The sequence below is a fragment of the Mobula hypostoma genome, chromosome Y (assembly GCF_963921235.1).
Source record: "Mobula hypostoma chromosome Y, sMobHyp1.1, whole genome shotgun sequence".
In the NCBI taxonomy this organism is placed as follows: Eukaryota; Metazoa; Chordata; class Chondrichthyes; order Myliobatiformes; family Myliobatidae; genus Mobula; species Mobula hypostoma.
The window spans coordinates 1,116,693-1,260,871 of NC_086130.1; the positions used below are offsets into that span (position 1 = coordinate 1,116,693).

At 40.6% G+C, this 144,179-nt stretch overlaps 1 protein-coding gene across 1 annotated transcript; it reads right to left on the minus strand.

Annotated features, from left to right (window-relative positions):
• Positions 1-10,556: 10,556 nt before the first annotated feature.
• On the minus strand, positions 10,557-105,065 carry LOC134341067 (ataxin-7-like protein 3). Its single transcript, XM_063038817.1, has 13 exons — positions 104,918-105,065; positions 103,123-103,248; positions 87,417-87,588; positions 67,149-67,246; positions 66,908-66,930; positions 66,748-66,793; positions 59,934-59,965; positions 58,866-58,868; positions 40,623-40,688; positions 40,346-40,389; positions 28,578-28,649; positions 21,086-21,219; positions 10,557-10,702 (listed from the first exon to the last, which is right to left on the minus strand). The coding sequence occupies exons 1-13, from the start codon at positions 105,063-105,065 to the stop codon at positions 10,557-10,559; spliced, it is 1,110 nt and encodes a 369-aa protein (XP_062894887.1).
• Between the last annotated feature and the right edge of the window lie 39,114 nt (positions 105,066-144,179).

A 144,179-nucleotide genomic window follows, 5' to 3' on the forward strand; every position in this document is an offset into this window, starting at 1 on the left:
ACGGACCAGACCCGGGACTACGTGTGTTTTTACGTACACGTCTCTGGACACAGTGGTAGTGTTGGAGCTATTATCTAAGACTAGAGCTTGGAGACAATAGGGGGAGCACAGTGCTATAAAGTTAGTGGTGGTACTATCCATTAGCTTTTAAGACTATTCAAGACCAGATACTTACAGAGTCAAGAGAATTGCGAGCAGACTCCGGTAATCCTACCAATTTAATTACAGTAGTGAGGATTCTCTTCCAACTGGCAGGGGTTTAAGATATGCAAGACTCTGCGCGGAAGGGGGAACTGCCATACAGACATACCAGTTTGTTAAATTTGCGCAGTAGGCCGTATAATTAGCAAACTGCCACTATGTATTGTATAAGTGTGGGTGACCCTGTGCTTCCCTCTTCTCCACTCTTCTGTGTCATTGTATCTGCCCTCTGGCACTGTTAGGCACCTAATCAATCCTACCCCCAATATGATTATTACCACTACCTCCTTCACGTTAGTCCTCTATCGAGTATATATTTTGTTAATAATCATAGTCACTATATATATATATATATATATATATATATATATATATATATATATATATATATAAATAAAACATGAGCTACAGGTTAGAATAGATTTCTTTTCCAGTCTCTCAGAAACACTTGGTTCTTAGTTGTCAGCGCCGTTCCTCTCTCTCTCAGGGAAGATGTCACTTGTTCAGTGTTTTATTTCGTCCTCATCGTGGTGCAACTTGCACCTGGTGGCATGTATCCAATCAGGTTTCTCATTCACCTTCACGGCTGTATGGGTCATCAGCAGCACTGGGTAGGAGCCTTTCCACCTGGGAGAGGAAGGATCTTTATTTATTGATCTCACATGTATTCTATTTCCCGGCTTAAACGGATGAATGTTACCTTCGGTTAAAAGTGCCTGGGCTTGCTGGATCCTCTCATACAATTTCCCTGCCTCCTGACACAATGCTTGTGCATATTTCGGTGTCTTCTCATCTGTCCATATTAGCACTACCTTTTCTGGGGTCATGGCAGGCTTAGTTCCTGTTGTCATAAGCTGCCCCATCTGAATTTCATGAGGGGTACGTCCTGTATTTCTCTTCTTCTGATTTTGCAGAGTGTACACTACTAAGGGTATTGCTTCTGGCCATCCGAGGCTGCTTTGCTGACAATCTTTTGTCAAGCCGGTTTTATTTCACCTGGAGTATTGTGTGCGGTTTTGGTCCCCTAATCTGAGGAAAGACATCTTTGCCATAGAGGGAGTACAAAGAAGGTTCACCAGATTGATTCCTGGGATGGCAGGTCTTTCATATGAAGAAAGACTGGATGAACTGGGCTTGTACTCGTTGGAATTTAGAAGATTGAGGGGGGATCTGATTGAAACGTATAAGATCCTAAAGGGATTGGACAGGCTAGATGCAGAAAGATTGTTCCCGATGTTGAGGAAGTCCAGAACGAGGGGTCACAGTTTGAGGATAAGGAGGAAGCCTTTTAGGACTGAGAATAGGAAAAGCTTCTTCACACAGAGAGTGGTGAATCTGTGGAATTCTCTGCCACAGGAAACAGTTGAGGCCAGTTCATTGGCTATATTTAAGTGGGAGTTAGATATGGCCCTTGTGGCTACGGGGATCAGGGGGTATGGAGGGAAGGCTGGTGCAGGGTTCTGAGTTGGATGATCAGCCATGATCATAATAAGTGGCAGTGCAGGCTCGAAGGGCCGAATGGCCTACTCCTGCACCTATTTTCTATGTTTCTATGTTTGCTCTTTCCACCATAACTGAGGACGGAGACTGGTAGGGGATATGTAATTTCTATTGGAACCCCAAGGCTTCCTTCAGTCCCTCCACTAATCTATTTGTAAAATGGGTTCCCTTGTCACTATTTATCCCTCGGGGAATTCCAAACCTAGGTATAATTTCTTTCATCAATATGTTCAGCACAGTTCTTGTGTCATCCCTCCTAGTTGGATAGGCTCCGCCCATCTGAGAAATATGTCTACTGTTACTAATATATACCTAACCCCTTTTTCAACAAGTATATGTACAAAGTCAATTTGCAGGTTTTCAAAAGGCATTACCCGTTGGGGCAGGTGATGAAATCTAGCAGGTGTTTTTGCTCTGTTGTTTTGCTGGCAAACTAAACAATTTTGTGCTACCTTCTCGATAGTTACTGTTAACCCTGGGGTACACCATTGTTGAGTGATGACATGTTGCATCCTTCCTTTGCCCATGTGAGCTTGGCTATTGTGCCAGGCGAGCCAGGGACAAAAATAAACCAGGTGGGCACACTACTCGGCTGTATGGTAACATGCAGATTTGCTCCAGGTACATTCCTCTTTCTGTGAGGCAAGATTTTGGGCTTCCTGTAACTGCAGGACGTCAATACATGCAGAGAGCTCCTTCCCTCCTGATTTAACCTGAGAGGTCTGTGGCACAGGCTGTTGCTGAAGGGCCACCTATTTTGCTATATGTCTGCAAAGCGATTTCCCTTAGAGACCTCATCCTCAGCTGAGGTGTGTGCGTCTTAATTATTGCTAAAGTCTGTGGCAATTGTATCGCTTCTAAAAGGTTCAGTACGAAGGAAGCATGTTTAATCGCTTTCCCCGACGAGGTGATAAATCCTCTTATTTTTCCACAATTGCCCAAAGTCATGTGCTATCCCAAATGCATAACGTGAGTCGGAATAAACATTGGCAACTTTTCCTTAGGCCAGAATGCAAGCAAACTCGGGTAACAAAATAATGTTCTGCCACCTGTGCTGTGTTCCTATTGTCAAGGAATAAGCTTCTACTACCTCGTGGGGAGTTACTATAGCATACCCTGCCAGCAACATACCATCTCTTGGGCAGTGCAAAGAGCCATCTGTGAAAAGAATTAAATCAGGGTTATCAATAGGTTCGCTTCTCAGATCTGGTGGGGAGTAGTAATGGCTTCCACTGCGAGCAGACAGTCATGGTCATCCCCATCCTTCTGTGCGGATGGTAATGGAACAAAAGTAGCTGGATTAACAGCCAGAGATCTTTAGTACGTACAGTTGGATCGAGAGAGAAGAATCACCTCATATCCTGTCCTTCTGGCTGTGGTAAAATGCTGAATAGCAGCTGAATTCAACAGTAGCATTACGGCATGGGGTAATATCACAGAACACAGGTGATCTGCCAAATGTTCAAGGAGTGTTAAAGAATGGGTCAGACATTGTGGCCCTGTAGCAGAAGCTATCACGATGTTGTCTGCATATTGAATTAGTGTAGAATATGCTGACAGCTGGCATTCAGCCAAATCATTTTTTACTGTGGGGCTTTTGGTATACCCCTGGGGCAGATGTGTCCACGTATATTGCTGATTCGTATAAGTTAACGCAAATAAATACTGGCTATCCTTGTGCAAAGGTATGGAGAAAAATGCTGAGCACATATTGATTACTGTAAAGGTACTAGCTTCTGCAGGTATAGTGTTGGAGTCCGGCATCAGCGGCGCGATAGGGTGACTTACCTTATTAACGTCCTGCACAAAACGCCACTCATTCCTTCAGCCCGCTTTTGTAATAGGTAAAATAGGGGTGTTACACGGGCTTTGTGTCTTCACCAGCACCCCTTGCTGCAATGAGTCTATTACTGGAGCGACACCTTCTTCAGCTTCAGTGGCTATACAGTACTGTTTAATACAGGGCAGTGGCACATTAACCATTCGCTGAACAGCAGTGGACAATGGTCAGTCTGGGCCTTTTCTAATGACACTTAAGACTAGTGAGGCTCAAAACTGCACCAGTAATGTGTCAGGAGACTCTGGGTGCCATTGCTTTGATGTTTGGTACATTTGTCCCCCCCATGGAAAAAGCTATCTGATGGGGAGGTCAGACATCATGGCCCTCCACCATTGTCAGATCTGACCAGGCAGTGAATACTATCTGCTACAATAATTTCAAAGGTAAGGGGACTTACTTTCTGGGCAAAATAGCACTTATGCCATTTATACAACCACTGTGCCCCCTGAACCGAATTCAATGGGTTAAAATTGGCTCAAAGTGCTACCAATAGGTTTGCAGGGAAAGAGCCTACTTGTGTCTCACAGGAGAGACAGCTAACCAATGGGACTTCCAAGAAGGGAGCAGAAATTGGATGGGGTCCTGCTTCCTGGCCTACTTTGTACCGGAAAGGCTAATGCTGCAAACCCTGGACCAGCACACTTCCCTCCTATGGCAAAAGCGAGGAATCTCCTGAGTGCTTCTGGAAGACAGCTTTCCCCTTCTACAAGGCAGCCCGCAATTTAAGGAAAATCATCAGCATAGCTGTAGTTTTGGAGGAGATGGCCAGTAGTCCCACTAAGCCCATGGATGGTGTCCGGGATCAGGTGAGGGCCGTCACCGCTGAAATGATGGCACTACGACGGACTGATTTACGGAACCAAATGGCCCTCGATTTTTTTTCTGGCTGGAAAAGGAGGTGGGTGTGCTATTATAGGACAGGAGTGTTGCACCTACATCCCAGATGAATCAGAGAACATTACCTCTCTCTCTGTTCACATTCAAAAGGAGGTAAATAAAATCCTGAAAATTGGGGCCAATCTACATAGTTTTAGGTCAAAAGGAGGATTGTGGCCCTTCAGTGACAGCTTCACAGGATGGAGCTGTTTACTGCTACATTATGCTATCATCATCACAGGAGTACTCATAATTATTGCACTTTTTCAGTGCTTATGGCCCCTTGTCAGCCAGTGCTTTTGCCCCACACCCACAGGGGCATTTATACAAACAGTCCCCCTCAAAGGCAAGTGACCTCAGAGTGATCGAGGTGCAAATGATGAGGATGGAGACTACGATGACACAGAAAGCCCTTCAGCCTATCCCAAGGATTACTATCCAGACTTCCAATATGATTTTGAAAATTAAGATATACAACAACCCCCACATTGATAATCCTAGTTGTCACTGAATGACAAAAGGAGGGAATGAGGAATTATATACAGAGTTAAAAGGGCTAAAACCTAACTGACTTATTGGCAGCTTGACAAGTCGTGCTGTGAGAATAAGTATGAACAAAGAAGTGTTTATTTCATAAGAAAGTCTGTCTGTCTGCCCTTATCAAAGTATGTATGTGATAACGAATTGTTTTAACAGCAGCTCCACACAGTATTCCTGACTTCACAGTATTCACTTGACTTGTAGACTTCCCCAAGTTCTGTGGTTCAACTGAGTATGCAAGTTTACTAATAAACAGTATGTATTTTTAAATACAATTATTCCCTTGGTCTGAACCTAAAGCCCTCTGGTAGAGAGGCTCATTGACAATAGATTCTTGATTGTTCAAGCACGAAGGGATAGGGGAAGGAGATTGGGGCTGAGAGGAATATAGAAATGGTAGAGCACACTCAATGGGCCAAATTGCCTAATTCTGCTTCCATATCTGGAGATGCAGCTCAATGACCTTCGTCTGCTCAGGAAAAGTGAGGAGGTGATAGAGAGGAGTTATACGTAAGTGGTCACACCAGGGCCTTGGTGGCCAGATAAGTGGGTAACAGTCAGGAGAGAGAAGGGCAAGAGTCAGATACTACAGCATACCTCTTTGGCTGTCCTGTCCTGCTTTACAATAAGTACTCCTGTTTGAGAACTGTTGGGGGTGGGGGGTGCTGTTGGGAAGGCCTACCTGGGCGAGCAACAGTGGCCACCCTCTTGCAGAGTCTGGCCCTGTGGCTCAGAAGGGTAGGGAAAGGAAGAGAATGACAGCAGTGATAGCGGACTATATAGTTAGGAGGTCAGACAGGCAATTCTGTGGATGCAGGAAAGAAGCACGGATGGTAGTTTGCTTCCCAGGTGCCAGTCCAGGATGTTTCTATTATGTCCACCATATCCTGAAATGGGGAAGATAACAGCCAGAGGTCATAGTACATATTAGTACCAACAACAAAGGTAGGGAAAGGGAGGACATCTTGAAAACAGACAGGGAGTTAGGTAGGAAGTTGAGAAGCAGGACCACAAAGGTAGTAATCTCAGGATTACTGCCTATGCCACGCAACAGTGAATATAGGAATAGAATGAGGTGGAGGATAAATTCGTGGCTGAGGGATTGAAGCAGGGGGCAGGGATTCAGACTCCTGGATCATTGGGACCTCTTTTGGTGCAGGTGTGACCTGTACAAAAAGGATGGGTTGCACTTGAATCCTGGGGCACCAATACCCTGGCAGGAAGTTTTGCTAAGGTTATTGAGGAGAGTTTAAACTAGAATTGCTGAGGGATGGGAACCAAACTGAAGAGATGGAGGAAGGAGCAGTTAGCTCATAAACAGAAGTTGGAGATAGTGCAAGAGGGAGGATAGGCAGGTGATAGAGAAGGAATGAGCTCAGACCGATGGTTTGAGATGTGTCTATTTTAATGAAAGAAGCATCATGAACAAAGCGGATGAGCTTAGAGTGTGGATCAGTACTTGGAGCTGTGATGTTGTGGCCATTATAGAAACCTGGATAGCTCAGGGGCAGGAAAGTTACTTAAGAGTGCCAGGCTTTAGATGTTTCAGAAAGGACAGGGTGTGAGGCAAAAGAGATGGGGGCGTAGCACTGCTGATCAAAGGTAGTATCATAGCAGCAGAAAAGGAGGAAGTCATGGAGGGTTTGTCTAATGAGAATCTGTGGGTGGAAGTTAGGAACAGGAAAGGGTCAATAACTCTACTGCATGTTTTTTTTTAATAGACCACCCAACAGTAACAGGTACATTGAGTAGTATATAGGGAAATAGATTCTGGAAAGGTATAATAATAACAGGGTTGTTGTGGTGGGAGAATTTAATTTCCCAAACATTGATTGGTATCTGTCTAGAGCAAGGGATTTAGATGGGGTGGAGTTTGTTAGGTGTATTCAGGAAGGTTTCCTGACACAATATATAGATAAGCCTTCAAGAGGAGAGGCTGTACTTGATCTGGTATTGGGAAATGAGCCTGGTCAGGTGTCATCTCTCAGTGGGACAGCATGTTGGAGATAATGATCACATTTCTATCTCCTTTACCATAGCTTTGGAGAGGGATAGGAACAAACAAGTAAGGAAATTGTTTAATTGGACTAAGGGGGAATATGAAGCTATCAGGCAGGAACTTGGAAGCATAAATTGGTAACAGATGGTCTCAGGGAAATGTACAGAAGAAATGTGGCAAATGTTCAGGGGATATTTGCATGGTGCTCTGCATAGATAAGTTCCGTTGAGATAGGGAAAGGATGGTAGGGTACAGGAACCGTGGTGTACAAAGGCTATTGTAAATCTAGTCAAGAAGAAAAGAAGAGCTTACGAAAGGTTCAAAAAACTAGGTAATGATAGAGATCTTTAAGATTATAAGGCTAGCAGGAAGGAACTTAAGAATGAAATAAGGAGACTCAGAAAGAGTGATGAGAAGACCTTGGCGAGCAAGATTAAGGAAAACCCTAATGCATTCTACAAGTCTGTGAAGAGCAAGAGGATAAGACATGAGAGAATAGGACCAATCAAGTGTGACAGTGAAAAGCTGTGTATTGAACCGGAGGAGATAACAGAGGTACTTAATGAATATTTTGCTTCAATATTCACTACGGAAAAGGATGACACAGTGCATTGAAAAGCTTGAGCATATAGACATTAAGAAAGAGGATGTACTGGAGCTTTGGAAAGCATCAAGTTGGATAAGTCTCTGGGATCGGACGAAATACATCTCAGGCTACTGTGGGAGGCAAGGGAGGAGATTGCTGAGCTTCTAGCAATGATCTTTGCATCATCAATGGGGACAAGAGAGGTTTCAGAGGATTGGAGGGTTGCAGGTACTGTTCCCTTATTCAAGAAAAGGAGTAGAGGTGGCCCAGGAAGTAATAGACCAGTGAGTTTTACTTCAGTGGTTGGTAAGTTGATGGAGAAGATCCTGAGAGGCAGGATTTATGAACATTTGGAGAGGTATAATATGATTAGGAATAGTCAGCATGGCTTTGTCAAAGGCAGCTCGTGTCTTCAGAACCTGACTGAATTTTTTGAGGATGTGACTAAGCACATTGATGAAGGTAGAACAGTAGATGTATATATGGATTTCAGCAAGGCATTTGATAAGGTACCCCATGCAAGGCTTATTGAGAAAGTAAGTAGGCATGGGATCCAAGGGAACCTTGCTTTGTGGATCTAGAATTGGCTTGCCCAAAGTAGGCAAAGAGTGGTTGTAGACGGGTCATATTCTGCATGGAGGTCAGTGACCACTGGTGTGCCTCAGGGATCTGTTCTGGGACCCCTTCTCTTAGAGATTTTTATAAATGACCTGGATGAGGAAGTGGAGAGATGGGTTACTAAATTTCCTGATGACACGAAGTTTGGGGGTGTTGTGGATAGTGTGGAGGGCTGTCAGAAGTTACAGTGGGACATTGGTAGGATGCAAAACTGGGCTGAGAAGTGGCAGATGGAGTTCAAACCCAGGTAAGTGTGAAGTGGTTCATTTTAGTAGGTTAAATATGATAGCAGAATATAGTATCAATGGTAAGACTCTTGGCAGTGTGGAGGATCAGAGGGATCTTGGGGTCTGAGTCCATAGGACACTCAAAGCTGTGGTTAAAAAGGCATATGGTGCATTGGACTTATCAACTGTGGGATTGAGTTTAAGACCCGAGAGGTAATGTTACACCTATATAAGACCCTGGTCAGACTCCACTGGGGAGTACTGCGCTCAGTTCTGGTCACCTCAGTACAGGGAGGATGTGCAGACTACAGAAAGGGTGCAGAGGAGATTTACAAAGATGTTGCCTAGATTGGGGAGTATGCTTTATGAGAATAGGTTAAGTAAACTCAGCCTTTTCTCCTTGGAGTGGCGGAGGATGAGAGGTGTCCTAGTAAGAGGATAGTCAGAGGATTTTTCCCAGGGCTGAAATGGCTAGCATGAGAGGGCACAGTTTTAAGGTGCTTGGAAGCAGGTATAGAAGAGATGTTGGGGTAAGTTTTTTATGCAGAGAGTGGTAAGTGCATGGAATGGGTTGCCGGTGACAGTGGTGGAGGCGGATACGAAAGTGTGTTTTAAGAGACTCCTGGATAGATACATGTAAGTTACATGGAGCTTAGAAAAATAAAGGGTTATGGTTAACACTAGGCAATTTCTAAAGTAACTATGTGTTCGGCACAATACCGAAGGGACTGTATTGTGCTGTAGTTTTTCTATGTTTCTCTTATAAGATAAAAAGAATGCAAAATGTTACACAGGTCAGATGCCTACAACATAAAATACAAACACAAAGCATTCAGCCAAATTCATTCATGATTTTTTTTCTTATTTTCCTTTTTTTGAAATCTTTATCATATCATTAAATTTCATCCTCAAAACATTTCTCTAATTGTTTATTTTCTCAGGGCCTTGATTAAAGGCCATATCAAATGAAGAAGAACCTGGAACCCAGCATATACACAAACAGATGTAAAGTGCAATGTTTATTTTATTGTAGGAGCAACACACAAATCTCCCAACCACTACAATGTCAAATAGCAATTGAGACCCACTTATCTTACATTTACTAGCATATATACTTTGGGGCAAAAAGTAGAACTTTTAGTTTCTCAGATATAAATGACAGCTGACGTCCAATTTGGTCCAACAGGGGAAATAACAATAATAATTATTCCTTCTGCAACTCCCACTTAATTTAACTTGGATATCCAATTTCAGTCAATCAATGCCACATTACAGAGACTGGAATAACTAGTATTTAGATATCTGACTATGTTGTTATGACAAACAGGTAGAATGAGTTGCTGTAATTTCTGTTTTTAAGTATGTGGTGATGACCTCAAGGTTTGTTACTGTCCATTTGCTATGCTGCTTTCACTGACTGACAGTGGTAGCCTTGTGCCTCAATTACCAATTCAGCCAGTCTGCATTTCAAGTTCATGAAGTCTTCGTTAAAAATCAGTTACTGGCTGGGCTGTATTTTAGTGCAGACTTTCCCTTACAAACCATAGACAGTGGACACTTGGATATTATTATGTTAGCAGTATGTAACAAATATCTAGCAGTATTTAAACTGATGTTTCAATTAACTGAATAAACAGTGAAGCTTTGAAAGGTGTGTTAGACAAACAGAAATATTTCTAAATTACAATTTGACCATGTTTGCAGTCCAGTTGCTGCACTTAACCTAGTGTGTATCACACTCTACACAGCTTCCATGAAGAACATTGTAAACAGAAGTTCTAACCTTTATAATACCATAAAGTTATGTAGTGACTAAACCTTGCCGTCAAGCAAATGGCATGACAAATGCTATGAACATCTCTCTGAAGTAAATCAGAAATGAGTGGCAGCTTCAGGCATAAGTTGCCATCATTGAGACCTGTATACAATTAATGCAATCAAACAGCAATATCTCATCGGCTTTGGATAATAAATAAGAAACAACAACATTAAACATCATGGAATGAAGTCTTCAGTTTACAGGACCACAAACATTAAAGGGTCAAATGCATTCTTGAAGACAGTCTACTCTTCTTGGGTAGTAGGTGGTTCAATGGTTGTCTCATCACAGTAACCACAAATGTGAAACTCAATGAGATAGAAGAGGAGAAGAAAGTAGCTCAATTTCCTTCAGTTCATTTCATCAAATACACTAGAATTAGGTGGAGCTGGTGCTTTGAGTTTCTTCTTTTTACTGGAGCTCATGCCAGGAGCACTAGGAAGTCCAAGGTGAGGCTTCTTTTTTTTGCTCTTCTTGGAATCAGAATTGTTGGTACCTTTACATGGAGTAATAAAATTGTAGCAATAGGTTTCATCATATATTTGGTGATATTACATTTCCACACATTAAACCTGCAAACTATCTATAGTTGTTAAGGTTCAATTAGGATTCAAATGTGATAATAAGTGGATAAAACCTAAAGGATTACATTATCACAAAAATCAGTTTTTAATATGGTGATACTACGTTCATGAATAAACGTTAGTATTCCTCTATGTAAATATGAGAAGGCTGAGACAGTGAGAGATTCTGTTAGGTTGGGAGTTGTCAGAGGTAGCTAACTTCTACTAATGTAACAGATACTGGTTGTTGTTTTTTAATACATTAGTGAGTTTTGGATATGTCTTGGTGTTTTAAAATCACTATTGAAATGAAACCAAGTTGTAAAGAATGTTAATGCAAAAACAACTATTAGTTCTGGTGAGTAATACCAGATTTAATAAGCAAGCAAAACCATTGGGATTTCCTGCTCTGTTTAAGATTACGAGGCCAATTCTTGTAGAGAATAGCACCAGATACAAAAAGCAGTTCCTAATGATCACATCTGCAGCAACTGTTGGCTGGTCAGGAACACAGGCTGATGACCTGGAATCTGAGCTTCAAACACTGTGGTGTACCAGAAAAGCAGAGGGTTATCTGAAGGCAGTTTATACCATTAGATCAACTGCTTCAATTTTTTTCTGTGGCTAGTGTTGACTGTGAGTGAGGCAGGTAAGGGAAGGCAAGAGGTAGTGTTGCCAACCCTTGGCCCTTGAATTTGCACAACAGGTCAGAGATCGTTGCTCCCTGTGAGGCTAACAGTGTGGTTTGCATTAAAATGAATAACTGAACTGTACCATATAGCCTACTGTATATTGTGGGACTACTTTATGTTGTAGTAACACTTCATTGCATGCGCTATTAGGCAAATATTGATCTGTACGTGTGTGTTCAGTTCGATTTCAGTCAGTAAAGAACCCTGTTAACTTAGCTCCTGTCTCCAGCATTTTTATTTATAGCTTTGTTGTATAACCTGGCCGCATACACAACATGAACCATGGCATTGTGGCTTAGGGAGCCATTTAAGAGTGAAGAGAGAACACAAATGCAGTTGTGTTTTAGAATACTATAGTCAGAGGAATAAGTACAATTCCCTATACATAAATTTATCACAAAAGCTATGTAGCCTGCCCAAAGTCCAAGTTTGGGCCATCTCATCTGACCAGCAAAAAAATTGCAGTTTTGCCCAGGAAGATCTAATTCAACACACACAACATGCTGGAGGAACTCAGTGGGTCAGGTGGCATCTAAGGAAATGAATAAACAGTTAATGCTTTGTTCCAAGACCCTTCATCAGGACTGATGTCTTGGTCCTTGTGGCTATCATTGACATAGAAAGAATAAGTAAATAATTCTGCTGAAAAAAAATTGAGTGGTTAGGGATTAAGTTAAAACACAGAACCAAAAAGGTAATTAGGCCTTGATTTTTTACTTAAGGTACATATAAATCAACCTATGATTAATAAGATCAGAGAACTAAATGTGTGGCTCAGTGATTGATTTGACAGAAGTGGGTTTGATTATGAGACATTGGCAGCTGTTTGGGGAAGGAAGGAGGTGTTCCAATGGAATGGACTCTACCAGAATCACGCCGATACCAGGACTTTTCATCATACCTGCCAACTGAATCACACACCTAGGGCTGTAGATAGGGCTTTAAACTAAATAGTGGGGTGTGGGGGTTCAACAACATCAAAAATATGTATAAAGTAAAAGGGAAGAAGAATGCAGGAGAGATTGGGTAAACCTTCAGAATTAAGAGTAAAACAAAGAGTTTAGAAAGGGATAACAATGTCGAACAATATGCAGAAAAAATTGAAAAGAATGATATAAATAAGACTGAAGATAATATTTTGCTGAAGGGTTTCGGCCCAAAATGTCAACAGTACTTTTTTCCATAGATGCTGCCTTGCTTGCTGAGTTCCTCCAGCATTTTGCTCATATTGCTGAAGATATATGAGAATAAACACAGTATAGGACATAGAACAATTTAGAAAATCTATAGAACAATACCGGCCCTAGAGATTGGCAGGTATGGTGTTATAAACATCACTAGAGTCATGGCTGAAAGAAGATTATAGCTGGGAGCTTAATGTCCAAGGATACACACTGTAGCAAAAGGACAGACAGGAAGGCAGAAAGGGTGGAGTGGCCCTGTTGGTAAAAAAATGGTATCAAATCCTTAGCGAGAAGTGTCATATTGGAAGATGTAGAATCCTTGTGGGAAGAGTAAGAAACTGCATGGATAAAAGGACCCTGATGGATGTTTACCTGCAAATGTAGCAAAGACGTGGGCTACGAATTACAATGATAGAAAACACCAGTGAAAAGGGCAATTTTATGATATGTTATAGGGGATTTCAATATGCAGATAGACTGGGAAAGTCAGGTTGGTGCTGAATCCCGAGAGAGGGATTTTACGGAACACCTATGCTTTTTTTCTGAACAAATTATGGTTGAGCCCACTAGGGGATCAGCAATTCAGGTTTGGGTTTTGGGTTTTGCAATGAACCAGAATTGATTTAGAGAGCATAAGGTAAAGTGATCACAGTCTGATAAAACTCACTCTGCAGTTTCAGGGGGAACTGAGTGAAGAGGCAATTGGTATACTAATAGATGCTGTGTGTAGTGAAACTGTGAGGAAGGACAGGCAGATGATGGAGCAAAGTTGCCGTCAGTGGGATGAGTTGAGTGTATCAAGGGGGCAAAATCAAAAACAGTGAAAAATACAGAACTGAAGATATTATATTTGAATGCATGCAGTATATTTGAATGATACAGCTCCTAATGGACCATGATCGGGAGCTGGTGCTGTAGCTCGATGACCTTCGTCTGGTCAGGGAGAGTGAGGAGTTGATAGAGAGGAGTTACAGGCAGGTGGTCACACTGGGGCCATGGCAGGCAGACAAATAGGTCACGGTTAGGAGGGGAAGGGGAAAGGTCAGGTACTAGAGAGTACCCCAGTGGCTGTGCCCCTTGACAGTAAGTACTCCTGTTTGAGTACTGTTGGGGGAGACAGCTTACCTGGGGGAAGCAACAGTTACCGTGCCTCCGGCACAGAGTCTGGCCCTGTAGCTCAGAAGGGTAGGGAAAGGAAGAGGGGGGCAGTAGTGATAGGGGACTTGATAGTCAGGGGGTCAGATAGGTGATTCTGTGGACGCAGTCCAGAGACCCGGATGGTAGTTTACCTCCCTGGTGCCAGGGTCCGGGATATTTCTGATCGCTTCCAAGATATCCTGAAGTGGGAGGGAGAGTACCCAGAAGTCATGGTACAAATAGGTACCAATGACATACGTAGGAAAAGGGGAGAGGTCCTGAAAGGAGAATATAGGGAGTTAGGAAGCGAGTTGAGAAAAAGGACAGCAAGGGTAGTAATCTCGTAATCTTAAGAAAGAAATTAGAAAAGCTAAAATTAGATATGAGGCTGCTTTGGCAAGTAAGGTGAAAATAAATCCAAAGGGTTTCTACAGTTATATTAATAGCAAAAGGATAGTGAGGGATAAAATTGGTCCCTTAGAGAATCAGAGTGGACTGCTATGTGTGGAGCCAAAAGAGATGGGGGAGATTTTGAACAATTTCTTTTCTTCGGTATTCACTACGGCAAAGGATATTGAATTGTGTAAGGTAAAGGAACCAAGAAGGGTAGTTATGGAAAGTATGACAATTAAAAAAGAGGAAGTACTGGTGCTGTTAAGGAATATAAAAGTGGATAAGTCTCCAGGTCCTGACAGGATATTCCCTAGGACCTTGAGGGAAGTTAGTGTGGAAATAGCAGGGGCTCTGACAGAAATATTTCAAACGTCATTAGAAACGGGGATGGTGCCGGAGGATTGGCGTATTGCTCATGTGGTTCCATTGTTTAAAAAAGGTTCTAAGAGTAAACCTAGCAATTATCGGCCTGTGAGTTTGACGTCAGTGGTAGGTAAATTGATGGAAAGTATTCCTAGAGATGGTACATATAATCATCTGGATAGACAGGGTCTGATTAAGAACAGTCAACATGGCTTTGTGCGTGGAAGGTCATGTTTGACAAATCTTATTGAATTTTTTGATGAGGTTACTAGGAAAGTTGATGAGGGTAAAGCAGTGGATGTTGTCTATATGGATTTCAGTAAGGCCTTTGACAAGGTTCCACATGGAAGGTTAGTTAGGAAGGTTCAATCGTTAGGCATTAATATCGAAGTAGTAAAATGGATTCAGCAGTGGCTGGATGGGAGACGCCAGAGAGTAGTGGTGGATAACTGTGTGTCAGATTGGAGGATGGTGTCTAGCGGTGTACCTCAGGGATCTGTACTGGGTCCAGTGTTGTTTGTCATATATAGTAATGATATGGATGATGGGGAGGTAAATTGGATTAGTAAGTATGCAGTTGATACTAAGATAGGTGGTGTTGTGGATAATGAAGTAGAGAGATTCAGGCCAGTTAGAAGAGTGGGCTAAAAGATGGCAGATGGAGTTTAATGCTGAAAAATGTGAGGTGCTACATTTTGGTAGGACTAATCAAAATAGGACATACATGGTAAATGGTAGGGCATTGAAGAATGCAGAAGAACAGAGGGATCTAGGAATAATGGTGCATAGTTCCCTGAAGGTGGAATCTCATGTAGATAGGGTGGTGAAGAAAGCTTTTGGTATGCTGGCCTTTATTAATCAGATCATTGAGTATAGGAGTTGGGATGTAATGTTGAAATTGTATAAGGCATTGGTGAGGCCAAATTTGGAGTATTGTGTACAGTTCTGGTCACCAAATTATAGGAAAGATGTCAATAAAATTGAGAGAGTACAGAGGAGATTTACTAAAATGTTGCCTGGGTTTCATCTCCTAAGTTACAGAGAAAGGTTGAACGAATTAGGTCTTTATTTTTTGGAACGTAGAAGGTTGAAGGGGGACTTTATAGAGGTAGTTAAAATTATGAGGGGGGGTAGATAGAGTTGACATGGATAGGATTTTTCTATTGAGAGTGGAGGAGATTCAAACAAGAGGACATGAGTTGAGAGTTAAAGGGCAAAAGTTTAGGGGAAACATGAGGGGGAACTTCTTTACTCAGAGAGTGGTAGCTGTGTGGAATGAGCTTCCAGCAGAAGTGGTTGAGGCAGGTTCGATATTGTCATTTAAAGTTAAATTGGACAGATAGATGGACAGGAAAGGAATGGAGGGTTATGGGCTGAGTGCAGGTCAGTGGGACTAGGTGAGAGTAAGAGTTCGGCACAGACTAGAAGGGCCAAGATGGCCTGTTTCCGTGCTGTAATTGTTATATGGTTATATAGAATAACCTAGGTTATTTTATAGCAAAATTAGGGACTGGCAGGTATGACATTGTGGGCATCACTGATATATAGCTGACAGCAGATCATAGTTAACTTAACATCCAAGGATGCACATTTCAAAAGGACAGGCCGGAAGGCAGATACGGTGGGATCCCTTTTGGTAAAAAGACAACATCAAATCCTTAGAAAAAAGTGACATAGGATCAGATGAAGAAGAATCTTTGTGACCAGAGTTAAGAAGGTGCAGTAGTATCTACTGTAAATGTTTAATATTTCTGCTTGTCGAATGACTCACCACCAGCACTACCTTGAGTATACATGAACTGGCATTAGGAGTTTTGATTACTATTTTCGAAATACACCATGAGAATGCAATAGTGTGAGAACAACCATGGGAAAATGGTGAACACTGTAGTTAACTCCTGAAGAGTGGTGATAAGTGAAGATTGTTTCTGGTTCGAAGTTAAAAGTAAATTTTATTAGTGAAGTGCATATATGTTCCACCCTGAGATTCATTTTCTTGCAGGCATACTGATCTACAGAATATAGTAACAACAACAGGATCCATGAAAGATCAACCAGAATGCAGACAATAACTAACTTATGCAAATGCTAATATAAATAAACAGCAAAAAATAACAAAAACGTGAGATGAAGAGTCTTTGAAAGTGAGTTCATAGGTTATGGAAACATATTAATGAAGGGGTAAGTGAAGTTGAGAGTAGTTATCCCATTTTGTTCAAGAATCTAATGGCTGAGGGATAGAAACTATTTTTGAATCTGGTGGTATGAGTCCTGAGGCTCTTGTATCTGCAAGGTGATGGCAGCAGTGAGAAGACAGCATGACCTGGGTGGTGAGAATCCCTGATGATAGATGTTGCTTTCCTACAACAGCATTTCATGTAGATGGACAACTGTTTAGAATGCTTTACCCATGATGGACTGGGCCATTTCTACTACTTTTTGTGGGATTTTCTGTTCAAGGGCTCTGGTGTTTTCCTACCAGGCTGTGATGCAGCCAGTCAATATACTCTCCATTACACATCTATAGAAGTTTGACAAAGTTTTAGATGCCATGCCAAATCTCTGAAAACTGCTAAGTAGAGCTACTGCCGTGCTTCCTTTGTAATTACATTTAAGTGCTTGGATAAGTTCCCTGAAAGAGTAATACCTAAGAATTTAAAATTTCTAACCTTCTCCACTTCTAATGAGGACTGGCTCATGGACCTCTGGTTTCCCTCTCCTGATGTGTTTAATCCCTTTGGTTTTACTGACATTGAATGAAAGGTTGTTGTTATGATACCACTCAGCCAGATTTTAAGTCTCCCTACTGTATGCTCATTCATCACCATCTTTCTGGTGTCAATTATCAGTAGTGTTACCAGCAAACTTGAATATGGCATTGGAGCTGTGCTTAGCCACACAGTCATTAGTGTAAAGCCAGTAGAGCAGGGGACTAAGCACACAGTTTTGGGGTACACTTGTGCTGATGGAGATTATGATGATATTGGCAACCTAAACTGACTGGGATCAGCCAGTGAGGAAATCTAGGATCCAATTGTACAAGGAAATATTGAGGCCAAGGTCTTGAAGCTTATTGATTAGATGTAAAGGGATGATGGCATTGAATGCTTAGCTGTAGTCAATAAAGAGCATCCTGATGTCTGCATCTTTGCTGTTCAGATGTTCCAAGGTTGAGGGAAGAGCTAATAAATGAAATCTGCAGACTTGCTGCTCTGGTAGGCAAACTGGAACAGATCCAAGTTGTCTCTCAGGCAGGAGTTAATATGTTTATTCACCAATCTTTCAAAATATTTTAACATTGTGGATGTAAGTGCTACTGGGTGACAGTCATTGAAGCAGGTATGTATCACTCACTGCCAAAGCTAGAGGTTAGAGAGCTCATGAACACACCAGCCAGATGGTCAGGACAGGCCTTTAGTAAGTGGCAAGGAATCCAGTCTGTTTCGGATGCTTTCCATGAAGGCAGCCCACATGTCAGCTGCAGAAACTGAGATCACAGGATCATTGGAGGATGTGGGAATTTGTGATGGTTCCTCCATACTTTGACAGTAAAAGCAAGAAGAGAAGTCACTGATCTTGTCTGGAATAAAAATCCAGCTGTCTCCCACATCACTTGATTTAACCTTATAAGTGATAGCATTCAAGTCTCGCCACAGCTTCAAGCATCTCTCATTGATTTAAATTTGATCCAGCATTTGCATTTTGCCCATGAAATATGAAGCAGTGGTTCAAGCTGGTTCTAATGTATTAGTCCAGGGGTCCCCAACCTTTTTTGCACCGCAGACTAGTTTAATTTTAACAATATTCTTGTTCAAGTAGGGTTAAACTCACCTCAACGTGTCTTTTACAGTTAGGGTTGCCAACTTTCTCGCTCCCAAATAAGGGACAAAAGTAGCAGTCAAATCCCGGGACACTTTACCCCAAGAAAGTCTACCATGACCATGAAGCCTTGTGTGGGCGCCTGTGTGCAAGTGTGTGACGCGCGCATGCGCGTATGTGCCGATTTTTTTCTCCCACAAATCGGTTTTGCCTTCACCTTCCCGACTACATTGTACATGCATTATTTCTACTTTATATAGGCTGTGTATTTATCATATCATTCCTGCTTTTACTATATATTTGTGTTATTTATTTTTGCTTTTATGTGTTATTTGGTATGATTTGTTAGGTTATTTTTTGGGTCTGGGAACGCTCAAAATTTTTTCCAATATAAATTAATGGTAATTGCTTCTTCGCTTTACACCATTTCAGCACGAAAGGTTTCATAGAAATGCTCTACCTTAGCGGGGGAAATATGGGAGCAGGGCGGTCCTGTATGGGACAAGCTAATTTAGCCCAATATACAGGATGTCCAGGCAAATACGGGACAGTTGGCAACCCTATGTTCAAGTTCAACGGTGCGTGACAGGGAATGAGGAAAGGTGCAGCTGACTCATATCACTTCCTCACAGCCCGGTACTGACAGCCCAGTGGTTGGGGACCACCGTATTAGTCTACTTACTGCAGTATTTCTTATCAGTGGAAAAGGTATAAAATAGAATGCTCGGGAGGGTATTTGGGGGTAGTTCTCCAAAGCCTCACCAACGGGCAGGTTGTGAACAGCGCTGTGGATTGGCAGAACAGGAGGTACACGGAAGTGAGAGGGGTCTGTGCATCCCTTGATAAGTATTTTAATGCTTGCTGTTCTGACCTGGTAAACAAACGTTTGCAGTTCTAATCAGATAAGTGGAGTTTGTGTCTTTCTGAATGATCTGTATGGATTTGCAGACCGATTGTGTAACAAAATATTTTGGCATAATCAGCAAAGGATTTGGTAGGTATGGAAGGAAGTTAAAACGTTTGCAAAAATATGTAGAAATAAGAGTAAGAAGAAAATCCTATTGCAAAGAATACTAAGTAACAGGATGGTCTGATAACGCTGCGGAGTTTGGGAGCCTGACCTTAGTGCACATATAGACTGGACCTAAAAGCTAGACACCATGTCATTTCTATTTAGGGGGTTAGGGTTCACAGACAAGGTAGCAAGAGAGGGGTTTTAACTGCTGGAAAGGAAGAAATAGGGAAAATCTTAAACATAAGGAGATATTGAATTAATGTTGCATGACCATGGTTGAAGCCGCCTGGTCAGCACAGACCTGGGCTAATAAAGAGATGGAGCAAAGGTCTGTGAACATTGCCTGTCGCCTGGATAAGATCTGGTAGCAAGAAGCAGTCTAAGAGGATAATTGGTAATCTGAAAGTTGGTAAGCTTATTTTACTGGGATGCGGATATTTGGTTTGCTGGTAAAGTTCCAAAGGAAAGGGTACCTCACCCACCCCCTGAAAGCATGAACAACTATTGCACTCCATTCAACCTGGCACACCAGGAAAATGTGCCATCCAGTTACAGGAAGATTGTGAGTGGAGACCCGGGATGGTGATCACCATGGTGCTCACTAAGAATTACTTCTCCTAGGAATTGGTGGAGCTGATGGATCGATACAGTCAGAAATTGGGGGAACCATTAACGTTAAGCTTGTTAAGGATATGGTGGAGGTGGAGTAATCTTATCCAATCTGAAAATTGGGTGCCTGATCTAATACCATGGGGTAAACAATGCCCTAGGGGAGGAAAGATCTTTCTTTGAGAGACTAACAACTATGGTAAAGGTTAATCTCCCCTCCCTGTTAGACTGAGATTTAAAATCTCAAGAAGAGAGGAATGGAGTGAAAGAGGAGACTAAAGCTCTCCCTCAGTTAAGTTCTGTTCACTTGGATTTATGAGGGTGGAGATAATCAGAGGTTCCAAAGTTTACCTTTAGGGTTCTGAAAGAGGTAGCCTTCTCCGTCCCACCCTCTCCCCACCTTCTTTATAGGGCCTCTGCCCCTTCCCTCTTCAGTCCTGACGAAGGGTTCTGGCCCGAAATGTTAACTGATCTTTTCCACGCATGCTGCCCGACCTGCTGAGTTCCTCCAGCATGTTGTGAATGTTGCTTTAACTATGAAGAATGGTTCAAACAGAATTCTGATGACAGCTTACATACTGTTAAGGTCAGGGCACTAGTATAAACATTGGTATTATGTTGGAAAGAGACATAACTTAGAACAAAATATTTGTTAAATCTAATGAGACAATGTTAATGTTAATAAAGTAAGACACTTGAAATAGCAAGTTAAGATCAAGCATTTATTTAAAAATAAATAACAAAGAATGTATTTAAAAATCTAAAGGGTTAAATTATTGAAGCAGTTGCTATTTGTAATGAGAATACTAGACAATAAGTCTGAGGGTCCTTCTCAAGGAAACTTCACTGTGAAAGTACAGAGGTGCTTTTATTCACAAGGAACCCATGGTATTTTTAGAAAAATTTGGGCAAGCTACCAGAAGGGCAGTTATATTTATCGCATACCTTTGAGAGTGGAAAATAGAAAAAAAATGACAGCACCTTCCATATTAATTTGAAATAAATACAAACAAGTACCAAAGTGACTACCTCCAAATGATACAACTCTGGTCTGCGGGCATTAGTCTGGTACCATCAATCATTAGTAGCAAACAAAACACTCACTTGTTTTGGAAGATGCTGAATCTGAAGGTGAAATATCTGATGTTACATCCCACTGTATCTGGCTTAGAAAGCTCTGAATCTCTGAGGCATCATAATTCTCATTTTCTACAGTTACTTCTGATTCTGGAAGGGATCTGAAATGAGAATAAAGATGATCTGGGCAACAGCACTGTGTTGTATTAATAACTATACCACCTGAGTTTAGACTTCAAACAACAATGAAGCATACAGAGAAATTTATCCGCTATTTGAAGAACACATGCATTACAAGACCACAAACTTTGTTTCCTCCTTTGTATCAGTTTGTGCTGCTGCACTTGAACCAGGCACTATCAGATAACAGACCCAGGTGGGCTTGGAGCTACTTCACTTAAACAAATCTACTTATGAATAAGAAAAAGCATCAGAATCCAGTGTAGTCATAAAGCACTAAAACACACCCATTCACATACCTTGTCTGCACTGACCACTAAACAGCCATTTACATTCGTCCTGGTTTACTGTACCCATGATTTTATCCAGAATCTATGACTCACCCAATCAGTAGATAAATTTATAGTGACCAATTAACATCAACCAGATTATTGGGATAAGGGAGGAAACAGGTTTGCTAAAGCTGTTGGGAGTGGTTTAAATTAATATGGCAAGGATGATGTGAACCAGCATGATCGAGCTGAAGATCAGTCAGCTGGTTTACTAGCAGATGGATGGGTGTAACATGAATATAAGCAAGGACAAGCCAGTGATTAGGTACACGTAAAGACAGAGCCAAGAGTTAAGTTTAACCACAGGCAAAATTCAAAAGGACAAAGAATGCAGGACTGAGGGTGCTGTAGTTAAATGAGTGTAGCATTTGGAATAAGGTGGATGAACTTGTAGTGCAATTAGAGATTGGTCTGTATGACGTTGAGGGCACCTCTGAAAGAATGCCATAGTTGGGTGTCTAACATCAAAAAATATACTTCACATTGAAAGGACAGGTAGGAAGGGCACAGTCGGTGGTCTGGCTCTGTTGGCAAGGGATGGATTTATATCTTTAGAAAGTGGTGACAAAGGGTCAGAACAACACTCTCAGCACGCTGGAGGAACTCAGCAGGTCGGGCAGCATCAGTGGAAACGATGAGTCAACGTTTCGGGCCGGAACCCTTTGTCAGGACTGAACAAAGAAGGGGGGGAAGGATTTGAAGAATGCTTGTAGGTTCAGTTGAAAGACCAGTAATTTGAAGGACTGGGGGAGGGGAAGCAGGGACGTAACACCTGGCAGCGGAGACACATTCCCAGGAAGGAGACATGGCTGTGGTAGCGGGTCTGAGTCAGGATGTGGTCGAAGAGTTGGAGAGAAGCGGAGATCACAGAGGGGCAGCAGTGAGAGAAGGTCTCACTGAATTCCCGTTGAAGAGAAGATTTAAACTTCTTCAGGGTAGGCATACCTCGAAGAGACTTCGCAGCAGAGTAACGAATCATAAACACAAAATAATGTGCAGATGCTGGGATCAAAGCAACACTCACAGCACGCTGGAGGAACTCAGCAGGGTCAGAGAATATTGAATCTTTGTGGGTGGAGTTAAGAAACTGCAAGGGTAAAAATTTTAATGGGGATATACAAGGGGATTGGGAAAATCAGGCCGGAGTCACATCACAAGAAAGGGAATTTTTTGAACCCCTATGAAATACCTTTTTAGAGCAGCTTGTGCTTAAGCCTACTCGGAGAAAGGCCGTCTTAGGTTGGGTGTTGTGTAATAGCCCAAATATTAATGTAAAGGATTCCTTAGGAGGTAGTGGTCATAATATGATTGAATTCATACTGCAATTTGAGAGGGAGAAGCATAACTCACATGTACAGTATTGTAGTGGAATAAAATAATTACAGCGGCATGAAAGAGGACTTTGCCCAGGTGGATTGGAGCGGGATACTGGTCGTGATAATGGTAGAGCAGAGACAGCTAAAGTATCTGGGAATTGTTCACAAGGTGCAGGATAGATATGCCCCTCAGAAGAACTTCTCAAATGGCAGGGCTAGGCAACAGTGGCTGACATGGGAAATTAAGGACTATGTAAAAGCCAAGGAAAGGGCACACAATGTAGCAAAAGAAACTGGGAAGTCAGATAATTGGGAAGTTTTAAAAATTCAACTAAAAGCAACTAAGAAAGCCATAAGAAAGGAAAAGATAAAATATGAGTCAAACTAGCCAATAACACAAAGCAGGATACTAAAAGTGTTTTAATATTTAAAAGTAAAAGGGAGGTGAGAGTTGATATTGGACCACTGGAAAATCATGTAGGTGAGGTAGTAATGGGTGACAAAAAATGGCAGATGAACATAATGGGTACTTTGCATCAGTCTTCACTCTGGAAGACACTGACAGTGTGCCAGAGTCTGTGAGTATCAGGGAGCAGGAATTGAATACCATTACTATTACAAAAGAAAAAGTACTAGGCACACTGAAGATCTTAAGGTGGACAAGTCACCTGGACCAGATGAACTACATCCCAGAGTCTTGAGAGAATTTGCTGAAGAGAAAGCACATGCATTGGTTATTATCTTTCACGAATCACTTTATTCTGGCATGGTGCAGAGGACTGGAAAATTGCAAATGTCACTCCGCTATTTAAGAAGGGAGGAAGGCAAAAGAAAGGAAATTATAGGCCAGTTGACCTAACCTCAGTGTTTGGACAAGTGTTGGAGTCCGTTATTAAGGATGAAGTTTCATCCTTAATAATGGAGACTAATGATAAAACAATTCAAAGTCAGTATCCTTTCTGTAAAGGGAAATCTTGCCTGAAAAATCTATTAAGAGTTCTTCAAGGAAGTAACAAACAGGGTGGACAAAGAAGCAGTGGATATCATTACTTGGATTTTCAGAAACGTCTGATAAGTTGCCTCACATGAGGCTGCTTAATAAGATAAAATCCTATGGACAGAGGAATGGCTGACAGGCAGCAGGGAGTGAGTGCGAATAAAGGGGGCTTTATCTGGTTGGCTGCCATTGACTAGTGCTGTTCCTCAGGTGTTAGTATTGAGACCACTTCTTTTCATATTGTTTGTTAATAATTTAGATAATGGAATTTATGCTTTGTGACAAACTTTTGAAGATACGAAGATGAATTGCAGGAGGACTTAAACTAATTATAAAAAATGGACAAAATAGTAGCAGATAGAATACAGTCTTGGGAAATGTATAAAAATGCATTTTAATAAAAGGAATAAAAGTGTAGACTATTATCTAAATGGGGAGGAAATTCAAACATCAGAGGGTGCAAAGGAACTTAGGAATCCTCATGTAAATTAACCCAGAAGGTTAAATTTACAGGTTAAATCTGTGGAAAAGAAGGCAAATGCAATGTTGGCATTCATTTCAAAGGAAATAAAACATACAAACAAGGAGATAATGCTGAGGTTTTATAAGAAACTGGTCAGGCTGCACATGGAGTATTGTCAACAGTTTTGGACCCCGTATCTCAGAAAGGATGTGTTAACTTAATACTTTTTACTTTATTATCACCAATCAATTGATACTAGAACATAAAATCATCACAACGATATTCGATTCTGCGCTTCCCGCTCCCTGGATTACAAAAACGATAATAAATATTAAAAGTTTAAATTATAAATCATAAATAGAAAATAGGAAAATGGAAAGTAAGATAGTGCAAAAAAACCGAGAGGCAGGTCTGGATATTTGGAGGTTACGGCCCAGATCCAGGTCAGGATCTGTTCAGCAGTCTTATCACAGTTGGAAAGAAGCTGTTCCCAAATCTGGCTGTATGAGTCTTCAAGCTCCTGAGCCTTCTCCCGGAGGGAAGAGGGACGAAAAGTGTGTTGGCTGGGTGGGTCATGTCCTTGATTATCCTGGCAGCACTGCTCCAACAGCGTGCGGTGTAAAGTGAGTCCACGGACGGAAGATTGTTTTGTGTGATGTGCTGTGCCGTGTTCACGATCTTCTGCAGCTTCTTTCGGTCTTGGACAGGACAACTTCCATACCAGGTTGTGATGCACCCTAGAAGAATGCTTTCTACAATGCATTTATAAAATTAGTGAGGGTTTTAGGGGACAGGCCGAATTTCCTTAGTTTTCTCAGAAAGTAAAGGCGCTGATGGGCCTTTTTGGCAGTGAACTCTGCTTGGTTGGACCAAGTCAGGTCATTTGTGATATTGACCCCGAGGAACTTAAAGCTTTTGACCGGTTCCACTTGCGCACCACCGATGTAAATTGGGTCATGCGGTCCGCTACTCCTTCTGAAGTCAACAACCAATTCCTTCGTCTTGCTGACATTGAGGGATAGGTTATTCTCTTCGCACCATGTCACCAGGTTCTTAATTTCCTCTCTGTACTCAAACTCATCATTACCCGAGATACGGCCTACTATTGTTGCGTCATCAGCAAACTTATATATTGAGTTCGATGGAAACTTGGCTATACAATCATGGGTGTACAGTGAGTACAGCAGGGGGCTGAGTACATAGCCTTGTGGGGCACCCGTGCTCAGAGTGATTGTAGAGGAGAGCTTGTCCCCGATTTTTAGAGCCTGGGTCCTGTCTGTGAGGAAGTTGAAGATCCAGCTGCAGATCTGAGTGCTAAGGCCCAGGTTCCGGAGCTTAGGAATCAGTTTATTTGGAATGATGGTATTAAAGGCAGAGCTGTAGTCAATGAAAAGGAGCCTTACGTATGCGTCTTTATTCTCCAGATGTTCTAAGGAGGAATGTAGGGCCAGAGAGATGGCATCTACCGTTGACCTGTTGTTCCGCTGGCAAATTGCAAAGCACGGAGGTTGACTGGTAGGCTGTGGTTGATGTGTGCCATAACCAATCTCTCGAAGCACTTCACAGCAATTGATGTCAGAGCCAGAGGTCGATAGTCATTCAGGCACGCCACCTTGCTCTTCTTCGGCACTGGGATTATCGTTGCCTTCTTAAAACACGAGGGGATCTTAGACTGAAGCAAGGAGCAGTTGAAGATGTCAGCAAACACTCCAGCTAGCTTACTTGCACTGGCCTGGAGAACCCATCCTGGGCTACCATCTGGGCCCATTGCCTTCCTTGGATTTATCTTCAGGAATAATCTTGCATAGAATATGTTAAGTTCATCAGGAAGAGAAGCACCACAGTTATTGATATTCCCAGCCTTTTCTTTGTGCCCAGTGATCTCATTTAGACCCTGCCGTTGTCTACTGGCATCCCTCTGGTTAGCCTGGGCTTCGAACTTGGCTCGATATTGCCTCTTGGTGCCCTTAATGGCTTTCCGGAGTTCACACCTGGATTCCGTGTAGCGACTGGTATCCCCAGAACTAAAAGCCACAGCTCTAGCCTTCAAAAGGGACTTGACCTCATAATTCATCCAAGGTTTCCGGTTAGGAAATACCTGGATCGTCTTGCGAGACACACAGTCCTCCATGCATTTCTAAATAAAGTCCATGACAGCCGAGGCATACTCATCGAGGTTAGCTGCCGAGTCCTTGAATACTAACCAGTCCACCGATTCAAAGCAGTCATGGAGGACCTCATCCGTTTCCTCCGTCCAACGCAACACTACTTTTGACACCGTGACTTCCCGCTTCAGTTTCTGTTTATAAGCCGGAAAGAGGAGTACGGTCTGATGGTCTGATTTTCCGAAGTGAGGTCGTTGGACGGAACGGTAGGCATCCTTGACTGCTGTGTAGCAGTGGTCAAGTATATTTGGGTCTCTAGTGGGGCAGGAGACATGTTGGTATAACTTTGGCAGTGCCTTTCTGAGGTTGGCCTCGTTAAAGTCCCTGGCTGTAATGAGCAAAGCCTCCGGATACCTGGTCTCAAGTTCACTGATGTTGGCATATAGTATGTTCGGAGCACACTCCACGTCCAGACATTGGAGAGAGTCCAGAGGGGTTTCCTGATAATGATTTAGAAATGAAGAGGTTAACATATGAGTGTTTGGCAGCTTTGGGCCTATATTCACTAGAATCTAGAATGTGGGGTGGGGGGGGGGTGGTGTGATGATCTCATTGAAACCTACCAAATATTGAAAGGACTATATAGGGTAGATGTTCAGAGGATGTTTCCTGTGATGGGGGTATCCAGAACTAAAGGGCACAGTCTGATAAATGAGAGGTAAGGAGGAACTTTTAGCCAGAGAGTAATGAATCTGTGGAATGTGCCACAGATAGCTATGGAAGCCAACATTGTGGGTATATTTAAAGCAAAAATTGATAGTTTCCTGATTATCAGGACATCAAAGGATATAATGAGAAGGCAGGTGTATGGGGTTGAGTGTGATTTGGGATCAGCCATGATAGACTGGTGGAGCAGAGTTGATGGGCTGAATGGTCTAATTCTGCTCCTATGTCTTATTCAGCTCAATAAGACTGTCAATTTAATATATCCATTACTACTTTTAAAAACTCTTCTTCACATTAATCCAATTAAGTAACTCAGAACATTCTCAAGAGGAGGTTGATGAAGAAGTAGTGCAACAAGATTTTACTTAGAGCAAGCAATTTTCACAAAATATTGGTGGCTACGTGTACAACATATGCAGCCCATCTCAACTTACAAATATCTCTGATCATCCTCTCTTGTTACTTAAGTACTTAAGTTGACCCATCACAATTCATTCACTTGTTACTGATAGGTAGAAAGGAGATAAAGGTAAATGTTATTTAGCACACTGTGAAGTGTAAGCTGAAGGATGCATGCATTAGAGTTCATAGAGTCATAGGAAACTACAGTGCAGGAATGGTTCATCCAGCCCATCTAGTCCATACCAAGCTATTAATCTGCGGAGTCCCATTGACCTGCAGCTGGACCATTCCATTCATGTAATTATCCAAATTACTCTTAAACGATGAAATCAAACTCAGTTCCACTGGCAGCACATTCCACACTCTCTCCACCCACTGAGTGAAAGTGCTTTTCCTTATGTTCCGTTTAAACTTTTCACCTTTTGACCTTAACCCATGACCTCTAGACGAGTCTCACCAATGTTTTGTATGGCTTCACATAACATCTCTACTCCAGTTTTGATACTGATTTATGAAGGCCATTGTGCCGAAAGCTCTCTTTATGATCCTCTCCGCTTGTGACATCACTTTCAAGGAATTACGGTCTGCATTCCCAGATCGATGTTCAGCTGCATTCCTCAGTACTCTACCACTCACTGTGTAAGTCGTACCCTTGTCCTCCCAAAGTATAAAATCTCATATTTGTCTGCATTAAATTCCATCTGGTCCACATCCCACAGCAAGCTTTGACAGTTCTTTTCTACAAATGCAATCTTGGTGTCATCCACATATATGTTGATGTTGATCAACCGGATTATTGGTATAGATGACAAACAGTAAGTTTGAGCTCTGATCCTTGTGGCACACCACTAGTCACAGGCCTCCAGTAAGAAAAGAAACCATCTACCACACTCTTGCAAAGACAGTGTCATATTTGAGCTGCTTGTTTTAAATGGGAATTAAGATAGCCTTAAAGAAACTGCCTGATTATATACAGTTCCTCATACAATAGAACTTACAATGACGATCCCAGGAGGTAGACTCGCACAGCTCGTCGCTGCTCATCTGTGTGCTGAGGGCATCGCAGTGATCTACAAAAATAGTCAATAAGTAATTAAACAAGAACATACCAAGTACTGTACACATAGCGAGGGCTACTGAGGTGACTTTAAACTAGAATGGTTAGGGGGAGGGAATCAAATTACGGAGACTAGGAGAGGGGAGGTTGGTTCACAAAAAGAGAAAGCAGCTAGGCGGTGTGTGAGGGAGGATAGGCAGATAACAGAGATCAGAAGCAATCAGACCAAAAATATAGGGGATAAGGAAGAAAAAGATAACAAAGTTCTTTGCTCCATTAAGTATAAACAGAGAGTGGGAGGTGGAGAGTTTCTAAAATGCATCCATTTTAATGCAAGGAGCATTGTAAGAAAGATGGATGAGCTTAGAGCATGGATTGATACCTGGAAATATGATGCTGTAGCTATTAGTGAAACGTGGTTGCAGGAGGGGTGTGATTGGCAACTAAATATTCCAGGATTTCATTGCTTCAGGTGTGATAGAATAGGAGGGGCAAGAGGGGGAGGTGTTGCATTGCTTGTCAGAGAAAATATAACAGTAGTGCTCTTGCAGGATAGATTAGTGGACTCATCTAGGGAAGACTATTTGGGTGGAATTGAGGAATAGGAAAGGTGTTGCAACGCTTATAGGGGTGTATTATAGACCACCTAATTGGGTGAGAACTGGAGGAGAAACTTTGTAAGGAGATAGTAGATATTTGTAGTAAGCACAAGGTTGTGATTGTGGGAGATTTTAATTTTCCACACATAGACTGGGAAGCCCATTCTGTAAAAGGGCTGGATGGTTTGGAATTTGTCGAACGTGTGCAAGATAGTTTTCTGGAGCAATACATAGAGGTACCAACTAGAGAAGGGGCAGTGTTGGATCTCCTGTTAGGGAATGAGGTAGGCCAGGTGACGGAGGTATATGTTGGGGAGCACTTTGGGTCCAGTATTCACTATACCATTAGTTTCAGTATAATTATGGAGAAGAATAGGACTGGTCCTAGGATTGAGATTTTTGATTGGAGAAAGGCTAACTTGAGGAGATGTGAAAGGATTTAGAAGGAGTGGATTGGGACAATTTGTTTTATGCGAAGGATGTAATAGAGAAATGGAGGTCATTTAAAGGTGAAATTTTGAGGGTACAGGATCTTTATGTTCCTGTTAGGTTGAAAGGAAAGGTTAAAAGTTTGACAGAGCCATGGATTTCAAGGGATATTGGAAACTTGGTTTGGAAAAAGAGAGGGTTCTTCAATAAATATAGGCAGCTTGGAGTTAATGAGGTGCTCGAGGAATATAAAGAATGTAGAAAGAATCTTAAGAAAGAAATTAGAAAAGCTAAAAGAAGTTACGACGCTGCTTTGGCAAGTAAGGTGAAAATAAATCCAAAGGGTTTCTACAGTTATGTTAGTGGCAAAAGGATAGTGAGGGATAAAATTGGTCCCTTGGAGAATCAGAGTGGACAGCTATGTGCGGAGCCAAAAGAGGTGGGGGAGATTTTGAACAATTTCTTTTCTTCAGTATTCACTAAGGAGAAGGATATTGAATTGTGTAAGGTAAGGGAAACAGTTATGGAAAGTATGACAATTAAAGAAAAGGAATTACTGGCGCTTTTAAGAAATATAAAAGTGGATAAGTCTCCGGGTCCGGACAAGATATTCCCTGGGATCTTGAGGGAAGTTAGTGTGGAAATAACAGGGGCTCTGACAGAAATATTTCGAATGTCATTAGAAACGGGGATGGTGCCAGAGGATTGCCATATTGCTCATGTGGTTCCATTGTTTAAAAAGGGTTCTAGGAGTAAACCTGGCAATTATCGGCCTGTGAGTTTGATGTCAGTGGTGGGTAAATTGATGGAAAGTATTCTTAGAGATGGTATATATAATTATCTGGATAGACAGGGTCTGATTAGGAACAGTCAACATGGTGGAGGGTCATGTTTGACAAACTTTATTGAATTATTTGATGAGGTTACTAGGAAAGTTGATGAGGGTAAAGCACTGGATGTTGTCTATATGGACTTCAGCAAGGCCTTTGACAAGGTTCCACACAGAAGGTTAGTTAGGAAGGTTCAATCGTTAGGCATTAATATCAAAGTAGTAAAATGGATTCAGCAGTGGTTGGATGGGAGACGCCAGAGAGTAGTAGTGGATAACTGTGTGTCAGATTGGAAGATGGTGTCTAGCGGTGTGCCTCAGGGATCTGTACTGGGTCCAATGTTTTTTGTCATATATATTAATGATCTGGATGATGGGGTGGTAAATTGGATTACTAGGTATGCAGTTGATACTAAGATAGGTGGCGTTGTGGATAATGAAGTAGGTTTTCAGAGCTTGCAGAGAGATTTAGGCCACTTAGAAAAGTGAGCTGAAAGATGGCAGATGGAGTTTAATGCTGAAAAATGTGAGGTGCTACATTCTGGTAGGACTAATCAAAATAGGACATACATGGGGAATAGGGGACAAGCTCTCCTCTACAATCACTCTGAGCACCGGTGCCCCACAAGGCTGTGTACTCAGCCCCCTGCTGTACTCACTGTACACCCATGATTGTGTAGCCAAGTTTCCATCAGACTCAATATATGTTTGCTGATGACACAATAATTGTAGGCCATATCTCGGGTAATAATGCGTTTGAGTACAAAGAGGAAATTAAGAACCTGGTGGCATGGTGTGAAGACAAGAACCTATCTGTCAAAGTCAGCAAGACAAAGCAATTGGTTGTTGACTTAAGAAGGAGTAGCGGACCGCACGACCCAATTTAAATCGGTGGTACGCAAGTGGAACAAGTCAAAAGCTTTAAGTTCCTCGGGGTCAATATCACAAATGACCTGACTTGGTCCAACCAAGCAGAGTCCACTGCCAAGAAGGCCCACCAGAGCGTTTACTTCCTGAGAAAACTAAAGAAATTCGGCCTGTCCCCTAAAACTCTCACTAATTTTTATAGCTGCATCGTAGAAAGCATTCTTCTAGGGTGCATCACAACCTGGTATGCAAGTTGTCCTGTCCAAGACCAAAAGAAGCTGCAGAAGATCATGAACACGGCATAGCACATCACACAAACCAATCTTCCGTCTGTGGACTCACTTTACACCGCACGCTGTCGGAGCAGTGCTGCCAGGATAATCAAGGACATGACCCACCCAGCCAACAGACTTTTCGTCCCTCTTCCCTCCGGGAGAAGGTTCAGGAGCTTGAAGACTCGTACGGCCAGATTTGGGAACTGCTTCTTTCCAACTGTGATAAGACTGCTGAACAGATTCTGACCCGGATCTGGGCCGTACCCTCCAAATATCCGGACCTGCCTCTCGGTTTTTTTGCACTACCTTACTTTCCATTTTTCTATTTTCTATTTACGATTTATAACTTAATTTTTAATATTTACTAATTTTAACTATTTTTAATATCTTTAGTCATAGTCATACTTTATTGATCCTGGGGGAAATTGTTTTTCATTAACATTTAATATTTATAATCCAGGGAGTGTAAAGCGTAGAATCAAATATCGCTGTGATGATTGTACATTCTAGTACCAATTGTTTGGCAACAATAAAGTATAAAGTATGGTAAATGGTAGGGCATTGAAGAATGCTGTAGAACAGAGGGATCTAGGAATAATGGTGCATAGTTCCCTGAAGGTGGAATCTCATGTGGATAGGGTGGTGAAGAAAGCTTTTGGTTTACTGGCCTTTATTAATCAGAGCATTGAGTATAGGAGTTGGGATGTAATGTTGAAATTGTATAAGGCATTGGTAAGGCCAAATTTGGAGTATTGTGTACAGTTCTGGTCACCGAATTATAGGAAAGATGTCAATAAGATTGAGAGAGTACAGAGGAAGTTTACTAAAATGTTGCCTGGGTTTCATCTCCTAAGTTACAGAGAAAGGTTGAAGAGATTAGGTCTTTATTCTTTGGAGCGTAGAAGGTTGAAGGGGGACTTTATAGCGGTGTTTAAAATTATAAGGGGGATTGATAGAGTTGACCTGGATAGGCTTTTTCCATTGAGAGTGGGGGAGATTCAAACAAGAGGACATGAGTTGAGAGTTAAAGGGCAAAAGTTTAGGGGTAACATGAGGGGGAACTTCTTTACTCAGAGAGTGGTAGCTGTGTGGAACAAGCTTCCAGCTGAAGTGGTTGAGGCAGGTTCGATATTGTCGTTTAAAGTTAAATTGTACAACTATATGGACAGGAAAGGAATGGAGGGTTATGGGCTGAGTGCAGGTCGGTGGGACTAGGTGACAGTAAGAGTTCGGCACAGACTAGAAGGGCCGAGATGGCCTGTTTCCATGCTGTAATTGTTATATGGTTATACATCAGTCTGCATGTGAAGTGTTCACTTCTAACCACACACAGGAGTTGCTTCATCAGAAACAGCCCATCTCATGACACAGAAACATGGGCAATTCCATCCAACGTGATCCTAATAGTATTAACAATCCACAGTAAATGAACTACAAAAATTGGTACTCTGGAATTCTCCATATGGATTGTAAGTTGCCTAAGATTTCCAGCATCTGCAGCATTTCTTATAGCTGTATATATTTAATATCAAACTAAGAGAATTTTTAATAGGATTAATAATGACTTATTCATTGATGTATTATCATAAGTTGCTAGCTGCTCCTCAAAATATGAATTAAGGTTTCTTAGACTGAGCATATTAAAAAGTGACCTGGGTTTTTAATAGATTATTATTTTATTAATGAAACCTTGTCTTAGTAGTTTTACCCATGAAATGATACAGTAGAGAAAATGATCTGGTAATGTACAGTTTGATATTAAGTTCTATTCCCTTATTTATTCCACTATGGTATTTTCTCTTCAAGCATTTTCCTTTGAATTGAATCAGCACCTTTGACCTTGCAGATAATATATTTATAAAAATTTGTAATTTTATTCCTTTTTTCTATTTCCTGTTCTTCAATGTGCATGTTCTCCTTTTGAATTCATTTATCGAATGTTTTTGACCGTCTCTCCTAGAATAACCACAGCTCCTCCAGTACTCAAAAGAGCCTCAATCCCTAGTACTGTTTCCACAGTACTGTAATTCTCCCCAAAATGTGGTGCAAGAAAATAATATCCTCCCTGAGATCTATCCAGTTGTGTTGACTGCAGTCAACTGGATCGAAGAAAAAAACCAACTACTGGAAGAATGCAGATAAAAACAATCTGCTGTAGATTGAATTTGGGTTTACAGTTACTTCCTTGTTTCTGTACCATGCTTTTCCTTAGAAAGTTAGTATAATCTTTTTTAAAAATCTTATTTTGTCCTGTTCCTCCAGATATGTGTAGTAACCACCAACTCTTTCAAAACTATACCATTTAGTTTAGATTATCTTAATTTACCTACCAATATTAATCCTCACAGATTTTATTTGTTATGTTAATGGTATTTTAAATGTCACTGAGCTTTATTTCTATCTTCTATTCAACATATTCATTCTAACTTTATTCCTCCTTATGACTATCATAACTGACCTCAAAATCCACAGACACTGTTTACCTTACTGAGTTTCTCCAGTGGTTTGTATTTTCTTCAAAAAAAAACATACTACACTGAGTGTTAGTAGCTTGGATGTCCCTTTTCTAACATTGGTGTCCAGCAGATGGCAATAGCAAATACTTTAATAAATCTCCTTGTGCAGGATTCCCTAAAGGTTAATTTGCAGGGTGAGTCTGTCGTGAGGAAGACAAATGCAATGTTAGCATTGATTTCAAGAGGACTAGAATATAAAAATAAGGATGTATTGTTGAGACGTCATAGAGCACTAGTGAGGCCTCACTTGGAAAATTATGAGCAGTTCTAGGTCTTCGAAAGCATGTACTGGGGCCGGCTGGTGGCGCAATGACAGGTTCCCAGGTTCAAAACCAGTCGGGTCCGCTCGCGAGTACGCTTTCCATCCGTGCTGGGTTGAGTGTCGAGAACGCAACTCGACCGCGTAAAATAAAGGGAAAATACTGTGAAAATGTCTGTGTGAGGAGTGGCACGTCACACAGTCTCTCTCTGTCTCGCTCCACACCTTGTAAAGGCATGAGAAAGACATTATCACAGACTCGCATGCAGGCACATGTAGATGCACATGCGCAGACTCACATTCACTCAGGCACATGCCCAAATAAATAAATAAATAAACAAACAATAAAATCAAGTACAACACATTGCACCGTGGGAAGACAAATATAAAGGGGTAATATTTAACCATTCTCATGATCTCTTAAAACATTAATGTACAGAAAAGTTTTGGACTTCATGTCCTTAGCTCCCTAAAAGTGGTGACACAAGTGGGTAGTGTGACAAAGAATACATATGGCATTCCTGTTTTCATTGATGAAGGTTTTGAAAACAGAATCAGGAAGTTGTGATGTAGCTGTACAAAACTTTGATTAGGCCACATTTTGAGTACTGTATAGTTCTGGTTTCCCATTACAGAGAGAAAGTGTAAGTTCTGGACAGGTGCAGAGGAATTTCACCAGCACACTGTCTGTATTAAAGAGTATAAGCTATAAAGAGAAGTTGAACAAACTTGGATTATTTTCCATAAAGCTTTTCATTGTAGTCCTTATAGGTTATAAAATAATGTGATGTCCAGATACAATAGACTGCCAGAATAGAAATGCTAAATACTATAGGATATAGCTTTAAAGAGAATGCTTAAAAGTGATAAGTGCCTTATTTAAATAAAGTTGTAGATGTCTGCAACACTCTACTAGTTGTAGTAGTTGAAGCATATACCAGTGAACTTTAGCAGGAACATGAATTTGCAGGCACTGGCAGATACAAATCATGTGCAGACAGATGGGTTGTTTAATTTGGCATTGTGGTTGGCACAAACATCACGCACCAAAGACCTTGCACTTGTGCTGTGGAGTTCAATGTTCCAAAATGAAATACATGCTAAAAAAATTTGAGTAGAAAGAGATTATTCTTTAGAGACAGGTGATGTTGCTAAGCAGTAATGAAAGATTTGCACAACATTAAAATGTTATCTAGATCACGTGGATCATAATAACATTTTACAGAGAACACTTCAGAAACACAATGATTTTCTTGTGTTACACTATAGGATGCATATGGAGAAGGAGCAGGGAATCAGTAAGAGCAACCTCTAAATGTCTACATTTATCTGTGCATGTACTTACTCCAGAAATGAGTGAAGATCAAAACAAAACTAGAGACTGGAAAGCTGAAATCAAAACATAAAATTCAGGAAAATCTCAGCATCTGTGAAAAGACAAACAGTTAATGTTTTAAGTTAAGGACTATCAGTATTGAGAAAGAAAGTGAACAGATCTGTCTGGATTGCAGAGAAGTTGAATAGCAATGAATGGAATTGGGATTTTTTGCAACAGCGTTAAATAATGTAGCCACTAAATGGGCAGTTAAGCTTCTTTGTGTAATGTATTGCTGATGTTGTTAAGATCAGGTAACGTGCCTCATGCACAATGCAAAATGGACTAATAATGTCTCATCTTTCATCTGGGCATATAGGGCTCAACATCAAATTCTACAAGTCTAGATAACTTGATCTTTCTTTCTGTTTGCTTCAGGACTATTTTCCCTGAGATTCCTCCATTTGTTTCACTTATATATTTTGGCCTGATGGGCAAACATATTTCACAACATCGGCAAATATACACAAAGGGCATAAAACACCATTCTTGTCTACATCATTTCAACTTATCACAGAATTTCACGCAATAATTGCATTTACCTTCTCTGCTACGTACACTAGCTGTTTTTCTTTCTCTGCTCTGATGTCCTTAAATTGAAACTTTAACTATTTCTCTTACCACATTCAGTGCTTTATTTGCTGAGTTCTTCCAGCAATTTCTGTTTTAAATTCTCTAATGACTCAGCAATAGTTTGGTGTGTAAAGAGAGGATGGGAGGATGAATTTAGGGCCCTGGTGGAGGACTTCTTTATGGTCTTCCTAAAGTCCTAAGGATGCACCTGGATGACAGACTTGAGTGGAGCACCAATGCAGAGACTGTGTAAAAGGGCCAGAGTCACCTCTACTTCCTGAGGAGACTGAGGTCCTTTATGAAAACAGGCCTCTCCTTCAAATATTCTACCAGTCTGTTGTCGACAGTACAGTCTTCTATGTGGTGGTGTACTGGGGCAATGGCATCAACATAGGTGATGCCAGCGGGCTCAACAAATTGATTAGAAAGGCTAGCTCCATTATAGGAGTCAAACTGGACACATTGAGGGCTGAGGTACAATAAAAGACCTTACGGAAAAATCCTGGTAATTCTGGACAATATTTCTTACCCTCTTCATGCCACCTTGTCTGAACGGAGGAACACTTTCAGTGATAGACTGAGATAACTGTGCTGCTCCAAAGAGTGATATGAGCTCATTCTTACTCTCGACCATTAGACTCTGTAATGAGTCAACCTATAGCCAGGGAAGTCATGACTCCCCTTCCTGTTAGACTGTGGTAACTTATTTTTTATTCCTTCTTACTTCTCTTCTAATATTTGTATATCTGTGCACTTGTAATGCTACTGTGACACTGTAATTTCCTTTGTGGTCAATAAAGTATCAAACTATCTTTAAACCCAGAGTCTTTATTTATTACTGGCAAGGCAAAGCATTTGTTGCCCATACCTGTTTGTCACTGGGAAAGTGAGAAAGACTCACCTTCTTGAAAAACTTCAATCGTTCTGACAAACATACATCTAGCAGTGTTGTTCCAGGATTTAAACTCAGCAACGAAGAAACAGTGATAAACTCTTGCCTGCCTTTATATTCTTGGTGGCAGAACTGAGAGATTGGAAGGTACTGTTGCAATTGTTTAAGGGAGGAACCAAGATGCATTTTATAAATGGATCACACTGTACAGCCATTACACAATAGTGCTGGTTGAAATGAATATTTAGGTCAGTGGATTCAAATAAGCAAGTCTTGAATGGTGGTGTGCTTCTTCAGTGTTGTCAGAACTGTACACATCCAAGAGTGTGCACACTGTTTCATTATACTCCTGACCGTCTTCTATGTGGTGGAAGGAAGTGGGTGTGAGGTGGTAGTTCAGCCTTTAACTCTTCTGAAAAAACTTCGCTTTAATCTTCCTTTTTCTAAAATATACCTATAATCACCAATACCTTAATTCCATTGATCAAGATTATGGGGAGGGTTGAAGTCATGGCAAAAGTCAAATTGGGTATGGGTGTGCATATTATTGTCACTTGTCAGCCATTTAACAAAAGAGATTAAGGCAATTAGCCAAGGTACATTTGTCTTGTTTGTTGTGCAAACATGACAAGCTTAAGCATCTATATTGTTGGGTAATTGCCAGTGCTATTGTTATAACAATATACAGAGGCATATTGATGTTGGGGTGTAACTATTCAATCCTAAATCAAGGTTGTTGCTTGTTTCAAAAGCCTTTAAGACATACAGTGTTGTCACATATTTTTGTCAAAACATGAAATGAATCAAATTGGCTTCTGGCATTTATCACAATTGTAAAGCTAGGGCAATAATTTCTACCTCCTAGTAAAAAAAGCATAATGTACAATATTCCCAAATCATGGCCTATTTGCAGAAACCTATTTTTCAATTACTGTTTAACTAATCAATTTTTGGTTTTGATCCTAATTAGATCCCTTTTATATCCCCTTGTTTGATACTATGCACTTGACACTTTTTCCTCCTTTTCCAAAATGAATTTAAATCTGATTATTATGATCACTATGCTTCAAATGCTTTCCCTTTAAAACCAACTTCACATCCAGCAATTCTTCCATCCTACTCTCTGGAAATAGACTGATCATGAAAGATTTCACAAACATAGTTAGTATTCTTCCCTTTCTTCATCATAAACTCAATAATGTAATCTACACTGGTATAAGGTCTATGTCCTGAATCAATTCTCAAATATTTTTACAGCTTTTTGCAATGCCTACAAATTTAGTTCCTGGTTACCATTATTTCTCATTTTGTATATTGTGTTGTGTAATACCTTCTCCTTCAAAAGGATACTGACTCAACTACATCAACTGTTTGTTTAATGATAGTTTATTGATGAATACTGCAAACACCATATTTGTTTCTTTACTATATTTCCTGAGTATCTTCTATCCAGGAAAATTATGTGTCAATCTTCATCTGCTTTGAGCAAGGTCTCTATTGGGGCTTAACATCAGAGTCCCATGATTCTTATGTGTCTAATTTATAAACATATGCTTCAATCTCATTTTGGATTTCTTCACATTTGGTATTTGTCACTCCTCCTATTACTCAATGATCTTATTAGTCATTTCTAGTCCTCAGCAGTTCTTACTCCTTTCATCTCACAAATAGGTGCCATATATATGTAAATCGCTATGTAAGATCCGAGCTGTATGCCAGATATTCAAGCATATTGGGGGATGAGGTACTTAGAAAATGAAAACTGAGATAGATAAGTCACCTGGTCTTGATGGACTATAACCTAGAATTCTGAATGACGAAACTGAAGAGATTGTGAGGGACTAGATCATGGAATGATAATGGATGACTGGAAAACTTCAGGTGAGACTCCACTCTTTAAGAAGGAAGGGAGGCAAAAGACAGGAAATTATAACCAGTTTGCCTGATTTCAGTGAAGGTACATGTTAAAATTTACTATTGTTCCCTTAATGGGAAACATTGTTTGAGAAATGTGTTGGAATTATTTTAGGAAATAACGGAAAGGATAGACAAAGGTGAGTCAGTGAATATTGTTTACTTGGATTTTCTGATGGCCTTTGGTAAGTTGCCCTATGAGCAAAACAAGAGCACATGGTATGATAAGAAAATAGACAGTATATAGGGTACAGGCTGACTGACAGGAGGCAAAGAATGTGAATAAAAGGAACCTTTTCTGTTTGGCTGCTAGTGACTAGTGATGTTTAGCCATAACTAGAGTCCTTGTGTAGGATTTGCTAAAAGTTAACTTTGAGGCTGTATCACAGATAAGTAAATACAAAGACAGCTTTCATTTTGAGAAGATTGGAATATTACAGGAAGGATGTAATGCTTAGATTAATAAAGCATCGGTCAGACCACACTTGGGAATATAGTGAGTTGTTTTGCGTCCCTTATCTAAGAAGTGATGTACTAGCACTAGAGAATGTCCAGAGGAAGGCCACCGGAACAACTACATAAATGAAAGAATTAACATATGAGGAGTGTTTCATGTCTCTGGGCCTATAGTTGCTGGAATATTTAGAAAAATGAGGTATGAACTCATTGAGACCTAAAGGATCTCATTAAAGTCTAAAGTCCTAACTAGAGTGGATATGGAGAGGAAGTTTCCAATAGTGGGACCAAAATGTACAGACTCAGAGTAAAGAACATCCTCTTAGAACTAAGATGAGGAGGAACTTAGTTAGCCAGAAGATGGTGAAACCGTAGAACTCAATGCTACAGATGGTTGCTGAGGCCAGATCAATGGGTATATTTAAAATGGAGGATGATAGGTCCTTCATTAATAAACGTGTCAAAAATTATGAAGAGATGGCAGGAGAATAGGATTAAGAAGGATAATAAATCAGCCATGATGAAATAGCAAAACAGACTCAACAGACCTCTGCTGTTCTGTATAATGGTCTTAATATTAAATGGCTTTGCACTCATTCAAGCCTTACACCTTAATTTTCCTGACAGTATTTCAAAATATAATTTATACTGGTTACCCAGCACTAAAAGAATTTCAAACTAAATGGCCTTGTTCTTCACGTCAAGTTATTTTGCAGGATTCTTACCTTGTACACATTTTTTTGGTGTGCTCTGAGATGGCACCACATTGCTGAAAAAGAAGAAGCAGATGTACTGAGAAAGATCTAGGGAATCTAAGCAAAGACAGACCTAACAATTTAAAATCAAGCAAAATGCAAATTGCAGAATGAATAAAATTCACTTACAAGGAATTGTCATAAGCAAATAAATAAGAGGTGCAGTATTGAAAATTATCTTCACTGTACTTTATAAATATTCCAGTTTTCCTCAAGCTTTCACACCTCATAGTTGGTTAACACTAACCGTTGTCAGTAATGACTGCAATTCTTCAGGACCCAGGTTTTCATAGTTGATGCCAGAACTGTTGCACTATCCCAGAGAAAAACAGACACAACTATTATGACACATTGTGGGACTAAATTTAGCTTTTATTGGCTATTGCATGCTCTAGACTGTCAGTTCATCATGTTAACTTTCCCTTATCAACTAAAAATATTATTTAGACTCACTCTGTTTAGATTATAGACCATAAAGTGCTCATCCAGGATTAGTACCAGGTCCAGAAGCAGGCCCAGCAGCCCACCCAGTCCATACTGACCATCTAGCAGACACTGACACAACTGCATTAATCTTACTATTTTTAAATTCTCCTGGCAAGTTTCATTCCTTATGCCAAAAATGTATAAGTTAGGGTTAGTAAATTTTGGGGAGGCCCCAGACTGCCCTAGTATATCCTTGATAATTATTGATGTAAATGACACATTTCACTGTATGTTTTGATGTATATGTGACAAATAAAGCTAATTTTTAAGTGCTTTCTAACTGTGTTTGCCTCAAACACTTCTCTCGCAGTGGTGCTGGTAATTCTTGTGTGGAAAAACTTAGACCTCGGATCTTCTTTAAATTTCTTCGCTCCCAGGTTAATCCTATGTGTGGTAATCTGCCCTGGGATAATAACCTAACAAGTCACTTATAAACATACAAAAAGCGCCCTTCCGTGTCCTGTATCCCAGTAAGAATATACACATTCTAATCTCTTACTAACTCTTCCTTCAGTTAGTCCTGACGAAGGGTCTCGGCCTGAAACGTCGACTGTACCTCTTCCCAGAGAGGCTGCCTGGCCTGCTGCGTTCACCAGCAGCTTTGATATGTGTTGCCTGAATTTCCAGCATCTGCAGAGTTCCTGTTGTTTACATTCTGTCCAAACTCCTTTTAAAACCATAGCCTTCTATTCCAGGCAAAACCTAGTGAAACCTTTCTGCACACACTTTATTGCTACCAAATCCTTACTGTAGTTTGAGTACTAAAGTATGATCTTGTAGGTTTTCGTAAATAAAATGGAAGAGACATTTTAAATTGAAGGGAAACTGTAGCAACTCACTTTATCATCTACCAAATGCATAACTTTATGTCATCATGTCAGACCAGTCTCATAAAGTGAAACCCCAACTTAATGTTGCGGGTTGTGAATTATGAATATTTCTCCCGCTTACATTACCCTAGACAGATCCTCCCAGAATTCACTGAAATTGGCATTGTGAACCTGTCTGGAGCTCAAACGATGCTCCAAGGGTATAGGTGCCTCTGCCTCATTCAGAGATGTGTGATAACACTCTTGTGGTCATCTCAGTTGGTTGTTTTAAAGTGATCTACTGAAATACATTCAGGTTTACTCCTCCTATATAAGACAAATATCTTTTCTCTTCATTGCAAATCATAGAACAAGCCATTGTAATCAGGCTAAGGGGGATATTGGCAAACTTAGCCTTTACTGTTGCCAGCTTTCTGGGTCCAGTCTACATGCACAGAAAGCATCGCCATAAGAGACTGTCCGTAATGAAAGGCAGACAACCCTGGACTGTTCACAGACCTCTGATGTCCCGATGCACTGGCACTGTCAAAGCTTCAAGGCGGTCATACGAAAACAAGCATAGTAAAAACACAGGCCCACCATCATTTGTTTCACAGTTGTGGATGTCCTTAGGTTGGGGGCCTTGCTGACTAGGCTTATTGAGGTAAGGAAAGGAGGTGGAATTATGAATCTCTGCCTAGCTGAGCACAGACTATCAGCCATTTTAGCAAGCTCTCTATTGTTCTTCATGAGTGCATTTGCGAGGGCTATGCGAATTGGAATAGGCATTTTCTGCATGAAGAGTTCTTTAAAAATAAAACAACTATGGTGATTTCCCAAGAGAGACAATATGTGTTCCATTACCTCTGAAGGCCTAGTATCCCCCAGGCCAGGCAAGGAGAGCAAATGTTTAATGTGCTCAGACTCCATTAATCCAAAATTCTGTAGTAGATGAGTCTTCTGCGTGCCATATTTTTCACGAAAGAGATAGAGAGCTTAGTAACATGATTTGAAGATAATGTTAGTAAATGTAGTAATAATATTCACCTAAAACATCAGCAAAACAAAAAGCTGGTCATCGACTTTGATAGGAGAATATGGTCTTGTCTTCATCAATGGTGCTGAGGTTGGAAGTGAGTGAACATCACAAACAGCTATTCTAGTCCACTCACAAAGATATCATGGCAAAGAAAGCTCACCAATGTCTCTGCTTCTTCATGTCCCATTCAACTTATACCAATTTTTATCAATTCACTATTGAAAGTATTTTTGTTTAGACACTTAATGGTTTGAGTGCCACTTAATGGCAACTGCTCTGCATTTGACTAAAAAAAATTGAAGTGTATTATGGACACATTTCAACAAGTCACCAAAACCAGCCATTCATCCATGGATTCTGACTAAAGTTTTCGCTGTGTCTGTAGATAATCAACATAAACGAGGCCCACCATCCTGGACATTCTCTCTTCTCTTAGAGGTACATGTAAAAGTCTGAAAGCACATACCACAAGGCTCATCCACAGTTTCTATCCCACTATCATAAGACTATTAAATATTTTCCTAGTACATAGTTAGATTCTTTAGTTCACATTTATCTCGAAACTAGTCAAGGAGGTTCAGTCACTTGTCATTTAGAATGAGGTAGTAAACTGGATTCAACATTGGCATTGTGGGAAAAGTCAGAGTGGTTGTTTCTTTGACTGGAGTCCTGTGACTAGTGATGTACCACAGAGAACGGTACTGGGTCCATTGCTGTTTCATGTCAATGATCTGGATGACAATGTGGTAAACTGGATTCGATCAGCAAATCTGCAGATGTCACCAAGATTGGAGAATTAGTGGAACATCAAAACTTACAGCAGGATCTGAATTAGCTGAAAAATTGATTGAAATATGGTAGATGAACTTTAATGCAGACAAGTGTGAGGTGTTGTACTCTGGGTGGACAAACCAAGTTAGGACTTACATGGTGAGGGTGGGGCATAGAGAACAGAGATTTCCGGGAATACAGTTCCATAATTTCTTGAAGGTGGCATTAGGGTAAACAGGGTTGTAAAGAGAGAACGTTTGGCACATTGGCTTTCATAAATCAAAATACTGAGTATAGGAGTTGGAATGTTATGTGAAATTTGCATAAGATGTTAATGAGGCTTAATTTGGAGTATTTTGTTTGGTTCTGGTCACCTACCTACAAGGCAATGAGATTAAGAGTACATAAAAATTTACGAGGATGTTGCCAAAACTTGAGGACCTGAGTTATAGTTAAAGGTTGAATAGATTAGAACTTCATTCCTTAGAGTATAGAAAATTGAAGGAATTTGATAGAGGTATACAAAATTAAGAAGGGTACAGACAGGGTATGCAAGCAAGATTTTTCCACTAAGGTTGGGTAAAGACTGAACTGTAGGTCATTTGTTAAGATGAAAGATGAAACATTGAAAGTGACCTGAGGGGAATTTCTTTGCAGGGTAAGGGTGTGGAACAAGCTGTCTGTGGAGCCAGATACTGGATAAATTGGAAAAGTACATTGACGAGAGGGGCATGGAGAGCTATAATCCAGATGTAGTCAATGGGTCTCAGCAAAGAAAGTCTGGCATTGAGTAGATGGCCTGTTTCTGTGTTTCTCTGTATCTGTATAAGCTTCCTTACCACTGACGTAAGGCTGGTAGTTCTCAAGTTATCCACACTATTCTATTAGGACAAGGAACAATATTAACAATGAACATTGAAGCTAACAAGATATGATATCTGTTCCTAGTGTTTATCCACAGGCACTTCAGTCTTTTGTCTGTCCTCATTCCCTACAATAAGATATTGCATAGGCCTCTCCTCAGTAGTAGTCTCTCCATACTGCTTCAAATGGCTCTCTACAATGTATATTACAAATTCATTTCCTTACATTAAGGCAATCTAGTCCATGTTTTATTAAGTTAAAATCCTCAGTAACACTATCGTTTTACATCCTTCTATTGGTTTGCCTACTTAAAAAGGCAGAAAAAGATGATAATTAGAATTCAATAATTAGAGGACAGTCAGATGTTTCTTTGATAACAGAAATAATTCCATTATTGTACATTGTCTCCTGGTGCCACGTTTGAGGCCGCAACACATCACTGAAGGAGAGGTTGAAGAACAGATCCATAGTGTACTTCTGACATTACTAGAAATAAGAATGTGGTTTTAGGAGCTACGTTAGAGGTTAAAGCTGCAGAGATGGAGCAAGAGGTAATGCTTTAGGTTCCTAAGCAAACAGATTCTTTCATGTTACAATTTAAGTTTCAGATTTCATATAGTTCCAAACACCATCATGAGATTTGATAGAAAAGAGTCAAAGTGAAGGGAGCATATCCTAACCATTCAGATTAAGTTCAGGAACGATGAGCCAAAAACTTGTGTTGATACATACATGTAAAGAAACACAAGCATGCGTGGAATGCACAGCCCCATCCTCAATTTTCTCTCAAAACTATCAAATCTACAGCAAATACAGATCCTTAATTATTATATACTGACCATTTTCAACCTTTATCAAAGAAAATCCATAGACTTCAATAGTGAATCTCAGGACCATGTCTGTTTTACAAATCCTCAGTGAGCTTTTCCTATTGGACCAGTTAATGCTAATGCAGGAAATTATGCTGCTCAGCCTCAGGAAGATTTGCTTCTACCATCGTTTCATATATAGAAGGATCTAGACAATTATAACCGGGTGCTTAGCATAATAAAGAATCTAGCATCAAATGACCTCCTTCCATGTTGTGGATTCTGCATCTCTTTTCATACCATGTTACTGATAAATGATTACATTTTAACATTTCTTAGCACACAGTAGCTTTGTTAAGCTGTACAAAATCCCAGCCCAGCTATTCTTGACCAGAATCAGACTTCTGGCAATAATACTGTTGCTCTTTCAAAACTGATAATGTAATTTCTGAAGGTCTTCCTACACAGGGTCAAGGATCCTCTGCTAGGTGCTTACCGATTCCGTTAGATGAATTCTTTCTGAATTGAACCTACTTCCTGCTTTGAAATAAGCACCTAAGGATTTATAGGTAGATTTCGATGAGTTTCAAACCTCCTTCTTAGGCAGTCCTTTAGAACCAAGGATCATCTGTTTCCTCCCCAGTTCCACAGGTTTTGAGATTTCTGCTGACAACAATATGGAAAAACTAGCTACCAAAGATGAGACAGAATGGCTGATGGAAATGGCTGGCAGAGTATTTACCCCGTTTATTTCATCATTTATACTTGTGGCAGTCAGAGGATTAAAACTTCCATCACAGAACAGAAACATGGACAATGGGCTCAGTTTTAATGATTGCCTAGAGATGACTGGTCTGGGAGTCTGTGAAAGTCTCTAAGAATATTAAGAAATACATAAGTAATTAGACTATATATTAAATAAATATAACTGGAACGACACAAAAGGCACTAGAGGAACTCAAGAGCACAGGCAGCATTCACGGAAGGGATATGGAGAGTCAATGTTTCGGATCAAGATTCAACATGTCAAACGTCTAGTTTCTTCCATAGATGCTGACTGACCCGCTGGGTTTCCTTAGTGCCTTTTGTAGTGCTTCATATTCTAGAACTCATTTATGTCTCCTGTAACTACAAATGGAACCCGACTGGCATGAGGCAAAGGAAAATAAACCTCTATAACACCTTCTTAGCTTCAATAAGAAGCAGTCATAAATTAGGAAGTCAGCTCACTACACTAAGCCTGCTAGGTCTTCACAGTAATAAATTGACAAGAAAGCAGCAGGCAGTAGATTGGACTGTTCCTAAGGTAAATGGGAAAATTTGAGGCCCAGGTTAACAAATAGATAGAATATCTGTGTGTTAAAGATTGGAGCCACGAGATCATCAGATCCATATTGTTAGTGAAGTCTTTGTATGAATTATCATGAGCATCAACTCCATATTCTTCTGCAGCTGATTAACCCAGAATCAAAAATTAAGATGGTAAACAACTGGAGCCAGTAATGGTAGATGACGTTATGGCAATTAAGAGTCTATCTGTAATACATAAAAATAACTAACATGGGTCATACCTGGACTGGAATGATAAAGTAAAACAGACCCATTGGGGAAATAATGTAAGTAAATGACTTGGTATGTAATGCCTTATCAAATTCTGGAGCAGAATGAGAAATCAAGGCCAATACCACAGTAATAAGGAATATTAAGTTTTGGATTCAAAGGGCATGGGCATCTGTCAGGATAGAAAGTCCATGTATAAACTGTTTATTTCTTGTATTTTACCTTTGCAATTAATTATATGACATTTAAATATACCTTTCAACACTTTCCTTTGATATATCTAACAGCATGTGAATTTGGCACAAAACACTGGATTTCCCTCATCTCATAGTACACGGACTCAAGGTTTCAGGTGTGCCAACTCAAATGTTCCTCTTCTACTTGGAGTAGCTGTAGACGGGCAATCTCCAGGAGTTAACTGAGATCTTGCAGTTTTTTAAAGGAGACTATAAGCAGATCCATCTTTTCCTCTGTCCATACGTTATTCTCTATTTGTATACTGCACAGAATAGAGCAACTGTTTTGGGAATTTGCTGTCCGACATGTGATCGATGTGATCTGCATACTTGAGATGGCTAAATGTAAACAGGGCGTCATTATTGGGGATGATGGCCTGCACCAGGGTTTAAAGATCCATTTATTATAAAAATATGTATCTATATGCAACTCTGAAATTTGTCTTCTCCAGATAACCATAAAACAAAGAAATAACATTAAAGACATTCAGCGAGAAACACCCCTGTATAAAAAAAGCAGCATCCTGATCAACAACCCCAAAAGAGCTTCCCCCACAAAAAGTAGTACAAGAACATTGACCCTCACAACCCCTTGGCTACACAGATAACTAACAGAGCACAAAAGGACACTTGACTCCTGAACATTCCCTCTGCTCGCTCAATAGAACAGAAAAGGAACAGATGATAAAAAAAGATTATAAAAACTGGAAGTCTGAAGAAGTCCAGATTGTAAATGCAATAGTCCAGTCCATAAATGCAGAACCACAATACCATCCTACAATCTCATTGACATCCATCAAAAGAGAGGGACACCTCACGATTGCAGATGCCTACTCGCCTGCCAGAGAGGGCCACATAGTGGTAGGCTGCTCATAGACTCCTTCTTTGACAGCTACCAAAAGGAAGGCTGTTGGCGCTGAACTCTCACTTGATTTCGTATTCACCTTGATGACTCAACCTGCTTTGATGCTTTAATTGGCGATTAATGGATGCTTTAGCTAGTAAGTCAAGCATCAGCTCGTGACCTGTGTCAAAGTTTCTTTGCATCGAGACCATCCAAGTACACTCTCACTTCCCAGAATCTTCTCAGAGACAACAGAGCACCGGGTCACTCAAACAATCTCCAAACTGTAACTCATAGGTTCTAAGTCCCAGAAACACATTTAAGGTAAAATACAGATATAAAAGAGGTAAAAAAAAGAGACATTTTCGTGAGCTATCTGGAAGATATTGATAAAGAGAGAGTTGTACAGTGGCATAATCTTGACTGGAAGTACTAACCTCCTGAACTGGGTGCTATCAAAGCTCTGCAGTATCCTAACCAATTAAAATAAAGCAATTCTGTATCACCTATTTTTGATTTACTGATGATCTTCCTAGCTGCAGATAAAATATAGCCAGTATCTTCAGTGTCACCTCCACATAAGTAAGAAGAGGTTCAATTCCCAATCATCCTTCAAATATCTGTACAGAATTACTGTGACATTGACAAGCTAAACAACTATTTCTAACTTCTAATCATTTTTGATACTATTTATCTGCCTTCCTAAGCAACTACAGTGTTCTTTATAGGTATCAGTACAGTGCTACTGGGTAGAGTATCATAAATCGTCAAAGAGCATTTGATATATAAAAATGTCATTGATAAACTAGGTGAAGCAATCAGGTCATGGTGAATAGGAGTTGGGATTAAATGCTAAAGCTATATAGGACGCTGGTGAGGTTATATCCATAGTATTGTATTAGGTTTGATTAGTCTTCAATAAGAAAGATATCATTAAGCTAGAAAGAACGTAAAACACATTTTTATGAGTATTACAAAGTCTCAAGGTCTTAAGTTATACTAAGAGATTAGGCAAGCTTTATTCCTTAGAACTTAACAGACTTAGGGTGACCTTATGAAGGTATATAAATCTTGAAGGGCATAGACAGGGTGTACAGTGAGTGGGATCAGTTGGGATAATTTCCATGCCTGAAGTTATGAGGAACTGTTGTGTACAATGGGAGTGAGATTTGTAAAAACAAGCAGGGTGAGTTGTGTCATTCTGTGAACCAGAAATCATGGAATAGTTAGTTACACATTTGTCATGGGTTAAAAAAATAGTTATGTTTATGCAAAGTACCCTTTATGGGAGAGGCTATGTGTGAAATTACCAGGGTTATAGTTGAGTTTGAGGCTTTGGCTTATTCCACACTCTTACTACCCTGTGTTTAGCAGTTTCCTCTCATGCTCCCCTTAAACTTTTCACCTTTCACTCTCAACTCATGACCTCTAGTTGTAGTCCAACCCAATCTCAGTGGAAAAAGCCAGCTTGCATTTACCCTATTTATACCCCTCAGACTTTGTATACTTTTATCAAATCTCTTATCAATCTTCTAAAGAATACAACCCTACCTATTCAGCCTTCCCTTACAACTCAGGTCCTCCAGACTCAGCAATATCTTTGTAAGTGTTCTCTGTAATCCTTCAACCTTATTTACATCTTTTCTTTCCTGTACACAATACTCCAAATTAGGCCTCACCAGTGCCCCATTCCATCTTTACTCTATACAATGATTTATAAAGGCCAAGGTGCCAAAAGCTTTCTTTATGATTCTTACCTAGCTCTGACGCTACTTTCAAAGAATAATGGACTTGTATTTCCAGATCACTATTCTACCACACTCCTCAGTACTCTACTGTTCACGGTGTAAGACCTATTCTGGTTGGTCACACTGCAGTCAAAACCTCACACTTATCTGCATTAAATTCCATCTGCTGTTTTTCAGCCCATTTTTCCAGCTGTTAAAGTGTTAATTTGGCCAGAAACAGAAAGTTAATATACAGTTTAACATATAGCTAAGGAAACAATGCAGAAGGAGGACTTCTTTGTTTGGATTGTTGGACTCACATCCAGGGAAGGTAATATCTGTACAGATGGAGCAGGTTGCACCCAAAGATCCTTGCAGGTGGGTTTACTATTACTGCTCTGGGGATTTAAACTAGGCTCGCAGGGGTCAGGAATTGAAAAAATTGAACATGATGTGAATAATGTTCTGGGTTGTGTCTTTATCAATGTAAGTATTATGGTATGTAAGTTGGATGAGTTTAGAGCATGGATCATCAAATAGAATTATGATTTTGTAGCAATTAGTGAGATTTGGTTGTAGAAGGGTCAAGATTTGTGACTTAATATTCACTAGAAACATTGGTTAGCTATGATAGAATAGGACAGATTAAAGGAGAGGGGTGGAATCACTAGCTGGGGAAAATGTCACAGCAGAGCTCAGACAGGACAGACTGGAAACTTCACCGATTAAAAACTATAAGGGTGCAACTGAGGAATATGAAAGGGATGACCATGTCAATCGGTTTAATTTATAAACAAATGAATAGCAGGATTAGGGATGCAGATTTAAAGAGAGATTGCAAGAAAGTAAGATAATGATAGAAGGTAATTTTAACTTTCCAGGTATTGATTGGGACTCCTATACTATAAAAGGATGGGACAGGTTGTCAAATATGTTCAGTAAAGTTTCCATAATCAATATATAAAGGTCCCAACCACAAAGAGTGCGATACTGGATATTCTGTTAGGGAACGAGATAGAGCAGGTGACATAAGTTTGTATACGGGGAACACTTTACAACTAAGGATCATAATACCATTAGTTTCAAGGTAAGTATTATGAGGGATTGAGATTCTAATTTTGAGAGAGAAAATTGAGATAGCATCAGAAAAGATCTAATAAGCTGAATTGGGATAGGCTGTTTTCTGGTGAAGGCATGCGTGGGAAATGGGAGGCTTTCAAACGTGAAATTTTGAAAGTACAGCATTTGTATGGTACTGAAAGAAATGAAGACCAACAAATTTAGGGAAATCAGGTTTTCAAGAAATATTGAAGCCCTGATTAAGAAGAAGTAGGAGGTTTATAACAGTTATAAGGGCAAGAAATAAATAAAGTACTTGAAGAATACAAGAAATGCAAAAAAGCACTTGAGAGGAAAATCAGGATAAAAAGAAGACATGAGATTCCTCTAGGTCAGGGGTGGCCAACCATTTACACTCCACGCATCAATTTTTTCATGCACGAGTTCAGATGCTCCATACAACTCTTGTACCCCCATTTCAATTCTTGTAAAAATGTTAATATAAACATATTTAGCATTTTACATGATATATTGATTTAATATAAAAACAAGATAAACATCACTTACCTTTATGAGACTTTAACAAATATATTTCATCTTCTTTTGATTTCTTCCTATTTCTTAATTACATATACTTTCCGTAACTCAGACCCAAGTACTAGCTTCAGTTTTCCTTCTATTTCAGTCTGATGTTGTGTTTTATAGTGTCTATTAAGATCATGTCTTCTATTATGTGAGAAAGTGTTTTCACAAACAATGTACAACGGTTTTCCTGATGGACCCACTATAAATAAGAACTCATTTTCCCTCTGTTCATTGAATTCACACTTACTATCACTTCCCGCTTTACTTTTGCTCATTTTCTTTTGCACTGTGATGGGTAACTGAATGTAAAAACGAGGCTTAATTTTGGAAAAAATACAAACTGCAAAGGTTCACAAGGACGAACAAAGCACAACTCCGTAGTGCACGAGTGTCAATTGTAAACTGACTGGCAAAAACCTGCAACACACCACTGGTGCAGACGCCTGGCGCCTCAGGATCAAACAAGCATCAAATGTGTATTGAACAGTTATGGAACGACTGCAGAACAAAAGTCCTTCTTTCCTAGTTTGACTCATTGAACATTTTTTAAAATTGAAAACAGATTAATGTGAAAGAAGATAACATTTCGCCAAAAGGTGTGCACGAAATAGTAAAATCGCTAAAAATAGTTGCTTAAGTTTTAGATTTATTCTCAGTAAAACCCATTTCTAGCTCTAAGCTACTTGAATTCCTGTAACAGATTTTTTTTTCTACAAATCAGTTTTTGGTTAATTCCTTTTGCATGAGTAGGCTTACTTTTTTATTATTAACACTGGGGTGCAATGCGCCACTTCTAATCATCCAATGCACCACTTTTGGTGCATGCGCCATAGATTGGCCATCCCTGGTCTAGGTGAAGGAGAATTCCAAGGGCTTCTAATTATATATTAAGAGCAAAAGGAGAGCAAAGAACTAAATAGGTCCTCCTGAATTCAGTGTGATCACCTGTATATGCAGCTGAAAGAGTTGGGGAAGATTTTAAATGGATTTTTTACATCTGTATTTATTCAAGAAATGGCCAGCGAGTCTACATAAGAGAGGTGAAATAGCAGTGAGGTCATGATCGTATAAGGATTGCAGAGGAGTTGCTTGCTGTATTGAGAAAAAAATCAGATGGATAAACACCCAGGTCCAATAAATTGACCTCTGACCTTGTAGGTTAGTGTAGAAATTTCAGGAGACCTAGCCAAGGTATTTAAAAAAAAAATTACCCATGTGTCAGATGCTGGAGGACTGGAGAATTGCTAATGTTGTTCAGCTGTTTAAGAAAGGCTCTAGTAATAATCTGGGAAATTATTGGATGGTGAAATTTGTTGTCATTAGTGGGCAATTTAAAAGAAGGTACTCCAAGTAATCTATCTGGATAGACAGAACCTATTTAGAGATAGTCAACATGGCTTTATATATGGATCTTATTTTATAGCTTATCTTATAGAGTTCTTAAAGAATTTTTTGAGATTGTTAACAGGAAAGTAGATGAAAGAAAGGCAATGTATATTGTTTACATCGACTTTAGCTATGCTTCTGACAAGGTCCTGCATCGGCGGATGGTTAAGAAAGTTCAGTCACTTGGCATTCAGGATGAGGCAGCAGAATGAAGTCGGCATTTGTTTCACTGAAGAACTTGGAGAGTGGTAGTAGATGGTTACCTCCCTGATTAGAGACCTGTGACTAGTGGTGTGCAGCAGAGACCGCTGGGTCCATTTTTGCGTACTACCTATATCAACAATCTAGATAATGATAAAATAAACTAGATTAGCAAATTTGTGTTGACACCAAGATTGGTGGTGTAGTCTGAATGGTTATCATTCCTTGCAACAGGATCTGGATCAGCTGGAACAATGGCAGATGGAATTTAATGCAGACAAGGGTGAGGTGTTGCATTGTGGGAGGATAAACCAGGGTAAGACTTACACAGTGAATAGCACCACACTGAGAAAGTAGTAGAACAGAGGGATCTGGGAATATAGATCCTTAATAGCCTGGATGTGGCATCACAATAGATATGGTCATAAACAGAGCTTCTGAAAAATTGACTTTCATAAAGTACTGAATATAGGAGGAGGGAGATTATATTAAAATTGTATATCACATTTGTGAGGCCTGATTTGGAGAACTGTGTCCACCGGAAAGCTATCAATAACATTTAAAGAGTAAAGAGAAAATTTACAAGGACATTGCAGGGACTTGAGGACCTGAATTATAGTGAAGGGTTAAATAGATTAGGGCCTTATTTCCTAGAGCATAGGTAATGAAGGGAGATTTGATAGAAGTGTACAAAATTTTGAGGGGTATAGATAGGGTAAATGGTAAGGAAGTTAGGTCATGGGTTAGGGTGAAAAGTTTAAAGGGAACATAAGGAAAAACACTTTCACTCAGTGGGTGGAGAGAGTGTGGAATGTGCTGCCAATGGAACTGAGCTTGATTTCATCGTTTAAGAGTAATTTGGATAATTACATGAATCGAATGGTCCAGCTGCAGGTCAATGGGACTCCGCAGATTAATAGCTTGGTATGGACTAGATGGGCTGGATGAACCATTCCTGCACTGTAGTTTCCTATGACTCTATGAACTCTAATGCATGCATCCTTCAGCTTACACTTCACAGTGTGCTAAATAACATTTACCTTTATCTCCTTTCTACCTATCAGTAACAAGTGAATGAATTGTGATGGGTCAGCTTAAGTACTTAAGTAACAAGAGAGCAAGATCAGAAAGATATTTAAGATGAGCTGCATATATTGTACACGTAGCCACAAAATTGCTTGCGTTAAGTAAACTCTTGTTGCACTACTTCTTAGAAACACAGAAAACCTTCAGCACAATACAGTCCCTTAACAACACCATTGCCAGCAGCCCATTCCATGCACTCACCACTCTCCGAGTAAAAAACTCATCCCTGACATCTCCTCTGTACCTACTTCCAAGCACCTTAAAACTGTGCCCTCTCGTGATAGCCATTTTAGCCCTGGGAAAAAGCCTTTGACTATCCACACGATCAATGTATCTTATACACCTCTATCAGGTCACCTCTCATCCTCCTTCGCTCCAAGGAAAAGCCCGAGTTCACTCAACCTGTTCTCATAAGGCATATTCCCCAATTCAGGCAACATCATTGTAAATCACCTTTGCACCCTTTCTATGGTTTCCACATCCTTCCTGTAGTGAGGTGACCAGAACTGAGCATAGTACTCCAAGTGGGATCTGACCAGGGTCCTATATAGCTGCAACATTACCTCTCGGCTCCTAAATTCAATCCCACGATTGATGAAGGCCAATGCACCGTATGCTTTCTTAACCACAGAGTCAACCTGCGCAGCAGCTTTGAGTATCCTATAGACTCGGACCTCAAGATCCATCTGATCCTCCACACTGCCAAGAGTCTTATCATTAATACTATATTCTGCCATTGTATTTGACCTACCATAATGAACCACCTCACACTTATCTGGGTTGAACTCCAGATGCAACTTCTCAGCCAAGTTTTGCATCCTATCAATGTCCCACTGTAACCTCTGACAGCCCTCCACACTACCCACAACACCTCCAACCTTTGCATCATCGGCAAATTTACTAAACAATCCCTTCAATTCTTCATCCAGGTCATTTATAAAAATCACGAACAGTAGGGGTCCCAGAACAGATCCAGGAGGCACACCACTGGTCACCCACCTCCATGTAGAATATGACCTGTCTACAACCACTTCTTTCCTTCTGGATCCACAAAGTAATGTCCCCTTGGATCCCATGCCTCCTTACTCTCTCAATAAGCCTTGCATGGGGTACCTTGCTGAAATCTATATACACTGCATTTACTGCTCTACCTTCATCAACGTGTTTAGTCACATCCTTAAAAAATCCAATCAGGTTCCTAAGGCAAGAGCTGCCTTTCACAAAGCCATACTGACTATTCCCAATCATATTATGCCTCTCCAAATGTTCATATATCCTGCCTCTCAGGATCTTCTCCATCAACTTATCAACCACTGAAGTAAGACTCACTGATCTATAATTTCCTGGGCTATCTCTACTCCCTGTCTTGAATAAGGGAACAACATCCTCAATCCTCAATCCTCTGGAACCTCTTCCGACCCCATTGCTGATGCAGAGATCATTGCCTGAAGCACAGCAATCTCTTCCTTCGTCTCCCTCAGTAGCCTGGGGTACATCTCATCCAGTCCCGGTGATGTATCCAACTTGATGCTTTCCAAAAGCTCCAGCACATCCTCTTTCTTAATATCTACATGCTTAAGCTTTTCAGTCTGCTGCAAGTCATCCCTATAATCACCAAGATACTTTTATGTAGTGAATACTGAAGCAAAGTACTCATTAAGTACCTCTGTTATCTCCTCCGGTTCAATACACACTTTTTTCACTGTCACACTTGATTGGTCCTATTCTCTCATATCTTATCCTCTTGCTCTTCACATACTTGTAGAATACCTTGGGGTTTTCCCTAATCCTGTCCGCCAAGGCCCTTTCTTGGCCCCTTCTGAGTCTCCTAATTTCTTTCATAAGCTCTTTCCTGCTAGCTTTATAATCTTCTAGATCTCTATCATTACCTAGTTTTTTGAACCTTTCGTAAGCTCTTCTTCTTGACTAGATTTACAACAGCCTTTGTACACCACAGTTCCTGTACCCTACCACCCTTTCCCTATCTTACTGGAACATACCTATGCAGAACTCCACGCAAATATCCCCTGAACATTTGCCACATTTCTTCCGTACATTTCCCTGAGAACATCTGTTCCCAATTTAGGCTTCCAAGTTCCTGCCTGATAGCTTCATATTTCCCCTTACTTCAATTAAATGCTTTCCTAACTTGTCCGTTCCTATCCCTCTCCAATGCTATGGTAAAGGAGGTAAACTGTGATCACTATCTCCAAAATACTCTCCCACTGAGAGATGATACCTGACCAGGTTTACTTCCCAATGCCAGATCAAGTACAGCCTCTCCTCTTGTACGCTTAACTACATATTGTGTCAAGAAACCTTCTTGAACACACCTAGCAAACTCCAACCCATTTAAACCCCTTACTCTAGGGACATGCCAGTCGATATTTGGGAAATTAAAATTTCCCATAACGACAACGCTGTTAGTATTACTGTAACACACATCAAAGTTGCTGGTGAACGCAGCAGGCCAGGCAGCATCTATAGGAAGAGGCGCAGTCGACGTTTCAGGCCGAGACCCTTCGTCAGGACCTGACTATCGGGTCCCTGTTACTATCGGGTGGTCTATTAAAAACACCCAGTAGAGTTATTGACCATTTCCTGTTCCTAACTTCCACCCACAGAGACTCCGTAGACAATCCCTCCATGAATTCCTCTTTTACTGTAGCCGTGACACTATCTCCAATCAACAGTGCCACGCTCCCTCCTCTTTTGCCTCCGTCCCTGTCCTTTCTGAAACATCTAAAGCCTGACACTCGAGGTAGCCATTCCTGCCCCCGAGCCATCCAAGTCTCTGTTATGGCCACAACATCATTGCTCCAAGTACTGAACCATGGTCTAAGCTCATCCGCTTTGTTCATAATACTCCTTGCATTAAATCAGACAGATCTCAAACCGTTGGTCTGAGCACGTCCCTTCTCAATCACCCGCCTATCCTCCCTGTCATACTATCTCCAAGCCTTCTCTATTTGTGAGCCAACCACCTCTTCCTCCGCCTCTTCAGTTTGGTTGCCACCTACCCCTCCTCCACCCCCAGCAATCCTAGTTTAAACTCTCCCTAATAGCCTTAGCAAACCTCCCCGCCAGGATATTGAACAATTGCAACCGTCCTTTTTGTACAGTTCACTTCTGCCCCAAAAGAGGTCCCAAAGATCCAGAAAACAGAATCCCTGCCCCCTGCTCCAATCCCTCCACCACGCATTTATCCTCCACCTCACTCTATTGCTATACTCACTGTCACATGGTACAGGCAGTAATCCCGAAATGACTACCTTTGCGGTCCTGCTCCTCAACTTCCTTCCTAACTCTCTGTAGTATGCTTTCAGGACCTTCTTCTGCCTGTTGTTGGTACCAATCCGGACCCTGGCACCTGGGAACCATCCATGCTTCCTTCCTGCATCCACAGAATCGCCTGTCTGACCCCCTAACTATAGAGTCCCCTATCACTGCTGCCATCCTCTTCCTTTCCCTACCCTCCTAAGCCACAGGGCCAGACTCTGTGCCAGAGGCACGGCCACTTTTGCTTCCCCCAGGTAGCCCATTCCCCCCCAACAGTACTTAAGCAGGAGTATTTATTGGCAAGGGTGCAGCCATAGGGGTGCTCTCTAGCCTCTGACTCCTGCCCTTCCCTCACCTGACTGTTACCCAGTTATCTGTCTCCCCAGGCCCTGCTGTGACTACTTGCCTATAGCTCCTCTCTATCACCTCCTCACTCTCCCTGACCAGACAAAGGTCATGGAGCTGCATCTCCACTTCCCTAATAAGGTCCCTAAGGAGCTGCAGCTTGACGCACCTGGCGCAAATGTGGCCGTCCGGGAGGCCGAGAGTCTCCAGGAATTCTGACACCTGACACCGAGCACAGAACAACTTCATCAACCTCCTCTTGAGAATATTCTGAGTTATTTAATTGGATTATTGTGAAGAAGAATTTTTAAAAATAGTAATAGATATATTAAAAAGACAGTCTTATTGGGCTCAATAAAGGTTCATTCTGTAGTTTCTTTCTATATACCAATAATCTGGTTGATGTTAATTGGTCACTATAAATTTATCTACTGATTGGGTGAGTGATAGATTCTGGATAAATCTGATGGAATCATGGGTACAATAAGCCAGGACAAATGTAAATGGCTGTTTAGTGGTCAGTGCAGACAAGGTATGTGAATGGGCGTGTTTTAGTGCTTTATGACTACACTGATTCTGATCCAAGTCATGGTGGGTCTGTCATCTCAAGGTCACCTACCAACAAGAAAAACATCAAAAAGATTGGAAGAGTACAGAGAAAATTTACAAAGATGTTCCGGAATAACAGTTTGGAATAGACTAAATGGGCCAAAGGGCTTATTTCTCTGCTGTAATGCTCTATGGCTCTAATGTACAGAGTCCAGAAAGGGGTTCAAGGATTACAGGACAGAAGTGTGCACACTTGCTTAAATGAGGATTTTGGTCAGTATAAATGAGTTGGATCAGAGGATCTACTTCAAGACTTTATTGCTCCATGCATATGGTAGGTTGCGATCAACTGCTGATGTGATGTCATGGGGGCTGTTAATTGATTTCCAACAACCAAATTCAAATAAAAAGCCATCAAAGCCAAAATGTTAGCTATTCAATTTCTCTCCATGAATGCTGTCTGATCTGTTGAATTGAATTCCTTCAGTGGCTTGATTTTTTTTCCTCTCCAGATTCCACTGTTTACTTCTCTTCTGTCAACTATAGCTTTGCGTTAAATATGACCTTAGCTAAGGAGTTTTCCTCTGGGTACCAACTGACTTCATTTTTACCAAGCTTCATAATGCCATACTTCTATATAATTGTATCTGATCAATCAGCAGTTCATATTCCTTATATGCCCTATATACTCCCAAATAAGAAACTGTTTTCCAAACCCTGTCAGAATAGGAGATTACTAGTGAATTAAGGAAATGACTCAAGATTGTCCTGCTGCTGTCTATAATGAGTCTGCATTTTCTTGTGATTGCTTGGGTTTCTGCCAGGTGCTCTGGTTTCCTCCCATAGTCCAAAGACATACTAGCTAGTAGGTTAATTGATCATTGTAAGTTGTCCTGTGATTTAGGCTAGGTTAAACTGGGGGTTGCTTGATGGCCTGGTTCAAAAGAGACCCATCCCATGAAGCATCTCAATGATAAAATAAATATTTTCAAAGCATCCTTGAAAACATGCTTACTGTTATGTTGGAATCTTTGACAGCTGACTGCTCAAAAGAGCATAGGAGTGTCAAACTTGGAACTCAAGTCTTCAGTCTGTCACTGAGAAATTCCCTGGTCTCATAACCACTGTGTATCCAATAGTGTTAGCCAATGATATCAACAACTGGCTGAATTGGCTGAAGATTTGTTTCTATACTGACATTAACCTTCGGTAGAAAGAGAGAATAGTTCTACCATTGATTGAATAAGATGGTCAAATGACCTAGCTTCAACTCTGACATTCTTGTGGTAGGTCCAGGTAATGCTCTTAATGCTTGTTATCTAAGGAACTGCTCATCACTATTCGGACAGGATGACAGGAACACAGAGCTTCAATCAATTCAATTAGTTATGGGATTGTTTAGTTCTGTACATCTTTATTTCACTACAGACATTTCTGGCATTTCCCACAAAGGCATCATATTTTTAAGAGCATCTGGTACTGTTTCCTGAATATTCCAAAATAAACCAATACTAGACATTAACTACATCAATATGGCAGAAAGAGGAATGACATTACAGAGGTATAAAAGGTCCATACAGGGACTAATATACCCAGTTCATTGCAGCTATACAGAATAAAATCAGAACACCTCAATACCACATGGCAATTTCACTGGCAAGCAGACAGTCCTAAAACACAAGCACTAATAACATTAAACATCAAAATATGCAGCCTTGTCCTACATAAGCAGCTCCAACTACACATTGGGTAGCTATTTTAATAACATTACGATTGAATACAGATTTAAATATTAATGCACGAAGATAGAACTTTGGCAGCATTTTATATTGATATGCAAGTCAGTTCATAGACTATTTCTCCTACACGCATTTAAATCAAATATTAATATGATACAAAAAAATCTGGAGCATGGTTTATTACCTTAATTGGATCACAGTTTCCACTGAGCTCTCCTGCAAAAAGAAACCAAAGCTAGTGGAATCAAATAGGTTTTATGCACTTCAAGATTTTATTGTGATGACCAAGAAGTATTCCATACTGTTCAGAAAATATTTTGAAACAAAAATGCTTCTCATCTTTTAATCTACTCCTTGATTCCCAGGAGTATCAGCAATCATTCAGTATGTTTCCATGACACTTGGTGTAGCCTATGGATTGAGTCTTATAAGCTTACACACACTGGCAGAACAGGATCTTGCCATTTCATGCACAGGCACATCCATAAGATAGAACCAGGAAACATGTGGGAAAGAAAGTCCTATTTTTCCATCAAGCCAATGATTCAACATTCCTGACATTCTACTGAGATCAAACTATTGGGCGTAAACTGTCATGGATGAAAACTACTAGAATGATTTTTTTTAAACTTGTGGAAATGGTAACTTCTCATGAATATGAATAACTCCCATGAATAACAGTACAATATTCCAATTAATTTACCTAATAAGTTACCAAGGTACATGCTGCATTCCTGCAATGGTACAATTGTGTCATATCGCTACCACCATCTGAGATACTGCCAACAACAGTTATGTCACCGGCAAATTTATAAATACTGTTTTGAGCTGCATCTAGCCACACAGTTATGGGTATAAAAAATGTACAGCAACTGGCTAAGCAAACATTCTTGCGGCGCACCAATGCTGATTGTGAGCGAGATGTTATTTCCGATCAACACAGTCTGTGATCTCCCAGTGAGGAAGTCAAGAATCCAGTTGCAAAAGGAGGTACAGTGGCCCAGGAGGTTAGCTTGTTGATTAATACTGAGGGTATAGTAGTGTGAAATGGTGACTAGTGATCATTAAACAACAGCCTGGCACTGGTAATAATATTGTCCCAGTGATCCAAGGCTACCTTATTCATGTATTAATTTAGCAATTTTAGTGAAAACTCTGATAAAAACATAATGGACTGAATGGTGTCCAGTCTTACCTTAGCAATTCTATCATTCCATTAGTATTTTATGCATTGACCTCTTGGGTCAGAAATCTTTACCACCAACCAACACCATCCCACTGTCTGATGAAGGATCAGTGATCTGAAACATTAGTTCTCCTTCTTTACCACAGCTGCAGCCAGTCCTGCCAGGTTTTTCCAGAACTTTCCATTTCACCATGCCAGGTCACTTTAAACTTCAAGGTATTAGTTGGCTCCCATGACTAAATTCAGTGCGTGGTATTGGCAAACACCTACTTTGAAAAGTTAATCAAAACATTTGTTGATAAGAGTTGTAAGTCTGGGAGCTGGTTCACAATGTCAATAGATAATATTGAAGATTGATTAAAATTGGTTTTAGTTATTTGAATATACTTAAACCAAGGTTCTCTCTAATCAATAAACGTCATTGTATTTGTATGTACCACCTGTTAATCTCATCTCTTTATTGTTTCACCTGCAAATGGGTATTAATTGTATAAATCTAAAGGAATCAAACGATTCCTTGGCCACTTTCAGAAGGTCTTTGACAAGGCTGCCTACCAAATTGACAGCCCATGGTATTACATGGAAGTTACTAACATGGTTAGAGCATTGTCTGATTGGTAGGAGACAGCAAGTAGGAATAAAAGATTCCTTTTCTGGTTGGCTGCAAGTGACCAGTGATATTTCGCAGGGATCAGTGTTGGGACAACTTCTTTTTATGAGGGATTTCAATGATATAGATGACTTGGATGGCTTTGTTGCCAAGGTTGCAGATGATATTAGGATTGGTTGAGGGGCAGGGAGGGTTGACAAAACAGGTAGGCTGCAGAAGGACTTAGACAAATTAGGAGAATGGGCAAGAAAGTGGAAATGAAATACAATGTCGGAAAATACACGGTCATGCACTTAAGTAGTAGAAATAAATGTGCTCGCTATTTTCTAAATGGGGAGAAATCCAAATATCTGAGATGCAGAGGGACTTGGGCATCCTTGTGCAGGACATCCTAAAAGTTAACTTGCAGGTAGAGTCAGTGGTGAGGAATTTAAAAGTAATGTCTTGCATTCATTTCAAGAAGTCTAGAATGCAAGAACAGGGTTGTAATGCTAAGGCTTTATAAGGTGAGGCCTCACCTTGAGTACTGTGAACAGTTTTAGCTTCCTCTTCTAATAAAAGGTGCTGGCATTGGAGAGAGTTCAGAGAAGGTACACAGGATGTTTTTGGGAATGAAAGGATTACCGTACAATCAACGTTTGATAGTTCTGGATCTGTACTCGCTGGAATTCAGGAGGATGAGGGGTGATCTCACTGAAACCTTTCAAATGTTGAAAAGCCTAGACAAAGTAAATGTGGAAGGGATACTTCCCATTGTGGGGGAGTCTAGGAAAAGAGGGCTCAGCCTCAGGATACGGGAGTGTCAACTTAAAACAAAGATGAAGGTATGAGATGTGAATTAGCTAAGATAGACTGGCAAATGATACTTAAAGGATTGACAGTGGATATACAATAGCAAGCATTTAAAGATCGCATGGATGAACTACAACAATTGTTCATCCCAGTTTGGCAAAAGAGTAAACCAGGGAAGGTAGTGCACCCGTGGCTGACAAGGGAAATTAGGGATAGTATCAATTCCAAAGAAGAAACATACAAATTAGCCAGAAAAAGTGGCACACCTGAGGACTGGGAGAAATTCAGAGTCTAGCAGAGGAGGACAAAGGGCTTAATTAGGAAAGGGAAAAAAGATGATGAGAGAAAGCTGGTAGGGAATATAAAAACTGACTGTAAAAGCCTTTATAGATATGTGAAAAGAAAAAGACTGGTTAAGACAAGTGTAGGTTCCCTACAGACAGAAACAGGTGAATTGATCATGGGGAACAAGGACATGGCAAACCAACTGAATAACTACTTTGGTTCTGTCTTCACTAAGGAGGACATAAATAATCTTCTGGAAATAGTAGGGGACCGAGGGTCTAGTGAGATGGAGGAACTGAGGGAAATACATGTTAGTAGGGAAGTGGTGTTAGGTAAATTGAAGGGGTTAAAGGCAGATAAATCCCCAGGGCCAGATGGTCTGCATCCCAGAGTGCTTAAGGAAGTAGCCCAAGAAATAGTGGATGCATTAGTGATAATTTTTCAAAACTCTTTAGATTATGGATTAGTTCCTGAGAATTGGAGGATGGCTAATGTAACTCCGCTTTTTAAAAAAGGAGGGAGAGAGAAACCGCGGAATTATAGACCGGTTAGCCTGACATTGGTGGTGGGGAAAATGCTAGAGTCAGTTATCAAAGATGTGCTAACAGCACATTTGGAAGGTGGTGAAATCATCGGACAAAGTCAGCATGGATTTGTGAAAGGAAAATCATGTCTGACGAATCTCATAGAATTATTTGAGGATGTAACTAGTAGAGTGGATAGGGGAGAACCAGTGGATGTGGTATAATTGGATTTTCAAAAGGCTTTTGACAAGGTCCCACACAGGAGATTAGTGTGCAAACTTTAAAGCACACAGTAGTGGGGGTATGGTATTGATGTGGATAGAGAATTGGTTGGCAGACAGGAAGCAAAGACTGGGAATAAATGGGACCTTTTCAGAATGGCAGGCAGTGACTAGTGGGGTACCGCAAGGCTCAGTGTTGGGACCCCAGTTGTTTACAATATATATTAATGACTTAGACCAGGGAATTAAATGCAGCATCACCAAGTTTGCGGATGACACGAAGCTAGGCTGCAGTGTTAGCTGTGAGAAGGATGCTAAGAGGATGCAGGGTGCCTTAGATAGGTTAGGTGAGTGAGCAAATTCATTGTAGATGCAATTTAATGTGGATAAATGTGAGGTTATCCACTTTGGTGGCAAGAACAGGAAAACAGATTATTATCTGAATGGTGGCCGATTAGGAAAAGGGGAGGTGCAACGAGACCTGGGTGTCATTGTACACCAGTCATTGAAAGTGGGCATGCAGGTACATCAGGCGGTGAAAAAGGCGAAATGGCATGCTGGCATTCATAGCAAGAAGATTCAAGTACAGGAGCGGGGAGGTACTAGTGCAGTTATCCAAGGCCTTGGTGAGACCACACCTGGAGTATTGTGTGCAGTTTTGATCCCTTAATCTGAAGAAAGACATTCTTGCTGTAGAGGGAATACAAAGAAGGTTAACCAGATTGATTCCTGGGTTGGCAGGACTTTCATATGATGAAAGACTGGATCGACTAGGCTTATACTCGCTGGAATTTAGAAGACTGAGGGGGGATCTTATTGAAACATATAAAATTCTAAAGGGATTGGACAGGCTAGATGCAGGAAGATTGTTCCCGATCTGGGGAAGTCCAGAATGAGGGGTCACAGTTTAAGGATAAAGGAGAAGCCTTTTAGGACTGAGATGAGGAAAAACTTCTTCACACAGAGAGTGGTGAATCTGTGGAATTCTCTGCCACAGGAAACAGTTGAGGCCAGTTCATTGGCTATATTTAAGAGGGAGTTAGATATGGCCCTTGTAGTTAAAGGGATCGGGGTATGGAGAGAAGGCAGGTACAGGGTTCTGAGTTGGATGATCAGCCATGATCATACTGAATGGCGTGCAGGCTCAAAGGGCTGTATGGCCTACTCCTGCACCTATTTTCTATGTTTCTATGTAGAGAAATTTCTTCAGCCAGAAAGTGGTAAATCTGTGGAATTTGTAACCACAGGCAGCTCTGGAGGCCAGCTCGTTGGGTGTATTTATGGAAAGAATGCAGTGGGGCTGAGGAGGAGGAAAAATTATTAACTACGATTGAATGGCGGAACAGACTTGATGGGCCAAATTGCCTAAATCTACTCTTATGGTCTTATTGCTCTTTTTTTCTCCTAATGCTGAAACCTAAATCTCTGTTTAATTTACACACATCAAAATTGCTGGTGAACGCAACAGGCCAGGCAGCATCTCTAGGAAGAGGTACAGTCGACATTTCAGGCCGAGACTCTTCCTTCAGTTAGACCTGACAAAGGGTCTTGGCCTGAAACGTCGACTGTACCTCTTCCTAGAGATGTTGCCTGGCCTGCTGCATTCACCAGCAACTTTGATGTGTGTTGCTTGAATTTCCAGCATCTGCAGAATTCCTGTTGTCTCTGTTTAATTTTAAAGTTTCTGAAACTTTGCTGCAGCAATTTAATTCCTAATGTATATAATGCATGCTTTAGTTTTATTTTGTCATAACTTAAATGACAAAAGTAAATTAAAACTTTATGTGAGTTGATTTGTGCTAATACTGCTTTTCATAATGCACAATTGTCATTTACCTGCAATACATTTTGGTGATTAGGGTGCAAACAGGGATGTTCTCAACTTGCCCATTTCACTGTACAATTAAGATTTTGCTTTCTGAATACTTTCGAGTGTTTATGGATTTTGGGCTGCTAATGATTAAATCACCATGAAATTTCCCTATCATGCACATTTTTTTTTGGACTCACCTATATTTGTTACGTCCATTCAACATTCAAGTCAATTAAAATGTTGGCCACAAGGTAAGCTGAAAAGTTTTCTATCTTGTCCAGACATTCCTGGAAATGCTTTGGGTTGCCGGCATGACCCACAACAATTGCATCTTTTTATTGATTCTTCAGTGTTATGCCTGAAAACTGTTCTGCTACATAACGGCAACGTCCACCCTTCAATATCAATCAGCTATGCAGTACACATGAAATAAAACTACCTAAGTTCAGAAATCTTGTTGAAACACATACTGTACAGCAACTACAACTGAACATTTGTGGTGATCTAAAGGTAGTAGTGTCACTACTCGAATGCTGCTCGGATACAAGTACTGTTGTTTCATTTGTGAATGGGACAACTGTGCTAAAGAACCTCATTACATTATGAAGGATTGGCCACTTTGAGAGCAGTTGGCTCCAGGGCAGTAAAATGTGACACATAAGCTACTTGTAGAACCAACAAGAATGTTTTTGCCCCCTCTTCATATAAAACTGGGGCTTATAAAGTATTTTGTGAAAGCTATGAACAAGGTGAGGGATTTCGATATGAGACAGATGCTTCCCAGAATTACTGATGCGAAGATTATGGAAGCCATTTTTGTTGGTCCACAAATTAAATAGGTCATTGATGACAGGCAATTCAAAGAACTCCTAGTGCGATCGGAGAAAATCAGATGAAATATATTCAAGGATGTTGTTGAAAATTTTCTAGGAACTACACAGCACTAAATGACAGCTGATTTACAACATACTTCTTCAAACGTAAAAAACCATGAAGTACAACATGTCACTAAAGATTTATTTTCTGAATTCCTATTTAAACTTCTTTCCTGCAAATGCTGGTGCTGTAAGTGACAAGCATGATGAAAGGTTTCACCACAACACTGCAGTAATGGAGAAATGGTATCTGGAATCCATCAATGGCTAATGATTACTGTTTGATGTATTAGCGAGAACTCTCAGACATTGAGTACGAATGAAAATCAACAAAACATTTTTAGCTTAGTTGAACTATTACATAGTGTCAACATTGCTATGAAATTAAAGGCATTATATTGAATAAAAGTTAATTTTTTGTTTCTCCAAATTACTGCATGACACAAGTAGACTGAAATTATATTAGTATTCAGCTTTAAGATGTCTATCACAACCACAAACCATTTCTGAGGAAGCAGCACATATGAAAAAGTTTGCTGTCCTGTCTACTGTTCTTGGTGCATATAATGTACAATTCCTCTGTGAAGATGTGAAACATAGAAGTTACCATAAAAGATGTAACTCTAAGAGGAAAAAACATTGTATTTGTAACCCTAACCATTACAAATATTCTTTAAAATAAACAAGCTCACCATTTTTATGTTTTAGAGATTTGGATCTCCGCGGCGAATTAGGATTCTGAAAGACAGAAGCAGCTCTTTAAGCAGATACAGCAAATATGGCTGTTATCAGGACGAGTAACAGGAGCCTTCTCTCACCTTGAAGTACAACTAATGTTATTCAGGCACATACCTTGTCAGATTTTCTCTTCTTTGCTGGATGAAACAGAAAAAAAAAGAAAATCTTAGTTGAAACAGCAAAAGCTATTTCTAAAGCAAAGTATATTTCGTCAATTGAGAATTCATATTAGCTATATATATATAAATTTAAAAACTAAAGAGTGATGAGGGCATAAAACAAATCATGCTAAGCATGAATTACCAGGTATGTGTTACTCTATGATTGAGGTATAATTATTATTGTTAAAGATTACCTTTTTTCTCAGATCGATATGACCAGTCATTATCATTAATGTCATCATTGTCTTCTTGATCACTTTCAGATTTACTGAGGTTGTTACTGCTGGCTATTCTACAACATAAATCAAAAGACATATTAACCTAACCTCTATTATATTAAACTCCTTGGCATAGAACATAAATTTGAAATAGATTTTCTGTTGTATTATCAATGAAAGCATTAACTATCATTAAACTATTAAAAACTACTAACAACTCTAGGATTTCTGCAGGTAGGTGATTTAAACCCAAAATAATAAATTTGTTGCCAGCAATTTTTGAGCCTCCACAACCAACTATTTTGCATCAAGAAAATCCAGTAAATTTCAAAAGTTACTTGTAATTCTATTAATACATTACTTCAGTGAACAGGTTAAATGTAATTTTGATGACATACCAAGCCATAATGGTTTATTAACAATCTTGATTACTCTAAACTAAAATTAGTTTTGTATGTTTTAAATTCCCCCATGAATATATCAAAATTTGTCTTTTTAGGTGATTATATTTTAGTTTTTACCATAATCTAATATGAATGTTGAATTTAAATGTTGCATTTGTGAACTATGAACAGCTTTAGTTTTCTGATTTGCTGATACATCTTCAGAATACTGAAGCACATATCTTTCTGGTGGCACAATATTTGTTGGGTGCTATGAATTTTTATTAATCAGATGAATGCTCACATTGACATGGAAAAGGCAAATCTATTCCCAGAAATCCCTTTTGTTTTTGTGGATCACTTTCACCTTCTGATCACAAAATGCAGGGCCATTTTGTTCACTATTCTATGTTCTATTGTTTACAAGTAATTACATGTTTAATTCACAAAAGAACAATTCAATTTCTACTGTTCCCTGTATGGACTTTGTATGTCCTCCCTGTGACCGTGTGGGATTCCTCTGGGTGCTCCAGTTTTCCCCCATAGTCCAAAGATGTACCAGTTAGTACATTAATTAGTAATTGTAAATTGTCCTGTGATTAACCTAGGGTTAAATAGGTGAGCAGTTGGGCGATGCAGCTCCAAGAACCTGAAGAGCCTACTCTGTGCTGTATCTCAATAAATAAAAAAATAGAAACTCCATCCCTTCAGGTTCCCCTCCAAGTTAAATGACATATGAACAATGAAAGATATCTTCAGTTCCTTCATTGTTACTGGTCTAAATCTTGCAAGTGCCTTACCAACAGTTCTGCTTAATACCTCTATCAGAAAATTTTCACTGCCAAAAAGGTGACAGCATTAGCTTATCAAAGTATTCTGTCAATACTTGAATCATTAACTATTTAAAGCTTTAAAAGATGGTCATTAAACATGTATGTCTATTGAAATAATGTAGTGAATGGATTGTCAGAACCCCTCTTTACTTGCAGGTATTCAGCACTATGATTTCTGAAACACATGTGACAAAATCCAAAACTATGGATAAATGTCTTTAGATTATATTTTTAGATAGATATACTTTATTAATACCAAGGGAAATTGGGTTTCGTTACAGCCGCACCAACCAAGAATAGAGCGTAAATATAGCAATACAAAAACCACAACCAATCAAACAACAAAATGCAAACTATGCTAGATGGAAATAAGTCCAGGACCAGTCTATTGGCTCAGGGTCATTTCTTCAATGTCATTTGGAAAATACTGTATAAAAAATGCAGATGGATGACTATTATAATTATGTCAGCATGCTTCCAGAAGCTTTATGCTGCAATAGTTGGTAGAGATAATTTTGGACCTCAGGAATAACTTCTTGAAATTTAATATGGTAGATTCTAGTTAATTGAGCGCCACTGGCCGACTGGGGTGGGGGAGGGGAGGGTTGCCAATGGACAAGAGTAGCAGTCAAATTCGTTGGGTTTATTCCGAGTAAGACTACAATGACCATGAAGCCTTGCATGGGTACCTGCCGATTTTTCTCTACAAATCGTTTTTGGTGATTCTGTTCGGGGGGGGGGTGTTAATCACGACCGGAATATAGGTGGTAAGTGGCTAATACACTCAATTTCGTTTCTAAAAGGGTTTATCTAACGAATTTAATATTAAACACACAGCGCATATTTTCCTTGCATGAATATAGTGATGTCAATTATCAGGGGAGGACATGGGAGCTTGAAGTAAGTGTTGAACGAACTTCCAGTAGAAGTAGTAGAGGCAGGTTCGATATTATTATTTAAAGAAAAATTCAGCAGGTAAATGGACAAGAAAGGAATGGAGGGTTATGGGCTGAGTGCAGGTCAGTGGGCCTAGGTGACAGTAAGAGTTCGGCACGGACTGGAAGGGCAGAGATGGCCTGTTTCTGTGCTGTAATTGTTATATGGTTATATAAGTAAGTCAATAGCATCATAACATTTTAAGTAACATTTGGATATTAAACACACGGCACATATTTTCCCCGTATGAACATATAAAATCATTGCAACACACCAATATCGCTGAATCAGTGGGAGCCCTGGGCTTGTTTTCCTGCAACAACATGGTCCTATGGAGAGGTGACGGGAGACAGTGATACTCGAAGGGCATTCCTTATGTCCAGTCTATTCCGCAATTTAGTTTTCATTGCATTCATTGCAGAAAACTCTGCTTGACAGCGATATGATATTGGAAATGGAAGCAACGTTTTCAGTGCTTTCCTGACTATCTCAGGATATTTAGCCTTGACTTTGATCCAGAATGCCGGCAGAGATGTTATGTCAAACATACTTTTCAGCCCGCCGTCATTTGCAAGCTTGAGGAGTTGGTCTCCTTCCCGTGCTGACATGGATGACTCGCGAGTAATGACCTCGCGTGTGTTCAAGCTCAACAGTGGGCATGACAGGGAATGAGGAAAGGTGCAGTCGACTCATATCACCAAATCATATTGTTTCCTCACGGCCTGGTAGCACATGCATTGCGGCCCGGTACCGGTCTGCGGCCCAGTGGTTGGGGACTGCTGCCCTAGATGAATTCTTCCATCAATAACTATTGGGAACTAGTACTTTATAGTATTGCAGTGTTTTAATTTATTGTGTATTTCATTAAATACATAATTTGTTACTCAGTTTCTCATTTTTTACCTTATTATTTCCAAGAAACTTCGGCTAATTGACGCAATCAGCTAATTGGGCCAAAATGTACTGGTCCCAATTAACCGCAATCCCATAAACAACAAAAATGAAAGGATACAATTATTCTTATGATTTCCCTAAACAATTATTAAAGCAGTGTGTCCTTGTTTCCATCTCACAGCATCTATGCCAGCTTTAAGTCAACACCAGGCTGAAAAGTCCTTGGAAAAAGCAACTTGCCAAATGTAAAACAACACTACTGTGTTGTCACAATCCAGTCCAAATTCACAACATTGAAGAGACGTGCAAGATGACTTAAAGGTAACCATCTTCCAAAAGTAAGATTGTATGACTATGATCATTCAGGAGGGATTTCCCCATTTTCCACTGCAGTAAATCAGGGCACTGAGTACATAAACTAGGATCAGGCAACACACATCAAAGTTGCTGGTGAACGCAGCAGGCCAGGCAGCATCTCTAGGAAGAGGTACAGTCGACGTGTCGGGCCGAGACCCTTCGTCAGGACTACAGAAGGAAGAGCTAGTAAGAGATTTGAAAGTGGGAGGGGGAGGGGGAGATCCAAAATGATAGGAGAAGACAGGAGGGGGAGGGATGGAGCCAAGAGCTGGACAGGTGATTGGCAAAAGGGATATGAGAGGATCATGGGACAAGGCCTAAGGAGAAGGAAAAGGGGGAGGGGGGAGAAAAAAACAGAGGTTGGGCAAGATGTATCATCAGAGGGACAGAGGGAGAAAAAAGAGAGAGAGAAAGAATGTGTGTATATAAATAAATAACAGATGGGGTACAAGGGGGAGGTGGAGCATTAGCGGAAGTTAGAGAAGTCAATGTTCATGCCATCAGTTTGGAGGCTACCCAGACGGAATATAAGGTGTTGTTCCTCCAAGCTGAGTGTGGCTTCATCTTTACAGTAGAGGAGGCCGTGGATAGACATATCAGAATGGGAATGGGATGTGGAATTAAAATGTGTGGAGGCCAATCCCTCAAGGATAAGGAGGGCCGACTGTATATCAGTCCCTCAGAATACTTTCCAACAACATTTCCAATTCTCTGGCACTTCACCTGTTGCTAAGGACATTTTAAATATCTTGGCAATGGTTACTGCAATTTCTGTATTTGTCTCCAACAAGGGCCAAGGTAACAACTTGTCAGGCCCTGGGAATTTCACCATCCTAATTTTCTTCAAGATACCGAACATCTTTTCCTCTTTAAGCTGTATAGGGACCATGATGCTGCTATGCCTCACTTCTATAGATTCTGTGTCTATCTTCAGAATAAATACAGATGCAAAATATACATTTAAGATATTGCAATGTACTCCTGCTATAAAACCACAAATTTCATGACATATGCCAGTGACATTAAAACAAACTGGATTTTGTTTAAAGATCTTTCCCAACTATTCTGGCTCCATGCATAGATGACCATTCTGATCTTTACCAGTGACTACATTCTGACCACTTTAATGGTCATCCCTGATTTGCATTTCCCTGTTATGACATTTTCTACCGGAACTCAGACAAGTGCGAAGTGATGCATTTTGGGAAATTAAACTAGGGCACAACTTGCACTGTGAATGACAAAGTTCTGGGGCATGTAGGACAAAAATTCTAGGGGCTAGAAGTTCATACTTCTATGAAAATGGTGACTGAATTAGACAAAGTGGTGAAGAAGAGCAGTGAGTCAAGAGTTAGGACTTCACGTTACAGTTATTGGTGCGACCCGCTGCAATAAGGATCTGGTGCTTTCCCGGCATAAATGATAAATAAACTCTTCTCCAGCTTCCTGATGGGTACCGATTATAACCAATGTTTCTATGACAAACTCTACCATCTTCTTCAGGGATGATGCCTGGGTATGTCTAAGCATGTGATATTTATACCCTCCATAGTCCATCTTCCTGCTGCTAGAATATTAAATGCATTTCTATCATTTACTGAAAGCATGTGACTAAGTTAACACTGGTTTAGAAAAGATTCATAAGGATGTTGCTGAGGCTGGAGGGTTTGAATTATAAGGATATGTTGGCAATTGAAGAATTAAGATATGGAAGAAAATATAAAACGAATGGGTCAAGGACAGTAGAAATAAACAAACTAATTGTGTTTGTTCTTGCCATGTGCTTGAAGGAGATGGAGATTGCCATTTTATGAATTTGTTTTGACTCCCTCTTCTAATACTTGCTTGGATTTTTTTCCCTCAACCCCTCTCTCTTTTCTTCTCTCTCACGTGTGTATACACACAGTCAATATATACTAAGGAAGATAAAATAATGTTTTAAAGGTACCTGTACTGGGACTGTAAAGATACATGGACTAGGATTGTTTAAAAGGATATGATTAGTTTCAGATTATGTAGATGGTATTAGCAGACAACTTGTAAACCACATGTGAAAACAACCATATCTGTTACTGAATACTCAGAGGCCAAGCCCCAATAACACACAGTTATAAATTAGACAGCACAAAAAAGGCCACTGGCCCATCTAGTCCATTCATCAGGTTCATCTCCTTACATAGGCAACGTGTGTGATGAAACTTTCCACAGAGTTAGACTGGCGGTACCTATACCCACAAGTTCATAGACAACATATTCTTGACTCTCTTTTAACTGGCACATAGACTACTACTACAGTAGCCAGATGAATGCTACCTCAGCAAAATCTTCCAAATTCACTGGCAGGTTATGTGAACCAACCTCTCTCAGGCTATCACCCTAAATTGATATTGGAGCCTAAATCAGAATTTGTGACATTGTTTCGTAAGGTGTAGAATATTTGTAGGTAGAGCTAAGGAACTGGAAAGATTAAAAAACCCTGATAACATTTACATTGAGACCTCTGAAGAGAGGCAAAGATGTGGGCTACAAATTACATGAGATCAAAAGGATCATGCTATAATAGTCATGAGGAATTTCAATATGCAGGTAGGTTGGGAAAGTCAGGTTGGTGCTGGATCCCTAGGGGAAATTTCTAGAATGCCCACAAAATGGCTTTTTAGAGCAGCTCGTGGTTGAGCCCACTGGGGGATCAGACATTCTGGATTGGGTGTTGTGTAATAAACTGAAATCGAATAGTGAGCTTAAGGAAAAAGAATTCTTAAGCAGCAGTGATCATAATATGATAAAATTCACCCTGCAATTTGGGAAAGGGAAGTTAAAGTCAGATGTCTCCGTATTAAAGTGAATTAAAGGAAATTACTTGAGAGATGAAATAATTAGAAAGGAACACTAACAGAAATGACTGAAATTTGTTGGAGCAATTCAGAAGGCACAGAATAGATATATCCCAAAGAAGAAGTATTCGAAAGGTAGGATGATGCAGCCGTGGCTGACAAGGGAAGTCAGAGCCAACATAAGAGTCAAAGAGTTATATGAAAGAAATTAGTGGGAAGTTAGAGGATTGGTAAACTTTAAAGACGGTGCTGGTAACTGGCGACTTTGCATGTGCTCTCCAGAGCAAACTGCCCTCTCCACTATCCTATATCCAAGAAATCCTTGTAAACCTTCAAGTTAGCAAGATAAAGATCAACAACACCGTGGCGAAGGTACTGACCGAGCTGGAGACCACCGCGCCAGAACTGCTTCTTAAACTCCTGGACCAGACCAACGAGGCCCATGTTCCCAGAGACCTGTGGTCTGCCACCGTGCTGGAGCGTTTGGAAACACGGCCCATTCCGAACAGCACCTCTCCGGAGCAGACGACCACACTGAAGTGATGGCGGAGACCTCAAGTGCCCCAAACGTTTCCCCGGAGCGACCACCGTAAAGCCCCGTTGGTGGCCATCCACAGCTGCCGGAAATGCGGCCTCCACCGCCGACCTCGGAGATCGAGCCCGAGGCTCGGCTGGAGCAGAGGCCTCCGCAACTGCGATTCGGCTTAAGGACTTGTTTCAGCCAGGAGCCCGGCCATCCGGGATTAAGTGTCGGCTTTGGGGCCCAAACCAATCGACAGCCCGGGCCCTCGGCAGCTGGAAGTGGCAGCGGAGCCTCCTCCATCACTCGGCCCGACCCAATGCGCCCGACGACACATCCTGCCGATCGATCCCCACGGGACATGTCCACCTACCTCAAAGAGCTGACAATAACACACTGCATCGATGGAAACCTGGAAAGATGCACTACTTACCGAGGAAGTGAGGGAAAAGAGCTGGGCTGCTGGGTCAGATTGAAGCTGAGGGGCTTCAGGGTCCCTATGCCCACCATCCTACTAGCTAATATGCAAGTAATAGAGAACGAGGTGGATGATCTTAAAGGGAGACTCACCTACTGCAGGGAGATGCAGAACTGCTATGTATTCTGTTTCACTGAGACCTGGCTCTCCCCTGCCACCCCCAACTGTGCCATCCGACCGGAGGGATTTTCGATCCATCAGATGGACCGCATGACGTCTTCGGGCAAGACGAGGGGTGGTGGTGTCTGCCTACTGATCAACACTGGGTGGTGCTCGGACACAGTGGCACTGACAAGCTCCTGCAGCCCGGACCTGGAACACCTGTCGGTGAAGTGTCGTCCCTACTATCTGCCTCGGGAATTCACCTCGGTCATACTGACAGCGGTCTACATTTCCCCCCCAGGCGGACATGGAGTGTGCTCTGAACATACTATATGCCAGGGGTCCCCAACCTTTTTCGCACTGCGGACCGGTTTCACATTGACAATATTCTTGCGGACTGGCCGCCCGGGGGGGAGTGGTAGGGTTGCCAACGGACAAGAGTAGCAGTCAAATACGCTGGGTTTACCCCCAGAAAGACTAGAATGACCATGAAGCCTTGCGCGGGCACCAGCGCGCATGCGTAACTTGCGCATGCATGTACGTTTTTGACTACAAATCGTTTTTGGCGATTCTGTTTGGGGGTGGGGGGAGGTGTTAACCATGACCAGAATATAGGTGATAATTAGCTAATACACTCAATTTCATTTCTAAAAGGGTTTATCTAAGGAATTTAATATTAAACACACAGCGCATATTTTCCTCGCATGAATATAGAGATAAGTCAATTATCAGGGGAGGACGGGGAGCTTGAAGTAAGTGTTGAACGAACTTCCAGTAGAAGTGGTAGAGGCAGGTTCGATATTATCATTTAAAGAAAAATTGGATAGGTATATGGACAGGAAAGGAATGGAGGGTTATGGATTGAGTGCAGGTCGGTGGGACTAGATGACAGTAGCGTTCGGCACGGACTAGAAGGGCCGAGATGGCCTGCTTCCGTGCTGTAATTGTTATATGGTTATATAAGTAAGTCAATAGCATCATAACATTTTAAGTAATATTTGGATCTTAAACCCATAGCACATATTTTCCCTGTATGAACATATAAAATCATTGCAACACACCAATATCGCTGAATCAGTGGAAGCCCTGGGCTTGTTTTCCTGCAACAAGACGGTCCTATCGAAGGGTGACGGGAGACAGCGATACTCGAAGGGGGTTCTTTATGTCTGGTCTATTCCACAACGTAGTTTTCGTTGCATTCATTGCAGAGATATGTTGGAAATGGAAGCAACATTTTCAGTGCTTTTGTGGCTATCTCAGGACTTTTAGCCTTGACTTTGATCCACAATGCTGGCAGAGATGTTATGTCAAACATACTTTTCAGCCCGCCGTCATTTGCAAGCTCAAGGAGCTGATCTCCTTCCCGCGCTGAAAAGCACGATGAGTGCGTAATGGCTCAACAGTGGGCGTGACAGGGAACGAGGAAAGGTGCAGCTGACTCCTATCGCCAAATCATATTGTTTCCTCGTGGCCCGGTAGCGCAAGCTTTACGGCCCGGTGGTTGGGGACCACTGCTATATGCCAGCATCAGTGAACTTGAGACCAGGTATCCGGAGGCTTTGCTCATTACAGCCAGGGACTTTAACCAGGTCAACCTCAGAAAGGTGCTGCCAAAGTTATATGAACATGTCTCCTGCCCCACTAGAGGTCTGAATATACTTGACCACTGCTACACAGCAGTCAAGGATGCCTACCGTTCCGTCCCACAACCTCACTTCGGAAAATCGGACCATCAGGCCGTACTCCTCCTCCCGGCTTACAAACAGAAACTGAAGAGGGAGGTCACAGTGTCAAAAGCAGTGTCGTATTGGACGGAGGAAACAGATGAGGTCCTCCGTGACTGCTTTGAATCGGTGGACTGGTTAGTATTCAAGGACTCGGCAGCTAACCTCGATGAGTATGCCTCAGCTGTCACGGACTTTATTTGGAAATGCACGGAGGACTATATGTCTCGCAAGACAATCCGGGTATTCCCTAACCGGAAACCTTGGATGAATTATGAGGTCAAGTCCCTTTTAAAGGCTAGAGCTGCGGCTTTTAAGTCCGGGGATACCAGTCGCTACACGGAATCCAGGCGTGAACTTCGGAAAGCCATTAAGGGCGCCAAGAGGCAACATCGAGCCAAGTTGGAAGCCCAGGCTAACCAAAGGGATGCCAGTAGACTATGGCGGGGTCTAAATGAGATCACTGGGTGCAAAGAAAAGGCTGGGAATATCAATAACTGTGGCACTTCTCTTCCTAACAAACTTAACGTATTCTACGCAAGATTCGAACAGAACAGGAGCGTCCCACTCCCTCCGGATGAACAGGACCTGGTGGCATTGAGATTCATCGTCACTGAGGAGGACGTTAGAAGGGCTTTCCTGAAGATAAATCCAAGGAAGGCGACGGGCCCAGATGGCATCCCAGTATGGGTTCTCTGGGCCTGAGCAAGCGAGCTAGCTGGAGTGTTTGCTAACATCTTCAACTGCTCCTTGCCTCAGTCTAAGATCCCCTCGTGTTTTAAGAAGGCAACGATAATCCCGGTGCCGAAGAAGAGCAAGGTGGCATGCCTGAATGACTATCGACCTGTGGCTCTGACATCAATTGCTATGAAGTGCTTCGAGAGATTGGTTTTGGCACACATCAACCACAGCCTACCGGTCAACCTCGACGCTTTGCAATTCGCCTACTGGAGTGACAGGTCAACGGCATATGCCATCTCTCTGGCCCTACATTCCTCCTTAGAACACCTGGAGAATAAAGACGCATATGTAAGGCTCCTTTTCATTGACTACAGCTCTGCCTTTATTATCATCGTTCCAAACAAACTGATTCCTAAGCTCGGGAACCTGGGCCTTAGCACTCAGATCTGCAGCTGGATCTTCAACTTCCTCACAGACAGGACCCAGGCTGTAAAAATAGGGGACAAGCTCTCCTCTACAATCACTCTGAGCACCGGTGCCCCACAAGGCTGTGTACTCAGCCCCCTGCTGTACTCACTGTACACCCATGATTGTGTAGCCAAGTTTCCATCAAACTCTATATAAGTTTGCTGATGACACAACAACTGTAGACTGTATATCGGGTAATGTTGAGTTTGAGTAGAGAGAGGAAATTAAGAACCTGGTGGCATGGTGCAAAGACAATAACCTATCCCTCAACGTCAGCAAGTGGAACAGGTCAAAAGCTTTAAGTTCCTCGGGGTCAATATCACAAATTACCTGACTTGGTCCAACCAAGCAGAGTCCACTGCCAAGAAGGCCCACCAGCGCGTTTACTTCCTGAGAAAACTGAAGAAATTTGGCCTGTCCCCTAAAACCCTCACTAATTTTTATAGATGCCCTGTAGAAAGCATTCTTCTAGGGTGCATCACAACCTGGTATGGAAGTTGTCCTGTCCAAGACCGAAAGAAGCTGCAGAAGATCGTGAACACGGCGCAGCACATCACACAAACCAATCTTCCGTCCTTGGACTCACTTTACACTGCACGCTGTTGGAGCAGTGCTGCCAGGATAATCAAGGACACGACCCAACCAGCCAACAGACTTTTCGTCCCTCTTCTCTCTGGGAGAAAGTGCAGGAGGTTGAAGACTCGTACGGCCAGATTTGGGAACAGCTTCTTTCCAACTGTGATAAGACTGCTGAACAGATCCTGACCCGGATCTGCGCCATACCCTCCAAATATCCGGACCTGGCTCTCGGTTTTTTTGCACTACCTTACTTTCCATTTTCCTATTTTCTATTTATGATTTATAATTTAAATGTTTTATATGTACTAATTTTAACTATTTTTAGTATCTTTAATATTTAATATTTGTAATCCAGGGAGTGTGAAGCGCAGAATCAAATATCGCTATGATGATTGTACGTTCTATTACCAATTGTTTGGCGCCAATAAAATATGAAGTATACAAAACCAGCAGATGGCAACTAGAAAGTGAGAAAGAGGGAGAAGATGGCATACATATAATAAAGAGGATACTAAAAGTTTCTTCAGATATATAAAGAGTATGCCAGATTTCAAGAGTGTAGAAGTGTGTGAAGTTGCCTTTATTAGGGAGAAAGTGCTGGGGAAACTGGAAGGTCTGACAGTAGATAAATCCCCTGAACCAGATGGTATATATCCCTGGGTTCTGATAGAGGTAGCTGAAAAAATTGTGGAGGTAGTAGTAATGATCTTTCAAGAATCACTAGATTCTGAAATGGATCTGGAGGAATGGAAAATTGCAAATGTCCCTCCATTCTTCAAGAAGGGAGGGAGATAGAAGAAATGAAACTATAGGCCAGTTAGTCCCACCTCAAAGGTTGGGAAGATGTTGGAGTCGATTGTTAAGGATGAGGTTTCGGGGCAGCATCTCTAGGAAGAGGTACAGTCGACAACATCAGTGATGTTGTGTACTTGGATTTTCAGAAGGCCTTTGACAAGATGTCACAGATGAAGCTGCTTAACAAGAGCCCAATATATTACAGGAAAGCCACTATCATAGAAGAGCATTTGCTGATTGGCAGGAGGCAGAGAGTGGGAATAAAGGGAGTACTCTCTGGTTGGCTGCGAGTGAAAGTGGTGTTCCACAGGGTTCTGTGTTGGGACTACTTCTTTATATGTTAAATGGCGATTATATGAATGACAAAATTGATGGCTTTGTTGCCAAGTTTGCAAACAGGTGGAGGGGCCAGTACAGCTGAGGAAGCAGGGAGGCTACAGAAGGACTTAGACAGATCAGGAGAATGGGCAAAGACGTAGCAGATAGAATTCAGTGTCAGGAGGTTACGGTCATGCACTTTCATAGAAGAAATAAAAGCAGAGTTTATATTCTAAATGGAGAGAAAACTCAAGGTGCAAAAGGACTTCGGAGTCCTCATGCAGTATACCCTAAAGGTTAATTTGTATGTTCAGATGTAGGAAAGGAAGGCAAATACAATGTTATCATTCATTTCAAGAGTGAAATATAGAAGCAAGGATGTGATGCTGCGAGTTTATAAGACATTGGTCAGACTGCATTTGGAGTATTGAGAGCAGTTTTGTACCCGTCACCTAAAAAAGGATATGCTGGCATTGGAGTAAGTCAAAAAGAGGTTCACAAGAAAGAGCACAGAATGAAAATGTTACATACAAGATGAGTTTGACTGCTCTGGATCTGTACTCCTGAAGTTTAGCAGAATGAGCGAGATCTAATTTAAGACCACTGAAATGGTTAGATTGATTTGATATTTTCGACAGTAGGGAGCCTAGAACTAATGAGCAAACCTCAGAATACAAGGACATCCATTTAGAACAAGGATGGGGTGAAGTGGTGAATCTGTGGAACTCATTGCCACAGACAGCTGTGGAAGTTGAGTCACTTAGTATATTTAAGGTGGAGGTTGACAGGTTCTTGATTAGTAAGGGCACCAAAAGCTACAGGGACAAAGCAGGAGAATGAATTAAAGAAGGATAATAAATCAGTCATGGTAGAATGGAAAGCAGACTTGATGGGAAGTATGGCTTAATTCTGCTCCTATGTCTTATGATCTTCATTTCCCAGATTTGGTTAATTAGAAACCACCTTGCTATATGGCAATTACATCATTTTCTTTTACATCCATGTGACTGTTAATTCATTCATTTTATTATAAATATAGTAAAATAATATTTGTCTTTTTAACATTTTTAGGACATCAACATTTATCTGCCCTATATCGGACTTCTAAAATATACACTCCTTTCTAGTTTATGTCACAGTAAAGGTTTATTGCCATCTATAAAGAGAAAATGATTTGCAATGTTTCATGATCTCCTTAAAAACAGAGTGCATCATCCAAACCACCCCCACTGCATAACTGTTCAAAATGGACAAGCAGCTTTAGGATGGCATTGCCAATCTACAGCTCTTTTGTTGTCAACACAAAGAAACCCAGCATAAATAAAGGAAGAAGCACTCTATCTATCCATCATATCTTGCCCTGCTGTTGCAGAGCTACTGGGTCCAATACTCATTTGCTACCTCAAGATCCACAGAATTAAAACCAGGAATAACTCTTACGACGACAAAAGTAGAATCCTTTATCCCTTCTAGTAAATTGTAAAGTTTCATCAAATCATGGAAATTTTCAACAAAAACTTAATCTTGAAATTATTTGTTCTCTCTGGGCCTAACATCAATTAAATTGTCCTTTAGTCTCATCTGTACCAAAGAAAACAATTCTAGCCCAACCTCGAATCTGCAATTTATCAATCCTGGCAAATTCCTTATAAATCGTCCCTCCACTGTATTGATTGTACAATATGGTGAACAGACCTAAATGTTTTACTCAAGTTATTTATGTGTTGTATTAAGTACCAGCATTATCTCGCTGTTCTTACATTTGATGTTAAATAATCTGTAATTTAATTGACAATCCTATGCCTTCTTGAACTTCCCCAAATCCTTTATTGGACTGCATTCCATTTGCTACTTTCTTTCCAATTAACCATATAACCATATAACAATTACAGCACGGAAACAGGCCATCTCGGCCCTTCTAGTCCGTTCCGAACTCTTACTCTCACCTAGTCCCACCGACCTGCACTCGGTCCATGACCTTCCATTCCCCTCCTGTCCATATATCTATCCAATTTAACTTTAAATGACAACATCAAACCTGCCTCAACCACTTCTGTTGGGAGCTCGTTCCACACAGCTACCACTCTCCGAGTAAAGAAGTTCCCCCTCATGTTACCCCTAAACTTTTGTCCTTTAACTCTCAACTCATGTCCTCTTGTTTGAATCTCCCCCATTCCCAATGGAGAAAGCCTATATACATCAAGACTATCAATCCCCCTCATAATTTTAAACATCTTTATCAAGTCCCCCTCAACCTTCTACGCTAAGAATAAAGACCTAATTCGTTCAACCTTTTTCTGTATCTTAGGAGATGAACCCCAGGCAACATTTTAGTAAACCTCCTCTGTACTCTCTCAATTTTACTGTCATCTTTCCTATAGTTTGGTGACCAGAACTGTACACAATACTCCAAATTTGGCCTTACCAATGCTTTATACAATTTCAACATTACATCCCAACTCCTATACTCATTGCTCCGATTAATAAAGGCCAGCATACCAAAAGCTTTCTTCACCACCGTATCCACATGAGATTCCACCTTCAGGGCACTATACACCATTATTCCTAGATCCCTCTGTTCTACTGCATTCTTCAATGCCCTGCCATTTACCATGTAAGTCCTATTTTGATTAGTCCTACCAAAATGTAGCACCTCACATTTTTCAGCATTAAACTCCATCTGCCATCTTTTAGCGCACTCTTCTAACTGGCCTAAATCTCTCTGCAAGCTTTGAAAACCTACCTCATCATCCACAGCGCCACTTATCTTAGTATCATCTGCATACTTACTAATCCAATTTACCACCCCATCATCCAGATCATTAGTATATATGACAAACAACATTGGATCCAGTACAGATCCCTGAGGCACACTGCTACACACCCTCCTCCAATCTGACACACAGTTATCCACCACTACTCTCTGGCGTCTCCCATCTAGCCACTGCTGAATCCATTTTACTACTTCGATATTAATGCCTAACGATTGAACCTTCCTAACTAACCTACCGTGTGGAACCTTGTCAAAGGCCTTACTGAAATCCATATAGACAACATCCACCGCTTTACCCTCATCAACTTTGCTAGTAACCTCATCAAAAAATTCAATAAGATTTGTCAAACATGACTTTCCATGCACAAATCCATGCTGACTGTTCCTAATCAGATCCTGTCTATCCAGATAATTATATACATCATCTCCAAGAATACTTTCCATCAATTTACCCACACTGACGTCAAACTCACAGGCCAGGTAATTGCTAGGTTCACTCTTAGAACTCTTTTTAAACAATGGAACAACATGAGCAATACGCCAATCCTCCGGCACCATCCCCGTTTCTAATGACATCTGAAATATTTCTGTCAGAGCTATGACTACATTTACATGACCACCTATAGCTTTCTGCGGGGCAATATCTTTAATTAGAGCTCATTTTATCTGAAAACTTCTTTATTTTCTGTTCTATTTTAAGTCTAATTTATTTACATAATGAATATTTTCTTAAAAAAACAAGAGTAAAGGGAGAAAGGGCAAATACAGAAAAGTTTTTTTTTATCCCTGACAAAATTATTCATATATTTTGATCAATCACTTGAAATGGCATAGAATAGTGTTTATCAAAATGACAATTGTGACAAAAGAACCAGTTATCTGAAGATTGATGCCGATAAGAGGACAATGGGGGGAACATTCAAAATGCTAATAAGAGAGAGATGAGAGAGATTACCGAAAGGAGACACGGTTCTGAGTATTGTCAGAGACCGGTGGCTTTGAACCCTCAACTGTTTGAAGTTTGATGGAACAGGCGATACCCCAGCAGGGGGATAAAAACGGACAGGTTCGCTAAGGCAACAGACACACGACACCACGAGGTAATGAGACCCTGGAAGCGGTGTGCCCCCACAAGTTGCTAGGAGTTTTGGAGGTCTGGTCGTGGGACCAGCCATAGACGCACAGGGTGGAAAGGTGCGGTCAGGCGGGAACCCGGGGTACGTAACATAAGTGGGGTTCTCGTCCGGGATTTTGAACACTAAATTTGGGACTGGGTAAATTGATTGGGTTAAAATTCCCAAAAGAAAGAAAAGGCAAACAGCAGAAATGGAGATTGAGGAATTTCTAAAGGCGCCGACCTTGGAGGCATTAGAGGATGCCAGGAAAGCGGAATTGGCAGCTGTGGCCAAACGGTTGAATCTTGTTAAGGGGACGTCGACAATGAGGAGAGAGGAGATACACAGAGCTATTGTAGAGCACTATGTATCTAAAGGGGTGTTTCCTCAAGGGGAGCTGGAGGTGATATCTATTGGAACGCAGTACAGGTGCAGCTTGAAAAATTGAGACTCGAGCACGAGTTCCGGGTACAGCAGCTAGAACACGAAGAGAAACAAAGGGAAAGGAAATTCGAGCTGGAGAGGTTAAAGATAAGGGCAGAGCAGGGGGCCATGCCGAACCAAGGTGGAGGGTTCAGGGCGACCCAGGAGGTTAGGCTGGTTCCCCCATTTGACGATACCGATGTGGATCGGTACTTTCTCCATTTCGAAAAAGTTGCTGCAAGTCAGGACTGGCCGAGGGATAAGTGGGCTGTTTTGCTTCAGAGTGTACTTAAAGGAAAAGCCCAACAAGCTTACTCGGCTTTGTCCGCGGAAGGTGCCCAAGAGGTATGAGGTGGTGAAAGAAGCCATCCTCAGGATTTATGAGTTAGTCCCGGAGGCATACCGGCAGAGGTTCCGGAATGCGAGGAAGCAGTGGGACCGCACGTATTTAGAGTTTGCCCGTGAGATGCAGACATATTGTGAGCGTTGGTGCGCCTCCAAGGGGGTAAACGGGGATTATGACAGACTGCTACAGCTGATCCTGATTAAGCAGTTTAAAGGTTGTGTCCCTGAGGGTATGAGACCCTACCTAGATGAGAAAGCGGCAGACACTTTAGCCACAACTGCTAAGTTAGCGGATGAGTACGCGTTGACACATAAAACAAAGTTTGCCCCAAGTAAAGGCTACCAGAAGGGTAGTCGGGACGGCGGGGAGAGTCCGGCAGAAAAGTCAAGAAGTAAGCCGGGGACTAGTGAGAAGGATAAGGTAGACCAGGAGCAATTTGGTAGGAAGTCTCCTGGAGTCGTCTGTTATAATTGTGGGAAAGTCGGACATTTTGCCTCCAGGTGTTTTGCCCCAAAGAAGGAGACGGGGAAAGGAAAAACGGCGGTTCCGACTGGCTGTATTGAGCCAGCAAACAAACCGCCAGGGGAGAGGAGGTCTGATAAAGTTCAGGAAGGGTGCGAGAGGTTTATCTCGGGCGGATTGGTGTCAGTGAAGGAGGGGTTAAACCCAGTTCCAGTGCGGATCTGGAGAGACACGGGAGCTCGTCAGTCACTGATCTTAGGGAGTGTTTTAGACTTTAGTTCAGAGACTGAGACTGGGGAGGTCAGTGTGATCAAAGGCATTGGAAAAGGGACTGAAGCAGTGCCTTTGCACCAGATACACCTACAAAGCGACTTCGTCTCCGGACCGGTCACGATAGGGGTGAGACCCGAACTACCGATGAAAGACGTGGAGATCTTGCTCGGTAATGACCTCGCCGGCGGGGAAGTGTATCCAGCAGTAAAATTGACAAGCCCGCCTGCCAGCATTCAGGCCCCGCCCATGGACTCACAGGGTTATTCCGTTTGCGCAGTGACTCGGCATGTGTCCAGAAAAGCTGCAGAGGCTGATATAGAGTTAGCTGAGACGTTTCTACCAGCCTTGTACCAGGGGGAGGTAGAAAGTGAAAAGAAGGAGCGTAGTGAAACAGGAAAAAGTGAGGGAGTTGAGGCAGACTTAGTATTAGCAAGGAAGGACTTTGTACAGACGCAGGAGCAAGACGAGGAGCTGCGGGTTTTGGCGGAGACAGCTCTCTCTGAAGCAGAATTAAAAAGAGAGCCAGTAGGCTATTGTGTGGAGGAGGGAGTGCTAAGGAAGAAAGTGACCAAGTACCGTGCCCGCAGATGAGGAATGGGGGATGGTGCCAAAAATTTATGGGGATGAGATTCTTAACCTGGCCCACAAGATACCCCTCGGTGGACATTTTGGGGGGAGGAAAACAGTCGGCGGAATCATGAAAGAGTTTTACTGGCCGCACAGGAGGAAGGATGTTACTGACTATTGTAGACCTGAGTTAACACAGTTAGAGGCTATTAACATGTTAAAAGCTCACCACAATCAGAAAACAGATCTAGCTAGTGGTATCATGAAAATTAATGAGGCTAGGGTGCCACCTGATAAGGGGAAAACCCATTTTGAAAAGATAAGCGTAGTGCTGACCAGATGGGAGAACTCTATTGTGTTGACCAACTTTGCTGTTGAGTTCTCTCCCTTAATCCCCGAACAAAGCGAACCGCTAAGAGAGCTAATTAAACGACACGCCCACGTAGGTCCCGATGTCCCGAGGCAATGTAAAGAGCTGGGACATGGAGCTGTTGTCACATCAGGTCAGCCTAGTGAGCAACACCCCTATAGAATGATTAATACAGTGACAAACGGGCTAAAGAACACAGAAGTGTATATTGGCGATGTAGTGGTCTGGAGTGACACGTGGGAGGAGCACATTACGGCAGTAGAGGAGCTGTTTAAATGGCTGTCTGAAGCCAGCCTGACAGTGAACCTCGCAAAAAGTGAGTTCAGCCGCGCGAAGGTCACTCATCTGGGACAGCTGGCTCCGATGCAAGCTAAGGTGCGGGCTATCTCGGAGGTCCCCACCCCGACAGACAAGAGAGCCCTGAGAAGGTTCTTGGGGATAGTGGGGTACTATTGGAAGTTTTGCAAGAAAAAAAACAACTTTGCGGATGGTACCCACCCTCGTACTAAGCCCTTGCCAAAGAATGCTAAGTTGGTATGGGACGACCCTTGTTATCTGTGTCCGGGGCGAAAACCACTGAGAAGTTACACTGATCACAATTCATTAGTGTTTTTGGCCACTATGAAGTTTGCTAAGTTGGAGCCTGGTTCTAGAGGATTATTAAAATAACACATATAAAAGGAACAGAAAATGTGATTGCTGACTGTCTGTCAGGTGTTGACAACTTAAAAGTCTCTGTATTAGCCAAATAGTTGATAAACATGTATATTTGTGTGTATCTGATAGTGCATTCATGACTATATCCTTACCCCGGTAAAAATCCTTTGAAGGGTAGGGATGTGACAAAAGAACCAGTTATCAGAAGATTGATGCCGATAAGAGGACAATGGGGGAACATGCAAGGTGCTAATAAGAGAGAGACGAGAGAGATTACCGAAAGGAGACACAGCTCCAAGTATTGTCAGAGACCAGTGGCATTGAACCCTGAACTGTTTGAAGTTTGATGGACAGGCGATACCGCAGCAGGGTGATAAAGAGGGACAGGTTCGCTAAGGCAACAGACACACGACTTCACGAGGTAACGAGACCCTGGAAGCGGTGTACCCCCACAAGTTGCTGGGAGTTTTGGAGGTCTGGTCGTGGGACCAGCCATAGATGCACAGAGTAGAAAGACACGGTTGGGCGGGAACCCGGTGTGTGTGTCCACCCTTGCCTGGGTGCTGGGTTCACCGCAGAAGAACGATCAAATCTGGAACAGAAGGGTCACAGTCGGTGACCTCAGAAGACATTACAAAGGGCTCGCCCGAAAGCTAACTGCGAGGAATATCGAAGGTCTGTTTGGAATCCGATTTGCATATCATTCGTTCTCTCTCTTCTCCCCGCCCCAACGGCACAACAGTGATTACTGCGAACTGAACTGAACTAAATTGAACTGAACTTTGCGTCACTTGAAACTGATCATTTACCCCTAGACTGTGTTAGAGCTTGATTGATCTTATTATCCGTGTACATGTGTGTTTATTCATTGCTAACCTGTTGCATTTATATCCTTACTATTAGAGTATTGCGTTGCTTATTTCTTTAATAAAACTTTCTTAGCTCCAGTAATTCAGACTCCAACTAAGTAGTCCATTTCTGCTGGTTTGGCAACACAGTTACAGGGTATGTAACACAATGAAAAGGCCTGGGACAATTAATCGATACAAATACTCAAAAAGATTTTGTATTGTAAATCTGAACTAAAGCAGGGGTAGAACGCTAAATTTCACCACACAGAGCACAGTGATTATCATAGTTCAATTACAATTTATAGAAGAAGCTGAAGTAAACATTAGGGTTACATCAGATAAATTTTTCCAATTACAACACTTTCTGTCAGAGATTTGGAAACTAGTATTATACTTATAGCCAGTAAAATTAACTAAGAATAAGTAAACTAAAACACGGGCAGGCTTGAATTTCAGAGTATAATTTCCTTTCTGATACATCACCCAAAATCAAGAGAAAGCTGACCTTCTGTTTGCAATCCGGCTGCTGTTGCGACCCATTCCCAAACACTTTTCCAGATGAGGAGCAAAGCGGGAGGCAGCGATACTACGACTGCAGTTTGGGCATTCACACTCTTTATTCTTCCACTGGTTATAGACTTGGCCAAAAATGTCCACACCCGGCTGGTCCACAATTTCTGAAACACACAATCAAAATTTATTGATCGGCAGACCACCAACAATTGCCCTATGTTTTTTTGAATATTATGTGATTTGATGCTTATCTGTATTAGAGTGAACTATGCCTACACAATAAAATCAACATTCTCAAAGAAACTGTGAGAGAACAAAATGGTACCTATGGATAGAAATTAGAAATGAATCTTGGAATGGTCCAAGCATATCGGCAAGATTCCTCATATTATGCAATGTTATTTCTGAGTTTAAAAAGAAGTGTACTTAATTTTTTTAGGATTAATGATAGTGGATCTATGTATTAGTATGTCCAGAATTTGATAGGAGTTCCACTACAATGACAGCAAGTGTTGGTTGTGAATGTGGTGTTACGAATTGTAACATTCAGAAATAAACCACCAACAAGAGATTTCACACTGAGTTGGGTTTTCATGTTAAACCCCTATCTTTGTTAGTATCTACTTATAATATCGTAACTTAACCAAAATAAACAAATGTTAACAGTGTTGTGTGTATATATGTGTAATATAGCTCCCAAACTAAGTTAAGCTTGGGGAAACAAAGTTTAGAGCCTTAAGATAGCAAAGTAGGAAAGTTCAGTTCATCCACGGAAATTATGATAGGAGAAAGAGATTTGTAATCCAGGGTGAAACATAGAGAAAAGGTGGTTACGTTGAATTTCGCAGGTAAACGAAAGTATCATCGTCAAAGATCTTGTCTGTCGTTTTGTTCCAAATCCACACACAAGTTATCAACGAAAGTGATCTGTCATAGGGTTATCATCTTAACAACATACCCAGGCAAGGGTTAACACACCAGTGGTCTCCACAGGATATTCCGAAAAATCCACTCCTTTGCATTATATGAAGTGACAGACATACATTCTGTTATGCACTCCGTGATGATGTTTAACCCACCCTTAGACATAGAAAAATAGGTGCAGGAGTAGGCCATTCGGCCCTTCGAGCCTGCACCGCCATTTATTATGATCATGGCTGATCATCCAACTCAGAACCCTATACCAGCCTTCCCTCCATACCCCCGATCCCTTTAGCCACAAGGGCCATATCTAACTCCCTCTTAAATATAGCCAATGAACTGGCCTCAACTGTTTCCTGTGACAGAGAATTCCACAGATTCACCACTCTCTGTGTGAAGAAGTTTTTCCTAATCTCAGTCCTAAAAGGCTTCGCCTTTATCCTCAAACAGTGACCTCTCGTTCTGGACTTCCCCAACATCGGGAACAATCTTCCTGTATCTAGCCTGTCCAATCCCTTTAGGATTTTATACGTTTCAATCAGATCCCCCCTCAATCTTCTAAATTCCAACGAGTACAAGCCTAGTTCATCCAGTCTTTCTGCATATGAAAGTCCTGCCATCCCAGGAATCAATCTCTTGAACCTTCTTTGTACTCCCTCTATGGCAAGGATGTCTTTCCTCAGATTAGGGGATCAAAACTGCACGTAATACTCCAGGTGTGGTCTCACCAAGGCCTTGTACAACTGCAGTAGTACCTCCCTGCTCCTGTACTCGAATCCCCTTGCTATAAATGCCAGCATACCATTTGCCTTTTTCACCGTCTGCTGTACCTGCATGCCCACTTTCAATGACTGGTGTATAATGACACCCAGTTCTCGTTGCACCTCCCCTTTTCCTAATCAGCCACCATTCAGATAATAATCTGTTTTCCTGTTTTTGCCACTAAAGTGGATAACTTCACATTTATCCACATTAAATTGCATCTGCCATGAATTTGCCCACTCACCCAACCTATCCAAGTCACCCTGCATCCTCTTAGCATCCTCCTCACAGCTAACACTGCCACCCAGCTTCGTGTCATCCGCAAACTTGGAGATGCTGCATCTAATTCCCTCATCCACGTCATTAATATATATTGTAAACAACTGGGGTTCCAGCACTGAGCCTTGCGGTACCCCACTAGTCACTGCCTGCCATTCTGAAAAGGTCCTGTTTATCCCCACTCTTTGCTTCCTGTCTGCTAACCAATTCTCTATCCACATCAATACCTTACCCCCAATACCGTGTGCATTAAGTTTGCACACTAATCTCCTGTGTGGGACCTTGTCAAAAGCCTTTTGAAAATCCAAATATACCACATCCACTGGTTTTACATAGCATGGAAAGCATTAATCTGCCACACATTCTAAAGCATCTTTGTAACACTGTTTTCTCCTTTAGTAGTATTAAGTTGGTACCTTTGTAGTACTTAAAATTTGCATCTTGTTTATTTTAGTGAATATCGTGTTAAAATACAAGCTCCATCATTACAACCAAGAAATGTAATAAATTGTACAGGCTTAACAAGTATGGGGTACAGTTGAACTGAATCTAGTCTTTCTTGTTGACTGTAATTTAAACTTGTTTTTCTGCTTCTCAGTCCTTGACTTGGCACCCCAATTTTCATTTCAATAAAGCAACTGGTTAAAAATTACAGGAGTAAATAAAACTATGTCATCTAGAATCAGAGAAGGACATGCTTCAGATTTACAGGATTTAACTTAATACGCTAGTAAATAAAATAATCACCATGTCTCTTCGGGATTGCTTTAAAGGTAAACCCAATCTCCTCAAACTTAGTCTTACATATAATATTCTGTATTAACACTATTTCTTGTCATTATGTCGACAAAGAACCACAAAATCTTAAGATTCCTCAATTTAATTATACTGAATGAGCTGTCATCACGAAACAAAGGGGGAACATTTCAGAAAAATTACAGATTTTAAATCCATTTGTCTAGTGTTCTGCTTTCAGCATAATACAGGTTTGCTCTACAGATGTAAAAAAAATTGCAATATTTTAAAATCTTTGAGGCTCAAATTATTAAAAGAAACCATAAAAACAGCAAAGATCCATCTCACTACATTTATTCTTTTCAGAAAACTACCACACTCCTAATCCGTAGCAACAACTCTTCCCTTTCCAACACCTCCATATGCATTTCATATCATTACATGGCCGGTCATCACCATTATGTCCTCCGCAACAAGATCATAGGCTATGCTTATTTTTTAATTATTATACATACTCTTCTGCATCCATCTCAGTTTTTCCATTTAAGATATTTAAATTTTATTTTATTCTCATTCTGACTTGAACTCATAACTGTATTCATTTTATCAAATAAAATTACCAAATATGCAACTCATAATTAAGGTTTAACTTAATATAAAATACAGAAGTCTGAATATTAAACTAAACACCACCTTTTCAGTCAAAATGTGCTGCAACCACCATGGCTTAGACTCAGTGAAACAGAACTCCTAAGAATGCATAACCACACTATAAATATGCAAATTACATCTTGTCCAACATTACACTACATAAGTTTAGGCGACAGATATTCTAGCTAGGCCTCTGCCATTTTATTCTTGTTAATGTTTTATTCTGGATTAGCCAGTTTGAATCTCTGTGTTCTTGTTAGATAATTATCTTCCTTTCCTAATAATCTGCTTTTAAAATTTGCAATTCTAATTTCTGATAATAGAACTTTTCCAGAAGGTAGTCTAATTTATGCATTGGCTAATTACTCTCTCCATTTTCTTTGTGAATTTCAGCAACAATTTATCGTATTTTCTTTACGATAACATGATACATGATTAGGAAATCAGTCATGGAATAAATCTGAGATTAAACATGTATCAATATATTAATGTAAATACAATGATTGTTAAATCTTATGATCATGCAGATATAAATATCATGTAAATATTACATAGCCTGAAAATCAAAAAATCGAGGTAAAGCTCTTAGTTTGGTGAAGTCCTTTGCCAACTGCTATTAATAAGAACATTGAGTGTTTGTGGACATTTGGACACTGATGTAATCATGTCATTCAAAATTAACACCTTCCACTTTCCTGTTAGTACAATGATTTTATTATGTTTTATAATAACATAGTCACATTTCAGAAATCATTAGGCCTTATAAGCAGACCACTGTAAATATAGGAATTCCAAATAAATGAGTGCCTGCTGAAAATCTAATTTCATCTTTTTAAATTTCTGATACACAGACAGTAACCCACAAACTTGGAAGAATATTAATTCAATATAGAAGACCTGACATACAACAATAGATCATTATATTTTCTTTTGGAGGATATTTAAATTATATTTAATAGGGTTTGATTTTTTTAAGTTTTCTGACTTAATATAATAACCCTTTATAAATCAGCAGTAATTAATTACCCATCACAAAATCTGCTCATTGTGATAATTTTTTAGCTAGACTTTATCTAGACACTAAATAACCAATAGCATGGTATTCTCACAAAAGTCAATGATAAAGTGGGTTTCTATTTTACTTTTTTGTAAATACATTGATTCAACATCACATTTTATTTCAACATTAACCAATAACACTACATTCACTTTGAGCTGGATAAGTACAGAAGAAAAAAGAGGAAATATCATTGTGTCTTTATTGACTATAAATGCCAAATACAAGGAAACTGAAGAAGACAGTAACACCAACCAGGGAAACTGTGGCTGGTGCAGTGAAAAACTGGCGGTAGTTAATGCGGTAGTACCAGACTACAGCAAGCATGATGACAAAAACTGGGATCATCAGATTACCAACATTAAGGGCAGATTGGTTCTGTTCCACTATTGAAGAAACAGCAGGGCCGGGAGAGGATGAAGTTTGTGAAATATGACAATGAATAACACAGTTGTCTTTGATGTTGAGTGATCCAAGAGTGCAGGACTGATCTTGCAGAAGCTGGCCTTGGTAAATGAACTTCATTTGCTGCTCTTGTCCTGGGAAATATTTGCTGGAATCCAGTGAGAAGGAACAAACAATAAAAAACAACAGAAAACTTGAAGAGATAGGAAACTGAGAAAATTAAAAAAGAGAAAAAAATCCAAAAGATGCTGGAAATCCAAGCAACACGCACAAAATGCTGGAGGAACTCAGCAGGCCAGACAGCATCAACGTAAACAAGTACAAATTACATTTTGGGTCAGGACCCTTCATCAGAGCTGGAGAAAAAAAAAGATGAAGAGTCAGAGTTAAAAGGTGGGGAGTGCAAGGTTAATAGCTGAACACAGGCTAATAGGTGAAACCAGGAGGGGGAGGGGTGAAGTAAAGCTGGAATATTAGTGAAAAAGATACAGGACTGGAGAAAGGGGAATCTAATAGGAGAGGACAAAAGGCCATATAAGAAAGGGGGAGACGCACCAGAGAGAGACGATGGACAGGCAAGATGAGGTGAGAGAGGTAAAAAGGAGATGGGGAATTTGTGAATGGTAAATGTAAATTCAAGAAATCAATGTTCATGCCATCAGATTGGAGGCTACCCATGCCCTTTTACCCTCTCACCTTATCTCGTTGCCTGCCTCTGGTGTGTCTCCCCGCCCCCCAACACTTTTTCTTTCTTCCATGGTCTTCTGTCCTGTCAGATTCCCCCTTCTCCAGCCTGCATTGGTTTCACCAATCAACTTCCCAGCTCTTTACTTCACCCCTCTCCATCCTGGTTTCACCTATCATCTTGTGTTTCCCCCTTCCCTCCCCCCACCTTTTAAATCTACTCTTCAGCTTTATTTCTCCACTCCTGATGAAGGGTCTCAGTACAAAACATCGATTATACTCTTTTCCATAGATGGTGCCAGCCCTGCTGAGCTCCTTCAACATTGTGAGTGCGTATGTGTGTTGCAGAGTATATTAAAACTATTTTCATAAGCTCTAAACCCAAAAATAATGCTGGGGCTAACAATAAAGTTATACTCTAAAAGAAAGATATATATATTATTACAGAAGATACTTGCTGCCTTTTTGGATTAGTTTTCTCCTCCATCATTGTTGTAGATGGAAAAGTTCTACAGATCTTTATCTTATCCAGGCTCAAATTCCCAATATGTAAAGAGCAGCAAATTGGCTAAGCACAGACATATGATTTCAGTCTGGGTTGCAGACAGATAAATAAATCTTGCACAATCTAAGTTGTAGCCTAGACACATGGCTAATTTTTAATATAAATGCTTAATTATATAATTTGCATTTTGACTTAAATTGATTTAATTCCTGTTGCAAAATGAATAACTCAGAACATAGAATTCTTGCAAGATCTTATAACATGTACAACATATCTCTAAATTCCTATAGTACAGAATGAGATACTCAAGTGTGCCCATAAAGTTGGGAAAATATGAAGCGGAGGTTTTGTATTCATATATACTTGTTCTTCACCTACTGTAGTATCTAATTTTTATCTGTGAGAAATCCACATCAAATTATGTTCCTTGATCATTCAATCCTTCACTTCAGTACAGTCATTGATTGAGAAATCTGTAAACATTTTGATAACTTTTGAAATCATGATTAGCATAATTTTATAAATACTTCACATTTTAAAACTAATAATTTAGATCAATCATCTATAAACATATTTGTTGAACAATCAGTTAATGTTTAAAAGTGCCTTGTTTTCTCCAAACTCCGAACAGCTGGGTAGCCTCCAACTGTTAAGAATTAGCAGTTCATAATCAAGACATATCTTTTAACAAAAACTGCTGGCAAAATGAAAAATGTACTTTAATGACGATGTTAGCAAGAAAATACTAAGTGTACATGCTTTCTCAATTTATTTTAATGCAAGGAGCATTATAAGACAGAGGATGAGCTTACAGCATGGATTGATACCTGGAAGTATGATGTTGTAGCTATTAGTGAAACATGGTTGCAGGAGGGGTGTGATTGGCAACTAAATATTCCAGGATTTCATTGCTTCAGCTGTGATAGAATTGGAGGGACAAGAGGGGGAGGTGTTGCATTGCTTGTCAGAGAAAATATTACAGTGGTGCTCTGGCAGGATAGATTAGAGGACTCGTCTAGGGAGGCTATTTGGGTACAAATGACGAATGGGTAAGGTGTAGTAACACTTATAGGGGTGTATTATAGATCACCGAATGGAGAGTGAGAAGAGGAGCAGCAAATTTGTAAGCAGATAGCAGATACTTGTAGTAAGCACAAGGTTGTGATTGTGGGAGATTTTAATTTTCCACACATAGACTGGGAAGCCCATATTGTAAAAGGGCTGGATGGTTTGGAGTTTGTAAAATGTGTGCAGGATAATTTTTTGCAGCAATACATAGAGGTACCAACTGGTGAAGGGGCAGTGTTGGATCTCCTGTTAGGGAATGAGATAGGGCAGGAGACAGAGGTATGTGTTGGAGAGCACTTCGGGTCCAGTGATCACAATGCCATTAGTTTCAATATAATTATGGAGAAGGATATGTCTGGACCCAGGGTTGAGATTTTGGTGATTGGAGAAAGGCTAACTTTGAGAAGACATGAAAGGGTTTAGAAGGAGTGGATTGGGACAATTTGTTTTATGGGTAGGATGTAATAGAGAAATAGAGGTCATTTAAAGGTGAGATTTTGAGGGTACAGATATGTTCCTGTTAGGTTGAAAGGAAAGATTAAAAGTTTGAGAGAGCCATAGTTTTCAAGGGATATTGGAAACTTGGTTCAGAAAAAGAGTGATATCTACAATAAATATAGACAGCATGAAGTAAATGAGGTGCTCGAGGAATATAAAGAATGTAAAAAGAATCTTAAGAAAGAAATTAGAAAAGCTAAAAGATACAAGGTTGCTTTGGCAAGTAGGGACTGATCCCTGCAGAACACAGAGGGGGGGAGGGAAAGATGTGCTTAGTGATGGGATCCCGTTGGAGGTGGCGGAAGTCACGGAGAATAATATGTTGGACCCAGAGGCTGGTGGGGTGGTAGGTGAGGACCAGGGGAACCCTATTCCTAGTGGGGTGGTGGGAGGATGGAGTGAGAGCAGATGTACGTGAAATGGGGGAGATGCGTTTAAGAGCAGAGTTGATAGTGGAGGAGGGGAAGCCCCTTTCTTTAAGAAAGGAAGACATCTCCATCCTCCCACCACCCCACTAGGAATAGGGTTTCCCTGGTCCTCACCTACCACCCCACCAGCCTCCGGGTCCAACATATTATTCTCCGTAACTTCCGCCACCTCCAACGGGATCCCACCACTAAGCACATCTTTCCCTCCCCCAATCTCTCTGCATTCCGCAGGGATCGCTCCCTACACAACTCCCCTGTCCATTCGTCCCCCCCATCCCTCCCCACTGATCTCCCTCCTGGCACTTATCCGTGTAAGCGGAACAAGTGCTACACATGCCCTTACACTTCCTCCCTTACCACCATTCAGGGCCCCAGACAGTCCTTCCAGGTGAGGCATCACTTCACCTGTGAGTCGACTGGGGTGATATACTGCGTCCGGTGCTCCCGATGTGGCCTTTTATATATTGGTGAGACCCAGCGCAGACTGGGAGACCGCTTTGCTGAACATCTATGCTCTGTCCGCCAGAGAAAGCAGGATCTCCCAGTGGCCACACATTTTAATTCCACATCCCATTCCCATTCTGACATGTCTATCCACGGCCTCCTCTACTGTAAAGATGAAGCCACACTCAGGTTGGAGGAACAACACCTTATATTCCGTCTGGGTAGCCTCCAACCTGATGGCATGAACATCGACTTCTCTAACTTCCGCTAAGGCCCCACCTCCCCCTCGTACCCCATCTGTTACTCATTTTTATGCACACATTCTTTCTCTCACTCTCCTTTTTCTCCCTCTGTCCCTCTGAATATACCTCTTGCCCATCCTCTGGGTCACCCGCCCCCCTGTCTTTCTTCCCGGACCTCCTGCCCCATGATCCTCTCGTATCCCTTTTTGCCTATCACCTGTCCAGCTCTCGGCTCTATCCCTCTCCCTCCTGTCTTCTCCTATCATTTTGGATCTCCCCCTCCCCCTCCAACTTCCAAATCCCTTACTCACTCAATTCTTCAGTTAGTCCTGATGAAGGGTCTCAGCCTGAAACGTCGACTGCACCTCTTCCTACAGATGCTGCTTGGCCTGCTGCGTTCACCAGCAACTTTGATGTATGTTGCTTGAATTTCCAGCATCTGCAGAATTCCTGTTGTTTGCTGTACCTGCATGCCCACTTTCAATGACTGGTGTATAATGACACCCAGGTCTCCTTGCACCTCCCCTTTTCCTAATCGGCCACCATTCAGATAATAATCTGTTTTCCTATTCTTGCCACGAAAGTGGATAACTTCACATTTATCCACATTAAATTGCATCTGCCATGAATCTGCCCACTCACCCAACCTATCCAAGTCACCCTGCATCCTCTTAGCATCCTCCTCACAGCTAACACTGCCGCCCAGTTTGTGTCATCCGCAAACTTGGAGATGCTGCATTTTATTCCCTCATCCAAGTCATTAATATATATTGTAAACAACTGGGGTCCCAGCACTGAGCCTTGCTGTACCCCACTAGTCACTGCCTGCCATTCTGAAAAGGTCCCGTTTATTCCCACTCTTTGCTTCCTGTCTGCTAACCAATACTCTATCCACATCAATACCTTACCCCCAATACCGTGCACACTAATCTCCTGTGTGGGACCTTGTCAAAAGCCTTTTGAAAATCCAAATATACCACATCCACTGGTTCTCCCCTATCCACTCTACTAGTTACATCCTCAAAAAATTCTATGAGATTTGTCAGACATGATTTTCCTTTCACAAATCCATGCTGACTTTGTCCGATCATTTCACCGCTTTCCAAATGTGCTGTTATCACATCTTTGATAACTGACTCCAGCAGTTTCCCCACCACCGACGTTAGGCTAACTGGTCTATAATTCCCCGGTTTCTCTCTCCCTCCTTTTTGAAAAAGTGGGGTTACATTAGCCACCCTCCAATCCTCATGAACTAGTCCAGAATCTAACGAGTTTTGAAAAATTATCACTAATGCATCCACTATTTCTTGGGCTACTTCCTTAAGCACTCTGGGATGCAGACCATCTGGCCCTGGGGATTTATCTGCCTTTAATCCCTTCAATTTACCTAACACCACTTCTCTACTAACATGTATTTCGCTCAGTTCCTCCATCTCACTGGACCCTCTGTCCCCTACTATTTCTGGAAGATTATTTATGTCCTCCTTAGTGAAGACAGAACCAAAGTAATTATTCAATTGGTCTGCCATGTCCTTGCTCCCCATAATCAATTCAACTGTTTCTGTCTGTAGGGGACCTACATTTGTCTTTACCAGTCTTTTCCTTTTTACATACCTATAAACGCTTTTACAGTCAGTTTTTATGTTCCCTGCCAGTTTTCTCTCATAATCTTTTTTCCCCTTCCTAATTAAGCCCTTTGTCCTCCTCTGCTGAACTCTGAATTTCTCCCAGTCCTCAGGTGAGCACTTTTTCTGGCTAATTTGTATGCTTCTTCTTTGGAATTGATACTATCCCTAATTTCTCTTGTCAGCCACGGGTGCACTACCTTCCTTGATTTATTCTTTTGCCAAACTGGGATGAACAATTGTTGTACCTCATCCATGCAATCTTTAAATACTTGCCATTGCATATCCACCGTCAATCCTTTAAGTGTCATTTGCCAGTCTATCTTAGCTAATTCACGTCTCATACCTTCAAAGTTACCCCTCTTTAAGTTCAGAACCTTTGTTTCTGAATTAACTATGTCACTCTCCATCTTAATGAAGAATTCCACCATATTATGGTCACTCTTACCCAAGGGGCCTCTCATGACAAGATTGCTAATTAACCCTTCCTCATTGCTCAAAACCCAGTCTAGAATAGCCTGCTCTCTAGTTGGTTCCTCGACATGTTGGTTCAAAAAACCATCCCGCATACATTCCAAGAAATCCTCTTCCTCAACACCTTTACCAATTTGGTTCACCCAATCTACATGTAGATTGAAGTCACCCATTATAACAGCTGTTCCTTTATAGCACACATTTCTAATTTCCTGTTTAATACCATCCCCGACCTCACTACTACTGTTAGGTGGCCTGTACACAACTCCCACCAGCGTTTTCTGCCCCTTAGTGTTATGCAGTTCTACCCATATCGATTCCACATCTTCCCGGCTTGTGTCCTTCCTTTCTATTGCGTTAATCTCCTCTTTAACCAGCAACGCCACCCCACCTCCTTTTCTTTCATGTCTATCCCTCCTGAATATTGAATATCCCTGAATGTTGAGCTCCCATCCTTGGTCATCCTGGAGCCATGTCTCTGTGATCCCAACTATATCATAAACATTAATAACAATCTGCACTTTCAATTCATCCACCTTGCTCGTGGGCATAAGAGAGTTCCAAGCCTCAGCTGCGACAAGCTGAAGCTACCAGTTTCCCAGTTTCTCTCTCTCTTGAATGACTTCTGACCGTGACTGTCTGTGTCCTCGTTTTAAAGTTAAACAAGCTGCAAGTCAGTCAGTGAACAACATCAGCCTCAATGAAGCGCTCTTTTAAAGTGACAGTCCAAAGTAAATGAAACCTATGGGTTCGAAACAGTGGCAAGTTCTGTCCACCAGTTTTCTTCCATAAACAGGTTGATAAATTCAGAGTTTCCAACAGATCTGGCATGCTTGATAGATTTCAGCACAAAAAAAAATCATCTAGTATAAGAATATCAAAAATATTATCTTTTAAATATGTCTTAAATTTTATGCTGACCATGTATCCCCTGACAACAGGAAAATGCAATTTAATAACAAAGGTACATAGGCATTGTTTTGTGAGCAACTACGGATGACACTTATAAGATTATTCAAGGATTGTGGAAAATTGATTAAGTGATGGATATTTATTTATCTTCAGTGATTTTGTTCAGCTAAGCCAAAAGATTCAGGATGAGTATAATAAGACTTATGAGTATAATAAGACTTAAAATATGACCCATTCTCAGGGACAGTTCTTCTTTTGGATTTTCAGATTTCAGTTAGATACATTTATCCCCTGTACATCAAAACATCATTTTGATTCATCCAGGAATGTGCTAGGGTAGCCCAAATGTTGACACACATTCTGGAATCCGCATGACATGCCCACAACGCTCTGCAGAACAATACAGAACACAAGAAGCAACAAAACAACAAAAACAAAATAAGTTTCTTTCCAAATTCCACATACTCACACCTGTATACAGTCCTCCAATTCTAGGACAGTTAGCAGTCCCCTAGTTTTAGCCATTGGACTTTGACTTTAAATCCCTATCTATTCTGACTGCTGACTTCACCATATCACTGTCCGTAAACCCTAAAAATATCTTTAGCAATGTTTTCTGGCTCTGAAACCATCCCTAAGAACTTTAAAAAACCCAACTAAGTCATCATGATCTCGATGGAGATCACAACTTGACATCATCTTGAAAAAAATATACAGTATTCCTCCTTTGAACCAAAGCTATAACTTCCACACAGTTAATAACTACAAATGGTCCTTACACCTAGCCATTCACTGGAAATCAGGAAAAGCAGATTCTGCAGATGTTGAAAACTGGAGCCAAAAATAAATTGCCAAAAGCCTAAGATGTATGGAGACAAGATCCTGCTTTAAGACTGGGGAAGGGTGGAGAAGAAGAAAGATGGCCCCTTTATAGAAGTGAATGGGTGAGAAAATGTAATAGGTAATAGATAGAAGCATGTGAAGTTGGAGAGAGTGGAATGAATAGGCAGATAGAACTATGAGTGGGGGAGATGAGAGTGTTGAGGTGGAAAAAGTGAACATAGGAAGAAAGAATGAGAGGACTGTTGGGAATGAGAATGAAACACATGGGTCATGGGTTATCTGAAATTGAAAAATATCAATGTTCATACTATTGAGCTGTAGGCTTACCCAATGTGTAAGATTTTTTCTAATTTGGCTTGACCACACTGTGGCAGTGAAGAAGGCTGAGGAAGTCAGGTCAATGTGGGAGTGGGAGTAGAAATGACATTATATATGAGTAGAAAGCTCAAAATGGCTGTCTCAGAAAGAGTGCAGGTACTCTGCAAAACAGTAGCCTAGCCTACACTGTCAGTGTAGAAGATAAGACATCAACAGCAATGAATGCACAGGTTTGAAGAGGTGAACTTGTTTTTTTGCTTCACATGGAAGGTCAGATAAAGCTTTAAATGAGTGACAAAGGAGATATATGAACAAGTATTGCAGGGCAAGCACTAAGGGATGGGAGGGATGAGTGGGAAGGGATGACAGTATAAGGGAGTTAGAAAAACTATGGTCTTTGTGCAAGCAAAGAAGGGGGAAGGAGAATTGTGAACGACGCTGGTAGAATCCCATTAACAGCCATTGGAGTGGCAAAGGATGAACACAGCATGCAGAAGGTAGTGGGGTGAAAGCCGAGCATCAAAAGAACTCTCTCTTTCTGATTGGAGAGTAGGAATGTGAGCACAGAGATGAAGAAATGACTGAGAGAAAGAAATCACAACATTATATAAGATGGGACAGGAGTTGAGCTATCTGTAGCTAACCTCTCCAGTATTCCAGCTCTTATACCCACCACTCTTCCTTAACACAGACAAAATGGAGACAGAATTTTCCTTGTTTTCTCCTTTCACCCCACTAGCCTCTGTATCCAACTATTATCAGTGTTTTTCCAATATCTTCCCCTATCCCAACTCTTTCTGCAAGAGCCACTCTCTCCCCGACTCCCAGCTGTACTCTTTCCTTCCTATTCTCCCCATCTCCTGACAAATTTTCCCTGAAACCACTGAAGATGCAAGATTTCACTTCCTCTCCCATCACCTCTGCCTTGGCAAGATCCAATGTGATCTAGGATGCTGTTTTGAAGTGCATCTGTCATCTGTTCATAATGGCTATTTCATCTTCCAGCTATTTATCACTTAAACTCCCATTCCCATACCAATCTGTCTGTCCTCAGTCATCGCTTTATCTCAGTGAAACCAGAGGTTAACAAGAACACACATCAAAGTTGCTGGTGAACGCAGCAGGCCAGGCAGCATCTCTAGGAAGAGGTGCAGTCGAAGTTTCAGGCCGGTCTCAGCCTGAAACGTCGACTGCACCTCTTCCTAGAGATGCTGCCTGGCCTGCTGCGTTCACCAGCAACTTTGATGTGTGTTGCTTGAATTTCCAGCATCTGCAGAATTCCTGTTGTTTGCGTTAACAAGAACAACTCAAATTCCACTCCTGTAACTTGTAACACAATGGTACAAACTCTAAAAGTTCTACCATCAGTATTCCTTCCTTGTTCTTTCGCCCTTTATCCCTCCTGACACCAGTCTATCACTCCCACCTCTACACCATTCATCTGGTTCAACCGACCACCTACTACCTCCTGACAATGTCCTCATTAACTTCTGTATATTGGTCATCCTTCCAGTTATCTTGCAGTCCTGCCTAGAGTCTTGATCCAAAATGTCAAAACAACTCTTTAACCACAGATTCCGCTGATTCTAAAGTAATTTTATTTTTCATTGTGACTCATCTGGGTTCAATAAAAAAAGGTGGGAATTTATTCAGATAACCAACTCAGCTAAATTCATCTTACTATAATCCCCATTCAATGTTTGATTGGTACATTTATTCAAACATAGAAAATATACAGCACATTACAGGCCCTTCAGCCCACAATGCTGTGCCAACCAGGTAATCTAAAGCTAATCTCCATTCTTTTTGCTTGCTATTATTTTCCAGGACTTCTAGTCATTTTTAGATTCCATATTAATAACTTATTATCAAACCTCAATTTCCTCAAGTAAAAGTAGTTTTCGGTGGCACACAAATCAAAAGGCTGCATCTTAGATTATGATACACAGTTGACATTTCACCTGGTCTAGCCAAAATTACCACTCTAGCTTTCTCCATATTTGAAAGATTGGACAAAAAAGACTGGAAAGAAAACTCCGTGGGCAGGTTTGGTTAATGGTAAAGACCCAAATTAGCCAAAAGGTTTGAAGAAGTGAAACCATAGGAAGCTGGAATTTTCTGTTTAAGAAATAATTATTACATTTATCAATAATCTTCTAAAGCTACAGTTTTTTAATAATTTTTTAAGGAAAGTCTTATGATTGTCAAATGTAGGATTGATAAATGAAGATTGTTACGTTATGTTCTTTTGAGATTACAAGATCAATAAAAAAAGTCAAAACATGTATCTATTATCTAACTTCCATTAGATTTGTCAACCAAAACCATCAGTATATGTTCAATTAAAATTAACGGCCAGTGTAGACATACCAATCTCTGAGCCTCTTCCACCCATCAATGTCTCATCAAAGCAATCATAGTTCAATAAATCTCTACTAATAAATTTCTAATATGCTCCTCCATACATGCAATTTATGTTTTATAGCTGCTGTCAAACGAACAGCAGATCTTCACATGTATCAGTTTCATAATGAATGGCAGATTTCACTTTAGGGACATTTCAGTTTAATTCAATACCTGTATCCATTCATTTGCCTAACATGATCATTGTTTAATTATTCTGCTCTTTGCTGACAAGGCACTATGACCAATCACACTGCCTTTCAGCCACACTGAGATCAAAAAATCTCAGCAATAATAAAGTTTGCAAGGTTCAGTTCCACATTTGAATCAACTTTAATTACTAAACCAACTTATGCTCCTAATCAGCTACCGAAGGAACAGGATGGCACATCATTAAATATATCCATAATCAAGCATCTATTTAGTCATATTAAACACACTTACCAAAATCCTTCATACTATCTGGATCTGTCTCATCCAAAAAGAAATAACCAAATTTCACAGCTCGGTGTACCTCAAAACAGAATCCCAGACAAGCATCATCTATGAGATCAGAATAGATCTCATGAACTGTGGACTGAAACACAAAATTCAAACGTAAGCAATAAGAGAGTCACAATAAAAATTAATCACGTTAACTGACTTTTTCTCAGGAAGCAAAACCATCTCACTTCAGCTATGCTTTCTTAATAAGGAATACAGTTTTGTAAGTAATCAAAGGGACCACAAAATGATTAACATACTTCAGTAATACTTAAATAAAAATAGGATTTAAAAAATTTTTCCTCCATGCTAAATAGTCTTAATATGGAGCAGTGGAATGCTAATTTTCCGTCATTAAATTACACACCAGAATCCACTCGAGCAGCTTCTCTCATGCTGTCTCATGCTTTGAAGTGAACTCTTCATCACACTAAATGGATCCATGGGTTGCTCTCAACATTTATTGGTCTCAGCACCAAGATAAATATGGATGGCATTCAAGCCATTTGCAAATCTAAAACACTGAAAACATGTTGTCAGCAACCATTCTATTTCTGATGGCTCATGATTTTTTGATCCTGCTCATTGAAAGCTTGCACAACACTATGATTTACCTCTAATCCCTGTTGGCCATCATCCACTCCTTTCTCAGCTAGTCACCCAAGCACATAGTTGACAAAAAAAACAGAGTAACACTATGGAATTAGCTGTAGTTTGTTTTTCCTTACATGTCAGCACAATCTTGAGACATCCATGGAATTCAATATGTAGAAACAATGCATAAAAAAGACATGTAATGTCTGTACAGGTGCTTAGGAGCCTCAAGCTCACAGAGCTATCTCCATGCTACTCGCAATTGGTACCCATAACTAAAAATAATGATTTAAAATGTATGAAACAGGAACTGGTGAAAGTCACAAGCCTCCTTAATCTTGTTCCACCATTTAGCATGACTGAAATACTTTAATATCCAAACACTCCTTACCTAAACCCATATTTACTTTATTGCTTAAAGATCACAGTCTTAGCTATACTTAATGGCTGATCATCCACAGGTTCCTATTTAGATGAATATGATTCACAATCCTGTGCATGGAAAAATTTCTTATACTAAACTCAATGTTTCTCAGCTGTTGCTTGCCACCTTGGCTGAACAGAGGAGCATATTTAGTAATAAGACAACTATGCTGTTCCAAAGGGTGCTATGAGGTCATTCTTACCCACTGCTATTAGGTTCTATAATAAGTCAACCTATAGCAGGGGAAGTAATGACCCCCCCTCCTGTTAGACTGTTTGTAGTAACTTACTTTTTTTTATTTTTTCATATTCTCTTCTAGTATTTGTATATCTGTATATCTGTGCTACTGAGACACCGTAATTTTCTTTGGGATTGATAAAGTATCTATCTTTCTATCTAAACACTCATTTCTCATTCTTAAGACTATGAAGTTCAGCCACAATGAAAGCTACATCTCATTAAGAAGCTCATCCTTTTGGCAGTGGCTCAATGAAATGCCATATACAATTTTGCATGAATTACTGCTTCAGAAACAAAACTGCAAAAGATGAAGCAAAGAAATACACTGAAATCAGCATTAAAGACATAACCTTTATTCATTCAGTGAACTATAAGTGCAGCTTCAACATAAAGAAATGTATGAATTACATCCATGGCATTCAACATTGGGATACACAAGCATGGTACAGTAATGAAATGCTGCGATAAGAGAACAGAAGAGGGTACTTGGGGGGATACTGCCCTGTTCTACAAAAGTTTCAGTGACAGCACCAAACTCCATGGCCTGGTCACTGTGCCCTCTATTCTGCATCTGGTCACATTCACATTTCAGTTGCTTCCAGTATTTCCGGCTCTTCTCCAAAGAAACTGACTTCAGTTTGGGCATGGCTGCAGAGTTCACACTAAACAGTTTTCTTATGAAACAATTTTGACCTACACCTGTTCTATCAAGAGCACAGAAATTTAGATCAATCTAGATCATCGTAAGAAGCTGAGCAAAATTATTCTAAGTTTAATCACAGCAAGGCAGATTCCATTCCCAGTGACTGCTATACACACATTAATTGACCCACACTATAGATACACTGACTAAAAGTAAAGGATGGAATCAGTCAGTATACTCAACACTTATTACAGAACCATATTATTCATTTTCCAAATCTGAAGTATTCTAGGTGAGTAGCCTCGCTTATCCAAAAGTAAATTTTCAAGATTTTTTCAAAGTTTCTTTCCTTTTATCCCAGAAAACTCTATAAAATGTAAACTCAAGACCATTGACAATATGCCAAGCAATTGTTGCACTGGCAAGCTCACTTTGAATTTATCCACCATCATTGAAGATTAATATTTAGATCATGGAGATTAAGAATCTGTACACTCTATCATAAGAGAGCAGCAGACCTCTACAGGAGAATGTTACAGCAGATCATCAGACGTCTGATACTAAACAAAAATGTTTCACCAGGTCAGAGTTTAGTGATCCCTCAATTAATTTCAGAAAATGGAATCAATACTATCCAAATTTCTTGGAGTAACTTACAAGATCCTTTTGAGACTTCATGCTATGAATAAAAGTTTAGATGCCTATTTCGTATCAGGGCTCATTATATATTGAGAAAAAGATCCAAACAACCATCACTGCCCATTTCTCAGAATATCAAACTTAAAAGACTTGGTACAATCTGCTTCTTAAGCAAGATAAGTAAACGACGACGACTTCCATTCCATTTCATAGGTGATTTAAGATCACTCCAAGCCTTTTATTTGATAACACTTGTCAGAGATGAAATGTAACATGTAAAGACTCTGCCAAATATAAGGGCTCCTACATGAAGAAGCATGGTTAAGACTGAGGAATAAGAAATATCCACGAGTAAGATTAGTGCAAATACGATTGCCAATGTCATTCAAAGATCAAAATTAATGTTGTAATTGGTTATTTCAGTGTTGAAAATAACAACCACCATTAGTACCATACTTATAGTTGCCTTTGGATCCTGTAAAAGTGACACTGATGAGAATCAGCTCCCCATAGGTTCAGCCACATTTCTCTATCTAACTCCCCTTACTGTGTCAGATATGATATCAGTCTTACTCAAATCCTCCTCAGGAAAAACCAGATGAAGGAATTTCATTCTTGAGTGCATGACATGCAGTGAGAAACGTGGTCAGTTGTAAACTCAAAGAGTAACAACAAATTGACACTGAGCAAGGGAAGGGATAAAAGGAAAGAAACTTGTGGATCAGTTCCTAAGTTTAAACTAAAATAAATACCAAAAATGTTGAGCAGTTTACATTTGAAAGAATGACCCGAAACATATCCAAACCCCTTCACAGCTATAAAGCACACAGACAGAAACAAGTATATAGTATCTATGGATTAATCAGAACATGTACATAATTATACTCTCTCAACAGTCCTTTAAGCATGCCTTCCCAAAAAAACACAAGGAACAGAAACACAATTATCAAATTGCATACAGACATTACTCATTAGATTACTCATCCATGAACCACTAAAACAAAGTAGGCATAGAGTCAACACCATATTTTTTTAATAAAACAGGACAAATTCCCAAGTCTCTTTACCTCAGATTTGCTGTTCTCCAGGCCAGGTAATGATATTTCTTCCATTTTCATTGGAAATCAGTACAGTATGCTATTTTCCTTCTACATTGTAATGAGGTGGTCACCGAGAATATGAAGAGAAAGTAAACCGTTCGTCTAAAAAGAAACATGAAATTGAAACCTATAATTAAGCAGGGGCTTCAGGTTAAACTGACTGCAATTGGGATTGCGATTGGTGGAGAATCTATTTAAATACGCCAACCTGATGGCATGAACATGGATTTTTTCGAACTTCTGACAATCCCCTCCCACCTTTAGCATTTCCCATCCCCTTTACCCTCACTAACCTTATATCCTTGCCTGCCCATCACATCCCTCTGGTGCTGTCCTCCCTTCTCTTTCTTCTGTTACATACCATAACACAAAGTGAGCTCCAATCTGAAGTAGGATGCTTAATAATATCATTTTCCAACATATACTCAATTTCTTGTTCAGCACGTCTACATTTCTCAATATTCATGTGATACGTATGTTGCTTTATGAGTTTAGCATTGCCAACATCTACAGCATGTGAGGCTACTGTGGTTCTTTCTGGGACATCGGGAAACAAATCCCTGAATTTCATGATTAACTCCTTCATCTGTTGCCACTGCTGTGGCTGTAAATGAGCCAATTTCTCATCAAGATTTTCCAAGACCGTCGAATTTGTCAATCTGGCTGAAATAATGTTTGATTTAAAATAGGCCTCAGATGGATCAGCTAGTACATTCCCAGAGAGGTCAGCTTCAGTGTTACTAACAACAGTCATGGCTGCTGTTTGTTTCTCATTGTACAACTTCAGCATGTTTACATGACAAAGCTGCATTGGCCTTTGTCTATCTGGTATTTTGACTACATAATCCACATCAAGAACTTTAGACACAACCTCAGTAGGACCGTGAAATTTTGCTTGCAGAGGATTTGTCTGGACTGGGAACAAAACAAGCACTTTATCTCCCACCTGGAATGACACATTCTGGCTCTTTTATCATACCAAGTTTTCATTCCTTTCTGGGCTGACTATAAAATTTTCTCTTGCTAAATCACAAGCCCTTTTCAATCTGTCCTTGAATTTCAAAACACAGTCTAACAAATTAACATGCAGGTCATTGTTAACCCACTGTTTCTTTAATAATGCCAAAGGTCCTCAGACCCAGCGTCCAAATACAGATTTAAAGGGGCTAAAGCCTAGGGACTCTTGCACTGACTCCCTTACTGCAAATAAAAGCAAGTGAACTCCCTCATCCCAATCCTTCTCATTTTCAACACAGAATGTCTCAATCACGGTTTTGAGGGTTGAATGAAATCTTTCTAAGGCCCCTTGTGATTCTGGATGGTACGCAGACAACGCAATTTGTTTGGCTCCCAGTTTATAAACTACCTACTGAGATAATTATGACATAAAATTACTTCCTTGATCAGACTGGATTTCTTTAGGCAAACCAAATAGGGTGTAAAACTTTATGAGAGTCTTCAACACAGTTTTATATTCCTCAGAGGTATTGTTTCCGGAAATCTAGAAGCTGTACACATGATAGTTAGCAAATACTGATGACCAGCTTTAGTTTCTGCCAATGGGTCAACGCAGTCCACAGTAACTTTAGAAAATGGTTCACCAAATGCAGGAATAGGCTGCAGTAGGGCCACTAGGGTTTACCCACAACCTGACAAGTGTGACAAGTCAGCAAAATGTCGCAACATCTTTCCTCAAACTCGACCAGAAGAATTGTTTCAAAACTTTGTTCACAGCTTTTTCACCCCTAGATGGCCACCCAAGGGCAAACTATGGGCCAAAGTTAAAATCTCATTCCTATAGACTTTAGGAACTACAACCTAGTAAACAATTGCCCATTCCTCACTTGCAGGAATATCAGATGGTCTCCACTTCCTGTTTAACACTCCATCTTTGAAATAATAGCTTACTAGCCCTTTCTCAATCTCATCACTTGGGAGAGCTTTTTCTCTCAAGGCTGCAGTCTCAGGGTTTCTGGTCTGTTCCACTATAAACTCCTTTCTGGACAAAGATAAATCTTTATTATCAGACCAAATACAAGGATCCTGTTCCAATAACGAAGGAAAGAAAGTCGCTGACTAGTCATCAAGATCTGAATCCCGATTTGGGCTATCATGGGTAACAGAACCATTCTGCACAGAACCACCTGCATTGGCAAGTTTCTTGGCCATAGCTCGACTTACTGTGTAGGATGGATACATGTTAGAACCCGTCTTTAGATCATTACTGAGTGGCTTAGTTGTCAGCTGCACTGCAGGAACAACTCTGCCACCTGCTAGGTCATTCCCTAACAACAAAGAAACACCCTGCACCGATAAACTGGGTCGTAGTCCTATTTTAACAACTCTTGAAAGTAAATCTGACTTCAAAATTACCTTGTGCAGAGGCACAGAAACAATGTTCTCCCCAAAGCCTTTAATAAGGTTCATCTCACCAATGGTGGTCTCATCATTAAACTTTACAACACTGTCTAACAAGAGTGACTGAGAAGCCCCAGTATCTCAAAGTATTTTCACTGGTACCAGAGGTGACAATTCATTCACTGACACAATCCCACCTGACATAAAAGGAAGGAATTCTTTTCTAACTAGGCCAGACATCTTAGCCCCTGACAGAGCTTCATCCAAGTCCAGAACCTTGTGGGTTTACAGGTGTTACAAAGTGCTGAATACAGGCATCTGGAACTACCTCCTTTTCCTTGTTCTTCTTTAGGAGGCAACAGTCAGCCATAACATGACCAGGTTTCCTACAATAATGACAAGTGGGACCAGAATGCTTCTCCTTTAGTTGCTTCCCTTCGTCTTTGTCACTAGTCCCAGATTTGATTTCTGGTTTACTTTGACTAACGGTGCTACTCTTTTGGAAGGTTTTACTCCGGGTAAACTTAAATTTGTGGGTTAGAACAAACTCAACTGCTAATTTAGCAGATTCTCATCAAAGTATGTGTTTATATCACTAAGGACACACCTTTTAGACTCTTCAATTAAAACCAACTCTTTCAGTTTGCCGAAATCACCATCCACATTTTTAGATGTGCACCATCGTTCAAAACACACAGCCTTCTCCTAAGCAAAATCTACATGAGTCTGGTTCACAGATTACTTCAAATTCCTAAACCTTTGCCCATAGGCTTCTGGAACCAGTTCATAAGCTTTAAACACAGCCTGCTTCACAATCTCATTAATTAGCTGCATCTTCAACTGATAGACCAGAATAAGCCTGTTGAGCCTTACCCTTAATTACACTCTGTAACAAGAGAGGCCAACCAACTTTTGGCCATTTTAAACTCTGAGCTACTTTCTCAAAATACTGAAAGTATTTATTAACCTCGGCCTCATCAATGGAGGAACCAATTTAATTTCCCGACTAACAACAAACTTATCATCAGAGTCAAATGCTAGAGCCCATTGCTATAGCTTCTCTAACTTCTCTAGCTCAAATCTTCTTTGTTTCTCTTTTTCCTCTGCTTCTAGCTGTCTTTATTATCGTCTTTCTTCAAACTCTAGCTCTAATCTAAGTTTCTCCAACTTTATTTGTTCCAGCTGTAACTTGTGCTCAGAGTTAACTGGTTTACATTCAGGAAACATTTCTAACACCTCCCCTTCAAATTCTTCAGTAGATACATAGTGCTCAGCTGTTCTCCTCCGAATCTCTGCCTTTTTCATAGCCGGCTTTACCGCAGTAAGTTCCAGCTTTTTAGCAATGGCCAACAAGTCATCCTTTCTGGTGTCCCCTAATGCTTTAGGAGTTGGCGATGTCAGAAATTCCCCAAGATCCACTGCTGCTGGTTTCCACACACAAGTCAATCAAAAGGGAAGTAACCAATTAGATCGGTAATCAATCAATCAATATGCTCCAATTCTGTTCCTGTCACAGACAAGCCCCCAATTTATGTTATGTACCAGAAGCAAAAGATCTCAAATTGAGTCAGGTTTTAATATTGAAACCACTATCTTTATTAATATGTACTCAAAACATAAAAGATTAAACTAAATAAACAGAAGTTAACAGTGTTATGCATGTATATGTGCATGTGTGGCTCCCAAACAGTCAAATTTAGGAACAGTTCTTGAAGTCTCAAGATGGCAAAATAGAAAAGATTCAGTAATCCACAGAATAAATGATGGCAGAGATTTGTAAATCCACGTAATGTAGAGAGAAGGCAACTACAAAGAAATTCCACAGGTTCCACACTGGGTAAACGAAAGTCACCGAAGATCTTATCTGTCAAGTTGTTCCGAAATCCAGGTTAAACATCACAGGGTGATGGTCACAGAATATCTCTTCTTCCAAGTGATTACCACATAACACACCCAAATCTAGGTAAGGGTTAACAAAGGTGGTACCACAGGATACTCCAACAAAATCCACATATGGATTATATGAAGTGACAATCCCACATCCAATATACCATGTTCTGTTGAGCAACCCAATCTTCTGGGCATTGGAAAGTATCGGACTTCACCCGTTTTACAGCTACTGACAATTTGTAGTCCAAAGTCCTTCTTCTTCTCTCTCTCTCTCTCCTCTTACTACTGAAAATCTCAGTGGTCTGTCACAGCTTGTTATACTGATATCATAGTCCCGCCTCATCCAGGTGTCTCTTAAAGTGACACTCACATTAAACGAAACCCGTGGGGGCGTAACACAACCTACAAATTAACCTTCTGGGAGTCTTGCACGAAGACTCCCAAGTCCCTCTGCATCTCCATATCTCTCTCTCTCCCCCCCTCCCCTCTTACTATTGAAAATCCCAGTGGTCTGTCACAGCTTGTTATACTGATATCATAGTCCTGCCTCATCCAGGCATCTCTTAAAGTGACACTCACAGTAAACGAAACCCGTGGGCACTTTACACCTCCATGTCCTTCTGTCCTCTCCTATTGGACTCCCACTTCTCCAGCCCTGTATCTCTTTCACCAATCAACTTCCCAGCTCTTTACTTCACCATTCCCCCTCCTGGTTTCACCTATTACCTTGCATTTCTTCTCCCCCCCCACCCCCCCACCTTCTAAGTCTGACTCATCTTCCTTTCTCCAGTCCTGCTGAATTTCTCCGGCATTTTGCATTGCTTGGATTTCTCTGCAGATCTGTCATTTGTAGTAAATTCCCATTTTACTTTTAGTATTAATTAATGTTAATTCTACCAGCTATCTTTATGCAAAATCTAATCATACTGAAATAAACAGTAGATCAATAACTAAGTCAATTTAAGATTCAGTGAAATTTAAATTTATGTTTTATTTTGACCAGAAGATCATAAGACATAGGAGCAAATTAGGCTAATCGAGCTATCATAATAGCTGATTTATTACCTCTCTCAATCCCAATCTCCTACCCTCTCTTTGTAACCTTTGGTGTTCTATTGACCAAGAAACTATTAGCCTTCACTTTAAATATACACATTGACTTGGCCACCACATTCACCTTTAGTATTGAATTCCAGATTCACCACTCCCTGGCTAAAGAAATTCCTTCTTATCTCTGTTCTACAGCTCACACTTGTATTCAATATTCCACAGGTTTCAATGAACACCCCTCCTCTTTCTCCTAAACTCCAGTGAGTACAGGCCCAGAACCATCAAATGCTCCTCATACATTAATCCTTTCTTTCCCAGTGTCATTTTCATGAACCTTCACTGGATTATCTCCAATGCCAGCAAATCCTTTATAACCATATAACCATACAACAATTACAGCACGAAACAGGCCATCTCGGCCCTTCTAGTCCATGCCAAACTCTTACTTTCACCTTGTCCCACCGACCTGCACTCAGCCCATAACCCTCCATTCCTTTCCTGTCCATATATCTATCCAATTTAACTCTAAATGACAACATCGAACCTGCCTCAACCACTTCTGCTGGAAGCTCGTTCTACACAGCCACCACTCTCTGAGTAAGGAAGTTCTCCCTCATGTTACCCCTAAACTTTTGCCCTTTAACTCCCAACTCATGTCCTCTTGTTCGAATCTCCCCCACTCTCAATAGAAAAAGCCTATCCACGTCAACTCTATCAATCCCCATCATAATTTTAAACACCTCTATCAAGTCCCCCCTCAACCTTCTACACTCCAAGGAATAAAGACCTAATCTCTTCAACTTTTCTCTGTAAATTAGGAGATGAAACCCAAGCAACATTTTAGTAAACCTCCTATGTACTCTATTTTATTGACATCTTTCCTATAATTCGGTGACCAGAACCGTACACAAAGCTCCAAATTTGGCCTTACCAATGCTTTATACAATTTCAACATTACATCCCAACTCCTATACTCAATGCTCTGATTAATAAAGGCCAGCATACCAAAAGCTTTCTTCACCACAGTATCCACATGAGATTCCACCTTCAGGGAACTATACACCATTATTCCTAGATCCCTCTGTTCTACTGCATTCTTCAATGCCCTACCATTTTCCATGTGTGTCCTATTTTGATTAGGCCTACCAAAATGTAGCACCTCACATTTTTCAGCATTAAACTCCATCTGCCATCTTTCAGCCCACTCTTCTAACTGGCCTAAATCTCTCTGCAAGCTTTGAAAAACTACTTCATTATCCACAACACCACCTGTCTTAGTACTTACTTTCTTATATAAGGGGCTCAAAACTGTTCAAAATGCCAAATGCAATCTGACAAATGCCTTACAAAGACTCATCCTTGCTTGAAGTGAATGGCATTTACTTTCCTTACTACCAACTTAACCTGCCAGTCAGCTTTTAGGAAATCCAACATTAAGAATTCAAGTCCCTTTCCTCACATCTAGAAATTCCTTTATATTCCTTCCTCAGAGACCATGGTCAGTCACTTCCTACACTATATTTCATTTGCTATTTCCTTGCCCATTCTCCTAATCTATCCAAGGCCTTCTGCAGACCCCTCGCTTCCTCAACACTGCCTGCCCCTCTAGCTTTCTCTGTATTGTCCATAAACTTGGTCCAGATCATTGATGTCTACCGTGAAACAAAGTTGAGATCCGCAACTGACTAGCCACTGGCAGGCAACCAGAAATGCCACTTTTAATCCTACTATTTACCTCCTGCCAGTTAGCCTATCTTCTACATATAGAAACATACTAAACAATACAGGCCCTTCGGCCCACAAAGCTGTGTCACAGAAACATAGAAAATAGGTGCAGGAGTAGGCCTTTCGGCCCTTTGAGCCTACACCGCCATTCATTACAATCATGGCTGATCATCCAACTCAGAACCCTGTACCTGCCTTCTCTCCATACCCCCTGATCCCTTTAGCCACAAGGGCCTTATCTAACTCCCTCTTAAATATAGCCAATGAACTGGCCTCAATTGTTTCCTTTTAGGACTGAGATGAGGAAAAACTTCTTCGCCACTCTCTGTGTGAAGAAATTTTTGCTCATCTGGGACCCAAAAGGCTTCCCCTTTATCCTCAAACTGTGACCACCTCGTTCTGGACTTCCCCAACATCGGGAACAATCTTCCTGCATCTAGCCAGTACATTCCCTTTAGAATTTTACACCTTTCAATCAGATCCCCCCTCAATCTTCTAAATTCCAGAGAGTATAAGCCTAGTTGATCCAGTCTTTCATCATATGAAAGTCCTGCCATCCTAGGAATCAATCTGGTGAACCTTCTTTGTACTCCCTGTATGGCAAGAATGTCTTTCCTCAGATTAGGGGACCAAAACTGCACACAATACTCCAGGTGTGGTCTCACCAAGGCCTTGTACAACTGCAGTAGTACCTCCCTGCTCCTGTACTCGAATCCTCTTGCTATAAATGCCAGCATACCAATTCGCCTTTTTCACCAGCTGCTGTACCTGCATGCCAACTTTCAATGACTGGTGTACCCAGGTCTCGTTGCACCTCCCCTTTTCCTAATTGGCCACGATTCAGATAATAATCTGTTTTCCCGTTTTTGCCAGTGTCGAACAAGCACTTACTTTAGAAATTACCACTGTTACCCACTGCCCTCTATTTTTCTAAGCTTTGAGTACCTATCCAGGAGTCTCTTAAAAGATCCTATTATATACGACCCACCACTGTCACTGGCATCCAATTCACACACTCACCACTCTCTGTGCAAAAAACTTACCCCTGACATCTCCTCTGTACCTACTTGCAAGCACCTTAAAAATGTGCCCTGTCGTGCTAACCATTTCAGCCCTGGGAAAAAGCCTCTGACTATCCACACAATCAATGCCTGTCATCATCTTATACATCTCTGTCAGGTCACCTCTCATCCTCCATCGCTCCAACGAGAAAAGGCTGAATTCACTCAATCTATTCTCATAAGGCATGCTCCCCAATCCAGGCAACATCTTTGTAAACACGAGGATATCTGCAGATGCTGGAAATTCAAGCAACGCACACAAAATGCTATTGTAACGCAGCAGGCCAGGCAGCATCCTGACATCCTTGTAAATCTCCTCTGTACCCTTTCTATGGTTTCCACATCCTTCTTGTAGTGAGGTGACCAGAATTGAACACAGTACTCCAAGTGGGGTCTGACCAGGGTCCTATATAGCTGTAACATTACCTCTCGGCGCCTAAACTCAATCCTACAATTGATGAATGCCTTCTTAACCGCAGAGTCAACCTGCGTAGCAACACTGAGTGTCCTATGGACTCCGAACCCAAGATCTCTCTTATCCTCCACAATGCCAAGTGTCTTACCATTAATACAATATTCTGTCATCATATTTGACCTAACAAACTGAACCACTTCACACTTATCTGGGTTGAGCTCTATCTACTACTTCTCAGCCCAGTTTTTATCCTATTGATCTCCTGTTGTAACCTCTGACAACCCTCCACACTATCATTTGTAAAAATCACAAAGAGTAGGGGTCCCAGAACAGATCCCTGAGGCACACCACCGGTGACTGACCTCCATGCAGATATGACCCATCTACAACCACTCTTTGCATTCTGTGGGTAAGCCAGTTCTGGATCCACAAAGCAATGTCCCCATGGATCCCATGCCTCCTTACTTTCTCAATAAGCCTTGCATGGGGTACCTTATCAAATGACTTGCTGAAATCCATATACACTACATCTACTGCTCTTTCTTCATCAATGTGTTTAGTCACATCCTCAAAAAATTCAATCAAGCTTGTAAGGCACAACCTGCCTTTGACAAAGCCATGTTGACTATTCCTAAACATATTATGCTTCTCCAAATGTTCATAAATCCTACCTCTCAGGATCTTCTCCATCAACTTAACAACCACTGAAGTAAGACTCACTGGTCTATAATTTCCTGGGCTATCTCTACTCCCTTTCTTGATAATGGAACAACATCTGCAACCTTCCAATCCTCCAGAACCTCTCCCGTCCCAATTGATGATGCGAAGATCATCACCAGAGGCTAACCAATCTCCTCCCTCAGTAGCCTGGGGTACATCTCGTCCGGTCCTGGTGACTTATGCAAGTTGATACTTTCCAAAAGCTCCAACACATCCTCTTTCTTAATATCTACATTCTCAAGCTCTTCAGTCCACTGTAAGTCATCCCTACAATTGCCAAGATCCTTTTCCATAGTGAATACTGAAGCAAAGTATTCATTAAGTACCTCTGCTATCTCCTCCAGTTCCATACACACTTTTCCATTGTCACACTTGATTGGTCCTATTCTGTCACATCTTATCCTCTTGCTCTTCATATACTTGTAGAGTGCCTTGGGGTTTTCCTTAATCCTGCTTGCCAAGGCCCTCTCATGGCCTCTTCTGGCTGTCCTAATTTCATTCTTAAACTCATTCCTGCTAGCCTTATAATCTTCAAGATCTGTATCATTACCTAGCTTTTTGAACCATTCATAAGCTTTTCTTTTCTTCTTGACTAGATTTACAACAGCCTTTTTTCACCACGGTTCTTGTAACCTACCATCCTTTCACGGTCTCATTGGAACACATCTACGTAGAACTCCACACAAAATATCCCCTGAACATTTGCCACATTTCTTCCATACATTTCTGTGAGCACATCTGTTCCCAATTTATGCTTCAAAAGTTCCTGCCTGATAGCCTCATATTTCCCCTTACTCCAACTAAACGCTTTCCTATCTTGTCTGTTCCTATCCCTTTCCAATGATATGGTAAAAGAGAGAGAATTCTGGTCGCTATCTCCAAAATGCTCTCCGACTGAGAGATCTAACACCTGACCAGGTTCATTTTCAAATACCAAATCAAGTACAGCCTCTCCTCTTGTAGGCTTATCTACATATTATGTCAAAAAACCTTCTTGAACACACCTAACAAACTCCACCCTATCTAAACCACTCACTTTAGGGAGATGCCAATTGATTTTTGGGAAATTAAAATCTCCCACCATGACAACCCTGTTACTATTACACCTTTTCAGAATCCGTCTCCCACTCTCCTCCTCGATGTCCCTGTTATTATTGGGTGGTCTTTAAAAAACACAGAGTTATTGACCCCCTTCCTGTTCCTAACTTCCACCCACAGAGACTCGGCAGTCAATCCCTCTATGACTTTCTCCTTTTCTGTGGCCATGACACTATGTCTGATCAACAGTGACACACACTCACCTCTTTTGCCTCCCTCCTTGACTTTTCTGAAACATATAAAGCCTAATATGCTAGTATTATTCCTGTAATGCCATGGGTTCCTACTTTGGTTTGCAGCCTCCCTTTTCAGAAGTCTTCTGAAAATCAAAATAAACATATCCACTAACTAACTTGTCTATCCAGCCTGTGATTTCCTTTAAAGATTTTCCAGTTTAAGATGGCGCTGATGAAACAGACTGATAGCTTACTAGCAGTACAAAACTACTAACTACTCTATTAATCACACTTATTTTAGACATGGCTTTAATTGCTGAGAGATAATGTTACGGATTTATAGGACCCTGGTCAGACCCTACTTGGAGTACTGTGCTCAGTACTGGTTATCTCACTACAGGAAGGATATGGAAACCATAGAAGGGGTGCAGAGCAGATTTACAAGGTTGTTGCCTTGATTAGGGAGCATGTCTTAAGAGAATAGGTTGAGTGACCTCAGCCTTTTCTCCTTGAAGCAACGGAGGATGAGAGATGACCTGATAGAGGTGTTTAAGACCATGAGAGGTGGAGGTGAATGTGACAGGGTCTTTTAAGTACATGCAGATTAGAAAAATAGAGGGCTAAGGGTAACCCTAGGTAACTCCTAATATAAGGACATGTTTGGCACAGCTTTGTGGGCCGAAGGACCTGTATTGTGCTCTAAGCCTGATTTATATTTGTGCGTATGGGCTATGCTATAAGCCTGATTTATACTTTAGAGTAGCCCTACACCGTAGCGAGCATGTGGCAGTGGGGTTTCTATGCCACTGTGTTGAGTATTTTAATGCGAGATATGGATGAGGAAATGCATTTCAAATATTTTTGGACACAAGTAGGTAGATTTGATGATTTGGTTCATTGTCTCCAACCACTTATTTCACAGCAGTGTACAGACATGGCGGAGAAAAGCAACCAGAAATGCGTAGGAGGAAATGTGATGCTACCAAGTGGACCAATCACAGTTGTTGTGGACTGCGTCCCCGCAAAACGAGTTACTTTTTTGGGGAGGCGTACGTCACTCTACAGTGTAGGGTACGCGGTACCTATGGTGTACATTTGACATAGAAGTATAAATTGGGCTTTAGGTTTTCTTTGTTTTTATATGCAGTAGATAGGCTAACTGACAGGAGGTAAATAACGGGATTAAAGGTGGCATTTCTGGTTGCCTGCCAGTAGCTAGTCAGTTGCGGATCTCCACTTTGTTTCACAGTAGACATCAATGATCTGGACTAAGTTTATGGACAATATAAAAAAAGCTAGAGGGGCAGGCAGTGTTGAGAAAGCAAGGGGTCTGCAGAAGGACTTGAATAGATTAGGAAATGGGCAAGGAAATAGCAAATGAAATATAGTGTAGGAAGTTGGATTTTTTATGCAGACAATGGTGAGTGCCTGGAATTGGCTGCCGATGACTGTGGTGGAAGGTGGATACGAAAGGCTCTTTTAAGAGACTCCTGGATAGGTACATGGAGCTTAGAAAATAGAGGACTATGGGTATCCCTAGGTAATTTCTAAAGTAAGTACACGTTCAGCATGGCATTGTGGGCTGAAGGGCCTGTATTGTGCTGTAGGTTTTCTATGTTTCATTGCAATCAATAGCCTGTAACTTCCTTTTCAGAGTTGAGCTTTTGAACTGTCTGTACAACCCGGCATTTTTGTGTTATGAACTGAAACCGACTTTCTGGCAGGGGGCCCACGGAGTGAGCTGTACTTTGGCATTCCTCCATACCCTTTACTTTTTTACATGTAACCACTTCATCTATTCCTTACTGAAAATGCTTACCAGAGGACGAGAAGTTAAAAATGGAAAAGGTCCCAGCGGGAACGGAAAAAAAATGGTGATCCCGGAACATCGAAGGAAGCTCCGATAACTACGGAACTAATGAAGAAACTTCTAGATGAAACAGTTAATCAAAGACTCACCGGAATTGGAGGAGTGTTGAAGTTGATGCAAGAAGATTCAAGATCATTCAGACGTGAAATCAATCAACAAGTTAGAATCTCAGAACTAGATGAAGTTGGCCGCAAAAGGGATCGAAAAATTGAAGCTCTTGAAAACTTTGGTAACTCAGCAGCTGGAACGTTATCAAGTTAAGATTACTGATCTTGAAAATCGCTCTTGATGACAGAATTTGCGAATAATCGGTTTTCCTGAAGATGTTGAGACCGGAGATCCTACCAAATATTTCTCTAAATTGCTATTGGATGTGTTCAGTCCTGATATATTGGAGGAGCCCCAACTATTAAATCGTGCACACAGTACTTTTCGTTTTAAACCGGAGAAATTGCCCAGACCGAGACCAATCATCATTCAGTTTCATTATGTCCATGATAAGGAACAAGTTATTCAAGCTGCTCGGAAGAAAGGTATGATCAAATTTCAAGATTTTGAGTTCAGGATTGTCGAAGACTACAGCCAAGACGTACTGAAAAAACAGATGGCTTTTAAACCACAGATGGCAAAACTTTATCGTCGGGGCTATAAAATAGCGTTACTGTTTCCAGCCTGTTTGAGAGTGGTTATGCTGGACAACTCGCGTAGCCTGTTTAAAAATCTGATGGAAGCCCAAAGTTTTCTCGACAATCTGCCTCCCTCTGGGGAGGATTAATTAATATACCGTTTTTTTTCTCTCTCGCCTTTGATTCGTATAGTCTGAAGGCCTTTCCCTTGATCTTGCAGTGTAGGTATGCTTTATACTGTTAAATGATATTATGCTTTTCTGTTAGTGATCTTGTATATCTTACTCTTAATATTTTTTAAGTTATTTAGTTACAATTTTAATGTTTGTTTTCTTTCTGAAATGTTACTGGAGTATTATACAGGTTTCCCCTGCCATCTGAAGGTAGAGCGTTCCTATGAAACGGTTCGTGAGCCGAAATGTCGTAAAGCAAAGAAGCAATTACTATTTATATGGGAAAATTCTGTGAGCGTTCGCAGACCCAAAAATAACCTACCAAATCATGCCAAATAACACATAAAACCTACAATAACAGTAACACATAGTAAAAGCAGGAATGATATGATAAATACACAGCCGATATAAAGTAGCAATACTTTTCCACAATCATTACTGAACTGTTCTCCGGAGCAAAAATCTCACACAAGTGCCGTTGGCTGAAAATCTCACGCAAGCGCTGTTGGCAAAAACACACGCAAGCGCTCTCCAGTAACCTTTAAGCTATGAAGCTGCCAAATCATACCAAATAACACATAAAAATACACAGCCGATATAAAGCAGAAATAATGTATGTACAGTGTAGTATCACTTACAGGAATTGGGACAGCACCGAGCACACTGATGTTGGTGTGTTAGACTGAGTCGTTGGAGTTTGGGTGGTGCAGTGGCCGCCCCCCCACCCTCCGGGCCGCTGAGCGATACATCGCTGTGAAGAACGCAGGGGGCCAGCGGTAGCCAGGAGGCACACAGCACATCTTTAAGAAAAAAGCCGAAACAAACATGCTAATTAATTAGGTGTCGGCCCAGATCAGTGCCGATTTCCCCTTGCGTCATCTCTGATCTGGGCCGACAATTACGTGTCGGCGGCACCTAATTAATTAGCATGTTTATTTTGGCTTTTTTCTTAAAGATGTGCTGTGTGCTTCCCGGCTATCTTTGCATTCTCTGCGAATCGATATCTGTCCGTGGCCTGGGGGTTGGGGTGGTGGGACACTGGGGAGTCATCTCATCGCCTGTTTCCATTAGAGCAGGCAGCTCATCTTCTCCTATAACTGCCTGCCTTGATGTCGAAGGTCAAGGTTTGTTGTCTGCTGTGGCTGATGTGGAAGGCTTGCTTGACTGTTGAGCCTCGCGTATTTTTCTATCACACAGTTCTTTAATAAGGACTCAAACCATCCTGCAAATATCCCCTAAACCGATGTACCCTTTCAAAATTAAAGTCGTATTTTATCATTACTCATTCAATTTTGATTGTTATCCTCTTTTCTTCCAATTGCATCAGCTCTTCATCTGTCAGTTCTTGGTGATGGGATGCCAAAACCTCTTCAACATCATCCTCATCAACTTCTACAACCCAAACTCACGTTGTCCTTACTTCGTTCACCACGATCAAAACGCTTAATTATGTCTAGTTTTACCATAACTGTAACACCCTTACGAGCTCTTTCAGGCTTTTCTGATACCATAGAACTCATCTTGCAAACGGCTGCTCATAGGCTTGTGTTTAAGCAATGCCGGCGAGAATCCGGGACAGAGCAGCTGCTTGGGGCGCGCTGCCTTTTATCGCGCGCTGAATTTTTTTTACGTAACAGTGAAAACACCTTCTGAAAGTGAAAACAGAGTACTCATGTAGGTCTTTTGTAACAGTGAGGTTTCGTAAAGCGAATGTTCAAAAAGCAGGGGACACCTGTATTTTAAGATGGTGGATTGTTTTCTTCTTCTTCTTCCTAGAATCCTCTCTTTTTTTAACATCACTTCCGATCATTTATATATGAAAAATTACTATAGTAATATGATCTGACATTTGATGTTCTTTGAAATATGAGTAAGAAGGAACTATTTGATGCTTGTAATCGTTGTAAGCTTTTTCTTACCGTTATAGTTACTTTTTTTGAATATGGGTGGTATTTCTTATGATAAACTTATTTCTCTTGGGTTGCCTTCTGGAAAGATGGGGTTAGGATTAGCTTTAGATTTAACATTGGCGACTTTCTGGCTTTTTTCTGGGTTTTTGTGGGAGGAGGGTGGTATTCTTGTTCTTATTTTTAATTCATTTTTGCTTTTTAAACGGGATGACCTGAAACTACCAAAATGTCCCAAATGTCGTAACTTCCGGTTCCTCCTTGGACCTTTTTCCCTCTTCCAGGGTCATGAGTTTGTACTTTGGTTAACCCTTTACATACCTTATGCTCAATTTCACTACGATGGATAAGATTATTAATTTGGTTTCTTGGAATACAAATAGTTTAAACCACCCGATTAAATGGAAGAAAATATTTAAAGTATTCCATAGGATGAATGCTCATATTACCTTTGTACAAGAAACTCATATCCAGAAAGAGGATAATCAGCGTTGTTTTTTAGATTCTGGAAGGATCAACAATACCATTCGAATTCACAGGCTAAAGTTAAAGCCCTTTCTATTTTTATAGATCCATCAATTTCATTTCTGCACTATGAGACGATTTCAGATCCGAATGGCAGATTTTTGTAAATTACTGGTTTGTTATTTAACAAAAATTTGTTATGTTTAATGTTTAAGCCCGAGACGTTGACTGTCTTGATTTTTTTAAGAACCTCTTCACATCTGTTCCTAACTTAAGTGACTATATGTTGATTATGGGTGGAAATTTCAATTGTTGTTTAAATCCTTTGATGGATAGACCCAAGTCCAGTCAAGTACTTCTGAACAAACCGGCTACTCTTATTAACACTTTTATGACCAACTCTGGAATCTCTGAAATTTGGAGATTCTTACATCCAAATGAGAAAAAGTTCTCATTTTTTTCACATGTATATCAGCACTATTCAAGAATTGACTATTTTTTTATCGACTCTCGATTAATTCCTCTTGATACTGGTTTCGAATATGATTCTATTGCTGTTTCTGACCATGCACCGTTGAAATTATTTATTAATTTAAGGGATATATTTACTAATTCTAGACAATGGCAATTTAATACCACTTTGCTTCAAGACTCGGATTTTGTTAGGTTTATTGAGGAACAGATTAATTTTTTCTTTACAATGAATTTTACAGAGGATATTTCTAGTCGGACATTATGGGATACTTTTAAAGCATTAGGGTGGACAAATTATGTAATATACTGCCAGATTAAAAAAATCGAACTAATAATGAAATACTTAAACTGGTTGACAAGATTAAAGAAATTGACAAGAAATATTCTATAGCCCCTAATCAGGAACTTTATAAACAGAGAGTTGAACTTCAAATGGAACATAATCCCTTATTATCATCTTTGACTGAAAGTCAATTAATCAAAACTAAGAGTTAATTCTATACACATGGTGATAAAACTGGGAAACTATTGGCTAATCAACTGAAATCGGCCTTGGTTAAACGATAGATTATTAAGATTCGTAAACAAGATGGCACTTTGACAGTTGACAATGACGAGATTAAAAAATCCTTTCAAGAATTTTATACCTGGGGCGTCATGTGATGACATGGGATTGAGACGTGTAAATCCAGCTCTCCCGTAAAAAATCAGCAAAGTACCGTTTAAACAAAACAAAGTTAATAAATACTTTCCGAAAACTACTTATAAACTTTGCAAGACTACTTTACGACATGCCTCGTAAACCGCAACAGAAGAAGTCTGTTGTTGCGAAGTCGCCGCGAGATGGGAAGAAAAAAGGGCCTACTGCAGCAATGGAGCCTCGGACTCAGGTTGGATCTCCTTCGGAGGAGATGCATTCTATCTCCGGCATAGAAGAACAGGGAGCAATGGCGGCGGTAGCGGTCTCTCGGAAGAAGATGCCGGAAATGCACATGCGCAAAGAAGAACGCATGTGCAAATCGACACAACTCAAACTACAAGAACCAATGGCCACTGCAACTGAAAGTGACTCAGAGTCAGAATTGGATACCGCAGAGAATACAGATGAAGAAGAGGAGGAAGAACTGGAAGAAATTGGAAGTAAAGGGGATGATGGAGACATAAGAGAGGCTCTATTGCAATTAACAGCTGAACTAAGAAAAGTAAGAGCAGAGCTTACAGACATGAAGATGTGCTATAATAAAGCTATGAAAAGACAGGATAAAATGGATAAGAAGCTTCAGAAGATGGAAAGAACAATGGAGCATATTAATGATAGAGTGGAAAAAACAGAAAATGATCTGCTTGTCTGGAACACAAAAAGAAATCGACTCTTGGAGAAAGTGGACGTGTTGGAAAATTTCAGTAGACGTAATAATATTAAAATTGTTGGTCTTAAAGAAGGTATGGAGGGAGACAATCCAATAGAATTTTTTCAAAGATGGATCCCGGAAACTTTGCAAATGAAAGAGGAGGACCAATCAATTGAAATTGAGCAGGCACATAGAGCTCTAAGACCAAAACCACAAGATGACCAATATCCATGATCAATTTTAATAAAATTCTTAAGATTTCAAGACAAAGAAAGGATACTACAGGCAGCTGCCCAAGCTGCCAAGAATAGAAAAGGGCCATTGATGATTGAAGGGAACAAAATTTTTTTCTACCCTGACATAATTTATGAACTTTTAAAGAGACGGAAGAAATTTAATCCAGTGAAAAAAGTCCTATGGGATCACGGTTATCAATTTATATTGCGTTATCCTGCAATCTTGAAGATTTTTTTTGGCTGGTGGAGAAAAATGATTTTTTGATGATTACCAGAAAGCGGAGCAGTTTGTGTGAGATTCTCTGAATATTTACCAGATACAAGAACAAACCCAGGGGAGCAAGATGGATTGAAGATGAAGACTGGGTCAAGGAATGGACCTGTTGGATTTTTAAAGGCGGATGAATATATAAATATATTATTAATTATATGAGGGAGGGGAAGAAAGGTTAAAATTTGAGGAATATTAGTTGGGAATAGTAACATTAATTTTTTTATATATATACAATTTTTTTGTTATGGGGGAGCTGGAAGAAGCACTGACCAATTGCTACGCTAATCATGTGTGCAAGCGTGGCTTTAGCCACGACCCGCAAAATAGAGGGGGGTAGTGTTGTGTATCCTTTCATTCACAACATTAGTGGGGGGGTATTTTTTTTTGTATCTTATCTATCTTTTATTTTTTTCTTTTTGCCTGGATGATCAGGAGGGAAACACATAGCAACATGGTGAAGTTCAAAGAGATTCCCCATGGAACTATGAGAGTTGAGAAGCTAAGTAATGTTTTAGATTGGAGTAACTTTGTTAAGAATAATGACTAATTTATTGAATTTTTTGAGTTTTAATGTTAATGGGCTTAATGGAAGTGAAAAGAAAAGGAATCTTAACAGATAGTAAGAAAATGAAGATAGATTTAGCCTTCTTACAGGAAACGCATTTAACAGAAACAGAACATCAGAAATTAAAGAGAGATTGGGTGGGTAGTGTTGTTGCAGCTTCATTTAATTCAAAAGCGAGGGGAGTAGCAATTTTGATCAATAAAACGTTACCAATTAGAATACAAAATGTAGTTTTAAAATTCAACCCTTTTGGATAAATTTAAGAGTCTATTGGAACAAATTACTGGAACTCAATTTCCACGTAACCGTGTATTATTTCTACTAGGTGACATTGAAGGGATAAAGCTGAAATTTAAACTGAATAAATATCAGAAAGAATTTATAAAAATTGCATTGGCAGTAGCTAAGAAGGCTATAGCAGTTACTTGGAAATCTGATTCGTATTTAAGTATGAATCGTTGGAACAATTAAATGGCTAATTCTATTCCACTCGAAAAAATTACGTATTATTTAAGAGATAAATATGAAACATAGGCAGGGCTGTCCTCTCATTCCACTACTATTTGATATTGCTTTGGAACTTCCAGCTATTGTTATTTGTGACTCCCCTAACATATTTGGCATTACCCGTGGAATGAGACTCATAAACTATCACTATATGCAGATGATTTACTATTATATATTTCTAACCCGGGAAAATCTATTCCGGCAGTATTAACTTTGCTTGCTCAGTTTAGTAGTTTTTCTGTTTATAAACTGAACCTAGGTAAGATTGAACTTGTTCCATTAAATATGCAGGTTCCCATGTACAGAAATTCTCCGTTGAGTGACTACTGACTATTTTACTTATTTAGGAGTTAAAATTACTAACAGACATAAGGATCTATTCAATTTCAACCTTTTACCGTTAATTAATCAGGTTAAACAACTGATTACTAAGTGGTCCCCATTGTCTCTATCATTGATCGACAGAATCAATGCTATTAAAATGATTATTTTACCTAAATTTTTCTATTTATTTCAAACAATACCAACTTTTATTCCTAAATCCTTTATTGATACTATTGATCCAAAATTTCCTCTTATACATGGCAAAACAAAAATGCCAGATTAAGTAAAAAATATTTACAGACATCCAAGCAAGATGGAGGTTTGGCATTGCCTAACATAAGATTTTATTACCGGGCAATTAATATTCGATATTTAATATTTTGGACACAAGACTGGAATATAACTCCAAGCCCATATTGGGTAAACCTTGAAGGCCACTCTGTACTGGGGTTTTCTTTAGCTTCCATTTTAAGAACTTCACTTCCTTTTGTACTATCTAAATTGAATAAACAAATATTTAACCCTATAGTTAAACATACATTGTGAATATGGTTTCAATTTCGTAAATTTTTTGCCCTGAATGAATTTATTTATATAATAAATAAATATTATATTTATCTAATTTCATTTTTCAACTCTCGGTTATGGACCAAGCCTTTTTGATATGAAAAACGAAAGGTATAATATGTTTTTGTGACTTATTTCTGGATAACTGTTTTATGTCTTTTGAGCAGTTATCTGAGAAATTAGATTTGCCTAGATCCCATTTTTTTAGATACTTACAAATAAGAAAATTTTAAAATACTACGTTGCCTACCTTTCTGACTTCCTATCTTAATGATATTATTGATAAAATTTTAGGTTTAAATCCTTTTCAGAAGGGATTAGTAGCAATTATCTATGATATAATTATGAAATTACAGCCAGGTATATCTAATAAAATTAAAAATGAATGGGGAAAGGAACTTCAACTTTGTCTACCTATAGAGAAATGGGATAAAATTTTTCAATTAGTTAGCACTTCTTCTATATGTGCTAAACATACCCTAATACAATTTAAGTAGTGCATACAACCCTTATGTCCAAAGATAAATTAGCCCACTTTTTTTCACATATAAACCCTATTTGTGATAGATGTCACTCTGAGGTGGCTTCTTTAACTCATATGTTTTGTCCTGTCCTCTTTTGGAAAAATATTGGAAGGATATTTTTGATATTATCTCAATAGTTCTATGTTTTGATTTAAAACCCCATCCTATTACGGCAATTTTTGGATTCCCAGTGGTAGAGCATAGATCTTTGTCTTCTTCAGCCTGTCGGATGATAACATTTGTTACTTTAATGGCTAGAAGATCTATTTTGTTGAACTGGAAGGAAACCAATCCTCCTACTACATTCCAGCGGTTTTCCCAAACTATGTTTAAATTTAGAAAAAATTAGAAGTGATATTTTCGATCCTTCGGTTAACTTTGAAGAAACTTGGAAACCTTTTATGCAACATTTTCATATGATGTAATTTGACCTTTCTGAATCTGCTTTATTAACTTAAATTATATGAATAGAGGAATGGAGTTGACGACATTACTGAACGTGGCTGATTCAAGATATTGTCTAGCCCTGTTTTTTTTTCTTTTTTCTTTTGGGGGTTTTTCTTTGTTTATATATATTATTTTTCTTTTTATTTCTTTTTTCTCTTTATGACTAATTTCATTATGAGTTTGGAAGTCTATTATACCTATGTCACGTAAAATCTTTTTTGTATATGTTTATCAAGATTATTCCAATCTGTTTGTATCAACATTGTTACTGTGTTTATAATTTTGAAAATTAATAAAAAGACTTAAAAAGAAAGGAAAGAAAGAAAGAACTGAAACCTTGAAGGCAATGAATTCCACAGATCTACCACTCCCTGTCTAAAGAAATTCCTCCTTATCTTGTTCTGCAAGGATGTCCCTCTATAAAGAGGTTGCATCCTCCAGTCTTACCGAGTCTCCCACCATAGAAAACATCCTGCATTTAACTGATTTAAGTGCCAGGCATGATTGGGAAGGTCGGGTACAGAGTGTATTGATGTAGTGGGGCCTAGGCCTGACAGCAAATCAAGGTAGTGCTGCCTGGATCCAAGAACAATTGCTCAGGCAAGATTTTCCCTTAAAGAAACCATACTAACTTTGGTTATTGTATGAAGTGTCTCCATGTATCCAGAAACTTCATCCTTAATAATAGACTTCAACATATGGCCAACCACTGAGATCAGGCTAATTAGATATATGTCATTTGCTTGCATTTCTTCTTAAAGAGTGGTGCGACATTTGAAATGTTCCACTCTTTCGGAACAATTCCATAATCTAATGATTTCTGAAAGATCAATAATAATGCCTGCACAATCTCTGTCATTTCTTTCTGAACCCTGGAGTGTAGTCCATCTGGTCCACATGACTTATCTACCTTCAGATCTTTCAGCTTCCGGAACACCTTCTCCTCAGTAAAAGCAACTACACTCACTTCTGCCCCCAACACTCAAATATCTGACATTGCACGTGTCTTTGACAGAGAAGACTGACACCCTTTAGTCTAAGCTCTCTAATCAAATCTGATTCATTCCAAAACACCCTATCCAGAATTGCCTTTCCGCTAGTTGGCTCAACCAAAAGTTGCTCTAAAAAGTCATCTTGTAGGTATTCTATATATCCCTGTCTTGGGTTCCAGCACCAACCTGATTTTCCCAATCCATCTGCATACCGAAATCGTTCATAACAATTGTAGCAATGCTCTTTTTTAATTTGCATCCCACATTGTGGCTACTGTTCAGAGGCCTGTATATAATTCCTAACAGATTCTTTTTACTACTGCAATTTCCTAACTCTTTCCACAAGGATTATACATCTTTTGATATGATGTAACTTGCTTCTATGGATTTATTTCAATTTTACCAACAGAGCCACCTTATCCTTCTGTACACTGTCTGTCCTTTGAATACAATGTGTATCCCTGGATGTTAATTAATTTATTCATACCAATAAGCCATACCACACAGCAACCCATCTATATTTAGGCTATGGTTGATTGAAAATCAAAGTTGAGAGCTTAACCAAGAGATCAGTAGTGCAACAGTATTACAATTCAGTCCTGGCGCATGCATTTCCTCCAGATGTTCCACTTTCCTCTCACAATTCAACAACGTTAGTTAACTGTTCATTGTAAATTATCCTGTGACTAATGCACTACTGATCTCTTGGTTGAGCTCTCAACTTTGATTTTCAATCAACCATTGCTCAGTGATGCCCACAATATCATCTCTGACAATTTTTTACTGTGTTACAAGATCATCCACCTAATTTTTCTCATCTGTTAAACCACACCCTTATTATTATTCCTTTAAATTCCTATCCACAGCTCCAGTTATGCAATTCACCAGGACCCTGTTCCCAGCATGGTTCAGGTGGAGCCTGTCCCATTTTAATGGTTCCCAATTTCCCAATACTGGCGTCAATGTCCCGTAAAATCAAACACATCTTCCACTTCCAACCTTAAGCCATGCATTTTGTTCTCTAATCTTATTAACACTGTGCCAATTTGCACATGACTCCTGTAGCGATCCTGCAATTATTACCTTTCTGGTTCTGTGTTTCAAATTAGTACCTAACTGCACAAATTTCCTCAGCAGAATGTTTTACCTTGTTCTACTATGTCATTGGTACCCACATGGCAACCGTGGATATTTGATAACTGGATCTTTCCTCTCCCACTTCAAATTCTTCTGCAGATCAGATCAAATGTCCCTAACCCAAGCAAATGACATAGCCTTCAGCACTCTCAGTTCTTGCAAAAGACAACTGTGTCTATTCACCTGAATATATTATCCCTAATTAAAAATGCATTTCTCTTCACTCATCTCTCTTTAATGGATCTCTGTATCGTGGTGACTTTCCTGTCCTCTTCACATATCATGCATGAATTGACAGGCAGATGAACTGTATCCCCAATTACTACACTGACAAAGATGTTCCAAGCAACACACACAAAATGTGGTGGAACACAGCAGGCCAGGCAGTACCTACAGATGCTGCCTGGCCTGCTGCATACCACCAGCATTTTGTGTGTGTTATCTGTATTTCCAGCATCTGCAGATTTCCTTGTGTTTGCGTTTTTAAAGATGTTCCAAGTTGATTTTCTTTAATGTAGCAGCTGGTGGTAGGGTGAAACTGACAGAAAGAAAAGCATACACTTAAAAAGCGTCTAAATTCCCATTATGGTAAGAACAAGTATTAAGTATACCACAAATGATACAAAATTATACACGACATACTGTATACAAGTAAGTTCCAAATATAAGAGAAAGATAGGCTACTGGTAAGCAAGTTGTTGCTACATCGTGTATCTTATGCACATTTCCTCACTTCAGGTTAGCCAGAACATGTGGGCCACATGAATATTCCATCTGTATTTTATCTGCACACAAACCATTCAAATATCTCTGATTTGTGGAAATATGCATCAATAAATAATAAACCCAAAGATTCCTTTTACATATCGATGATGCTTTCAAAGACTTGAAAATCCGGATGATGTCGGATGAAAAGGCACAAGCTCTCCCTCAACTCTACTTGGAGAATTGTCTTGACGCCTACTGATGATGTTATCAACTACAGACACAGATCATAGGACCTAAATAACTGCTATACAAAACTACCAGCAGAGGATGCTAAATGACAAATAAAAATAACTGACTACTAAGACAGCACGGTGATACCCAACTCTCATCCTCACAGCAAGCAAAAATTGCAAATCAGTTAAGGAAACTCAGGGCTGGAGCTCTTCCTGCAATACCTCTTTGACCTCATTACTTGCCTCACTCACCATCACCATTTAGTCACTGGCCATTAACTAAATTTGAAGTAGTTAATCAAAGGATGCCACTACCTCCTGAAACGTAGAATCCAGGTAACTCTCCCCCCTCCGTGATGCATCACAGTATTTGAAGCTCAGATTCATCAGCTTTGAGCCTGAATTCTTGAGCTGCCAACATTTGCTGCGGATGTGGGGTTAAAAATTGAGGGAGAACCATATCAGGGTCCACCATTCACCACACAACCAACACATCACTTGATCCAGCATTTAAGCTGTAATTGTAACTTACTACTATTACCCATAAAACACTAGACATCTGAATTGCACACTGAGTATTATAACTAGCTTTCTCATCTTACTTTGAGGAATAATCTTGGCAAGGCTCCGTTGCCAGCATGTTCTAGTGGGCATTGTAGGATTACAACCAATTCTGAATAGGGATTCTTCAAGCCAATTAATGATTTGATCCCATTGGATCTGGAAATGGGATAAGACAATTAAAACAAATCTCAGGAAGGGTCCCTGATCCTAAAGGCTTCTACAGATGCTGCCTGATTGGTTGAGTTCTTCCAAAGATGAATTTTCTGGATGTGGAAGAAGTCGGATTTTAGATTGTGCAGCACCTTCTAAAATGCTGGGGGGTTTTTGTGCATTTGCCAGAAAACATGAGTGAACAGGCAGTTATGTTTGTAGTTTTCCAAAAATGATAATCAAGTGTAATATTATCAAGGCTAATTATAATTCTATGTAGCATAAGCACACCATTTCAGTCGACATTTTAAATATGTATAAAGAGCTTTGCCACCCATTTTGTCTCATTCACAATTATTCCTCTGAAAAAGGTCTGATGTGCCACAATTGTGCTCGGAACCAGGAATATTATGTCATTGAGGAGATAATGTTTGCTATGTCTTTGGACTTATGATTCCCTCTTTGCAAGCATCCGGAAATTTCTATCTCAGGCTGACTTCTAAACGTATCTGCAAGATTTTTCATTCACACCCCACCTTTCCTCAAATCACATCCCCTCAGCCTAGATTTGTGTTATACTGTATTCTTTCATTTTATTGCTTCAGATACAGATTAGAGATCCGTCCCTTTCAATGTAAAATAGTATATGCAGGCTCCATTCTTCGGCTGCTTTGAACATCCAGCCCAAAGGTTAACCGTACCTTACAAGTTCTCCCTCAACTTGTATCCCCCAGTCTCAGATTTTATTCCGCAGTCTGCTCGCTCCTCCTTTAATATGCTGCTCTTCAGGTATACCAAAGATGACTCAATAACCAAACCGCCATCAACTCTACCTAACCTTGTCCTTGCGAGCCTCTTCTTCAGGCTGTACCTGCAGATGCCACAATAGCGCCAATAGCTTCCAGACCAATTAACCAACTCTGCAGCCACGGTTCATTTCGTCCAGAGCCCCCCGATCCCACGGCCTTTCTGCGTCTTACTCCTTCCCGCCCATGCACTTCCGATCCGCGCAATCGCACTTTTAAACCAGGGCTGTCATTTCTTACAGAGGGTCAGGCGCGGAATGGAGATGTAGCGATGTCAGTTGGTCCCTTAACCGCCTGTCACCACCGTTCGTTACCCCGCTACTCGCCTGCCGCTCTTACTCAGGCCACATGCACTGTAAACTGGGAGCGGAAGTACGTTACCAGCCATTCCGCCACGCGGCCAGCCAATGGTTAATAGACTTACACGGCGCCAGCGCCTTAACTGCTCGTGTTTAGTTTCGAAATGGGTTGTGTTGCGCGCGCTGGGTGCTCGCTTGGACCGAGAGCTCCCGAAGGTTCCAGACACTCTCATTAGATCGCTCATTAACATTCTCTCTCCTTTAATATTGCTCATTCGACCTCGGAAGGCAAGGTTGTCAAACTGCATTTTTCTCACCAGACCAGGAATCTAGCAATTAAGTGCCGTTATTTTACCTACCGCCGGAGATTTCTGGGATCATTTTGGTTGCAGTTTACATTCCACCTCAGGCCAATGTCACTCAGGCTTTAGATCATCTGGGTAATGGGATTAACATGCTCTAAACAGTGCACCCTAACACCACCATCGTCTAGGGAGATTTTAACCAGGCCAGTCTGAAAAAATCACTAAGTAATTACCATCAACAGATCACTTGCAATACCATAACACACTGGACTATTGTTCCACCACCATCAAGAGTGACTGCCGTGCTGTTCCACACCCTCACTTCAGGAAGTCCAATCACCTGTACTTCTACTCCCTGACTATAGGCAGAGACTGAAGACTGAGACCAGCAGTGACCAAAGTTCAGACAAGGGAAGCACAGGACCGCCTACAGGATTGTTTTGAATCGGTGGACTGGACTGTATTTAAGGAGTCATCTTCAAACCTGGATAAGTATGTTGTCGTTGTTACCAACTTCATTAAAACCTGTGTGGATGAGTTACTGTACATTCACAAACCAAAAGCCAGGGATGAACCAGGAGGTACATTATCTGCTGAAGGCTAGATCTGTGGCATTCAAATCTGACGACCCAGGTCTGGACCAGAAGACCAGGTAGGATTTACGGAGGCCTATTTCAAGGACAAACACAATTTCGAACGAGGTTGGAGACAACATCAGATACATGGCAACTCTGGCAGGGTTTGCAAGACATTAGTTTATACAAAGCGAAACCCAAAACCAGATGAACTCAACGCCTTCTATGCATGCTTTTAAAGGCTGTGAAGATCCCTGCTGCACCTGAGGATCCTGTGATCTCTGTCTCAGAGGCTGATGTTAGACTGTCTTTAAAGAGAGTGAACCCTCACAAGACAGAAGGTCCTGATGGAGTACCTGGTAAGGCTCTGAAAACCTGTGCCAACCAACTAGCGGGAGTACTCAAGGACATTTTCAACTTTTCACTGCTATATCCCACTTGCTTCAAAAAGGCAACAATTATACCAGTGCTGTCAGAGAATTTTACCTTCACCAATTAGACTTAAACAAAGACACAGACTCTGGTACTCAGTTTAATTACTTTATCACACGATCAGAGACCAGCTATGATCTGCTAAAGCAAGCACAAACATTGTGTTTCATCCACTAAAATACATGCTGTTCAGAAAATTTTAGGGGTCAAGAGTTCCTGTTCCGTCCTTATCAACAAGATTATTGCTGCTTTCATACCTTATACAAAATTAGACATACGGTCTTGACATACACAAATAGTTCCTCATTAATAAGAAGGAACCAGGTTGTTAGTTCTGTAGCCTTGAAAGCCAATGGTTCCTCCACACCGACTTCAGAAACCAAATCAATAGTTATGTAGCTCAGAGATCGAATGGTTTATCCTTATCATAGGAACCCAGCTACTTCTATGGCCTTTATTGCCTTTTGTAACAGCATGGAAGGATGTACACACGATACTGTAGCACCAGAATCGATCAGGACTGGTATTCTCTTGTTACCTATCTCAGTTCTAAGAGAACTAATTCTAGAGTTCTAATTCCCTCTAGGGAATTTTCTGAAAGCCTGATCATTGCTGACTATTGCCTATCTTTTGTGCTCACCTCACTGGGTCTCAAAGGGATTTCACATAGAGAAAAGAAAATGACCCACTGATACAGGGTTTTGCAACCGAGTGACCGAGCAGCCCCATTACTAATTACATTAGAGGTCTCTCAGCCCAGTTAGTCCGTGTTTATTTGGTTGAGTGCATTCTCAGTTTTTGATGCAAGATTCAAGAAGACTGTTGATAATTGGTGAGTGCTATATTGCATGCGAAGATGATGATACATTGATGAGTGTGCAGTGTGTTTTCTAAGCATTGAATGGACACCAACGCCTACCTCTCAATGAGATTTACTGACCTGACCCTGGAAAAGTTCTGGATTTTTGTGAAAGAAAAGTATCCTGTCATTTATAGGAAAGCAAAGAACATTCTGCTGCAGTTTTCAACTTCTTATATGTGTGAGCAAGTTTTTTCTTGTTTTATAAACATCAAGAGCAGAGACCTTATAATTTCAATTGAAGGTGAAATCTATGTATGCTTATCTCAAGTTCGACCAAGCATTGTGTATTGTGCAGCAAAAAAACAAGCAAAGGTTTCACATGTGAAAACCCTTTTTACTGGGTATCTCTAGACACGTGGCTCATTAACAACCACCAAATTCAACTGTGAGTAAAACCATCTTTCTCAGACTCCTTATGTCTAGGGTAGATATGACCCGGGTTCTGCCAAACCTGTGAGGTTTGGGTATCTTGTCCACCCGAACCCCAATTTGTGTAAATACTACACACCTAATTGCCCGTAGTTAAGGAATAACAGACCGTACCCTGCATACAATTTTAAAGAAAGTATATTTAAGAATGTTAACAATCAGATAGGTATTAGAGGAAAGAAAGAAAAAAGGGCCATCATAGTTAAACAGTCAAATATATACATAAGTTGTAGCTCATCTTGAAGTTGTCTTTAACATGCACGATGTACCCATGGTCTGTATGGATGCACACACCACCTTCTGAATGTCACTCAAAATCCATCTTGAACAAGAGTATTGATCCTCCCTCCTTGGAGCAATTCATCTGCACAAAGCACCTTGTACAACTGTCTTCTTCCTGCTCCCACCAAAAAGACCTTGTCCCACCAGTCTCCATCACAAAAACCTCTCCATCCAGCGTTTTCTAGAACCTTCTCCCAATTCCACCATAATAATTGGCTGACACAGCATTCCTAAATTGAACAACGAAGCCTTAGCTTATTTTAGCTTGAACCCAAACAGCTTAAATACAGACTGCTTTTACAGAATAGCTAAAATAAAATATCTACAACATAGCAGTAAAGATCTTAACCAAGGCCTATATTTGAGCCTGATCATATCACTAAGTAAGAAAATGTTTTCCAAAGCCCTGTATAAAATAATGTTTTTATTCATATTGCTGTGGCTATAGTTTTTTGTACATTTACTATTCAATATTGTCAATAAATTTTCATGTTGTAAATAGTCTTAATTAAAGTCAATTTACAACATTTATTTATTTAAACTCAATTTACCAGGACCACCTTTAAAAAAAATAAATCCCATTTTGGCTTAAGCCAGTTATTTAACAGAAGCTTATTATGTTTGCCTTACGATTTTTTAAAATTTATGGAAGGGAAAGAAAGAGATTTGTTTCAAGAAAGGTAAGCTAAGCTTAACTATCTGCTTTTTTTCAAGAAGCTTTGGCAAAAAATTCATGCGCATTTTTCAATTATTATATCTACAACTTACTGATTATGCCAATGCGCCATGGGATGTAAAAATAATAATAGTTACGCAGAAAATTATTTCAAGGGTTCCTTCAGAGCAAAAACTTTGAGGAAGGCTGCTCAGGAGGATTCCCTATCCTGCATCCCAGGGTCCTCTTGCCCCAACCCTTCATTCCTACTACTGAATTCCCTAGCCCAGTGTCTTGTCTTATCACATTGCCTGCAGGCACCCTGACACTTGTTCCAACACAGAGGTTGCACACTGGTATCTCATTCTCTGACCCTTTGCACAAAAAGGGTAAGCTCTTCCCTTTTTCTCTCTCTGTCCCTCTGACTATACCCCTTGCCCATCCTCTAGGTTTCCCCCCTCCCCCTTTTCCTTCTCCCTGGGCCCCCTGTCCCATGATCCTCTCATATCCCTTTTGCCAATCAACTGTCCAGCTCTTGGGTCCATCCCTCCCCCTCCTGTCTTCTCCTATCATTTTGGATCTCCCCCTCCCCCTCCCACTTTCAAATCTCTTACTAACTCTTCCTGCAGTTAGTCCTGATGAAGAGTCTCGGCCTGAAACGTCGACTGTACCTCTTCCTAGAGATGCTGCCTGGCCTGCTGCGTTCACCAGCAACTTTAATGTGTGTTGCTTGTATTTCCATCATCTGCAGAATTCCTCGTGTAATGATGTGTGAGAACGTGATTGGAGAGAGTTCTGAGCATTTGCTACATTGTACAAGATGATGAGAGATAAGGTTGGAAGCAACACACATAAAAGTTGCTGGTGAATGCAGCAGGCCAGGCAGCATCTATAGGAGGAGGTACAGTCGATGTTTCGGGCTGAGACCCTTCGTCAGCACTAACTGAAAGAAGAGCTATAAGAGATGTGGAAGTGGGAGGGGGAGGGGGAGATCCAAAATGATAGGAGAAGACAGGAGGGGGAGGGATGGAGCCAAGAGTTGGACAGGTGATTGGCAAAAGGGATATGAGAGGATCATGGGACAGGAGGCCTAGGGCGAAAGAAAAGGGGGAGGGGGGAAAACACCCAGAGGATGGGCAAGGGGTATAGTGAGAGGGACAGAGGGAGAAAAAGGAGAGAGAGAGAAAGAATGTGTCAATATAAATAAATAACGGATGGGGTACGAGGGGGAGGCTCCCGTCCATGATCCTCTCATATCCCTTTTGCCAATCACCTGTCCAGCTCTTGGCTCCATCTCTCCCCCTCCTGTCTTCTCCTATCATTTTGGATCTCTCCCTCCCCCCCACTTTCAAATCTCTTACTAGCTCTTCTTTCAGTTAGTCCTGACGAAGGGTTTCGGCCCGAAACGTTGACTGTACCTCTTCCTGGAGATGCTGCCTGGCCTGCTGCGTTCACCAGCAATTTTGATGTGTGTTTATTATCACTGGCATGTGTTGTGAAATTATTAACTTAGCAGCACCAGTTCAATGCATTACATGATAATATAGAAAGAAAAAGATAATTAAATCAATTACAGTAAGTATATATGTGTGTGCATTCAATCGATTAATAATGGATGCCATCTTTCTAAGGCTTCGCTCCCTGAAGATGTCTTGGTTATAGGGAGGCAAGTACCCAAGATGGAGCTGACTAACCTTATGACTTCCTGTAGCTTCTTTCCGTCTTGTGCAGTAGTCCCCTATCTTCTTACCAAACAGTGATGCATCCAGTCAGAATGTTCTCCAAGAACTTCAAGTTTTCAAGTGTCTTAGTTAACAAATCAAATTTCTTCAAACTCCTAATGAAATATAGTTTTTTATAACTGCATCAATATGTTGTTAAGTCCAGGTTAGATCCTCAGAGATCTTGACACCCAGGAACTTGAAACTGCTCACTCTCTCCACTGCTGATCCCTCCATGAGAATTGCTATGTGTTCCTTCATCTTACCCTTCCTAAAGTCCACAATCAGCTCTTTTGTCTTACTGACATTAAGTGCCAGGTTGTTGCTGCAGCACCACTCCACTAGTTGGCATATCTCACTCCTCTATACCCTCGCGTCACCACCTGGGATTCTACCAACAATGGTTGTATCATCAGCAAATTCATATAGGTAAATTTGCTGGTATTTGATCTATGACCAGCCACACATACATGTGCATATAGAGAGTAGAGCATTGAGCTATGCACACACCCCTGAGGTGCGCCAGCGTTGTCAGCGAGGAGGAGATGTTATCAACAATCCACACAGATTGTGGTTAGGAAGTTCAAGAAGGTCAACGTGGCATACCTGTGGCTCTGACATCAATTACTATGAAGTGCTTCGAGAGATTGGTTATGGTACACATCAACCACAGCCTACCGGTCAAACTCGACGCTTTGCAATTCACCTACCGGAGCAACAAGTCAATAGCAGATGCCATCTCTCTGGACCTACATTCCTCCTTGGAACACCTGGAGAATAAAGACGCATAACTAAGGCTCCTTTTCATTGACTACAGCTCTGCCTTTAATACCATCATTCCAAATAAACTGATTCCTAAGCTCCAGAACCTGGGCCTTAGCACTCAGATCTGCAGCTGGATCTTCAACTTCCTCACAGACAAGGCCTAGGCTGTAAAAACGGGAGACAAGCTCTCCTCTACAATCACTCTGAGCACCGGTGCCCCACAAGGCTGTGTACTCAGCCCCCTGCTGTACTCACTGTATACCCATGACTGTGCAGCCAAATGTCCATCAAACTCAATATATAAGTTTGCTGATGACACAACAATTGTCAATTGTAGGCCATACCTCGGGTAATGATGAGTTTGAGTACGGAGAGGAAATTAAGAACCCGGTGGCATGGTGCGAAGACGATAACCTATCCCTCAACGTCAGCAAGATGAAGGAATTGGTTTTTAACTTCAGAAGGAGTAGCAGACCGCACGACCCCATTTACATCTGTGGTGTGCAAATGGAACAGCTCAAAAGCTTTAAGTTCCTCAGGGTCAATGTTATAAATCACCTGACTTGGTCCAACCAAGCACAGTCCACTGCCAAGAAGGCCCACCAACGCCTTTACTTCCTGAGAAAACTAAAGAAATTTGTCCTGTCTCCTAAAACCCTCACTAATTTTTATAGAGGCACTGTAGAAAGCATTCTTCTAGGGTGCATCACAACCTGGTATGGAAGTTGTCCTGTCCAAGACTGGAAGAAGCTGCAGGAGATTGTGAACATGACGCAGCACATCACACAACCCAATCTTCCGTCCATGGACTCAATTTACACCGCACGCTGTTGGAGCAGTGCTGCCAGGATAATCAAGGACACGACCCACCCAGCCAACATACTTTTCGTCCCTCTTCCCTCCGGGAGAAGGCTCAGGAGTTTGAAGACTCATACAGCCAGATTTAGGAACAGCTTCTTTCCAACTGTGATAAGACTGCTGAACGGATCCTGACCCGGATCTGGGCCGTACCCTCCAAATATCCGGACCTGCCTCTCGGTTTTTTTGCACTACCTTACTACTCATTTTCTATTTATGATTTATAATTTAAATTTTTAATATTTAATATCGATTCGTACTCCAGGGAATGGAAAGCGCACAATCAAATATCGCTGTGATGATTGTATGTTCTACTATCAATTGTTTGGCGACAATAAAGTATGAAGTATCCATTTATGAGGGAGGTATAGAAGCTCAGGTTCTGTAACATTGATCAGACTGTGGGAATAACTGAACTATAGTGAATGAACACCATCCTGACATGTGTTTGTGTGGTTCAGTTGATCTATGGCCGTATGAAGAGCCATTGAGGTTCCATCTGCCGTTGACCTATTGTGATGATAGGCAAATTGCAATGGGTCCAGGTCCTTGCTGAGGCAGGAGTTGATTCTAGCCATAACCAACCTCTCAAAGCATTTCATCACTGTAGATGTGAGTGCTACTAGGTGATAGTCATTAAGGCAGCTCAAACTACTCTTTTTAGGCACCTTCGTAAGAATATTAAGCCGGAGACTTAAGGGTTAACAAAAGCTTGAGAATACCTGGGTAAGAGGCAGATGGGGGTCGATCTCCATACTAATTAGCAATCAGTCCTGTTAATAATGAAGAACTGATAATGCACGGATGTTGTATATAAGGATAAACCATTCGATCTCTGGGCTACATAACTAACGACTTGGTTTCTTAAAGTCGGTGTGGAGGAACCATTGGCTTTCAAGGCTACAGAACTAACAACCTGGTTCCTTCTTATTAATGGGGAACTAATTGTGTATGTCGAGACCGTATGTCTAATTTTGTATAAGGTATGAAAGCTGGAAAGCAGGACTAAAAAGGAACAGAAAGATCTTGGATTCACCTCTATACTCCCTCGAAGTTGCCACCTCAGTTGAGTAGATTGTTAGAAAGGTGTATGTTGCCAGGGATTTGTTCAAGAGCCATGATATTGCAGGTTAATAAAATCCTGGTTGGACCATAAGGACATAAGAAATAGGAGCAGGAGTAGGCCATCCGGCCCATCGAACCTGCCCTGCCATTCAATAAGATCATGGCTGATCTGTCCATAAACTCAGCTCCATCTACCTGCCTTTTCCCCATAAACCTTAATTCCCTTACTATGAAAAAATTTATCTAACTGTTTCTTATATATATTTAGTGAGGAAGCCTCAACTGCTTCCCTGGGCACAGAATTCCACAGATTCACCACTCTCTGGGAAAAACAGTTTCTCCTCATCTTCATCCTAAATCTTCTCTCCTGAATCTTGAGGCAATACCCCCTAGTTCTAGTCTCACCTACCAATGGAAACAACTTTCGTACTTCTATCTTACCTATCCCTTTCAAAATTTTGTATGTTTCTGTAAGATTCCCTCTCATTCTTCCGAACTCCAGAGAGTATAGTCCCAGGCGACTCAATCTCTTCTTATAGGTTAACCTCTTCAGCCCTGGAATCAACCTGGTGAACCTCCTCTGCACTGCCTCCAAAACCAGTATATCTTTCCTCAAGTATGGAGACCAGAAATGCACACAGTACTCCAAGTGCGGCCTCACCAGTACCCTGTATAGTTGCAGCGTGACCTCCCTGCTCTTGAATTCAATCCCTCTAGCAATGAAGGCCAACATTCCGTTTGCCTTCTAAATAACCTGTTGCACCTGCAAGACAACTTTTTGCAATTCATGCACAATCACTCCCAAGTCCATCTGCAGAACAGCATGCTGCAATCTTTCACCATTTAAATAATAATCTGCTCTACCATTATTCCTTCCAAAGTGGATGATCTCGCATTTAGCAACGTTATATTCCATCTGCCAGACCTTGGCCCACTCACTTAACCTATCTGTATCCCTCTGCAGACTCTCCACATCCTCTGTACAATTTGCTTTTCCATTCAGTTTAGTGTCGTCAGCAAATTTTGCTGCGCTACACTCAGTCCCCTCTTCCAAATCATCAAAGTAAATGGTAAACAGCTGCGGGCCCAGCACCGACCCCTGCGGCACCCCACTCACCACTGACTGCCAACCGGAGAAACACCCATTTATACCAACTCTCTGCCTTCTATCGGTTAACCAATCCACTATCCATGCCAATACACTTCCTCCGACTCCATGCATGGGTATCTTATTTATAAGTCTCTTGTGCGGCACCTTATCGAACGCCTTCTGGAAATCCAAATATCCACCTGTTCCCCTCTAACCACTGTATTCATTATGTCCTCAAAGAACTCCAGTAAGTTTGTCAAACAGGTCCTGCCTATTCTGAATCCATGCTGCATCTGTCTAATGGAACTACTACTTCCTAAATGTTTTGCTATTTCTTCATTAATGACAGCTTCAAGCATTTTCACGACTACAGATGTTAAGCTAACTGGCCTATAGTTGCCAGTCTTTTGCCTGCTTCCTTTTTAAAAAAAGTGGTGTAACATTTGCTGTCTTCCAATCCGCCCGGACCTGCCCAAAGTGTAGTGAGTTTTGATAAATGATTACCAACACGTTTACTATAACCTCCACCAATTCCTTCAGCACCCTGGGATGCATCCCATCAGGACCAGGGGACTTATCTACCTTCAGGCCCTCTAATTTTCTCATCACTATCTCTTTAGTGACAAATGATTTTACTGAGGTCCTCACCTCCCGTTTCGTCCCCAACATCCTTCTTTGGCATATTAGACGGGTCCTCCACTGTGAAGACTGACACAAAATAGTTGTTCAATGCCTCAGCCATTTCTTTATCACCCAATATCAATTTCCCCTTCTCGTCTTCCAGGAGACCTACTTTGACTTGGCCACTCTATTCGGCTTTATATATTTATAAAAACTTTTGCTATCTGTGTTTATATTTTGTGCTAATTTACTTTCCTACTCTATCTTCCCTTTCTTTATTTGTTTAGTTGTTCTCTGTTGCTTTTTAAGTTTTTCCCAATCCTCCAGTCTCCCACTACTCTTTGCGACTTTGTACACATGAGCTTTTAATTTGATACTATCTTTTATTTCCTTAGTTATCCAAGGCTGGCTCTCCCCACATTTACTGTCCTTACTTTTGACTGGAATATACTTTTGTTGAGCACTGTGAAAAATCTCTTTAAGAGTATCCTCATCTGTCCTACCAAATAGCCTGTGCTCCCAATCCACATTAGCCAACTTCTCCCTCATCCCCTTGTAGTCTCCCTTGTTCAAGCATAATACACTAGTTTTAGATCTAACTATTTCATCCTACAAACGTTTGTACATCTGAATGCGAAATTCAGTCATACTATGATTACTCTTTCCAAGAGGCAAGAGGATCCCTGACTACAAGATCGCTAATCTTACCTGCCTCATTGCACAGGACTGGATCTAAGAGAGTATTTTCCCTTGTAGGTTCGCTAACATGCTGCTCCTTAAGACTTCATGACTCAACCTGATCCACCCTATTGTGTGGAAGTTAAAATCCCCCATGAGAACTTCCGTTCCATTCTCACAAGTCCCAGTCATTTCTTGGTTAATCGCCACTGCCACTGTGATATTTTTATTAGGTGGCCTATAGACAATACCCACCAGTGATTTTTTTCCCCATTACTATTCTTAATCTCTACCCAGATGGACTCAACATCCTGCTCCGTAGATCTTATATCTTCTCTCACAATCGCCCTGATCTCATCCCCAATCAAGAGCACCACCCCACCTCCTCTGCCTTCATGACATTCTTGTTAGATATTCGTTTCGTCTATGATATTCTTTGCATCCTCCTCATTAAGTATTCATATAGAGAAATTTATTCACAGTCCCCCTAACTGGCGATTTCAGATGAGATAGTTACAAAACCCAGACTTTGTTAAATTTGTGGGAACTAAAATAGATAGTTATTTTGAGTTAAATACAGATCAAACTAGTTTAAGCACAAGATGGGAGGTGTTTAAGGCATAAATTAGAAGTGTAATCATTAGTTATACAAGCCCCAAGGCCAAACAACAAAAAATAGAGATGGAAACTTTGGAAAAACAAATTAAACCTTTAGAGATAGAACTAAATGAAAAGGACGATCCAATGAAACAAAGAGATTTGCCACTTTTGAGAGCCAAATATAATAAATTATCTAAAGCCACAAAACATTTAATGTGGCTGAAACAATCTTATTACAATCAAGGAGAAAAAGCTGCAAAACTCTTGACGTGGAGAGTTTTAAAAATACAGTCTGATAGAGCAAGTAACAGTATTATAACCTCTTCAGGAAGCCTAACAGTAGACCCACTGGAAATTAATGCAGGTGCACATTCCTTTATCCGAAATTCTGAAATCCAATAAGCTCCAAAAACTGAAGTCTTTTTCACCAACAGCTGACGTGGCAGCACTAGCAGAGGACGCCACACGTCAGTTGTGTCTCAGTGCTCGTACTGGTTACACGTGCATTTGCTGTTCGCTGATATTTTGTGTTCACTGTTGACTTTGTGTTTAATTTCACTGTGAAAATGTCAAAAAGAGCTGCAGATACCCCTATGGGTGACAATGAGAAAAAGAGAAGGAAGCATCTATCATTATCAATAACGCAGAAAGTGGAGTTACTGCAGAAGCTTGATCGTGGTGTGTCGGTGCGGCGTCTTACTGAAGAAAATAGTGTCAGAACTACCACTGTACATGATTTAAATAAAC

What these genes read in the sequence shown, in the direction of transcription:
- LOC134341067 (XM_063038817.1), bottom strand. Translation starts at nt 105,065, where the DNA reads ATGCCCAAACTGAAGTCAGTTTCTTTGGAGAAGAGCCGGAAATACTGG. An exon ending in AACTTTTGTAGAACAGGGCA is followed by an intron (nt 103,249 to 104,917) that starts GTATCCCCCCAA and finishes TTCAGTCCACAG; the next exon opens with TTCATGAGATCTATTCTGAT. An exon ending in ATATCGATCTGAGAAAAAAG is followed by an intron (nt 66,931 to 67,148) that starts GTAATCTTTAAC and finishes TGTTTCATCCAG; the next exon opens with CAAAGAAGAGAAAATCTGAC.